Here is a 121,896-nt window from a genome sequence, read left to right on the forward strand (position 1 = left end):
GTGGTACGGGCCCCGCTTTCCGGCCACGGCCTCCCCGTTGTGTCCCCAGCGCCTTCCCCTGCCCGGTTCCCGCTTCCCCGTCCTCGGTGCACGGCCCCAGGGCCGCTCCCGGTACTTCCCCGGTGCGGGCCCCCCCCCCCCGCCCGCCGGGGCATTGTTCTCGGCAGCGCCGGGGCCGGCGGGCCCGATCCTGCGGAGAGACCGAGGCGGCCGGGGCCGGGCCGGGCCGCAGCGAACAAAGGGGCGAGCGCGGCCCGGGGCTACCGGAGGCAGCGGGGCCTCTGGGCCGGGGCTGCGGGCGCGGGGTGAGCGTGTCCCGGGGGGAGAAACACACGCGCGGCCCCGAAAACCAATAATATGTGCGCGGCTTTTTATTGATACGTGCGGATGGTTTTATTCAATCGGGTTGTTGTTTTGTTTTTTTTTTTTTCAAATTAATTAAAATTGAAGGAAAATGATGCAAAAAAAAAAAGATTTTTTTTTTAAGTAAGAAAGAAAATAGAGCAAAAAATAATTAATGCGGAATAAATGGGAGCGAAGGCGCCGAACGCGAGAAAATAACAACCAACAACAACAACAATAATAATAATAATAATAACGCAAAAAGGGTTCGCCGCGAAAAACGCTGGGGTTTTTTTCGCGCATCCAATTTTAAGGCGGAGATTTGTAACACGGCGGTTTAAGGCGATGATTTTTAACGGCGACGTTTTTAAAGGCGATGTTTTTGACGGCTGAAAATATTTGGATAAGAGAAAACGTTAAAAACAAAATGAAATAATGCGAAAATAAAAGGAAAAAAACAAACGAGGGGAAAAAATGTTTTTTAAAAAAGCGAAAAATGTTTTGATTAAAAAAAGAAACGAAGCGAAAAAAAAAAAACCAACCCAAAAATAAAGGTGGAAAACACGAAAAACGCCGAAAAGGAAGCGCCAAAAAATTAAAACAACCCCCGAACGCCGCCGCCCGCGCCCCCGATCGCAGTCACTTACCGGCGGGGCGGCCGTGGCGGGGCGCGCAGCGTGCTCCTGCCGGTGCCCGTGCACTGCCCATGCACCGGCTGCTGCTGCAGCGAAGGGAACCGGGGGGGGGGGGGGGGAGTGTGGGGGGGTGGTTGGTTGGGGGGGGTTAAGGGGGGTGGTGATGAAGGGGGGGGGACCCCGCCGCGCCTCCCCGCTCACGCCGCGCACTCCGCCGGGCGGCGCGCCCCGCATGCTAATAAGCGCGTGCCCCACGCGCGCTCCCGCCACACACACACACACACACGCACCACCCCGCCCGCTCCCTCCCACCGTCCTCCTCCCTGATTGGCCGCCGCGAGGCGCTCGCGCCCCAGCCTCCAACAACACCCTCCCCCCCCCGCTTTGGTTTCATTCTCCAGCTACGCTCCTCTCGCGCGCCGGGGCGTCACGGGCGCGCTCGGCCAATAGGCTGGCGCCCCGCCAGGCTCTCCGCCAATCAGAGCGCGGCCAGCGTTAGGACGCGCAGTGGCGGCGCCTAATTCAAGCCCGGCGGATGAATGGGAGGGGAGGGGAGGAGGAAGCAGCGCGCATGCGCCGTGGGTACCCTTGCGTTGCAGCGGGGGTTGCAGCTCGCCTTCGGTTGCATTCCAGCGCCCCGCCCCCGCATGCTGATTGGCTGGCCGCCCGCCAGCCCGCTGCCAATCACGCAGTGTAAACAAGGCGCTGATTGGTGAGCAGCGATGACGCGCCCCGCGCGCGGTTTCAAGGCTCCCCCGTCGCGGGAGGGAGCGCGGGGAATTGGAGCCGGTTTCGAGGCTCCCCTCGGCACCCGCCAACCCTCCCCGGGCGGACCCGGCAGCGCGGCCGAGCCCGGGATCAAAGCGGCGGGAGCGGAGCGGGACCCGGTGAGGCACCGGCGGGGCGGGGGGTGCCGGGCGTGCAACGGGGCTGCAATGGCAGGGGCTGTGTAATGGAGGGTGCAGTGCTGAGGGGCCGTGCGGTGCAAGCGAGGGTGTGCAATGGGATGGTTGCGGTTAGAGGGCTGTAGAATAGGGATGCAATGTTATGGGGCTGTAGATTGGGGATGAAATGTTGTGGGGCTGTGCAATGAGGGGGTGCAGTGTTGGGGGGCCGTGCAATGGGAGAGCTGCGATTAGAGGGCTGTATGATGGGGGGTGTAGGGTTGTGGGGCTGTGCAATGAGGGGGTGCAATGTTGGGGGGCTGTGCCATGTGTATGTTGGAGGGTGTGCTGTCGGAGGGCCGTGTGGTGTGAGGGGGTGCAAGGTTATGGGGCTGTGTAATAGGGGGTGCAATGTTAACGGGGTGTACAATGTGGAAAGGGAGGGTGAGATGTTGGGGGATCATGCGGTGCTAGGGGTCTGTGCAATGTGTGTTGGTGGGTGATGATGGGGGGACGTGGTGCAAGAGGGGAGTGTGCAATGTTAGGGGGCTCTGCAATGGGGGTGGGAAATGTGATGTTGGGGGTCGTGCAGTGCAAGATGGGGCAGTGCAATGTTAGAGGGTTGTGCAGTGGGGGCTGCATTGTTAAAGGGCTGTATAATAGAGGGATGCAATGCTGGGGGGCTGTGCAATGTGGGAAGGGAGAGTGAGATGTTGGGGGGCCATGTAATGCAAGGTGGGGGGATTCAATGTTAGGGGGCTGTGCAATGAGGGGGTGCAATGTTGGGGGACCGTGCAGTGCAAAGGGGGGGGGGGGGCAGTGCAATATTGTGGTCCATGCAGTGCAGTACCGAGGGCCATGCAGTGGGGAGGGCAGGGAGCAGGCAGCAGAGGAACAGGGGGAGGCCGGGGTCGGTACCGGGTCCCCACTGGGGCCCCGTGTGTTGTGTTGGGGGTTTCTTTTTGATAAAAGGCTGTAATTGATTGAAAATGCTCAAATAAATCCAAATAACGTGTAAAAGTGATTCGATTACATGGGAGCTATTCATTATACCGGAAGGACAATCGAGTTAGGAGGGTGAGCAGCCGGGGGACGCGGCACAGCCCGTGGGGACCCTCCGGCACAGCACAGACAGACCAGCACACACCAGGATGCATGGGGACAGGCACAAGGACAACCGTCCAGGGACATGGCGCTGGTGCACGGGATGTGCAGCTGCAACAGGGAGCCCAGGGCCCCACGCATGGAAGGACTCGGATCGCACCAGCACCCGGCCTCCTCCATGGCTGTGTGGTGAAGGCCGCGGTGCGGTGCCGGCAGCGCTGTGTGGGGCCAGGACCGCTGTGCCGCAGGGACCTTGCCCCCACCCGGATGAGGAACAGGGCAGAAGCTGGGCTGCTGGAGGGGGGGGGGGGGTCGTGCTGGGACCCCCCTCCCTGTTTGCTGCCCCCAAGAAGCTCTTTTTCTTCCTCGATTATTGGGTTTCCCAGCTGGAGGCAGAGTGGAGCAGCCCGGCTGGGGCGGGATGAGCTCTGTGCCTGGATCAGGGGGAAGCCGGCAGCACGCAGCAGGGCTGGCTGCATCCCGACCCCCCTGCAGCATCCTTGCCTGGGTGTGCACACCGTGCATTGAGAACTGTGCTAAGGCGTCCCCCTTGGATCCCTCTCCATCTGGGAAAGGGCTCCGGCCTGATAAATAACATTACAGATTAACCCAGCGCATGGAATTGCTGCTGAATGGGATCACGGTGCAGATCCCAGCGCTGGTGCAGATCCCGGTGTTGGGATAACGTGTGCTGGGTTCCAGCAGCTCTGTGGGTTGGGGCCGGTGCGTTATTTGGTCCCTGGTGCTCAGGGAGCGCTGGGGAAGGGTTTCTGCAAGAAAAGACCTGCAAAAAAAACCCCAAAATCAGCAAAACCCAGCGCTGCGAGGCTCTTCCTGCCCTCGGGAGCACCGGGGGGGTGGGAAAGGGCTGGGGAAGCTCCCGGTGCCGGGTGGGAACACTGGGAGGCCCAAGCCTCATCCCTGGGCAGAGTGAGCAGCCACCCATGGGTAATTCCTCCCCCTCAGCAGCCCTCCGCATGGGCAGATTCCCTATGGGCAGCCCCACACTGGGTCACCAAACACCCCCACTGTGGGTACAGTTCCCTCTGTGGGCACCCCCCCCCCCCCAAGCATGGGCTCCCCAAGGGAAGTTGCTCAATGAACCGAGTCCAACCGAGCGCAATTAAAGCCGGGTAATTGATGCTCCCCCAACCCCACGTGGCCCCGTGGCCACCTTTGTACCAGGGACAATGGGCTTTGTCCCACACCGGTGCTCCCGCCCTTCCGCAGCACCCCGGGGGCCTGGAGCTGCTGCAGGCTCTGAACCCAGCGCAGGTGCAGGCACGGGGGCCATGGGGAGTGCGCCAGGAGCCAGGCTGGGGCCATCCCATTGCAGGGCACCCTCAGCACCCTTGGGGAAGGGGTGCAGGGCAGGGGCTGCACCGGGGGGGCTTCCCCTGGCCTGGGCGTGTTTAGAGGAGCAGGAAGGAGGCTGCAGCTTGCGCGCTGGCACCGGCCGGGTCCCCGGCTCCCTGCCTGCCTTGGCTGGAGCCTCTTCCCATGCTTCATTCTCCTGGGAGCTGCTGGTCCCCCTTGGAAGGAAGCCTGGAGGATTCCCCACAGCCCTGCTGCTGCTCCTGCATGGCCCACCCAGGCTCTGCAGCATGGCACGGCACAGGATGGCATGGCACGGGATCAGGATGGCATGGCATGAAATGGCACAGCACAGCATAGAATGGCACAGGATGGCACAGGATGGCCAGGCACAGCACGGTGTGGTGCAATGCAGGCGGCTCAGCCTCCTGGCACTCAGGACAGGCGGGTTTCCAGCTGGCTGCAGGTTTGCTGCGTGGTGCAAGGCTGCTGGCGACCAAGGGTCGTGTTTGCAGGCACCAAGGGAGGGAAGAGGCAGCTCAGCGCTGCCGTCACCTCCATCATCCCCTGCCCTGGGCCTGGGGAGGTTTCTGCGTGCAAGGGGCACGGGGCTGCTTTTCCTTGGGGGTCCCAAGGAAAACGGCAGGAACTTCCCTCCCATTGAGTGTCCCATTGTATCGGCCGTGGTAATAATCAGGTTTTGCTAATGCAATTGCTGCTGTGCTGTGGAAATCCTACTGGAAAATGTATTAGAGCAATTATCTGTCTCACTCCGCAGCCGGGTGGAGCGTTAATATTCAATTGTGAGGTGCAAGTCCTATTATGTTAATGACATTGGTGACAAAAGTCGTTAACGGGAGATGTTTTCCTTTATGGCACGGCATTAGCCGGGATGGACACCAATGTGATACCGGTGAGCACGGCGGGATGGATCGGGACACACTGTGAGGGCTGCAGTGGGACCGGGCTCCCTCCCTGGGCCCTGCACCGACCCCTGTGGCACTCTGGTGCTGCCGGTGCCTGGGGCCATGCCGGAGGGCCGTGCCGGGCAGCGGGGCGCTCCAGGCCCCGGGGAGGGCGCGGGGCGGATTAGCTGCGCTGCAGCGCATCCGGCACTCCCTCTGCCGCAGATGCCCTCCTTTGTTCTCTCCCCCAGTCAGGGGAGATGCTCCAGCGCTTCCCTGCCTGCCGGAGAGCGCGGCGGTGCTGGGCTGGGGCGCACCGGCATCCCTGCCTTCACCGGTGACATTGAGGCTGACCCCTGCCTGGCTGCTGCCTGGTACTGCTGCCTGTGGTTTGAGCAGCATCACAGGCAGGCCTGGATGGACCGACGGATGGATGGATGGCTCCTCCTGCGGCCATGCTGGTGTAACCATGGACTAGCGGTGGCAGGACACAGGGAAGGGGTTGAGAAGTGCAGCCATTGTCAAGCAAGCCCGGCAATGGAGGTAACACCCCTTGATCTGCCCATCACCAACCACCTCCATGGCTCCTGAATGGGAATGGCAGTGCAGTGGCCTGCACAAGGCTGAGCCTTGCCATGATGGAGAGCATCCTGGAGCACCAGCAGGGATTAGAACCATCAAACACAGGAGCTGGGAGCTGACTGTGATGGCAAAACCAACCGTGACCTTCACCTTTCCAGCAAAGGGCTCATCTCAAGCAGCCGTGCTCACCACCAGCAGCCCGGAGTGATTGAACACACCAGCCTGGCTGCACGGTCTGGCAGTGGGCAACCCTATGGCATGAGCATGAGGCCAGCCTGGCACTGCAGCTGGGTAGGAAGCACATTTCTCATTGCCAATGGTTCCTAGGCATAGCCAGGTCCCAGCATACAGATTGGCACATGGCATAGCCCTGATGTCACCTCTGCTGCTGTGCCTGCTCAGCACCAGCCCTGGCCCACAACCCAACCAGGGTGGAACCCAAGGGATAGGGCTGGTGCTGTGGCCACACCTCACCATGGCCTCACAGCCCTGCCGGGGCAGGAGGATGCCGGTACAGTACCGGCGCACGAGGGCTGACGTTGCTGGTGCATGGCAGGGCACGGCACTGCAGGGGGGGTACGGCCGGGTGCTGGGGGGGCAGGGCCACGCGTGGGAGCTGCTCCGGGGGCTCCGTGCTCGGTGTTCCCGGGGGAAGGGGGCACACGAAGGCAGCGGCGGGGCCGGGCCCGGCAGTGACGGCTCCGCGCGCACGTGGCCGGGCCGGGCCATCCCCATCCGCCCCGCCCCCTTATCTCCGCGCGCTCCCATTGGTCTTCCCTTCCCCCTCCCGAGCTCCTATTGGCCACGGCTCCCTCCACAAACAAAGGCCAGCGCCAGCAGGGGGCCCGGCGCGCCGCTCTGATTGGTGGAGCAGCGGAGAGGGGGCGGGACGAAGGGGCGGGATGAATGCAAGCGTAAGAGCAGCTCCCATTCCTTATAAGGTGGCGGGCGGGGCGCGCCCGGTCATTGGCGCGGGGGGAGAGGCGTTTCCATTGCATAGCTCCGCCCACTCGGGGGCGGGGCTTGGTCCCGGAGCGCGGTGCGGGCGGGTGCGGGCTGACCGGTAGAGCTCGGTACGGCTCCGTACACACGGTACGTGCGGGTGCATGCGGGTGGGCAGCGCGTGCAGGGGCGGGCGGGACCGCATGGTGCGTGACTGCGCGTTGATTCCCCCTTCAGCACCCGCCTGTGCCCCCACCGGTGAATCCCCGTTACCGCGGGGCTGCGCGTACCCCACGGCCCCGCGGGGGTTGTACAGCAGCGCGGTGTGCTGTGCGGGGGGTGGTGGGGTCCCGTGCAGCCCCATATGGGGTCTGCTTTCCCCGCAGCCTGGGGCCACCGACCCCCAAAATCCACCCTATGGCGAGCACCGGCTGCAGGGCCCCCTGGGCACCCATGTGCCAGGACGTTGGGGTGGCACCCAGGGAGCCACCAAAGCCCCTTGTGTCCCCCCAGCAGGGTTTGAGCTGTTGAATCCCCACCTGGGTCAATCCCGCGGGTGCCTCGGGTCCCATGTCCCCGATAACGGCCATACATTGATTTCCATTTCCCATCCACCAGGTTCTCTCCTGACGCATGGGAATCCCAGCCCGCGCCAGAGATAGGGGCTGAACTTTAGTCTCTGAGCAATTAAGGTGCCTGAAACCGCACTTCATTAATGGTTGTTATGCAATAAAACCGATAAAACTGCCCTTATTTGCAGTATAAAACCGCAATTTGTTTTAATTTATGTTTTTAAACGCTTGCCGGGTTCTTCCCGGGCTCTGCCAGGGATCTGTCAATGGGGAGCGGGGCAGTTCAGTGCGAGGTGTGGGCTCCCATGGGGACACTGAGCTGCACCCACCTCCGGGCTGTGGTGTGGGGGTCCTGTTTCTCCAGGCCCCCCGCCTGCTGTCCCCTCGCTCTGATGCTGGTCTATGGAGCGTGGCTGTGCCATGGCACAGTGAGGTGACAGTGGCGGATGGGTACATGCCACTGACCACCACGGGTGCCACTGGAGGAACAGGCTTCTCTTGGAGGGGTTACATGTGCCATTGGTGCTGCTGGGGACAGGATGGAACCCACCCAGCCCAGGGGCTTGCATGCTGCACCAGCCCCTGGTTCGTCCCATCGGTGCCAGTGTTGCAGTGGCCGGTTCGTGGTGTGGGGCCGCCTCTGATCTGTTTATCCGGTAGCTGATGGGTTGCAGGCGAGTGGCCGCAGGTGGTTTGGATCACAGCGGGGCCGGGGACACGGCGATTGGAAACACATTGTCCCGGCATGCAAGGAGAGCCGGCAGAGCCAAGCCATCCTTACCCCATCCCAGTCACACACAGCATCCCCATGTACCGGTGACCCATCAGTGCTTGCCACACCAGTGAGTGCTGAGGACACTGTGCCACCCGCTGTACCATGTCCCTGAGCTCACTTACTGGTGCTGGTGACAGATTTGGGGCTGCAGGGTGATGGAGCAGGGGCTGGTCCTGCTTCCACACATTGGGGTCACAGCTGGTGGCTCTTGGTGCTTGCCGGGCCACTGGCTTTCATGGGCAGAAGCCACCTGAGCCAGTGCTGAGTTTGGGGCTGTGTAATGTCAATTGGATAAACACGATTCCCCTCTAACTCGCTGCAGATGTCCCAGCACCACAGCAAGGTGCTCTCCCATCCTGGTGTGGGTGGGTCCTGCCACGGGTCCTGGCTGCCATCCCCAGTAAGTGCTCAGGTACCCATGGGTGGGAGATGACTGGGCCCAGCCCCACACCAGCCTCACAAGGCTGTGGGGTGCCCCTGGCCCCATAGACACGTGTGTGCCCATGTGCATGGGGGTTTGCATGTGGGCATGTGGGTATTGGCACAGACCTGTGGGTCTGCGTGTGCATTTACACACGTGTGAGGTGAGCACATGTTTACACACGGCTGCACGCCACCCCCCTCACAGGGATGCGCCATGTGGGGCCTGGGGCAGCTTTTGTGGGGCACACATGGACCTCACTGCGTGTCCCTGGATACAGGGGCTCCCCTCCCCATCCCATGCCTGGGATCTGCTCCCACCCCAGCGCAGGGAACGGAAGCGCAGCCGGCACCTGGAGGGAATTATCCAGGCGTGTTCACCTCCTGCAACCCTTTTGTCGGGCAAATTCCTGCGGTTCCCCATTGCAATTGCTGCAAATTATACGAGTGCCGCTTGCTCCATCCCAATGGGAGCGTGCTGCTGGTGTGTGCTGCTCTGACTGCTGCCATGTGCTGCCCTGCGAGCCTCCGGAGCCCCCCATCGCCCTCCTGCTCTGCTCCCCCTGGGGTCTGGGAGTCCCTGGTGCTGGGTGAGTGACCTCTGTGGCTGTGCAGGTGCTCAGTGGGGTTTGGCACACGTGGCACCCAGCCATGGTGCAGGGCTCAGGGTGCAGCACCCACACACTGGTGATCTGCACCCCACGAGGCCCTGGGAGAGGATTCTCTGGATGCTTGGACCTGCTGATCCTGTGGGATGCGTGTACATGTGTGTGTGTGCGCATGTGTTCATTTGCATGTGTGCATGTGTGTGTATGCATGCACATGCAAGTGTGTGCACTTGTGTATGCCTTTACATGCACATGTATGGCTTTATGTGAATGCACTTAAATCCACCTGAATGCCTTTGGATGCATGTGCATGCATCTACATGCCTTTATAGTTATGTGCATACATTTACATGCATCTGCCTGCCTTTACATACACGTGCATGTATGCTTCTGCATGCACATGCATACCTCTGCATGCACGTATTTGCATGCAGTCACATGCATCTGCATGCCTTCACATGCATCTCCAGGCCTTTACAGGCCCGTGCATGCCTTTACAGGCATGTCCTTACAGGCATGTGCATGCACCTATATGCTTGTGCATGCAACTGCATGACTTTACAGGCATGCATGTGTGCTCCTTTACATGCAGTTACATGCATCTCTGCATGCCTGTACGCACTCGGGGGTCCTCCCGGGAGCAGCTCGGTCCTCCCAGCCGGTGGGAGTGTCCCGCCCGGCGCCGCTCTGCCCCGCGCGTCTCTCTGTCCGCCGCCGGAAGCGCCAGCGGAGCAGCGGAACCCGGAAGTGCCGCTGTGGCCGGTGCCGGCGGCGGGGCGGGTTCGGTTCCGCCATGGCGAGTGCGGGCGGGTGAGGCGCGGAGGGGCCCGCGTGGGGAGGGCGCGGGAGCCGGGCCCGGGGCCGGGCCATGGCGGCGGCGGCGGCAGCGGGCTCCAACTGGGGCCTCATCATGAACGTGGTGAACAGCATCGTGGGGGTGAGCGTGCTCACCGTGCCCTTCTGCTTCCGACAGGTGAGCGCCCACCGGGCCGGGCCGCGAACCCTCCCGTCCCGGGGGGGTGGGTGCGCTGTGGAGGGTGGTGGAGGACGGAGCAGAGGCCTCTTTTACCGAGCTGCGTGGTTTTGTTTGCCCCTAGGGCTCCAAGTTATGAGGGTGCTGAGGCGCTGGCCCAGGGTGCCCAGAGAAGCTGTGGCTGCCCCATCCCTGGCAGTGTTCAAGGCCAGGTTGGACACAGGGGCTTGGAGCAAGCTGCTCTAGTGGAAGGGGTCCCTGCCCGTGGCAGGGGTTGGAGCTGGAGGAGCTTTAAGGTCCCTTCCAACCCAAACCAGGTTGGGATTCTCTGATTCCTCCCTAATTTTTTGTGAGTAAAAGGGTAAGAGGAGGAATTTATCCATTTGATAAATGGGTTTTGGCTCAGAGGCATTTTCAAACCAGCTGCACTTACACTGAGCTCTGCTCCTGGAGCTGCTGCCATCCCTATGGAAACACCAGGTTTAAATACAGCAGGAGAAGGGGCAGCAGCTTTAAGATCTGGTTTAAAACCACCTGCTTAAAATGTGGCTGGTGTTTAGGACCCCCTTGCTGTGAACACATGAGCCAGTGAGGTGGGACAGGGCTGAGGGTGAGCTCAGAGACTCTTTAATGTCCCAAACAGTTCATATTTAATCAGCTTACAACAGTGTTTGCACCTCAGGGTCAGGACTGGGCCGTGTGCTCGGAGCCTGCAGAGAGAGCACAGAGCAGGTGGAGGGAGGGAATGTGGAGGTTCCGCTCCAGAAACGCTCCTGGTTCACCCCTCGGTGCTGGAGTCGGTGCAGCTGGAAGCTGTGGGAAGCAGGTGGCTGCTCCGTGTTGTCCTTGGGCTGTGCAGAGAGCAAACAGGAGCTGGCACAAGTCCTGCTCCTCCTGCCTGCTCTGAAGCGCAGGGAGCTCCCTTCCAGGCAGCAGCGTGGCTGGGATCCGTGCGGGAGCCTGCAGGTGAGGAGGGCGGCTCTCAGGCTGATTTTCCATCTGTTGGCATCTTCCCCCCCTTCTCCTCCTGTTGCAGTGCGGCATCGTCCTGGGAGCTCTGCTCCTGGTTTTCTGCTCCTGGATGACTCATCAGTCCTGCATGTTCCTGGTGAAATCGGCCAACCTCAGCAAGCGCAGGACCTACCCCGGCCTCGGTGAGCATTCCAGCCCTGGTGCTTGTCTGTCTTGGGGTTTAACTGCAGTTTGCTTGGACCTCCTAATTCACAACCTTCACACTGATACTGTTGCAGTAGCACATGGTTTCCTGATCGTAGCCTTCAGTTTGCCTTGTTTTCCTCTGTCAGCCTCTCCCCATGTCCCCAGGGGAGCACGAGGGCTCTGTTCTGCTCTTGCAGTGCAGTTAATGGGCACAGAATTGTTTTGACTCTGCAGGGCAGGGGAGGAGATGTGGCGCCGACTGATCCAAACCCAAGCTTTGGGAGCTGGCGGAGTGAGTGTCTGGAGTAAATTACTGGTCTGGGCATGAAAGCCACGAGCTTCCCCACCCAGTGTGCTGCTGAGGACAGCGGGTGCTGCCAGCCCGGAGCCTGGCATGGAGCTGGGGCCACCTCAGCCCAGCACAGCAGAGGAAGCTGTGCTTGAGCTTCCAAGCAGCCAAGGAAAGCAAAACATCTGCAGGATTCCTGTGTGGGGTTTGGGGTAGAGCTCGGCGGCAGCGCTGTTTGTGAGCTCTCTTGTGATCCTGACCAACTCGGGGGGACAGGAGGAGGTGACGGGGTTCCAGTGCTCTCCGTTGGCTTGTGAAATGAGAGGGAAGAGTCTTCTTTGACTCGGTTTCCCTTATTTCTCTGGGCAGGAGGGAGCTGGCTGGCATTGCCCGTGGTGAGAGTGCTGCAGAGGCACATGGCTTGCTGTGTTGCTGACAGATGGGTTTCCTCCATCCTCAGACAGCCCGATGTGATGCTCCCGGGCTGCGTGCTTGGCTTCTGCCCAGTTGTATCTGCTCAAGACTGAAAAGATCAAGAAGCTCTGTGGTCTTGAAGGCTGTGCTGTGATGCTGGAAGGAAGGGGGAGCCCCCCAGGTAGCGTCTGACTTGGCCTCACCACTCTGGCCCAGCTGCCCCCTCACAAGAGGTCTTTGTGTGCTGCTTCTCCCAAGTACAGAGAGTCCCCTCCACCTTGGAGCGTCTCCCAGGAAGAAGGGGTCCTCTGCACTTCGGAAGCCAAGGGGCTCGAATACACAGAGAGCCAGTAATGCCTCTAAACTTCCTGGCACCTCCTGGCACGCAAAGGCTGGCGCTGAAAGAAATGCCTCTGCTCCCTCCCTCTGCCCTGGGAGAGGTGCCACCGGGAGGGCCGGCCCTGGGAGGAAAGGCAGCGCTCCTATAATGCATCCTAATGCATCAAGGTTGAGCAGCTCCACACAGGCAGCCTTTGTCACCGTGGGCTTGTTCCCGGGTACATCTGCGAGAGCTCCTGGCAGCGCCTGCAGCCGAGGCTGTGGGAGGTTTTGGCAGCGTTCAAAGATGGCACCAAGTTTTGCAAATGCACTTCAGGGAGGCAGCCCCTTCCGGAGGGACACGGAGGGAGCCTGGAGCTCCGCAGGAGCCAGGCCTGCCGCAGGCTGGTGCCTGCTCCTGGCAGCACTGGGTGCCCGAGGGCCTTGCGTGGAAGGGAAGGGCTTTGTGCGGATCTGTGGACAGGAAGGGAAGTGGGATGTGCTTCCCGGGCAGCTTTTAGCTAGGAGATGAGGTGGTGCCTCCCCTGAAGCTGCCGAAAGCAGCCTGGGTTTCTGCAGAATACGTGTGCTGGGTACTGACCCCGACAGCACCCTGGAGGCAGCTCTGCTCTGCTCCCTGCAGGGAGAAGGGCTGGACCACAGGGTCCCCATTCTAGTAACTACACTTGGTTTAAAAGGGCTTCTCTCGCTCCTGAGCAGTCAGCTCTGCCCAGCTTGCTGGGCATCTGAAGATCCCATTGCGAAGATGCTCCATTTATTTACGCTCATCGCTTCCTTCTTGAGAAGATAAAAGCTCTGATTTCTCCAGCATCCCCAGATGGGCACATGTGGTACAACATCTGGAGGCTTGTTCTCGTTAGAACATCCCATCAGAGCAGCCAAGGAGCCTGATTCTCCCCAGCCTGGATGATCACCGGCTGTAGCTGTACGTGGAGGCACGTGAGGTGTCTCACTGATGACCCAGTCTCCTGGAGGGATGTCCTCCTCTTGCTGGTTCCTCTCTCTCATCCCTGCCCCTTTGGCTGTGTGACCAAACCCCTTGAGGGCTGTTGCCTTTTCCTTCAGCAGTTGAGGTGAAGCCAGGCAGTGTGCCTGTTCCCCCAGCCTGTCACCCAGCCATCAGCTATTTTCAGTGCTGCCCCACATCACAGCTCTGGGTTATTTCCCTGCTGTGGGTCTCCTGCCATGCTGCTTGCTCATTCTGCGGGAGAACATCTTGTTTCCTTAATGTTTAGCTCGAGCAGAGTCCAAAGAAATCAAGAGTTTGTAAGTTAATATCTAAAATAGCAAAAGATGCTTCCAGAAGGGAATGAAGTTGGTTTTCTGGTGGCTGCAGGAATGTGTGCTGTACCTTGAGGGAGAACAAAAGGGAATCCAGGGTGGTGGTTTTCATGCTGGATGTCTGCAGTGCGAGGCTGACAGGATGGGGCACTGTGGTCTGTGTGTGCTGGAGGTTTCAATTCCCATTCTACCCAGTTTAGATCTAAAAATACCAGCGGAGTTTTCTTGGCATTTTCTTTTTTCAGAAGAAACACAATGATTTAAAGCCAAGTGATCATTTTCTGCTACAACCCAAGTATGGGAGGCGAGGGGGGGAAAAAGAAGGTCTCTTGGCAGCAGCGCTTTGGTGTGGGCTGTGAGCACTGGGTATTCTGGGTATGGGATTGAACGTTCTGGGCACCAGCTCAGAGCTCCCATCCAGCAGCGTCAGGAGGTCCAGTTTTAGTGGGAAGATAAAAATAAAGATGGGAGTTTGATTGAGATTTTGCACTGCAGAAACGTTTCACCACACAGCCTCTTACCCAGGCACATTTCGCCGCCTTTAATGGTTGCCATGTGTGACTGCGACTTCACACCACCTCTTTTTTCACATCCAAAAAGAACCTGCTTTCTATCTTTTCCTCATCTTTGTTCCTGTCTTCTGTGGTTTTCAGTTCTCGGTCTGAAACAGCAAGTGGGAGGGCAGGCAAGAGAAACAGCCCCACAGCCCCACACCGGCGCGTTCCTGCGGTGCTGCCCTGCCACTCTCATTGTTTAATATCAAACTGGATCTTTGACTAACTGCAACTCTTTTTTTGTTCCCTCTTACACCAGCATTTCATGCCTATGGAAAAGCAGGAAAAATGGTGGTGGAAACAAGGTAATCTGCTGCTTATTTAAAGTGTGAATGGTTTGGTTTTCTTTAACGAATGATGCTGCTCTGTAGCTTCCTGTGGCTTTGCTGTGCTCTCCTTTTGTACCCTTCTGCCTCCTTTGGTCCCAGAAGCCTTCCTTCCACCAGCTTTGGCACAAGAGCAAAGTGAGATTCCCTAAGCACAGCTCACAGGTATTGCCTTCAGCATATCCCACCCTGTTCCTGAGTGGAGGCAAGAGTGCTTTCTATTGGGGAAGGGATGCCCTGGGGGGAATCCTGTCTCTGTTTCAGGACAGGCTCCATGGGACATCCTCAGAACTCTTTGCTAGAGGTGTCTTGAGCCCTGGCCAGTGAGTGGTGCCGGCTCCTTCCCTCTTCCCAGCTGCAAACTGCTGCACAACACTAAAAATAAACGGAATACTTCTCAGATGTTACTTGTCCGTGCAGGCAATTGCTGTAATTGCCACGGGGATGTTATAATTGGAGCTGGGAGGGAAAGTGGCCCATGCAATCATGAATGGGAGGAGAGGCAGCTCCTAAGACAATCTTCTCATTAAAGTGTGGTCCATTTTGTGGGAAGAAGTTTGAGAGCTGAGCTGGGATTTGGGCTTCCCTGGTAGCCGCTGCTGCGGGGCATGGGGCTGAGAACCTCTCGCTCATTCTTTTAAATGCTTTATTTTCCAAGAACTAAAGGAATTTTTGCCATCTCCAAGGTTTGTTTTGCTGTGGCTCCAAGCAGCAGATAGCCCCGTGCATGGGCTGTTACCAGAGCTATGTCTCTCACCAGGGTGGCTGGGGAGGATGGAGCTTCTCTGGGTTTTATTCTACTGGGGTTGAAGCAGAGGTGGTGGCTCTTCACAAGGCTGAGGATCAAAGCGTGGTCCCCCCCTTCAGCCCCAGCAGTGATGCACAGGCTGCTCATACAGCTGTGGGAGCAAACTGCATCCCTGTAGACAGAACCCCTGCTTCACTGCTGGTTGCCAAATGTGTTCTCAAGGTGGCTTCGGCAAAACTTGGGGCTTGTGTTGGAGGGTGGGTGTACCCCAGAGCAAGGGAGGCTGAGGCTGCCGCGCCTCTGAACATGAGTGACTGCACAAGATTTAAATTGCTTTAAGTGATCCCTTTTAGCTGTGTCTGGTTAATTCTTACGGATGTTCCATCATCACAGGCTCAGTTACAGCCGTCCCAGACAGTGTCTCCAGCTCTCTGTTGCCTTAGCACTAACAAAGCCTCCTCCTCATGGGGGCTGCACAGAGTACAGGTCCAGTGGGAATGTGGCAGCTGACATGCACACCGGAGCAGGAGCTGCGTGCCAGGGTTCTGCTTCAGCTCCTGACTCGTGTGTGTTGTGTTACTCTTGCAGCATGATTGGGCTGATGCTGGGAACCTGCATCGCTTTCTACGTGGTCATTGGTGATCTGGGCTCCAGCTTCTTCGCCCGCCTGCTTGGATTTCAGGTGAGTAAATCCTCACTGGATCACATCCGCAGTGCAGACAGTGGTCCCTGTTCTTCTTGCATGGAGCTGCGTGTGCCTTTGACACAGCAAAGGGTGTCCTGCCTTGGTAGCGTCCCCAGCAGCCCATGAGGTGTTGTGGGGTCATTACGTGGTGAGCTTTAAAGGCAGAGCCTCTTGCAGAGGGCCTGGAGCTCTGAAAGCCCTGGAAGCCCAGACATATGGTGAGCAATCAGATGTGTAAAACCTCCAATGAGGCCCTTCCAGCAAAGGAATTCTTTTTCACTTGGTCTCTCTCTAATTATGGAGCAGATTTCTGGGGGAGATGGTGCTTCCTGTTCTAATTCCTGCTCCAACATGCAATAACAGACAATTCCTCTGTCCAGGCTCTCAGCCCCTCGCAGCCCTCTGGTTCAGGAGGGATTTCTTGTCCTGTCCCTTGCTGTTCTGTTGTGCCGGCTCCTCTTTAAGATAAAATAAGCCTGGTGTTGGCTCAGCACACACGGCAGCAAGAGGTGCTCCTCCTGGGCAGGAGGCTCTGCTGCTGCTCCTGGAGAGCTGTGAGCCAGGGTGTGAGCGCTCGGAGCCCTGCAGGGAGGCAAATGGACTTGTGGAAGGGGTTTTGGCTGTTATCTGCTCCTCCTGATGCTGCTAAGCTCTGATTAAGGGACTATGAAGTTAAAAAGATGCATTGTGGCTGCAGCCAAATGAGGTATTAAATATTTCCAAGCATTTTGGAGTGTTCTGCTATAATAAATACCAGTGTGAGGTTTTGATTAATTTTCTGGGTTGGAATTTTGAAGTCTTCAATCTCCTATATCCCAATTAAGTTTAGTTTTTAGTAATTGCATGGAATACCTAAATAGCTTGTGTTGGATTAGCACTGAAACACCACCACCACCCCAAATACTTCCACTTAGGATGGATCTGCATCCTGGCTTGTACCAGCAATAGTGCAGTCAGCAGGACCAGGGCAGGGATTGTCCCCTGTACTCATCCCTGGTGAGGCCACATCTCAAATCCTGTGCTCAGTTTTGGGCCTCTCACAACAAGAGAGACATTGAGGTGCTGAGAAGGGCAGCAGAGCTGATGCAGAGCCTGGAGCACAAGTCCTGTGATGAGCAGCTGAAGAAACTGAGGTTGTTCAGCCTGGAGAAAAGGAGGCTTAGGGGAGACCTTAATGTTCTCTGCAGCTATGTGGCAGGAGGTTGCAGTGCAGTTGGGTCAGTCGCTTCTCCCAAGTGATAGGATGAGAGGAAATGGCCTCAAGTTGTGCCAGGGGAGGTTTAGGTTGGAGATTTGGAAGAATGTCTTCACTAAAAAGCTGTCAAGCACTGGAACAGGCTGCCTGGGGCAGTGCTGGAGCCACCATCCCTGGAGGGATTTAACAAATGTGTAGACCTGGTGCTTGGGGACATGGGTTAGTGGTGGGCTGGGCAGTGCTGGGTTAATGGTTGGACTCTTTAAGGTCTTTTCCAACCTAAACAACTGTGTGATTCAATGACCTGTCACGCACTGTGCAGAGCAACAGTGGCACCCAGTGACTGTGTGAGCTAATCACAGACCTAGCAAGGAAACGGCAGCATTGAGTCTTTCAATACCTACAGAAGCAGAGCCTCACGTTTGGAATCCACCCTGGCTTTGCATTGCTTCTCACACTGGAAGAATCAACCGTGTTGGGGTTTGGGGGGTGTTTTGAGTATCCCTGTGCTCCAGTTCTTCACACAGGTCCCTTTTCCAGGTGTCAGGCAGTTTCCGGATAATCTTGCTCTTTGCTGTCTCCCTCTGCATTGTGCTTCCATTGAGCCTCCAAAGGAACATGATGGCTTCCATACAGTCCTTCAGTGCCATGGCTCTCATCTTCTACACGGTGTTCATGTTTGTGGTCAGTATGGACATTGGGAATGCTGGTTTCCTGGTGTTTGAACACAGATATTCCCACTGGAACAGCCTGTAGGTGCCAACCTCAAGTTTAAAATGTCCTTTCTGATAATGAGTGCTGCTGGTGCTGGGTTCATGAGTGATTGGGGTGCCCATGAGCTGGTGGAGGTGGGGAGGTGCAGCCTGCAGAAGCTGGCCAATGGGCCTGTAAGCTGTTACACTGCAGTGGCACAAATAATAAGAAGCCACAAATTGAGTTGTGGTTTGTTCTGCTTGTTGGTGTCTTCTAATTTAAGGCTCTGAACTTGGAATCAAAGGATGGAAGATGTGGGGAAGAGTGCCTGGAACCAGAAGGACTTTCATCATGTGTTAGTGTTTGGCCTTGAAAACCTCAGTGCTTCTGATGTGTAGGGGGAAGGCAGCTCTTGTTAAGGACTCAAATGTGTACTTTGCATGCTTCTTTGCAGCTGATGGTTAACGGCTTTCAGGCTGCAAATTTGATGTTAGACACCAGCACTTCTCTTTCTTGAGCACTGAGTGCTTCATAAAGCCTGCAGTCTGGTACATGGCGTAGGCTTGTGCTTGGATACATCTAGAAAAGGGTTTTATTGCTGAGGTGAAGGATTCTTGACCATTTAGGTTAAGTAAGGTAAGGTGAATGTTACCTAAAGCCAGCCCTGTTTAGCTTGGCCAAGCCCCATTGGACAGCAACATTTACTGAGAGCTGGAGACTCTCATTTGCTTTTTAATGACTTCAAATCTCACCTCGCACTTGCTCGTGTGCTGTGCTCATGGAGCCCCAGCCCTGTCTCTCCCAGCTTTCGGGACTGGGATGGCTGAAACAAAGGGAAGCAAAGGGAAGCATGGAAATTCTTTCCACTTCACTTTGTCCTCAGCAGGTTGTGCTGGGTCACGCTCCTGAGCTGCCCTCTTGGGAGGCTGGAGTGGTAACTGGGTGCTCACACAACGGCTGTGTTCCAGGAGTTGTGCCTTTAAGAAAACCACAACACTGTGAGAGTTGGCTGCACGAAAGCGTAATCTCTGGGGATTAGAAAACCCCCTTTCAGGGATATTATAAACAGGCATTCAGACGTATTTACCTGCTGTTTCCTGTGCAACCCAGTGCTGGCCAGTTTCCCTGTCAGTGGCAGAGGAGCTGCACTGGCCTCGCCTGGGTGCCTCACTCCCCCTGTTTTCCTGCAGTTCATCCTTGGCTTTGGTGAGCTGCTGGTGTTGAACAGCTCTGGAGCAGCAGTGTGCAAGTGGGGCTCTGTTGTAGAGGCCTTTGTCTCCCTCCTCTGCACAGGGTTCTCCAAGGCAGATGTTGCTTCCCGTTAGGATTTAAAATCTTGTTTTATAAAGTGCAAAAGAAAGGGCTGGGAGCAATGAAGTCCTCCCAGTGAAATGTGTCAGTGGGAATGGTCCCACCCTGGTGTGTGCTGGGATGTCCGACGGCAGCAAACAAGGCAGGGAATGTCAGAGATCTTCTAAATCCACCAGCAGGACCCTGGGTGGCAGGGGGCCCTTGGGGCTTGCTGGGAGCTTTAAGCCTGTGGCTGGGGTGGGAGTTTGACTGCAGGGATGGGGCTGTGGTGGGCAGTGTGAGCTGCTCCTCACAGAGCTGCCATGCGCTGCTCCCCATCACTGCTGCTGAGAGGTGGTTTGGGGTTGGCTCTTAACCCCCTTTCCTTCTCTGGCTGCAGATTGTGCTGTCATCCTTCAAGCACGGCCTCTTCAGCGGGCAGTGGCTGCAGCGAGTGAGCTACACGCGCTGGGAGGGCATTTTCCGCTGCATCCCCATCTTTGGCATGTCCTTTGCCTGTCAGTCGTAAGTACCTGCTGCGCCTGCTCCTGCACAGGGAGGTTTTGAGAGGGCAGAGGGTCACCAGGATTGATACCATCTGGTTTCCTCTTGTATCTTAATCAAAATCCCTTACAGCCCACCAAAGTACAGCATCTCGTTCCATTGTTACCCTTGTGTTACCTGCATGGGGGAGGGAGTTATGTTTCCGTTGGGAGTTATTGTATTTGAGATCATTTGGGCCAGGCAGATCCTCGGTGTAACACACGTTGCTTCTGGTACAGCTGCATAAGGAATGAATTTCCCTTGTTCCTCAAAGGGGATGATTCAGTACCAGGCCAGGCAGTGGGGCTGTGTCCCTGCAGGGCAGTGTATGCTCCTGCCTGCTCTCTGCTTCCCCAGTCTCTTTGAGAGACCTCACATCACACAGACGGTGACTTTGGAGACTTGGTCATGTGTTTCCACTTACCTGCTTTTAATGAGGGCTTCCAGTGGTGTGTGGAGGGACGTGGTGGCAGAGCAGGCTGGTTTCACATGTCCAGCAGCATTACCTCCTGCCCCAAGATGGCAAGTAAGCAAAACGTGCCTGGCCAGAACAGTGCCACACTTGAAATAGAAAAGTAACTCCAAATGTGGACAGGGAAAAGAGCATCCTCGTTTGGAAGGCTGCAGAGTCGGGCTTTCCCCCCTGTAGCTCTAGCAAAGAGGTAGCATTGCCAACAGTAAATGAATGTGACAGATAAAATTTGCTCAGACTGCTGTGTTTACACCCACATGCGAGTTCCAAATCATCATTTTCCACTTATTGGCTCTCTTGGCAGCTTGGTTCCTACTCGAACACGCTCCAGTCTTGCTGTTTAATGTCTCCATTACAACTGGCGAAGGGAATTGTGTTCATTTGCGGCTTTACCTTGTTACCATTTTAGAGTTTGTAAATTCCACTGTTTTTTCCTGATGGGAGCCACACAGTGCCCAGCCCAGTTTTGCTGGGAGCTGGAAATGCAGAGGAAGAGTTAGGTCTGGACCAGTGTGCACTTACCTACATACAGGCTCCACTACAGCACTTCTGTGGCAAGCTGAACCTAAAGCTATATGTTTTTCCCAAGCATCATGACAATACAGTGTCCCCAGCCCAGGCAAGTTTTCTAAGCAGGTTATTCTCAGCTAGGTAGGTTTAATTTTGCTAACCTCTGACCCACCTTTTTAAAAGAGGAAATTCCTGACATAAAGCAGGAATCCTTTTCCTTCAGCACATAAACGCAGCATACATTTGATTCTAGCACTGCGCTTCTAGCTTGAAAAACTTGACCCTGCTTTACTTGTGAGTACAATATCGTTTAAAAGCTATCCTGTTGTTGCTGAAGTTGCAAAGTAGGTCACTCCTTTACAGTTATGTAGCATGGAAATCTGCTGTGGAGCTGGGAGCATGAGGGCTCCACAGTTACCTCTGCTGCAGCCCACTTGTGTGACCTTGCTCAAGCCACTGAAGCCTCTAATTAAAGAGGAATCAGTAGAGCTTTCCAGGAGAAAACTTATTTCTGGAGATGGCCATTCTGGTGCAAAACCACTGAATAATACAAGTCAGGTGTTGTTCATGGTTCTGAAGCATCAGTTCCCTGCAGGCTGCATTAGTGCTGGGCTCAGGGAGCCTGTACACTGTGGTCCCAACAGTGAAGGTGCAGGACAGCAGCTCTGAGTTAGCTCTGGTCATCTCTGAAGCCAGGCTGCTTCTAACACTTGTGCTGACTTGCCTGCTCTCTGCTTGAGCCCTCTTTGAGGTGCAGTGTAGCAGATAACATGAGGAGGGGTCCCTGATCCTTCCCTGCAGTCATTCTGCTTAGAAATAAACCCTGGGCATGTCAGGACACGCTGCCTGTTGCACACTTGTCCTCTTGCTCTGCCTGGAGCAGTGGTGGTGGTCAGTCAGGTGATTGCAGGAGGCTTTGCAGGGCACTTTTCCTTTGTGCAGAACCCTCTGACATGAAGGGATTAAGGTTTAAGGACTTTTGTGCTTGGCCTCAGCTTGCCACACTTTCTGTTAATGGCTTTGGTGCCCACTGGAGCTGGGGATACCCCTTCCCATCAAACTGGGTGTTCCCCCTTTCTCAGAGTTACTCTTTAAATTAAAGTCGTAAGAGGTTAATGACTTGCTAAAATGTGCACCTGATGTCAAAAAGCACATTCCATATGTGTGGACACCCCAGGTCCCAGGTGATGGGTGCTCCCAGCTTTCTATGAACCCAGCCGCAGCAGCAGCGCTGAAGCACAACAGGCGCTGCATTTCCTTCTGTTTGTTTAAGTTCTCTTTTAGACACGGTGATGCTCTAACCGTCTTCCTGCTTTTACTCTGTAAACACTGCGTTGCTTTAATTATCAGCCTGGAGAGCTCCAAGAACAATAATCTCCAATGCTCTGCCTGGCCTGGAGCCACTGGTGTTTCACTGGAATAAACGGTCATTCATTGTGCAACACTTTTGAAGCAAAATGTTTACATCACACGTTCAGCTCCACGTGGTGGGGTGGGGAGAGCAGGAGTATTTTTGCAACACTTAAAGTTATGAGTGCTCTGAAATCTCTTGGCATTAGCAGTATAAATTGTGGCATAGCAGCGAGTGTTTATGCTCCGTAGGGGGAAGGTGTCAGGGATTCGTTGCTGCTGGGCTGAGGCAGGATGTGCTGGGGTTGGGTTTTTCTCTCTCTCTTTCTGCAGAAGGCTTCCTTAAATAATTTACCCTTTTCTACAGTCAGGTCTTGCCTACCTATGACAGCTTGGATGAGCCGTCTGTTAAAATCATGAGCTCCATCTTTGCTTCTTCCCTAAACGTGGTCACCACCTTTTACATTGCGGTAAGAACCTTCCCCTTCACTTTCCTTGCCAGAAGTCACACTCTGGAGAGGCAGTGGGGATGATGATTTATCTTCAGTTGGGGCTGGTTTCTGCTTATCTGTATTTATTCTGAAAGACAAGTTGTTTTGCTGAGAGCAAAGTTAGATGGGAGATGAGAAACCAAACAGTGCTGGAGGCATTTGGAGACTCCACATTTTCAGCGTGGCACATTTCCTTGGGTGGAGGTGGAGCGGAAACCCAGCTCCTCCACGGACATCAGTCCATTGTCTGCCTTCCAGGGCCCAGTCTGGAGCTGGAGATGCTGCCCAGAGTTCAGGAGAGCTTCTTTTTCATGCCATTGCAGTTAGAAAGATGTGAAGGAAGTTATGGCTCATAAAGCACCAGTTAATAAAATGGAGTTAATAATTCCTGAGAAGGGCCTTGCCTGGTGAGCTGGGCTGCTGTGGGGAATCATTGCAGCCCCTTGCTTGTTGGAGAGGGCTGATTCATTGTCCTGGCACTGAGCAGAACATTGGTGCTCCCTCACTGCAACATCCTCCACGAAAGCCCCCTGTATTTGGTGAGAAACTTGCCTCTGCTTTTAGGAAGGCCCCACCATTCATCAGCTGTTTGGGGGTGCTGCAGCAGGTTGCCCATGGAGGTGGCCCCATGCTCCCTCCTTTGGCTGGCTGGTCCTAACTTAGGGGGTATCACTGTATTCCAGCCTCGGTAGGGCAGGTATGAACGTGCTTTGGAGTCAAACCCCATCGACTCACATCCCTTCCTGCCACACAGGTGGGCTTCTTTGGCTACGTGAGTTACACCGAAGCCATTGCTGGGAACGTCCTAATGAACTTCCCTTCCAACCTCGTGACGGAGATGATCCGAGTGGGATTCATGATGTCAGTAGCTGTGGGGTTTCCCATGATGATCCTGCCATGCCGACAGGCGCTGAACACCCTTCTCTTTGAGCAGCAGGTAAGAACCTCCTGCGTGGCCAGGAGCAGCTTGGTGTGCACCTCTGAAGCTTGCTTTTTGACTCTTTGCCTTCTGCTGCTGACCTGGGCTACAAACGTGCCTTGGTTATGTGAGACTCTGACAACTGCCTGTGTCTGACTTGTGGCAAGTGTGACTTGTGGCAAACACTTTGTGTTTGGGACAAACCCTCAACTCACACTAAGATCATAGGTGCCTGGTGTGTGGTAACCGTGCAGCAGGAGCCCTGTGGCACTCTCTGACTCCTGCTCTGCAGAATGGTGAATCTGATACTTTGAGGTCCTTGTCCTCTCTGCAGAGGAATTTCATGGGCAGCAGTGCTGGAGTTGTGAGTGGTGCCTGCTCTTGCTCTGCTGCTCCCCAAGTCCCATAGCTGCTGCTTCCCTTCTCCAGTGGGGATTTTGGCTCTTGTGCAGAAGTGTGACACAGTTCAGAGCCGAGGTGCCTCTCCCTCCCAGAAAGAGGGGGAAATGTGCTTTTGGAAACAGAGGAGCCTCCTTATTTCCTGCTGCTCCAGCTGGCATCCTTTAGCTGGCCAGCTCGATCTTGCTTTGCATTTAGCTTAAGCTTCTGTTCCTGGCCTCAGAGCTCAGCCCAGCCTCATTTCTTCTTGCTCCTGTGTGTGCCTGCTCGTTTCTGCTCTGTAATTACTGCTCTCATCTTTGCACCTTTGTCAGGAGCCCCCTGAGCATCCTTCTCCCCTCTGGGTTCAGGTGTCCCCTTCCTCCCGTGCCTGCCCTGGTTGTTTAGTGCCGAAGCCAACGATGGAATACAGCCCTCTCCCACACGTTCACCTTTCCCAGGGTCAGATCTTCAGACAGCCTTTGTGACTATAGTTGGTCTGTCTGATTTAGACTGTAAGTCCCTTGTGGCAGTAGCGTGTTCTCCTCTGTGTATTGTACGGCACTAAGCATGCCGATGGTATTCAGTAAATAACAGTAAGAGATTGTGGGAATGTTCTGAGGCCTTTGTGTATCTGCATAAATAGAAACCTCTTAGGGCAGGAAATAAAACTTGAGCAATTTATAGCTCTAAATCCTGCCACTTCTGCCTGTGAGAAGCCCCCGGCTCTTTTCTCACGTCGGGAGGGTCTGAGGATGGGGGAAGCCGATCGATGAAAGCCAGCGGGTGCAGAGCAGTGAGCATTGGAAATGCTCGGGAAGGCTTTGGTTCTTGCCTGGGCTCAGCCCCTTGCTCCTTGGGCTCTGAACGTGTCACTTCTGCTTTCCTCTCCCATCTGTGCAGCCAGGAGAGTGGGTACCCCCTGTTCCCCAGGGCACGTGTTTGCTGGGTTCTCTGCGCTTCTCACTTGGAGTGTGGGGATGGGATGGGAAGCCAAGGGCGCCTGGAAACCCTCCGGCATCAGCAGCTCCCCAGCAGCACCCGTCCTCCTCTCTGCCATCCATCAAGTACATGTGGTGTAAGGTTGTTGGGGGATACCTTGCCATAGCAAAGCCCTGTGACCACTCTCGCTCCTGCCTCCTCAGCTGCTTTCTCATGCCCTTGGCCTTGGGGTGGCTGGATGAGGCTGGGCACTGGCACAGGGACTGGGATACAGCTGCACAGGTCACATCTGGGGCAGGATGGGAGCAGCAGCTTTGGCTCCATGCCCCCCATGGCTCTCATTTGGAAGGTTCAAATGCAGTTTCATGTTAAAACTGCTCAGCCATGTCTGAGTGCCCCCCCCGTGCTCTCCTCTGTGGAGACCATAGCATGGAGGTGGTGAAGCTGCTGGAGCCTGCTGGGGTAACTGCTTAGGAGCTGTGGGGTTGTGATGCAGGAGCTCAACTCAGTTTCCCTCTCGCACCTTTTCCAGCAGAAGGACGGCACCTTCGCTGCAGGGGGTTACATGCCCCCTCTGCGGTTCAAAGCTCTGACACTGGCTGTTGTGTTTGGAACCATGGTAGGAGGCATCATGATCCCGAATGGTGAGTGAGGAGCTGGGGACAAGTTGTCTTGGCTGTGTTCTCTGCTCTCTTTGCTTTGCTCTTCTGTTGGGGTGGCCTGGCTGTCCGGATGCTGCTCCAGCAGCCCTGGAAGGGACCTTTGCTGACTTCTCCTCTTCTTCACCAGTGGAAACTGTCCTGGGCCTGACGGGTGCTACGATGGGAAGCCTCATTTGTTTTATCTGCCCAGCTCTTATTTACAAGAAGATCCACAAGAATGCACTTTGTTCACAGGTCAGTGCTGATGCTGCTTGACATCCCCCTCAGCCCTCTGCAGAGCCTGGGAATGTAGGTAATTTGGCTGCTCAGCACTTCCTCCAGCCTCCCCCTCCAGTCTGCCCAGTCCAGGTGGGAGCTGTTCTGGTCAGCTGCTCTCAGCAGCGTCAATTATGGAATCCTTTAGGTTGGAAAAGACCTTTAAGATCATCAAATCCAATCATTCTCCCAGGACTAAAGGGTATGCAGACAGCAGAGGAGGTGCTGGCCCCAGTGTATGTGCCCTGTGCTGAAACACCAGCTCTTTTTGTCCCTCCAGCAGCAAGCGAAGCATTCATTTGGTACATAAAATGCTGCTTCTGGTGGGCTTCAGGTTCTGTACGCCCAGAATGGGAAATCCAGGCAGCCTATAAAACCTTGCCGGGCCTTAACTTCCCAGCCTGGCTGGGCTGGGTAAAGCAAACACAGCTTCTCAGTGGTGCGGTGCGTGCTGCTGACCCTCAGCTCTGCTTTGAACCAAAGTACTAATAAAAGGGAACACACACGGAGGTGTTGCTCCAGGATTTGCACAAAATCGGGGTCGTTGGGAGCCTGGTAGAAATTCAGCTTTGCCTTTTGCTCCAGTTCGAGTCGGTCTCCTCGGGGACTGAAACAAAGTGGCTCTTTGCTGGGCTTGATCTCTCTTCTACTGCAAATGCAGCGCTTTGTGGGGCTGAAATGAGCGTGGTTTGGGGTTGTTTTTTCTAACAATAACTTAATCCAGTGCCTTTTAGCAGGGCTCTGCCCCACTGTTACCAGGCGCGACAGCGCTGGGCTGCGAATCAGGTTTGCAGCAAAGTGCAGAGTCAGCAGGGGGAGAGCAGGACATTCTTGTGGGTCCTCCGGAGCTCATGGCTTTTTCTGTGTTTAATGCCCTGTGGCTTTGCAAACGTACGTGCAGGTCTGGAGCAGGGTGTGTAGTTTGTCTTGCCCCGTGCTTTTGGTGACACAAGGAAAGAGGCCAACTTTCCAGCTCTCCTTCGGAATTCTGACACTTTGCTCCCAAGTTCTTTGACTGAAGCCCCGAGCAGGAGCCGGAATGCCAGCCTGGAGCTTGGAGGGAAACAAAGAGCACTTTCAAGAATCTCTTTCTATTCCGGCTCAGCCAGAATGTTTCTCTGCAGTGCCTTGAAAACTGCACTTGGGATGTGCTGAGCTCTTGGGCTGGCCACCCCGAGGCGACTGTCAGCTGCCCGGGCTGGGACACTGGTGCATTCAGTGTGTGACCTGAAGTCTGGTCACGAGGCTGCTGAAGATGTTTGTCCTGCAGAAAGCCCCACAAAGGAGTAAGGGCTTATCTAAAGCATTGCTCCCTGGGTTACCCTGGCATTGCAAGCTCTTCAGCCTTCTCTCAAATGATCCATTGCCTGTCAGGTTTGCATACTTGCTCTGACCGATGCTCTGAAGTGCTGCACCCAGGGCACAACTGCCTTGGGGAGCACTCTGGGCTGCACAGCACCTCCAGAGCTGGATTCAGAGCCCACCCTCTCCTTCTTCCTCCAGGTCTTCAGCAAAGACTCATTTATTCTTCCCCTGAAGCTCTGTCTTTGGTCTCCTCCTTCATTCCTGCTTTTCTTTGATCAGGTGCTCCACTCCATCAGGCTATGCTCCTGCAAAACGTGGCAGTCAAGGGGGAGAAGAAGCCAGCCCTGGGCATAGCTGTCCCTCCCTGCCTTTCCCTGTCTAAACAACATACACGTATGTTCTCCCTCCATCCCTCCATCATCTTCAGCTCTTTCCAAAGCAGCAGACCTTCTCAAGGCCGGTTTTTACGCTTGCCTGAATTCTGTTGTCTGTTACGATGCTGCTTCTGAGAACCAGCTGCTCTTATCAGGCCAAAGCAAAGTCCCGTGTCGGGCAGCTTATGGGGCTGGCAGGATAGGGAGCTCAGATTTACCAAGCTGGGAAGATGGTGCAGGTGGGGCTGTAAACAGGAAAGTGGTGCTAAAAGTAGTGAGAAAGGCTGCAGGGGGAGGGATGTGGGCAGTCCCAATGGGTTAATCATTGCAGTGGCCGGGCTGGGGGCTGACTGGGTTCAAAGCCTTGTTGCGTTGGGAAGATGATCTGGTAACAGAGCAGTTACAAGGGCTGAAGCCAGGCAGGCAGTGCTGTGAATGAGCTGGGGAGAGCGTTCCCTTTCTCGTGGTTAAGCACAGAGTGTGTTCCCGGCAAGGCGCAGGTTTGTGTCCTGCTGCCTGCCGAGAGCCTCGAGCAGGGGGGACAGAGCGAGGTTTGGCAGAGAGCTGCTGAAGGTCGCCTCGAGGTCTGTAAACAGAGTGTTTAACTTCGAACAGGAAGGTGTTGGCTTCCCAGTGTTGACACAAGCTTGTCCGAGAGGCCCCTCCTAGGGAGGCCGCCGTGGCTGTTGTCCCAGTTGGGGAAGAGGAGCTGCGGAGAGGCTGCTCCAGGTCAGGAAATGACCCCTGGGTCTTGCTCCTGTGCGGATGGAAAAGAGATTCCCCTCTGCCCTCCTCTGGTAGAGCCGTGGCCAACGCACCTTCACCACCGGCCCTTCAAACACTGCACCTCTGTCACAGCGCAGCAGAGGAGCCCGGCAGTGACCGGGGCTCTGCATTCCTTTCCCATGACTCCGTGTCCAGCCCAGCTCCAGGGCCAAAGCAGCACGGTTTGGAGGGCGTCAGCACTCGGCGCTAATGCAGGGGTTTTGCCTCCTGCTGATGGCCCAGGCGTGGTCCAAGGGGTGGTGGGAGCTGGGGACGCTGCTGTGCAGAGCTGGAGCTGTCTGCTGGGAGGAAGAGGAGCTCAGGGAGAGGAACCAGCAGAGGAAATAGCTGCATAAACTTCCTCTCCTGAGTTCCTGTCCGTGCTCGAAGCGCTCCTCTTGGGACACAGGCGCTGCCTGGCTGACCTACCTGCTGGGGAGGCTGCAGCACATCCTTATGGAGAGCTGCTTCTGGAGAATCAGAGAATCCCAGACTGCGTTGTGTTGAAGGGACCTTAAAGCTCCTCCAGTTCCAACCCCTGCCACAGGCAGGGACCCCTTCCACTAGAGCAGCTTGCTCCAAGCCCCTGTGTCCAACCTGGCCTTGAACACTGCCAGGGATGGGGCAGCCACAGCTTCTCTGGGCACCCTGGGCCAGCGCCTCAGCACCCTCACAGGGAAGAGCTTCTGCCTGAGAGCTCATCTCAGTCTCCCCTCTGGCAGGTTAAAGCCATTCCCCTTGGCCTGTCCCTGCAGGCCCTTGTTCCAAGCCCTTCTCCAGGTTTCCTGGAGCCCCTTTAGGCACTGGAGCTGCTCTAAGGTCCGCAGGTTCTCAGCTTCTCAGCTGAACGTGTCTCAGTGAAATTAAGCCACATTGTGGACCTCCTTATTGTCAGCCGCTGATAGTAAGTGAGGAAGAGCTGTGCTGATGTAGGGATAAAGGTTCAGGAACACCCCAGCCTGTCTCTGCCTGCCACGTCTGCCCATACCCATTTGGAGATGAACTCCAAACGTTAAACAGTCCAAGAGGGTTGGGTCAAAGGTGTTCGAGCCTGTGGTTCCCCACTAAGATAAGAAACAACACAAATCCTTTCTAACCTTTACTGTTTTCAGGCGTTTCCTACAGTTCCCTCCTCTCCCCCATTCTCTCCCAGTTCCTGTGGCACCAGAATAGATCCTCTTTGTGGAAGCGCTCTTCCTCTCCGCTGTTGTTGCTGGAAGAGGCCAGAACAGTCACAGACCCGTTCCTGCCGGGGCTGTGGATTGTGTGAGGGGAGGAAGTGGCCGAGCTCCCAGCTGAGGGCAGCCGTGGCAGGGACCTGCTGAGTGTGCTCCTGGCCCGAGTGGGGGGCAGGATATCTGCTCTTTGTGCACCCCCCGGTGAGGCAGGGACCACGGTTCACTTGTGTTTCCTTTGCAGTGTCCCTAAGGGCTGGCTTCTGCTCCTTGGCCATGCTGCTCCCCCTTGCCCAGAGCTGCTTCACGTCCTGCCAGCCTTCTCCTTCTGAAGGTGTCTGGCTGGCTGCAGGCCTGTGCTGGGAATGGGGTGTCCTGGTCCCAAAGCACTGAGCTGGCTTCTGGGTGATCCCCCTCAGAATAGGGAAGGAGAGGAAAAGGAGGAAGGAGAGGAGTGTGTTCACCTCTCCTCCCTCCCCTGGATGTTTTAACTTGGACACAGGAGCTTGGAGCAAGCTGCTCTTGTGGAAGGTGTCCCTGCCCGTGGAAGGTGTCCCTGCCCGTGGCAGGGGGTGGAACTGGATGAGCTTTAGGGTCCCTTCCATCCCAAAACTTTCCATGATCCCACAACTCTCCTTTCAATTTCACTTCTTTATTTTCTGTTTTCAACCTCTGTAGCAGTGCTCCCCTGTGGCCATTCCTGCTTCTCCTCCCACTGAGCAGCATCCTTTTGTTGTGCTTTTTGGGAATCCTGGTGTAAGCGCTGCAGGGTAAGGATTTGGGAGGAAGAGATTGAGTCCCACAGGCTGTGGTCCTCTCCTGGTATCAAAGCCTAAGCCAGGAGCAGCAGCACTCTGGGTGTTGCACTGCTCATGGAGCCCTTTCTCCTGCAGGACCCAGGTCCTGGCTTTCTGTTTTCTTCACTCTCTGGAAGTCAGTGAGTTCCTTCCTGCAGCTCTTGAGCTTCAGGACTCGCGTGTGGGCATCTCCGTCTTGTTTTGAAAAGCTGAGAAGTTTTAAACAGCTCCTTGGAAACCTCTGTGGGCTGTAAACAGGTCGGGCACCTCTGTTCTCAGCCAGACCTGATCTCATGGTCTTCTAATGTGGAAATAACAGGGAATGAGGTTTTGCAGCTGGACTCGTGTCTGCCACGTGCATTTCCCCATCCTCACATCCTGCCCGCTTGCTTTGAGCCTCTCTGATACAGGAGTCGCCTTTTCAACAGCTTCCAGCATCTGAAGCTTCCATTTGTAAGTCCTCAGATCCAAATACAAACCTCAGCCGAAAGCTACTGGTTTTCTCTTTTAGGCCTCTTAATTTTCCCTCCTCTCCCTTGTATTGATGTGTGGAATTGCACCAAGCTTGGAACTGTCTGGAGACCCTGTTTGCATGAAGGATGCTGTACAGAGCACTCCTGGTTGTGTCACTGTGCTAAGCAAAGCTCTACTCATTGTGCAGATTATCCTGTGGATTGGCCTGGGAATACTGGTTATTAGTACCTACACCACCTTGTCTGCCACGGAGGACCCCCCTGTGAAGACAGAGGCGATGGGCTTGGAGCACCTGGATGGAGAGGAGAATGGAATAGACCAGGATTTGGTCAAAATCCCAGGTATGTGTCTGCTTGAGTTGTGCTTCCCAGCCCTGCTCCCAGCTCCACCTCTTCAATTTAGATGTATATATTTCATATACATATATATAAAAAGAGCTTGTGATGGAAGCAGGGTCAATTCCAGGCAGCTCTGTGCATCTTCACAGCATCCTGAGGACTTTTCCCAAGAACAGCTGCAGTTCTGCCTTCTGGAAAAGCCTGGTACCTTCTGGGAAAGCTTCCATGGTATCTTGTAGGAGTTGTTCTTTAGGAAAGGGAAAGGTGGGTACAGGGGCTGGGGTCCCCAGTATGGGCAAGCATCGATCTCCCTGCTGGGGGTAATAATTCAGATTTTAGGCAGAAGCTCTTCCCTGTGAGGGTGCTGAGGCGCTGGCACAGGGTGCCCAGAGAAGCTGTGGCTGCCCCATCCCTGGCAGTGTTCAAGGCCAGGTTGGACACAGGGGCTTGGAGCAAGCTGCTCCAGTGGAAGGTGTCCCTGCCCGTGGCAGGGGCTGGAGCTGAATGAGCTTTAAGGTCCCTTTCAACCCAAACCATTCCCTGGTTCTGTTCCGAGCAGCCACCCAGGGCTGCTTTCCCCCTTCCTGCCAGCGCGTTCTGCACCGTTCCAATCACAGACACTCACTGCGCTCAGGGGTATGTAAATTTATGGGAAGTGCCTGGTGTTTTTGGTGCTGAGGATATAAATTTGGAGAGGGTTTGAGCTCTGACAAAGGCTGTGATTGCGCCTCAGCTTTGTTTACTGGTCCAGGTTATTTATTGTTTGTTTGCTGGGAGCATTGATGGAATTACGGCCGATCCCTCCCTTGCCCAGCTGCAGGCTCCCAGCAAGGCCACTGCTGGCAGGTGTCTCCTGACCCCTCTCTCCCCTCGCACAGGGCTCTCTCCTGCTCCTTTAGTTCATTGTTCTTTGGGTCTGCTCCTGCTTTGCTTTTGCTGTTTTTGTTCTTTGAGGGCCTTGAAATATCCTCGCAGCGATTGCGAACGGAAGGGAGAAAGGGGCCGTCTCTCCTGGAGATTATCCTCCCTGCTGCTCGTTGGCTGTGCTCCTGCCGAGCAGCTTTGAGTGTCTCCAAGACACCCGTGCTGCTGCCGATAACATTCACTCCTGGGCTGCTCCATCCCTGGCAGTGCAGGAGCTTTTATGCCTTGGTGCTCATGGTTTACATGAGGCGTGCACGTCTTCTGAGGCACTGGGATGCCCGTGAACTCTGGAGCAAAAGATGCTCTCAATCCCTTAATCGAGCACACTCAGCAGGGCCGGGAGGAGGGATGCAATTGAATTCTTCCATCTTGGTTAATTTTGGAGCAGTAATGGCCAAAGAACAGCTGCTTGTTTCAGGAGGAGTCGCTAATGGCACGCGTTCGTGTGGCTGGGAGGATAAAAGGAGTCCCATAAACGATGGTGTCCGCTGGAGGTTGCTAAATCTCTTCTCCGTGTGAGCCAGGTTGGCAGAGCAGGATGCCAGTGTCTAATGATCGCGTGGTGCAGCAACCCTGCTGTACCCACTGTGTGTGCCTGGAGCTCGTCAGCATTACCCTTATTGCCTGGGTCTTGCTGCTGGATGAAGGGAGGAAGGTGGTTTTAGTGCTCTTGGGCTGTAAACTTCCCAGGAGGAGCTGTGCAGCTCCTTGTGCGCCGAGTGTCTGCTGCCTTTCGTGTCTGATGTGGTGCCTTTTGTAGCTGGGGGCTGCTGGCTCTGGACTGGGTGCCTTGTCCCCTGAGAAGAGGGAGTGGGATGGTGCAGGGGGTGATGGAGTCAGGCAGAGAATGAGGGACAAGGGCCTCCTAAAATGTGTCCATAGTAGGCCATGGAGATGCTGCGAAGGTTGGGTCACCTCTGCTCTGGAGCCAGGCTGAGAGAGCTGGGCTGGTTCAGCCTGGAGAAGAGAAGGCTCCTGAAGGGGAGACCTTTACGCACTGGAGCTGCTCTAAGGGGCTACAGGAAACCTGAAGAGGGGCTTTGGACAAGGGCCTGCAGGGACAGGCCAAGGGGAATGGCTTTAACCTGCCAGAGGGGAGACTGAGATGAGCTCTGAGGCAGAAGCTCTTCCCTGTGAGGGTGCTGAGGCGCTGGCACAGGGTGCCCAGAGAAGCTGTGGCTGCCCCATCCCTGGCAGTGTTCAAGGCCAGGTTGGACACAGGGGCTTGGAGCAAGCTGCTCTAGTGGAAGGGGTCCCTGCCCGTGGCAGGGGTTGGAACTGGATGAGCTTTAATGTCCCTTCAACCCAAATCATCTGGGATTCTATGACTTAGCAGGGCAGTAGATGTGGGCTGCCCTGTGCCTTGGACCAGTGCCTCCCTGTGCCTCTGCAGGATGCCGGCCTGACTAGCAATGAGAGGCGTTAAATGGTGCCCTTCTTCCCGCTCCGCCGCTCCCCCCTCATCCTCACTGGCTTGTTTTGCGGAGGCAGGAGCCTGCAGCCTGCAAAACACGGCAGCAGCTGCATCCTGCCATTGAGGGTGTGCAGGATGCGCCTGCCCCGCATCACCTGGGTGCCCTCATCCCAGCACATCTGGTTCGCATCCCTCACATAAGGCTCCACCAGGAGCACATGGAGTCTCCCTTGGTGCCTCCATGCCCCTTCCCGGGCAGCCGCAGCCTCTGTGCCCATTCCCCCCGGCCAAGGCAGAGCCAGGGGCTGCGCGGGGCCTTTTCCCAGCGCTGCCTTCACCGTCTGACTTTGGCCTGTCAGCATGTGAGAGGAGTTTTATTGGCCTCTTTGATGTTGCGGAGACCAGAACTGTACAGACTTTCATTAAAGCCCTGCCCTGTGGGCCCTGGGATTATGAATATTAGAACATTGCCCTTTTATGTGAACACGTATTGACCAGCAAACTCGGAGCAGTGTTTTTACTAACGACACCCAAGTGCCCATTACAGCCCCTGCTTGTATTGCTTGAGGTTTACTGTCAGCAGCTCTTCGGGAAAGGTATAAAACCCCTTTCAGAGGGGCTCTGCCGCTCGGTGCCGCGTGTGCGCCTGTGTTAAAAGGTTGCTAAGCTGCCTGTGAAAGCTCATGAAGGCAATTATCCATTTAAAAAAAAGAAGGGAAGAAGCTAATGAGGCAATTCCTCTGTTTGAAAGCACCCCCCGGGGCCCGGGGGCTGGGTTCAGATTTGGTAATATTTTTCAGCTCCTTACTCGATCGTTGCCGCTGCATTTTCTTGCTCTGGTGTTGTGCAAGGTTGGGTAACAAAGACCCGATTCACTCTCCTTATGCAAGAGTGCCCTTGCCCTGTGCTCCAAGGAGCCCATGGGCTGGGGACCCTGCTCCAGCCCTTCCGAGGGACACGGTGCTCTGTGTTCCATGGGTGAAACCTGGGGCTGTGCCTGGCTCCTGGTGCTGAGGGCTCCTCCATCCCTGCCCTGTGTCTGCTGTGGGTTTGCTCCCCAAAAAGAGCCCTGCCTGGCGGCAGGCTGCGTCCCGCCGGCGCCGTGGGCCCGAGCAGCCCCCAGTGTGTGTGAGACGTGGGTTCTGCAGCGCTGCTGGAGCTGCAGGAACAGCTTGACTCCGCTGCAGCTCTCCCTGGTGCTTTGTGCGAGCGAGCTTTTAATAGTGCCTGTGACACAGAAAGGAACTCTCAGCCTCTTGTAATTTGGGTTCGTTTTTACTGCGGGTGCGTCAGGAGACAACTGTGAACTAATTTCAGTGATGCCATTCGATAACCTTGTGAAATCTGTAACCGGGGGGGCTCCTGGCAGCGCAGCTGGGCTGGGGGGGCTGCGTGGGGCTCCCTGGGGATGGCTCGTCCCTGCCCCACTCGGCATGGTCAGGGGCAGCCTTTGCCCCCTTCCCTCTGCCCTGCTTCTGCTCCGTTTTCCTTAGCACGAGCTCATGGATCTCGCTCTGTTTCACTGTGCTGAGTGGGACCGGCACCAGCAGATCCTGAGCCCTGTGTGCCTCGTCAGCCTCGGATGATGCTTGGGCATCACTCAGCATCACGGAGCTTCCCATGTGTCCCTGGGGCTCCCCAGGTCCCTTTGCCAGGCCCCCCCCCCAGCTCAGGTCTTGCACAGAGGGTCCATCTCACCACCTCTGGGTGCAGGCACTGCTTTCGGCCATGGCCATTGCCATGGTGGACAAGAGCGATAGGAAAGCTGTGTGTGAGGAGGGGTTGAATGCCTTCCTGGGACCACTGCCCCTCTTGGAACCAGGAGCAGGGCAGGAAGGGAAGGTTTTAGGTTGCAAATCACGACATTTTATTGCAGCCTGGAGAGGCTGCTGCAAACCACAACACATCGGCAAGCACAAAGCCCTGGCTCCCCTTGGCTGCGCCGCGCGTGCGAGCGGAGCTGCTGCACAGCACCACGAGCACCAGGGCAGAGCGAAGCCTCCTGGTGCTGCCCAGCGCCCAGGGCCTGCGGTTGGGAGCCAGAAAGCTTTTACAGCCTCTCAGGCCTCTGCCTGTAAAGTCCAACGCCGCTCATAAAACATTAAGAGGCGCAGCATTACTGGAACGCTCTCCAAAGGGACCTGGAGGGCGACGAGACAGTTTAGAGCGATTATTACACATCCTGAGCAAAATTGTTCTCTGCAAACCACATCGAGCCCCTGATAGATTTCCATGCAGCGTGAGAGGTCGTTAATTCACGCCCTGATGATGAATTTAATTTTGTTTCCTGCTGAGCAAATGATGGCTTCGAGGCAACTTTGTCTTATTATGGCGTGGAGACTTGTGCTCTTGTCTGTGTTTGTTTTGGTCTTCCTCTTCGCATTGTTTGCAGGAATGGGGAACATGCAGCTGCCTCGTGATTTACAACTGATGCTTCTCCCAGCAATGGGGCCTCCCCCAGCCCCTCAGGGTGTCCTGGGCCCATGGAGGGGGTTCACCTGCTGCAGGGTCCTCTGGTCAAACCCTGCCATGCACACGGGGGTAATTCTGGCTTTAACTCCTCCATTTCCCACATGTGTGGGAAGCTTCCCTTTAATTTCCCCTCTTGGACACTATAGAGTCATGGCATGGTTTGGATTGGACCTTAAAGCTCATCCAGTTCCAACCCCCTGGCACGGGCAGGGACACCTTCACTGGCCCAGGTTGCTCAATCTCGCCTTGGGTCCTTGCTCCCTTCTGCATCGGGAGTCTCTCTGCCTGTGCCGCTGTTCTCCGGATCCCTGGCTTCCAGAAGCGCCGGGATGGGCTCCAAGCGCAGCCATCTCCCAGCTCCATGAACCAATTAACACCGAACTTTCCTCTAATCGAGTAAATAATGTTTTCTTGCAGAGAGGCCAGGATTTAGCTGGGAACATCCGCAGCCGGGCCCAGTGCTCCCCTCCCCGGCCTCAGCCTCCTGCTTCCCAGGGCCCCCGTCCAGGGCTGGGCACGGGTTCCTGCAGGCTGCTTTTTCCTGAAAGGAGGAGCGTCCTGCCCTGACTTGCTGAACCCTGGGAAGTCCCTCAATGGAGGGAAGGGACCCTTGGGTACCAGACTCCAAGTTCTCAGAACATCCAAGCCCTTTTCTCCTCCCACCGTCATTTCCCAATCCCAAATCCACGCTGAAATCGCGCCAGCCCCAGCGCACATCCCTTCAGGGGGATGTGGAGCTCCGGGGATGTGGAGCTCCAGGTTTCTGGAGAGGTGCTGGGTCCTTCTGGCACGGATCCCTCCGGGCCAGGATCTTGTACTGGTGTTGGTCTGGGTCCCCCCCGCGCTGGGGTAAGGCCCACGCAGCTGAAGTTGTGGCAATCTCCTCTTTCCCATGAGTTCATCTCGTCATAAATCGCACCAGCCCTGCGGAGGGGGAGGAGGAGATGGAAAGATGTTTATGGAATTAATTCCCCAAAGGAAATCGCCTGGGGGAGGGCGGATGGGGGGGAAAAGTTGGGAATTTGTTGGTTACAGAAGAGAGGTTTTTGTTGTTGTTGTCTTTTGGAGTTTGTTGGATGGAAAAACGTCTGCAGAACAGCTTCAGTGCTGGGAAACAACCACATTTCCTCCTCTAAGGGAGAGTTCACTTCCTGTGTGCGCTGTGTGGGTTGTCCTCCGCCAGCCTGGGGTTGGAAGGGGCCGTTCCCAGCCCATGGGACATGCCATGGGCTCCACGTGGTTCCTCCAGCGCTAAACTCAGTAACTGGTTTGACTGGGATGTGTCTTTCAGAAACATCCCATCTCCGAGAGAGATGGGGAGGGTGCCCTGCATCCCTCAGGAGTTTCCCCTAACGCCTGTTTAAGCCCATTCCTCAACACGCGGTCCTGCAGCTCTCCTCCCACCCGCTGTCCTCAGAGCGGCGTTCAGAGGGCTGGGAAACACTTATGGGCAAAAAAAAAAAAGGAGTTAAAACTAGAAATGAGAGCGGGTTTGAGCCGCTTTGCAGCTCAATGGGGACCGCAGCTCGGTGCCTGCGGTGCTCGGGGGTCGGACCAGCCGGGAGGATGCTACCATCTGGCGGCAGCGGCAGCCGCCTGCATCCCAGCCCCCGGCTTCCACCCCAGCAGCTCTGTAAAGCCCAGCGCAGGGAGGACAAACAAGCCCCGAACAAAAGCCCCGGCCCTTCCCTAGCAACGCTGGAGGGACACGGGCAGCTCGGCTTGTGCCGGTGGAGGGGCTGCAGCAGACAAAGCAACTGCTCGATGCTGACAACGCGGCTGTGCGTAACCACGTGCAATGAACTGCCCTGCAGACCAGAACCCGGTGGTGGAGGAGGCAGAGGATGACCGCGATAAACCCAAGCTGATGGATGAGAAGGAGGAGATGGAGCAGCCACAAATCAAGGTGCCCATGCAGGTACCCAAGAGAGAGGAGGAGGAGAGAGGAAAGCTGGAGGAGAAAGTGCAGCTTGACCGTCCCGATCAAGGTAATGGGGAGCCTGGGGAAGGGGTGCCAGCTTTGGTGTGCGTTGTACAGCTATTTCAGATAAAGATCCTGATCTCTGCTCATCGCCTGGTGGACTAAAGGTGATTTAGTATTTGATGCTCTTGAGTCTCATTAGGCATGCAGCCTCTTGAGGAGGAAGGCTGGATAAAGGGTGCTGGGTGTGCTGTGAACCTGCTGCCTCTCACTGTCTCCCATGGGTCTCAAGCCCCCTAACCTTGCCTGTCTCCCACTCTAGGGATTGCCCTGCCCGTGGGGGAAGCCCACCGCCACGAGCCGCCCATCCCACATGATGAAGTGGTTGTGGACATGGGGCGAGAACGGGAGGAATCCGATGAGAACAAGCCCGTGGCCGGAGGAGGCAGCGACCGTGGGGCTCAACCGGCGCTGGAGGAGGCAGCGGGGCTGAGTCCCCAGAAAGGAGCACTTGGCCTGAGCCAAGGGAAGGAAGCAATTGCTGGTAAACAGCTGCAGGGAGGGACTCAGGATCCCGCTCAGAATCCAAGGAACGTCCTGGAGGTGATGGCGCAGGGCGGCAGGCTGCCATACAAAGAGCTGGAGCCAGACAAACAAGTGCTGGAAGCCAAGGCGCAAGCTGCTGCGCCGGCCGGTGAGAAGAAAGCTGAGGCTGCAGGTGGCAGGGAGAAAGCAAAGCTCCAGCTCCCCAGGAAAGCAGAGGAGGCTGCGAAGCCCATGGAGAAGGAAGCAGACCCTGGTAAGCACCCTCCACTGTACAAACTCCTCTTGCTCTGTAATCCCCCTCTGGAGACCGGGCAGCATGGTTATTGCTACCTCCATCCCAGTGCTCCCTTCTGATTTCAATAGATTAGCACGGGAGCTGCACAGCCCCGCCAGCATCTGCTGGGGGAGAGGAGGAATCTGGCGGCTTTGACAGCTCCTGTGCTGTCACAGTTGTTTGCCAGCCCAGGCAGTGTCAGGTGCCAGGCTGCTCCTGCGCGCTCCCGGCTGGCTGGGGACACCCAGCTGGGAGATCTTGACAGGTAACACATTGCTGAGTGCCCGGGTAAAAGCTGCTTAGAACCGTGCTTGCATTTGAATTGGCTGAGGTGGCTGACGCTGGCTCCCTGCCACCGCTCCGCTGCGTTGTTAAAGAGGTTTTATTGCTTCCCTTGCAGTTGTGGGGTTGAATGTAAACCCTGTGGGCTTGGGCAGGGAGGGACGCCGGGATGTGGAGGGAACACTGCTGCTGGAGTGTCCTGACTGACAGCAAGTCTGTTGATCTGCAGGTGAGAAGCAGGAGCTGCCCCTTCCGGACAAAGTGGATCAGCTGGAGCCAAAGGAGGTCCGAAACACAGAGGAGAAGCAACAGGAGAACGTGGAGAGCAAGCTGGAGGGTGAGTGTGACCCTGGGGTGTGCAGGGGCCCGGGCTGGGAGAGCGGGATTCAGGGTTCCTCTCCGCAGCACGGTGCCAGCCGGCACTGCTCTTGGCTCTGCCAGCGCATAGCTTTGGGCTGCAGTCACCTCCTGCATGGCATCCGGCAGGATGTGTCCCCTGGGGCAGCCCTTGAGTCACGCTGGCTCCAGGGCCCGGCTGTTCCCGGCTTTGTCAGCGTGAGTGAGACTGGAACGAAGCTGTTTGGCTGGTGTGAAGTGGAGGGAGCTGGCAGCACAGTGGGGAGTGGGGTGAGCATCACCCCACAGCCACAGGCTGTAGCACATGGGCCAGGCTCTGCTCCTGGGGGACATATCCCAATCTCCTCCTTTTATGGTGGTTACCTCTTGGGTTTCTACTACTTTTCCTTTCTGTTCTGTATTGCAATGGGACTTTAAAAACTGAGTATAAGAAGCTGGTGGTAATAGGGACTACAAGGACTTGTCATGTTTCAAAGGGGATGAAGGGACCTGAGTTGCTGTGGGGTTTTCCATCTCGGTCTGTGTGGGGTTTGCTGGGGATGCTCTCCCATGAAGGACATGCCCTGAGCTTGTTCTGCTCCTCTGCTCCAAGCTGAGCTTTGTACCCAGAGGCTGGGAAGGGTGGGAGGGTGTCACAGGAGCAAGGCAGAGGGGACATTGCTCTATGGGTGCTCTGCAGACAGCTACTCAGTGGGGCCACTGTTGCTGTGGCTGCCCTGGGCCACAGGAGCTCAGGGTTTGATGAAGAGTGCCCATTCACATCCAGCCAGGGCGCTGGCTGAGGCCTGCTTTCCCAGGATCAAAGGAGGAGGCGGGCGATAGCATCACCTCTTGTCTGTGGGGAAGAGGTGAGCTGCACGAGTGCGGGAGGTGCACGTGTCTGCAGAGCTCTCAGCAGCAACGCTTCGATTTTGGGATTAAACCTTTGCCTGCTGGGTGTTCAACCCAAACATTCCCATGCTAAGCCAGGCCTGGCAGTCTCCGGGAGCGGGATAGTAGGAATGCCTTCTGTTTGCCTTGTTTATCCTGAGCAAAGCGCAGACAATAAACACATCTCGAGAAGTCAATTGCTCTCTTGAAGTGACCAAATTCCTCTTGAAACCCAGCAGAGTGGGGCCCCGATGTGGGCTGGAAATACTTCTTTGTAATCACTTTGGGGGTGATCAGGGGGATAGGGAGAGGCAACGTGTGCTGCAGAAGTATGGGCCTGCACAACATTGCTTTGTGATTTAAATGGCATTTTATAGGCTGTTAATTTGATAGGATTTCCAGTGGGGTATAATAACCTAGAAACGGCTTGGGTTCAGGAGGAAAGCTGGGGTGGGAGGCAAGTGACAGCTCCGGATCCGATCCCATCCCATCCCATCGCCTGGGTGTGTGCCCAGGCGGAGCACAGGCAGCAGCGCTTCCGTGCAGACCGAGGGACTCATAGCCTGTGGGTGACGTGTTCCTTAAATCACCGTGAGTCACTTCTGCTGAGCCCAGAATGCTCTTGCCTGCTCTGTGTGGCTCCGGTGGGATGGTGATCCGGGATTTCCTCCCCTTGCATGGCACAGGGAGCGTGGTTTGATTGTGGCATGGGCTCAGCTCAAGGTGGGGCTGCCTTTGTGTGAATTCAACCTGCCTGAGCCACGAGCACTGCATCCTTCCCTCCCTCCTAGGCCCATCCTGCCCTTGTCCTCTGCTGACACTGAGAGGTGACTGCAGAGGGGTTTGGGTCATGGTGTTTGCTTTATGTCTTTCCCTCCTCCTTTTCCAGACGCTGGGCAGGCGAAGCTGCTTGACCACGCCATGCTGCTGCAGGTGATCAAAGAACAGCAGGTACAGCACAAGCAGCTGCTTGACCACCAGGCAAAGCTGCTGGCTGTGATTGAGGAGCAGCACAAGGAGATCCACCAGCAAAGGCAGGAGGAGGGAGGAGAGGAGAAGCCAAAGCAAGGTAAGGACATCGTCAAAGAACACAGCCCCTCCATGGGCAGATCCCTGCTCAAAGCAGCTGTAACATCACAGAATCTCAGCCTGGTTTGGGTTGGAAGGGACCGTAAAGCTCCTCCAGCCCCAACCCCTGCCACGGGCAGGGACACCTTCCACTAGAGCAGCTTGCTCCAAGCCCCTGTGTCCAACCTGGCCTTGAACACTGCCAGGGATGGGGCAGCCCCAGCTTCTCTGGGCACCCTGTGCCAGCGCCTCAGCACCCTCACAGGGAAGAGCTTCTGCCTCAGAGCTCATCTCAGTCTCCCCTTTGGCAGGTTAAAGCCATTCCCCTTGGCCTGTCCCTACAGGCCCTTGTCCAAAGCCCCTCCCCAGGTTTCTTGTAGGCAACCTGACCAAGAGAGATCCCAATCCCTTTGGCATATGGCAGAGTCATGCAAAAGCCATTCCTGTGCCTGTGGTGGGGTTCCCAACCCCTGTGCACAGGGATAACACTTTCCCCCACTGCTCACCTCCTTCTCCCACATGGCCATTGCTGGTGTGACCTCTTCTTCTGTCCCATTGTGGCAGGAGATGGGAATCTCACACTTGTAAGATAAAGCTCTGACGTGTCCTTTCACTCTGCAGCAGAGACACAGCAGGAGCCCGCTGTGCCCCTCTCCAGGAGCAGGGAGGACGAGGGCCTCGGGGTCAAGCAGGAACCTGCTGCAAAGCTGCTGAGCAAGAAGCTGCCGGAGCAGCCAGCGCTGGGCCCGGGCAGGGAGCCGGACTCCACCGAGCAGCACAGGGGGACTGCGGGGAAGCAGGAGGAGGCTGGGAAGAGCCATGACATTCCAGAGGTCCCTCCCAAGAAGCAGAAGGTGCTGCCGCAGGAGAAGGACAGAGGTGCTAAAAATCCCCCGGAGAACGGGGATCCCCTGCACAGGGACGCCCAACACATTCCAGCAGCCAGAAGCCACCCAGAAAAGAAGCCGTTGGTGGAGGATTTGGGAGGAGAACACGAAGCCAAAGCTGCAAGAGACATCCACAAGAATAATTCCCTGAAAGCCGTGGAAGCAGCGACAGCTCCCATCCAAAGAGAACAGCTCAGGGCTGCCAAAGTTCAGGGAGCAGCAGGAAAGAGTCTGGAAAGAGACTCAGGAAGAGACCTTAAAGCCAAAGCACTGAGTCAGGTGGAGCCCAAGGACCTGGCAGTTGTGCTGGACTCCTCCAGCAGGGAGAACATGGCAGGGAGTGAGCAGCACCTACGGGAGCATCCGAGAGCTGCACACACTGAGGGAGCTGAGGGTGGTGGCAGGCGGCAGCAGGACCCAGCTGGCAAAGGGGACATGAAGGAAGAAGTTCCTCGGGATAACGTGGTGGATGTGGCCCAGGACCCGCAGGATGGGCTGCGGAGCAAGCAGAGGCACGGGGATGGAGGAGGCTCAGATGATGGGGAGAAGAAACCAGCCCTTGAGAACGCTCCCGCCGCAAAGCCAGAGCAAGGAGCTGCCCAGGGGGACCAGAGGCTGGACCACGACATCAAACCCAACCGGGACCTGAAACTGCAGGCGGACCTGGACCTGCGGCGGCGGCGGCGAGACCTGCTGCCTCCCGAGGAGGAGGAGGAGGAGGACGGGGGGGCTGCGCGGGGCGCGGGGGTCTTGATCGGCCTGAACCCGCTGCCTGATGTGAAGGTGAACGACCTGCGGAGCGCGCTGGAGACGCGGCTGCACGTGGAGGGGGCTCCGCAGGTCCTGCACAGCCGCCAGATCAGGCAGGTGCCAGGGCCGGACACTGCGTGAGGGGCGGCCGCACTCCGGGGGTGCCTGCGGCCATGGGGCCCGGAGCTCCGGGGAGGCTCAAGGGAACCAGGTGGGATTTGGCCGCTGTTGGCGGTGCTTGGTCTCTTTGCTGGATGCAGCCCATGGGGTCTCCTCAGAGCTGTGAGCACCGGGGGCTTCTTGGTGGCACCTCCCTGTGTGTTCCTGCGGGCAGCTGAGGAGGTGGCAGCCGTGAAAGCAAAGCTGCTCTCTTCTGCCTTTCAGAGGCTGGCGTCTGCCTCAGTTCCCTGCCAGCCCTCAAGGACCTTCTCAGCATCTCCTCCATATCAAATGGCCTTCTCCATCCAGCTCCCAACTCCCCTTTCGTTACTGAGGTGGCATCCATGAGGTTCCCCTGCCTGCTTAGGCTCCGTCACCAAGGCTGTGGGGCAGAGCACAGAGGAGGGGAACCAGGGGATTGCTCCTTTTGGGAATGGAGAAGCACCAAGCCCCAAGGTGAGGACCAGCCCAGCCGATGCCTCGGTGTTTCTGCTCAAACGGGAGCTGTTAATCCTGCATGTGTAGGAGATAGTTGTGGTTTAGGAACCCGGTTTAGTAGAAACACTGCCTTAAATGGGCACAACCACTGCTGTTGTGCTGCCTCTTCTCCCAGGGACTTGGTTGGGGGCCACACACTAGCAATAACCCGGAGCTTTGCTCTCCCCCCTCCCCAGATGCTCAACTCTCTGCTCTCAAGCTTGACTTCTCCTGTCCAAAGTGCATTAGGAAGCTCAGCCCGGGGGCTGCACGTTCCTGCTCCCCCTTCCTTTTTTTGCAAGAAATTACTCATTTGGGAGCAAATGGCTTGGAAGGGCAGCCACGGGGGCTCAGCTAAAGCGTACCTACCTCTTCTCTCTGCAGCACAGTGTGTTGTATGCATTCTTCCAGCCCCTCCCCTGTGTTTGCCATCCATAGATGTCAGTGCTCTGCCCCTGGAAATGCATTTGAGGAGCCAGGAAGGGAAGAGCTGCTCTGGGAGCCGCAGTTGGGTTCAGGCTCGCAGCGCTTCATCCCTTTGGTGGTGGTGGTGGTTTGTTTTCACATCCTGACTTGTGAATGTAAGAGATCAAATCCCAAAGCTCTCCCTAGAAGGGATGAAACTTCCCAGCCTGGAGCCTACAGACCTCATCACTGTGCTGGTTTTTATAGCTGCATCTCAAAGTGTCCTGGGTCCACCTCAATGCGTTTGTGTCTGATGGGAGCGCACGGAGCCGGGATGGGTGGTTATGGACGCCCGGCTCTGGGCACTCGGGAATGCCGCTGCCGCGTGCCTGTTGCTGGAAGGATCTTGTCTTAATTTCCCATTAAAACAACACGGAGCCACAGGGCAACAGCCACAGTCTGGGGGGGACCCTCCCCGGCTGCTTCCCAGTGACTCTCATGGCCTTAACCCTCAGGGCTGTCTCCGTGGTACAAAGGAGCTTCTCCATGATGCTGGCTCAAAGCACAAGCAACACAGCTGGCATCCAGTGCTGCTCCATGGGGAGCTGGAACTGGATCCGGATCGGCCCCTTCTTACCTGTGGGCAGGGTGAGGGTCACCCCTGCCCGTGTCTGTTGGTGTGAAGCCTCTGTGTGCACACAAAGGACCAAAGATGCTCCCAACATTCCCATGGGCATCCCAAGCTGGGTGGGAAGGCGGCGGGAGCTGCGGGACCCACCAGGAACTGCTCGTATGGGATGGGATGCTTGGGGGGGGGATAGAGGGATTCTGAGCCGGTAATAAAATCAGCTGAAGCATTTTGATCTGAATTCTGTTATTAAATAGAAAACAGCGGCTTGCCCGGGCGCGGGGCTGCAGCCATAGGGAGGGAACGCAGGGTTTATGCTTTGAGGACGTTTCACTGTAGAGTGAAGCAGGAGCTCACCCGCAGCCGGGAACGGGGCTGGATCACGGGATGGAGACCGGGGAGAGCCCGAAGGGGCTCCGGGAAGCGGCAGCGGCTGCTCCTGCCCGGGCCGGGGCTGATTTCGGTCCCCTCCAGCAGCTCCGGTGCCGGACGAACCGGGCCGGGTTTGTCTCCGGGGCCGGCGCCGCCTCACTTCGGCGTCGCCTTCGCCTGCAAAGAGCCGCGGTTCAGAGCGGGCCGAGGCCCCGCAGCGGAAGCGGGACGGGACGGGACCCACCGCCCGCGCGAAGCAATCCCGCAGCGCCCGGAACTCCTCCAGACACGCGTCCCGCCGCAGCTCCGCCGGCCCCGCCGCCGCCGCCGCCACGCACCGCCCGTAGGCAGCTGCCTGCAGGGAACGACACGGAGCCGGTCTCACCGAGCCCCCGTCACTGGCCCCGGTCCCCCCGCCCCGCCGCGGCCCCACCTGCTCCCCGCAGCCCGACAGCAGCGCCGGGAAGCGCCGCAGCCGCGCCCGCGCCCGCAGCCACACGCCCCGGCCCGACATGGCTGCCGCCGCCGCCGCCACCGCCTCACGGCCTGGGCGCCGCCATAGTGGTGCAGCAGCGATTGGCTGCCTGCCCTGCTCGTCACAGCGAGAAGCGCTCTGATTGGGAAACGACGAACGCCCGCCCCTCCGGCTCGCTGATAGGAGAATAGTGAGCCAATCAAAGAGCGCTAGATCTCCGATTGTGTGCTGGGGGAAGGTCGTCCTCCCGCCCTTCTCGGGTTGGACAGATCGGCTTTTCGTAAGCGCGGATTGGTCAAGCGCGGTGCCCGCCTCCCGAGCCCCTCCCGATTGGTGCAGGAGCCGGTTGTTTACGTCCTATCTCCCGCCCTGTCGCCGCCGGCATCAATCTCCTGAACCACTTCCTCCCGGAGCTCTGCCCTTCCTCGCCGATGATTGGTCCGAGCGGCAGCTTCTCGCACTCTCATTGGTGCTCAGCGCCCCCCGGGAGGCGGAGCTGCGAGGCCGGGCGGGGACCGGCGGCGGGGCTGTCATGGCGGCGCCGCTGCGGGACCGGTTGAGCTTCCTGAGCCGGGTATGGGCCGGGGCGGGAGCGGGAGCTGGAGCGGGGAGCAGCGGGGAGGCCCGGTCCCTGTCACGCCGCCCCTCACCCTCCTGCGTCTCCCGCAGCTGCCGGTGCTGCTCAGGGGCACCGCGGACGACGACGCGCCCTGCCCCGGGTACCTGTTCGAGGAGATCGCCAGTATCCTTCCATGGGCCGGGCGGGAGGTCGGGGGGGGGGGCCCGGGGCCGGGGGTGGGGGTGTTAGAGCCGGTGTCAGGCGGGGAAGGGGCCGCGGTGCCAGCCGTGGGGAGCAGGATCCTTCACCGGGCCCCAGAGATCTCGCACGAGTCGGCCGGCAGCAGCCAGTGCCTGCTGGAGTTCCTGCTGGGCCGGCTGCAGGGCGGCTCCTGCCACGTCAAGCTGAAGGTACGGGGGTGCTGAGCCCTGGGGCTGGGTGCTGGGCACTGCTGGGGCAGCCGTGACCCCCCCTCTCCCCGCAGGTGCTGAAGATCCTGCTGCACACCTGCACCCAGGGCTCCCCGCAGTTCCTGCTGCAGCTGAAGGGCAGGGCCTGCTTCATCCGGGAGGCCGCAGGTAGCGGGGTCTGGGGGCTGAGCCCTGGCCAGGGCCGGGGTCCTGCCCCATGCTGGGGGCCGCGTCACCCCCAGCGCTCCCCGCCTCATTCCTTGCAGTGTTCACTGGGCCCCCGGACCCCCTCCACGGCAACAGCTTGAACCAGAAGGTCCGTGTGGCCGCGCAGGTGAGTGTCAGCCCCGCTCCCGCTGTGCTGGCTGCGCTGCTGGGGCTCTGTGTGGGGCTGCAGGGCAGCTCTGCCCCCAGACCCTACGCAGGGGTCCCTGCTGCTCCCCAGCCCTCGCTCCTCTCTCCCCGCAGGACTTGGCCACGCTCCTGTTTTCAGATGCGCCGCTGCCCCCGTCCACTGCCCCCTCTGCCCGTCCCCTGCCTCCCGCGGGTGAGTGCAGCCCCGTGGCCCTGGCACCCCCATGGGCACGGTCCCTTTGGCTGGAGCTGTGGGTGTGCAGAGGATCCCCTGCCCGGGGGGCTGTAGGGGTGAGGGCAGGGTGCCCCTGAGCACTTGGCTGCTTCTCCTGCCCCACTGTGGCCCCCTCCTTTGGGGATGTCCCACAGCTCTGGCCAGAGCCTGTCTGGGGGAGCAAAGGGGCCCTGCCCTGCACCCAGCTCCCCCCCTGCACTTCCAAAGGGGGGAACCGCAGCGGAGGGTGACCCTGAACATGCTTTATGGCTCCCCCAGGCATGGGCTCCAGCTCCAGCCCCTGCGGCTCCTTGCAGGGATTTGGCTACAGCACTGAGAGAAGCTCTGGTAAGTGCTGGTGCTGCCCCGTGTGAATCCCCTGCTCCGTCCCTGCTGCAGCCCTGGGTCCTGCCTGGGGTCAGAGCAGGCTCCCAGCATCCGGTGGCACCTGCGTGGTTATCGGCTCTCAGTGGGTGTTTATGGGTGGCTCTCCTGTCTCATTCCCTGCCATGGGGGGGGTAACAGGGAGCTGGGAGGCTGGCTCGTCCCTGTGCTGTGTCCCGGTAGCTCCCAGGTTTCCTCACCCTTCCATATCCAGCCACAAGTCTGGTCTGTGCCAGGGGCCTCCTCTCTGCCGGGGGGTCCCCACTGTCCCCTGCAGGGTACTGGGTGCCCTGGGGCCGTCCTGGGCTCCTGGGAATCACCTCGTGCCTCGGCCGTCCCCAGGTTCCCCAGGGGAAGCCCTGCTCAGCACCATCCAGCGCGCGGCCGAGGCTGTGGCCCACGCTGTGCTCCCGTCCCCGGGGGGACACCGGCCACGCCACGGGGACCTCCATGAGGACACCTACGAGCCTGTGAGAGCCCCGTCACCTCCCCGGAGCCCTGCCACAGCTGGGAAGCCACCAGCAGCCACCACAGCGCACGGCACCCGGGGTAGGTCCCCCCATGCTGGGCTGGGGCAGCTCTTGGGGGGCTTGGTGGGGGTCCCCGTGCGGGGCTGTTTGGGGTCAGCGCGTCCCCGCTGTGTCCCTGCAGTGAGGCACCAGCCGGGGCTGGCCGGAGGAGGCTGGGAGGAGGCGGACAGCGGGCACAGCTCGCAGGACTCCTCGCAGGGCATCGGGGACCTGAGCCGCACCTCGGACTCCTGCAGCAAATCGGGCAGCGACAGCCACTGCGGAGCCAGCCGGGAGCTGAGCCATGCGGCCGAGAGGTGAGAGCAGGGACTCGGGGGTCCCCTTCCCCTGGGGCCTTCTGAGGTGCTCCCCTCATCCCCAGGAGCGGTGCCCTCATTTTCCACACCATTAATCCAGAGGCTCTGGTCTGTTCCTCCTGGGATGTTTGGCCTCATCCTTGGGTGTGCAGAGCCAGGGGCAGGGGAGGTGTTGGGGGGTTCCCGGCCCGCAGGAGGGTGGTGGGGTCTGCACTGGAACCCCAGGAGGGAGCAAGGCTGGCTCCTGTCCCCATCAAGGCATGTCCTGGTGCAGGGTGGACACTGACAGCCTGGGTGACTGCGTGCGGGAGGTGAGCCTGGTGTCAGCACTGACCCGCGGTGCCAGGGTCTTCCTCACCAGGGAGGAAGCACAGCACTTCGTCAAGGAGTAAGTGCCTGAGAGGCCCATGGGTGCTGTGGGGCTGGGTGGGGAGCACTGCGGGAGCTTCCAGGAGCAGCCTGAGCCCTTCTCACCCCCTTGGCTGCCTTGGCACGGACCTTGGGGCTGAAATGCAGGAGAGGGGCAGGTCCCGGTGCAGCCATAACCCTTGTCCCATGGCCAGGTGTGGGCTGCTGAACTGCGAGGTCGTGCTGGAGCTGCTGAGCCGGGCGCTGCAGGACCCCAGTGACACCGTCCGCATGGTGAGCACGGCGCGGCCCCGCTGTGTGCCCGCACTGCCCGTGGGGTGCCCAGTGCTGCCCACCCCGGCTCAGCCGCGCTCTCCTCCTGCAGAGGTCCATGGGTGCCATCTCCTCCCTCATGTGCTCGGACCTGCTCTCCCTGGACCAGATCTTCGCCGTGACGCGGCAGCAGCTGCAGCAGCTCAGCCAGGGCAGCCCCGGCCCTGTCGCCAACCGAGCAACAAAGGTGACTCCTGGGGTGTCCCCATGGCCCCTCCCCAGGGCAGCTTCCAGGGCCTGGCTTTCCCATCCTTGGAATGGTTCCATGTGTGTCCCAGAGCGGTGGGAATTGTCCCTCTCGCCCAGGAGCAGGGAGCCTGGAGGATGTGATCCTCAAGAGCCAGGTCTGGACCCCAGGGCAGTCTCTCTACTGGGATAAGGGGCTGGGGCTGTATCCTCCTCCTGATGCCATTCTCACTCCAACCCTTCCCACTCTTCTCCTTGCAGATCCTGCGGCAGTTCGAGGCTCTCTGCAGGGGCCACCCCTCCCCAAAGGGCACCCGCCCGGACTCGGACCCTTCTGGCTTCCCCCCGGGCTCAGCCCAGTGCCCTGGGGACCTGCTGCTGGACATCCCCCCGCTGCCTGGCGAGAGCATCCTCACCCCGCTGAGCGCAGCCCCAGTGCCTGGTGCCTGCAGCCAGGAGCCAGGGGTGGAAGCAGAGACCCTTGGGCAGCCTGGTGCTGCGGTGCCAGCCGGTCCCTGGGGGCAGGAGGTGGTGAGCAGGGTGCCGGGGGACGCGACGGGTGCCCCTGCACTGTCCCACAGCCTGTCCCTCTTCGCTGGCATGGAGCTGGTGGCTCCTCCACATGCCGTGCTGCGCCAGGACTCTCCCCCAGCAGAGCCGCGGGCACTGTCCCAGCCCCACATAGACACAGAGGGTGAGCAGCAGCCGTCAGCCTTCGCCTTCCTCAACATGTAGCTGCTGTGGGGCTGTGGGGCCTATTGTGCCATGGCCCTATGGGCATGGTGGGAAGGGGGCTCAATCCCCCCGGATTCTGCAGTGGCACCCTCGGGAGAAGCAAAGAGCAGCCCTATGTGCCCTGTCCACAGGGACGAGGAAGAGGGCTGCTGGGGGGACACCCAGGGAGCTATGGCCATGGAGGCTGGGGCTTTCGTCAGGTTATAACGTTTCTTGAGCTGCTTTTGTTGCCAAAAGCCCCAGTTTTGGGCTGGCAGAGGGGAATGGTGCTGGCCTTGGGCTGGAGATGTGCCAGAGCCCACTGGGGCTCACCAGGGGGAGTTTGGGGACCCCAGCACGACTCTGGGGTGCTCCTGGGTGCCCCCCCTGCCTCCCCCAGCTCCAGCCCGGGCAGCCGTGGGGCTGGGGTGGGAGAAGGACCCGACGCAGTGGGGCCGGGACCCACCAATAAACCCCACGCTTGGGTCTGGGAGTTCGTGACTCTCCTTGCGCCGCTGCTGGAGCCTGACCCGACCTTCCGTCCGCACCATGGGCCCTCTGCCCCGCGGCCCCAGCACCGCGGGGCGAGCCGCTTCCCAAGCTCCGCCCTTCTTACATAAGCCCCGCCCCTCGCAGAACCACATTGGCTCGCGCTTGATAGGCCTGGCCCCATCGCCCCACCCTCCTCCCGCCTCAGCCTATCCCCGGTCTCCTCCTCGGCCCGCCCCTCTCTTCCCATTGGCTGCAACATCCCGCCAACGCCCCCAATGGCCGGGGCGGGGCTCGTGGCGGCGGCAGGAGCGGGGCCGGGGCCTTCTCTGAGCGGGGGCACCGGGTACGGCGGGTACTGGGCAGCGGCCGCGGGGGCAGCCGGGCCGGGGCCACCGCCCCGGGCCCTCCGTCCTCCTCTGGGTCTTTCTCGCTGCCTGGAGCCCCTCGCCCGTGGGGCCTTTGCTGCGCGGGGCCTGAGGAGCTGAGGGCCGGGGGCGTTGGGAGCCTCGGCTTAAGGCCTGGGCATGGCCTTGGGGGGCTGGATCCTTGGGGTCCAGGCGTGGGGCTGGGTGCCCGGGGCTGGGCTCTGGGCTGGAGCCCTGCTTCCCGGTGGTTTCCATTGAGAGCCTTTTGTTTACCGGCGTTGTTGGAGCCCGCGGCATTGCCAAGGCCTCCAAGGCGGGGTGGAACCAGACCTGCCGGGGCAGAGCGGTCTGGGGGTGGCTCCGCTGGCAGCATCCAGAGGGGAAGCGGTGTTTGCCTGGGGACGGTGACAGCCCCTGCTCAGCGCTGCCGCAGAGGGCGTGCAGTGGAGTGAAGCCGTGAGCGTGCTGCCTCCTGAGCTGGGAAGGGCTCAGCTCTCCCTGTGGCTGCTTCTGAACGGCTTCGTGGTAGAGACTCGGGTCGTTTGGTGCGGGAAGGATCCCCCAGGATGATGCTTCCCCGGCATTCCTGCGCAGTGCAGGGCATTGGGGCAGCTGAACACGGCCTTAGCAGGAGAGGATGCTCTGGACTCAGGGTCCTGCTGCAGCCGTGGTCTGTATGGAGTGAAGGAGCCCGGGGTGGGGAGCGAGGCTTTTGTCCTTGTACTCATCCCCTGGCCGGGCCAGCAGGACATGGGACAGGCGGGTATTGGGTCAGAGCACTGCGGAGCTCATCAGGAGCCTCCCCAGGCTGTGCTCAGGGCTCTGGTGAGTGGGAACGCCGCGGGAGGTGTTCTGTCCCGTTTGGAAGCAGTTACGGTGCCGTGTGCTGCAGAGGGGAGCGCGGCGCGGGGCTGGGTGCTCGCCCCACACCTTCACTCCTCCGTATGTGCTTTGCTTCCAGGGCTCCTTCCTGCTGGAGCATGAAGAGCGCCCGCAGCAGCTCCTCCTCCCAGGGTGCTGGTGCGGGAGGTGTGGATCTGAGCCTCACCGGCTTCCCCGCGCCGGTGTCGCGGCGCCCCAGCAGCGCGTCCCCTGCCAAGCACATGGCGCGCTCCATCTCGGTCACTGCCGACAGCAAAGCCAAGAGGAACGCTCTGGTGAGGCCTTCATCCCCCCGCTGCTGCACGGGTCCGGGTGCCTCCATGGGTTCCTGCTCTGCCTGCAGCTGGGCTGAGCTGGGGGTGGGAGAGGGCAATGGGGGGGTCCTGGCTTCCCTTGGAAGCGTGTAGCGCATCTGTGTGTTCATGGAGAGCTTTGGAAGGGGAGAACTGGGCTGCTCCAGGGGGGAGCTGCAGCTCTGGGTGCTGCGGTGCTGTGCTCTCCCCAGGTCTGGTCACCTTCAACAATAAGTTGCTCGTTAGGTCTCTTCTCAATGATTTAATGCATGCAAAAGACCAAGTAGGGAAGCATCAGGCTTCGCTCTTTTCCCTTCCTTGCCCTTCACCTCCCTGCACTGATTTCCTTCTGGGAATTCCCATGTTCTTGGTATCTTCTGGTGGATGCTGCAGGCTCCCCGTGAGGGAGCGAGGTGGCGTTGCCCTCTGCCTCCAGCTGGGGTTGGGGTTACCAGAGCTTCGTGTTGGGGCTGTGCTGAAGGGCAGCGCTACCCCAGTGCTGTTTCAGGATGCTGACTCGCAGGGGAGCTGCGCAGGCCCGGTTTGGCAGCAGCGCTGCTGAGCTCGGCTCTCTCCGCCGCAGGAAGATGCAGGGTCCCGGGCAATGAACAACCTCCGGAGGTCCAACAGCACCACGCAGGTCAACCAGCGGGTGAACAGCGCGCGCAGGTACCGCCGGGTGACCCTGCGCAGGATGAGAGCCCTGTCCTGTCGCTGCGTGTCTGTGTGCGGTGTTAACTCCAGAGCATGTGTTCTCTCCTCTCTCCCTTCCCTGGGTTCCTGCTGAAGCTCCGAGCAGGCAGGAGACTTCCTGACCTTCCTCGAGGGCGGTTCTGGGAGCAGAAGGAAAGGGTCGAGTCTGAGCAAAACCTGCCCAGAGAAGAGAACCACGTGGAACATCTTGGTGAGGACGGGAGCTGCAGCAGCTCTGCTCACCTGGGAGCTGGTTTGGTTTGGTAGAGGAGTGGGAGGGTTTCCCTAGACCCAAGGATAGGGTGGTCCATCCATGGTGGCCAGGCTGGTCCTTCCTCAGCCTGCACTCACAGCTGGCACTGTTTGAATGGCCAAAGCACTCAGTTGGTGCTCCAGCCTGGGCTGGCCTTGCTCTGCCCCAGGGCCTTTGTCCCATCACCTCTGTGCTTCTGGCAGAGGCAGGCAAAGCCTTGAGGCTGCTGTGCTTGGAATGGAGGTTTCTTTTGTGGGGAGAAAGTGGGCTGTGAGGGAGGAGGTGTTTGAGGACGAGGGGCTGGTGCTTTGCCTGCATTTACGTCCTGCTGGCTCCATGCAGGACGATCAACCACGAGCGTTCCCAGGCCCCTCCGGTGCCCGCGGCATTGAGCCACCAGCGGGCATGAGGAGGAAAGAGGCCACCATACTCCTGGCAGCCAACTTCACTGCAAACAACAGGTAAGAGAGGGACCCTTTAGGGCTAGGAGAGACTTGAGCCAAGGCCATGTGTAAAACAGCCCAAAGAGCTGGCTCTTAGGTCTGCTTGGGCTGTGTCTGTCCGTGCATCAGGTAACAGCTACCAAGTAGTGAGCTCTGGGGAGCCTGCTCCTCACCCTGGGAGATGCTCCAGATGGTCACGGGTGGGTTGAGGGTTGCAGTGGAGGGAGCATCCATTGCTAGTGCATGATGTTCCCTTCGGATCCAGCAAGTCCTAACTCCTCCTCTGCTCTCCACAACAGGAGCAACAAGGGCGCAATGGGCAACTGTGTCACCACCATGGTGCACAACAACTACTCCACCACTGACAAGGGCCCTGCGACCAAGAGCTCCAACCAGGCACCCAGCTCCCTCAAGTAAGTGTGGTGGGGTCCTGGCTGGGAGGCTGTGCTGAACCCCTGCTCATGGCAGATGTGCCGTGCGATGGGGCAGGATGGTGCCAAGTCCCTTTGCGTTGTGCCTTAGCAATGTTGTCAAAGCGACCTCCAATGAGGATGGTGAAAGCAGCTTTGTGAAGTCGCAGAAGAATTTCTCCAGCAACAACATCATGACCCGCAACAACAACAACAGCAGCAGCAGCAGCAGCAGCCTGCCCCGCAGGAAGGAGGTGACCGAGGAGGAGGCAGAGAGGTGAGGCAGGGCTGGCGCGTGTCCTGTGCCAGGCAGAGGGAGAGCCCCAGGGGAGCTGGAACTGGTTTGTTCGTGCCCTGAGGGGGTTCAGCTTCAGGAAGAGTCCCTCTGAGAGCAGCGGTAGGGGCTGCTTTACCTTCCCCATCCCCTGCTCTTTGAGCCTTGGCATCCAAGGCATAAATTCCTCCCATCCCCAAGTCACTCCATGTTGAGTCAGGACAGAGGGCCCGGTGCTGTGGGTGAGCAGCCGCGCTGTGCTGCAGCAGGATGGGTGGCTGATGCCAAGCAGGACCTGGGGCTGTGCTGACCCTCGTCCTCCCCACAGGTTCATCGAGCAGGTGAACCTGGCCGCTGTCACCATCCAGCGCTGGTACCGGCGCCACTCGCAGCGGCAAAGGTCGGCAGCCGCAGCACTGGGGCAGTTACTGGCTTCCCAAAGGGAGGTGAGTCCTGTCTGATCCGTACAGCGTGGACCCTGCTGACACCCGTGTCCCCTCGCCTCACTGCTGGGGAGTCTGAGTCCCTCCATCAGGGACCTGAGCCATCCGGATGAGGGGTTTGGCTTTGCGTGTAGCCAGCCCCTCACAGACCAGAGAGCCAGGAGGGTCCTGTCCCTGCAGAGATGTGCTGGTGCCTTAGGGCACAGCCCGGGTTTGGCTCCATGGGGAGCTCAGGCTGGGCTCAGCACCACACAGCTCCATTCTGCAGCTTCCTCAGCCACAAGTAGGCGGGTGCTTGGCACCAGCAGCACAAATGTGCTGAACTCTCACTGCCTTGGTGACGCTGGTGGCCAGAGGAGGGAAGCCCTGTCTGGGCTCATCCCAGTGATCCAGGAACCGGTTGGCTCCTTCGGGAGTGACGACTCATCCGCAGCTATTTGTGTTTCTTTGTGTTTAATTATTTATCCCCATACCGAAAAGTTCTGTAGCTTTTGCATGTGAGAGTCTATTTTTAGGCCTTGTCTCCTCCATAGTTTCAGACCCAGATGACTAATAATTGCTTTTAGGATCTATAGAAAATAAACTGCTCTAAAACAAAGCTTTCCTGAGGGCTCTTCACCTGCATGGAGGGAAGGGTTGTGGGGATGGGAAGCCTGCATGTGGGGTGACCTCGGGTGCATTGGGCCCTTCCCCACTCCTCTGCTGTGGGTGGTGGGTGCTGAGAGCTCTCGGTAACGGTTTGTGAACCTCCTCTCTGGAAGGAAAGGCAGCAGCACATGGAGGAAGGGAATATCCTGGATTTGCAGCAGAGGAAGGATGAGGAGCGCCGGAAGATCCGAGAGGAGAAGGCGCGCCTGGCCCGGCGTGTTGCCATCCAGGTAGGGACGAGGCAAGGACCTCGTGGCTGTAGGGGACTCTTTGTTGGCGAGGGCCTCTGCCCTGCATCCCTGTGGGCTTAGCACAAAGCAGGATTAGAGCCAGCCTTGGAAATGGAGTGCTCCCTATGGAGATGGAGGTGCTGTAGAGCAGCTCCTCGCTGTGCTCTTGCCAAGCCTTGGCAGCTCATTCGCAGCTTGCTGGTTTCCAGCTAGCTTCTAGGGGAAAGGGTGACCCTGTGGAGCAGGAACACTGGGACTGCAGCCCCTAGGGGTGGCTGGGAAAGGGATGCTCCTCGGGAGCAGGGTCCCTCCAGGGTGGGCTGAGCCTGCTCTGTGCTGTTGGCAGGGAGCCTCTTGCCATCTGTGCCGTGTTCTTGCAGCAGGGAAGGGCTGGTGCTGCTGGGGCGCAGATGAGGGGCTGGTGCCGCCCTTGGGCTGTTCTGTGTTGGCTCCTCGCACAGCTGATGATGTTTTAAACCCCAGTTTCTCTTTGCCCTAAATGGAATCGTGTTTCAATGGGGCCGTGGGGAGCCGCGGAGCAGCTGGAGGACAGCAGAGGGCTCCAGCAGCCTTTCACACACGTGCTTGTGCCTGGAGGGACTTCCCAAGGCTGGGCTGAGGCAGCCCCTGGGGCCCTGCGGCAGCGCTGCGCTGCCCTCGGGGTCTGGAGGCTCTCATGGAGCAGGAGAGGTCCCTGTGCAGGGCATGTGAGCAGCCCTGGTTCATATGTGGAGCTGGCAGGACCCTGCGAGCCCTGAAGGGAAGAGCTGTTGTTCCTGCGCTCCCCTTCCACAGAGCTGTCCTTGTTAACCCTTCACAGCAAGCGGGTGGGTTGTTGCTTCTCGCTTGCCAGCACTTAGAGCAGTGCAGGTACGTGTCAAAGCACAGCCTGGGCTGGGCAGGACGCTGATGGCTTGTGTGTCCCTGCAGGAGCTGCACCAGAAAAGGGCCCAAAAGGCTTTGGATGCGAAGTGCTTGGCAGAAGAAGAGCTTGCTCTGGTGAAGGAGAGCAGAAGGGTAGCAAAGAAGAAGGCAGCCAAGCCTGCTTCTGCAAGGAAGGTCAGCCCAGCCAGCAGTGTCACCAAAGCCAACAATGCTGGTGAGTCCCTGCTGCAGGTCTCGGATGCTTTGGACCCGTGTGTGATGTGAGGGGAGAAGAGGATGGAGGAGCAGCTCTGCAGGAGCTGCTTCGAAGGAGCTGCGTGTTGCAAGTGCCTGAGAACACTCTGGTTCCTGCAGAGGCCAATTTGCATCCAGGAGCTGCAGAGCCAGAAGAAAGAGGCCCCGCAGACCTTGTCTCTGTGCCCTCGCAGGACCCAGGGCCAGAGGAGAAGCTGCAGGTGGGTCTGGCTTTGCCTTTGCTCCGGGACCAGCCTTTCTGCTGGGGCAGCTTTGGAGGCTCCATTGACTTCTAGAAAGATCCAGCAAACTCTCTGCAAGGTGTTGTCCTCTCTGCAGGATGTGAGCTCCAGGGAGGTGGATGGCGATGACCTGGAGACGGTGGTGACTGCTGCCAGCAGGTCTCAGTCCAAAGTCACTCTCAATGAGCTGCTGGACACACTCAGGCTGTTGGAGGAAGAGCCCGAGCTGCTGCCCCCACCAAAGCTCTTCAAGAGGGACAGATATGCCTGGATAGACGGGGTGAGCAGGGGGCTCAGCCTGGTTACATCCACCCCTGGGCAGCAGTGGCTGCATGGTGAGGACAGGTTCCCCCATGGGCTGCCTCCTCCAGCACTGCTGCGTGGTGGAGGGGGAGAAACGCAGCGGGGTCACTGCCGGAGAAGGTGCTGGAGGGGTTTGAAGGTGCTGGAGGGGTTCAGTTTTGTGCAGCCAGGGCTTGGGTCTTTACAAGGAGAAGCAAAACCATGCGAGGGCTGTGGCAGGACTGGGGTTAGCACAGAGGGTAGGGCTGGTTACTGGGATGCAGTGGGAGGACTGGGAAGAACCAGCACCTCTGCTCCCAAGCCTTCCCTCAGGTGCTCATTCGGGGCTGTGTCTGCCCAGCAGGAGCCCAGCTCCAATTCGCTGACTGCGGATAACCTGGAGAAGTTTGGGAAGCTGAACCACTCCCCAGGGGTCCCCGAGGATGGGGCCCTGCTCTCAGAGGCCAAGCTCCAAAGCATCATCAGCTTCCTGGATGAGATGGAGAAGTCAGAGCAGGAGAGGCCCAGGTCGGCCGCCTCGGTCACGCAGCGGGAGGTGAGCACTGGAGCAAGAGCCCATCTGTGTTGGATGGGGGTCAAGACCCTGGTGGGGGGGATCTCCTGCCTCCTTGTGCTGGCTCCAGGTGGTGCCCACCATGTTTTAATCCCTTTGTTCCCTGTGGCAGGGTCTCCTCTCAGAGGAGGATCTGGCTCACTTGGAGCAGGCATCGGCTGTTGCCACAGAGGTCACCAGCTCCATCATGAGACTGAAGCTGGAAGTGGAGGAGAAGAAGCGAGCCATCAGCCTGCTGCAGACCGCCCTGGTGTGTGAGCCACATGTGCTTGCTTCCTGGGAGTGAGGGCTCAGAGTCCTCCGCACATGTTTCTTGGGGCAGTGGCTTCAAAGCACAAGATCAGGGCTCTGAAGAGGGCTTCCCATGTGTGTCCCCAGGGAAGTACTGCAGTGCTCCTGGGCTGAGCTGCCTGCTCCTCTGTCCCCTGGGGGTTTGGTGTTCCTGCTGTCAGCAGGCAGGAGGTGTGAGTGCCAGGCTTTGATTTAGCTCTGCTCCTCCTTGTTCTGACCCAGCGGTGCCTTCCAGGTTCAAGAGATACCTTCTGTGCACATGGGGTGGGTGGAATTTCTTCTAATGTCTTGTGGCTCTTCCTTCCTTACATCCAAAAGGCTCAGCAGAGGGAACTGACTGTCCAGCACGTCAAACAGACTGAGAAGGAGCTTGGCCACCAGCTCAGGCTGCAGAGGGAACAGTATGAGGCAGCTATCCAGAGGCATCTGGCCTTCATTGACCAGGTAATCCTTCCTCCCATCTCAGAGCCGTGCTTCTGGAGCCAGAAGCTGAGGTGGCTCTTACCCTGCCCCCCTGCTGATGCCTTTTCTTCACCCTGCACAGCTCATTGAAGATAAGAAGATGCTGAGTGAGAAGTGTGAGGCCGTGGTAGCTGAGCTGAAACAAGTGGACCAGAAGTACAGCAAGAAGATCACCCAGATGCAGGAGCAGCACGAGCTGGTGAGGGGCTGGGGAAGGTGGGGAGCAGGGAGAGGAGGTGTGCCATGGCCAGAGTTGGTAGGTTTTGCTCAAATGGGGTCTGTCCCAGAGCTGTGTGGTCTCTCCCACCTTGTTGGGGTCCCATTGTTCTGGGGAGCCTTTCTCTGTGCACAGAAGGTCTGTATCACACACAAAGCTCTTCCTTGGCTCCCCAGGAGGCTGCTGTCTTTGCCACCCAATGCCAGATGCATGGGACTTGGAGGCAGTGCTGGCTCCCAGGGGATCTGCTTGGGAAGACCATTCCCGCCCATCCTGCTGTGGGCAGAGCTGTCTCCTGGCTGGGGGTTGCTCAGGGCATCTCGCTTTGGCAGAGGTGGAAGCAGGCACTGGCACAAACCCCATTCCACAGAGGAATTTGTACCTCTGTGTGCATCTTCCTTAGCTGGGAACAGGGATGCTCTCGGAACTAAACAGGGATAAGGGAACATGGGATGTACAAGCAGCAGTAACAGTGCTCTGTGGGTTTGCTGGGCTGTTCCTGACCAGCTCCCACACTGGGGAGCATGCAGAGAGCTCCCAGACACAGCTCAGCTCGCCCTGTGCCCTGGCAGCACCTCTGGCTCCCAGCTCAGCCCTGGGCTCATCCTGGCTCTGCTGCCCTGCTCCCTGCTCACTCTTGGCCTTGCAGCAGAGCTTGTGCCGGGGGGCTCTGGAGCGTTTGCATTGGTCTGAGCCTGTTCAGAGACACACTCATGCAAACACAGCCAGGGCTGGCTTGGCCTTGCTGAGCCCAGGCAAGGGTTAGAAGCCAGCACAGTGTGCTGGATGCCTGAAGGGGCCCCTTCCCACGGCTGGTTGGGGCTGGTTTTGCTGCTGCAGCCTGTGTGGGGCAGAGGAGGCGCCTCATTCCTTCTCACTCCCACTCACAGCAGGGCAGCAGCACTGGGAGCAGGCCAGGACCCCTCTCTGCTCTGTGGCCCCTTCGTTGTCCCTATTCCTGGCTCTGCCATATGGCTCCCTGCTTCCTTTTGCATGGTGGGGATGTTTGCTCCTGTAAGGGTCCTCCGGTCACCAGCGCAGGCTCCTGACTATGTATGGGCTCCCTGCACCTCATCCACTCTGCCCGTGGCTCTCATACACCTGGCTGCTTCGCTTTGCCTCTCTGCCATCTCCCCTCTCCCCCATGACTCTGCGATTCCCTTTCTCTCTCCATCCCCTCCTTTCTTTCTCCCCAGGTCTGGCGCACTTTGGGCCCCTTTTCCCAGGTAAATGTGGTCTTTGCTGTGGTTTTGTGCTTCTGCTCTCACCCCCTGACCCACTCCAGCCCCGCAGGCGCCTCGGGGCAGCAGGGCTGAGCTGGGAGCTCCACACTGAGCAGCAGGGTCAGTCCATGCAGGAGCCCCATCTCCCCAGGCCACGTGCTCAGCTGCTGCCCTCAGGCTGTCCCAGTCTTCCTGTGCTGATTTCCTGCCCTTTTTTCCCCTAATGGGCACCCCCCTGCTATTTCCTGCTCCTCTCTGCACAGTGGCCAGGTAATGAGCTCCTGGGTGTCCAGGTACCCACTCCTCTGGAGCTGTGACGTGTCCCGTGTCTTGCATGCAGACATCACCTACCCATGCTGGAACAGAGCCTCTCTGGCCAGGCTGGTGCTTCCGTTGGCCTTTCTCACTAGAAACCCCAGCACAGAAATACGTGGTTGAGTGCTTTGAGTGGCTTTTGCTGGCAGGAGCACTGGGGAAGAGCTCTGTGGGCAGCAGGGCTTGAGTGTTCCTCCAGCTCTCCTGCTGGAGAGGAGAGCTGAGGAGGTAAATGCAGGCAGAGGAGGACGAGACAGCTGGGGCTGTGCAGCCTTTGGGTCATGCAGGAGCTTGGTCTGTGGTGGTACCATGGTGTTGGGGGTCCCTGTCTGTCTGTTCTGCTCTCAGAGGGTCTTCCATGCCAGGGAGGGGGAAGGCTGGAGGAGAAGGCACCTTCACACATGACCCTGTATCTGCTCGCAGCCAGGCTGCCCTGCACACAGGGCCTGCCAGCAGCCCCACAGTCCCCTCTCCCCTCTGTAGGTGCTCTCATGTCTTGGCCAGCCTGTGCTTTCCCTGGAGTTTTGCTCTTTTCCCCCATGCTCAAAGTCTGTGGCAGCAGCAGCCCCATCCCATGACAGGAGAAGGCATGGGGAGAGCTTATGGCTGCTTCTCTGGACTGGCAGAGCGTGCCTGGCTCTTCTGTGCGGCTCAGGCTGCCTGCTCCTGCCTGCAACCTCCTCCTCGCTAACCGGGCTCTCCTCCCCCAGCTTGTCACTGATGTTTTCTCCTTTGCTTCCAAACAGGAGATTAAGAAGCTGAAGGAGCTGATGAGCGCAACCGAGAAGATCAGGCGGGAGAAGTGGATTGATGAGAAAACCAAAAAGATCAGAGAAATCACTGTGAAAGGTACGAGCACGTTCCCTCAGTGGCTGGAGCTGGGCTGCTGCAGGAGTCACATCCGTGCCGGTCCGTGTCTGCAGAGGGCAAGGAAACCCATGCGTGCTCATCCTCATCTTTCACCAGCCCCTCTTTGCGGAGTTGATGTTTGCAGCCTCCTCCCCAGCTGGCCAAGGGCCCTGGTGTTGGGCTCTGGACAGCCCTGAGCAGTAACTGTGCCTCCTGCTGCCACAGGGCTGGAGCCGGAGATCCAGAAGCTCATCGCCAAGCACAAGCAGGACATCAGGAAGCTGAAGATGCTGCACGAGGCCGAGCTGCTGCAGTCGGACCAGCGGGCGGCCCAGCGCTACGGCCGGCAGGCAGAGGAGCTGCGGGGCCTGCTGGAGCGGGAGAAGGAGGAGGAGAGCCAGCGGGAGCGGGAGCGGGCCCGGCAGAGGTGAGTCCCTGCGGTGGGGCTTGGGGCTCGTGGCATCGGGGGCGTCCCTAGCACCCATGTTCCTGCTGTTTGCAGCAGTTCATACCCAAGGGGAGCAGCCCCTTTCTCCCCACCAGCCTGAGGTGGGAACCAGGCGCATCCTCTCGCATCAGAGCAGCTCCTGGTCGTCTGTGGAAGGGATGGGATGGGGCAAGGTGGGGAGTGAATGAATGCCCAAAGCCAGGCCCATCCCTGGGGCTGCCCTGCCCCACAGATGTGAGCAGCAGCTGGAGCAGGAGGAGCAGGCGCTGCAGCAGCAGCGGCGCCGGCTCTATGCAGAGGTGGCCGAGGAGAAGGAGCGGCTCAGCCAGCAAGCGGCCAGGTGAGAGGGATGGAGAGCGCTGGATTTATCCTGGTGGGAAGAGGGCTGGGCTTGAGAAGGGCCATGGGGAGCAGGCTGAGGAGGGGGCTGTGAGGCTGGGCTGGTGCAGGCATTGGAGCTGCAGCCGTTGGGAGCTGTGTCTGTGTGTGGGCAGGCAGAGAGCAGAGGTGGAGGAGCTGCGGCAGCAGCTGGAGGCCAGCAGCTCGGCCCTCACCAGGGCGCTGAAGGAGGAGTATGCCAAGGAGAAGGAGGAGCAGGAGAGGCGGCACCAGGTCTGGTTTTCCCCTCACCTCTGGGTCCCGGATTGCTGTTCCTGGGTGTGAGCGGTCCAACCCCCAGCACATGGCTGTGGTGACCCATGCCGGCACCACTGAGCCCCCTGTCCACACTGGGATGGTGCTGGGGCTGCTCCAGGCTGAGCTGTTGTTGTTTCTCCATAGGCAGAAGTGAAGGAGCTGAAGGACCGGCTGGAGATCGAGAAGCAGGCCTGGGAGGCGAGCTACATGAAGAAGGAGGTAACGGCAAGGGCTGCCCTTCTCCAGCAGTGCCACCCTTGGGCTCTGAGAGGGATAGAGGCAGCGTTTGCCATCTCTGTTCCCAGGAAGCCTGGCTGCTCTCCCGAGAACGGGAGCTGCGGGAGGAGGTGAAAAAGGAGAGGGACAAAGAGATCGAGCTGGTGATCCGGCGCCTGGAGGCCGACACGTCCTTGGCCAAGGAGGAGTGCGAGAGGGCAGCAGAGAACCGGTGAGAGGGAGAAAGGAGCCTGCGTGCCCCAGCTCTGCAGGGGGGTGATCCCCTCCCCTGTCCCCACAGCATCTCTCCAGTGAGCTCTGGGTGTGAGCCATGAAGGTGGCTGGGGTGGTCCTGGCAGCCCCCGCCTGAGCCTGTATTTTCCTCCCGTTAGCATTAAGAGGATCCGAGACAAGTACGAGGTGGAGCTCCAGGAGCTGGAGAGATCCGAACGGAAGCTGCAGGAGCGCTGCAATGAGCTGAAGGGGCGGCTGGCAGAGCTGGAGGGGGACAGCATCCGGCTGCAGGGGCTGCTGAAGCACAAGGAGCAGGAGGTGGAAGAGATCCGCAAGGTGAGCATGGAGCAGAGCCTAGCCTGGCTCTGTCCACCTGCATTGCCCTCTCGGTGCCTCCATGTCCCCCCTGTCCCTGCTGCAGATGAGGGACGAGCTGGCCCAGGAGCGGGGCAGCCTGGCCGAAGTGATCCGGCAGGAATTCACCGACAGGCTCGTGGTGATGGAGGAGGAGAACAAGCGGCTCAAGGCAGAGATGGCGGAGATGAGAACCCGGCAGCGCCTGGAGCTGGACAGGCTGGTGCAGGAGAAGGACAAAGAGCTGGAGGAGGTTCACAGGAGGTGAGGCTGCCTGGGCTCTGCTCCTGGCTGGGGCTGCGGGTGCAGAGCTGGCCCGAGGTGTGCTCCTGCAGTGCTGCATCCTCAGGCCTGGCTTCCAGGGCAGGATGGGCAGCAGGGTCTCACCCGAGCTGCCTGCTCAGCCACCACGAATCCTCTGCCCCTTGTGACTTGCTCTGGGTCAGCCTTGTCCCCTGGGCTGCGCCCTCGCGTGCCTGAGGACCCAGCAGCTGGAGCAGTGCGAGGGCTCCTGCAGGAGATGCCAGTCGTGCGCAGCTCCAGGGTGGTTCTTTAGCAGGGCCACTGCAAGCGGCCAGGCTCATGGTCAGCTCCTGGAGGGTTCTGCTGTGGGTACCACATGGCCACAGAGGTTCGGGGGTGCTGAGGCACCCCCAAAGTGCACTGGGGCTCCGGGCTGTTGGCTGTGGGGAGCAGGGCTGTACCGTGGGGCTCAGCTCCATGCTGTGCTCAGCATGGAGATAGTGCTGGGAGCCAGGCTCCGTGTCAGGCACTGACATAAGGCTTCCTCTTCCTTCGTGTCTGCCTGCGGAGGAGGAATTTTGCAAGTGAAAGGAGAATGGGAAGGGGAAGTGCAATGTCTCCTGCGGGAGCTGTGGCTGCGTGGTGCAGAGCCCTCCCTCCTGCGCTGTCTGTGCAGAGCTGCTCTAGCAGGGAGGCTGTTGTAGAGCACATGGAGCTCGCTGGCTTTCCTGGATCCTGCTGAGGGATTCCCACTCACTGAGAGCCATACCTGGAGAGTGAGATAACAAGGATCCCCTTTCTGCTTCCGTCCCTTGTGCACAGCCTGGCAAAGGCTGAAACCCAAAGTCTGGTGCTCTGGGAGCTGTGGGGAAGAGTCCATGAGGCAGCAACCGTGGCCTTGAGAAATGGGAAGAAACTTCAAATCCCCTCCCTGTGGTGCTGTTAATTCACTCTTGTGAGGCTGATGTCCCCTTATTTCTATAGCTGACTCCATCCAAACTACATAGTGCTCACCAAGGGGATTAGGATGCTTCTAGTGCACAATAGCCCCGGAGCTGCTGTTCTTTGGCTTGCTGCAGCGCCTGGAGCAGAGGGGCTGTGCTCCCCAGTGCTGGAATCACTCTCCTGGGCCACGGGCCCAGCCCGTGGTTGGTGCTGGGCTCCTCAGCCCCTCTGTGTGCCTCTGCTCAGGGTGAAGACAGCGGTGCTGAGGAAGGAGGAGAGCGTGAGCAGCCTTCGGAGGCAGTACGAGGTGAGTGCGGGGCCAGTGCTGCCCTGGTGCTGCGGCTCTGCCCCGGTGCTCTGAGCTCTCCCTGCTCTGTTGCAGGCGGCCGTGCAGCGAGCCACACGCCTGGAAGCCCTCCTGGAGCAGCAGCGCAAGCAGCTCCTGACCCCCAACTGACTGCCTGGGTGCGTGGGGCCCGGCCCTCCCTCTGCCCAAGCCCCATGCCAGTGCTGGAGCCGTGGGCCCTGCCGGGGCGCTCAGCAGCCTCCATGCATTCAGTGGCTGTGTTTTCAAGATAAATCTGTGCTGGTTTCTACAGCCGTTGGTTTGATTTGTGTCCCCTGGCAACAGGGGAAGCCTCTGCCCCGCTGGCATCCACCACTGCTGTTTCTTTGTCCCCCCCTGTCTGTACCGGTGCCATGGCATGAGCTGTTCTTCCTCATGGTGCAACCCTCCCCTACCTCTGTTCCTGCATCCTGAGCCCTTCCCCATGACAGGAGCCTCCTCTCGTCAGGTTTTTAAGGCTGGGGATCCTCAGTTCCTGCTGACACCCAGCACCCTTCTAACATGAAGCCTCCATGTTGGTGCTGGGAGGCCGGGCTGGGGCAGGATGTGGTCCTGCAGCCCCTGGTACCTGCACATCTCTCATCGCCCGTGACAGCGAGGGGAAGCCCCAGGGCCGGGCCGGCGGCATCTGTTTCCTCTCGGCAGGGAGCGTGCGACTGCTCCTCCGCAGCCCTTTCCCTGCGAGGAGGCTGGGGCTCGGCGCGGGGGGGAGCAGATGTTTGCTCATCCCAGTCCCAGGGTCTTTCCCATGCGCTCAGCTGGGCCATGTGGGGGGGGCTGTGGAGCCACAGGATGGCTCCGCATGCAGCTCCACACGCAGCGCTCCATGGCAGTGCTGCCAGAGCACCCTTCCTCTGGGGGAGAAGTGGCTGGGGCTGTGGAGCTACAGGATGAGGAGTGGAGGGACCCGTTGTCAGCCCAGGAAGCTTCAGAGGAGCTTCGCTGCTTCCTGGTGCTCGCATTTATCCTGGCACTGGGTGATGTGGCCCCAGGTCAGCCCAGGGTGCTGGTAACCCTTGAATGCCCATGTAAGGGTGTTTGGGGGCCCGCTCAGCTCCTTTCCCTCCTGGCCATAGCAGTCTCTGCAGTGCCAGCCTTGGTTCCTCCTCAAGCTGCCCCTCTGCCATCCCAACAAGGGAGGAGCCCTCATCCCGTTTTCCCGGGAAAGGCTGGGCATGGAGCTCGTTCCGCTGTTGTTGCTCTTTCTAATGAGCGTTTCCTGAGCACCGCTTCCGTCCTCCGCCCCTTCCCAGCTCTGCTTGGGCCACCCTGAGCCTTCTGCTGCCATCTCCTGCTCCCGGCCCCGGCTCTGCGGTTAAATCAAAGCTGCCCTGGTTACATTCATTAACCATGAGAAATCTGGTGTGGGAGAAGGGGGGATGAGCCCCATCCCTGCCTCTCCCACGGGGCTTGTGCCCTGTTGACACTATAGAGGATGGCAGCACCGTGTGCCCCGTCTGGCATCACTGGTGAGGGGTGAGCACCCATGCACGCTCCCCGGTGTGCCATACGTGCCTGGCCCTGCTCCCCCAGGGCTCAGCCCTCCCCTGGGAGTCGCTCTTCCAGCCTCCTCTCAGCCCTGCCTCTCCCCAGCGTCACCCGGGCTAATTTCTAGGCCAGTGCCCGATTCAGGCATGAATAAATCAGTGCCGTTGTGTAACCGGGATGCGGATTTTCACCGGATGGATGCCTGCGCCCTGCTGCCGCGCCGGGGCCCCCTGACACCGGGGCTGCCACCAGCCCTGGCCCTGCTCGCTGCCGGCACCGCGGGCACTTAGCAGGGCTGTTTGCTGTTGTGGTTTTAGCAGGCTCTGCTGAGGATCCCCAATTAAGAACCCTGGTTCCCAGCCCCGGGATTAGGTGGGATGAGCAGAGGAGCCCCTTGGCTGCCGGGAAGGAGGTCAGGAGCTCAGGGGGCTTTTGGCAGCCGCCACACAGAGATCGCGGCTCAAGCTGGTGTCTGCCCAGGGAAGGATTAACCACGGCCCCAGACGGAGCAGCAGGAAGCCGGAGCGGGGTAATCGCTCCTGCTAATCGGGGCGAGGTGCTGCCTGTCGGCCCGGCGTGTGCTGGGATGCAGCCACGTTGTGCCTCTGGCTGGCCATGGGGCTCTGCTGGGGTGGGACCGTCCCTGCTGCACCCCTGGTGATGCCTGGGGGGATCCGTGCTGGGGCTTTGGGCCTCAGCTCTTCTTTGGGATCTTCTCTTTCACAGCAATGTCAGGAATTGTGTGTGAGGAGAGCGGCTGGGGTGGTGATGGGGTTGGGTTCAGTCCTGCTTTGGGCCATGTCAAACAGCTGCTGGGGCTGAGCACCGGGGCTGTCACCTGGGCAAGGAGGGTGTGTGGGACCATGCCTGGGGTACCGGTGGAGATGGGGAGCTGAGTTGTGCCCACCTAGGCCCATGAATCATCTCATCCCTTACTTCATCCCTAACCTCATTGTCCAGCTCCATCCATACTTCAACCTTGACTTTGTGCTCTACCCCTCTCCTACTCTCATCCCATCCTGCCCCAGACACGGGCTGTGCTGGGCTCCTGCATGCAGGGTGGGATGGGATGCTGGGCACCGGCGCTGCCTCAGAGGGGAGCTTCCCTGCCACCCCCAACCACAACAGCTGGGTCCTTTCATCCCTTCCCACTCACCAAAGCCACCACTGCCCCTGGCCAGCATCGGGAAGGCCTCGAGCTCATCCTCCTCCCGCAGTCAAGGCAGGCTGCATGTGCTCGGGTGCTGAAGGTGGTTGGTTGGATGGGTGCTGGTGTGGGCTCTGCGCAGCCACCCAGGCTCACCGTGACTCAGCCGGTGGCAGCTCAGCCACCTGAGGGGCTGAGCTTGGCTGTGCCGATGCCACTGCAGCTCCAAGAGAGCCCAGATCCACCCGCAGTGTGCAGGCACCGTGCCGGGGCAGTGCCATGTTCCCTTGCTGCTTTGGCTGCTGGGAAGGGTCAGAGCTGCTCCAGAGCAGGGAAATATGGAGGTTTGGGAGAAGGAAGCTGGCTCCGGCTGCCGGGAACGTGTTTATTCTCCCAGCAGCCTGTAATTCTTCCAGGCCTGTGTCTATTTGCGGCAACGTGACATGTGCCGCGTGGTGTTCCCTGCGAGCTTCAGCTCTGCTAAAAAATTAATCGTGTACACAGAAATTTGGCTTTAAATATGAAATCCCACTGTGGGGAAGGCGAGCCCAGAGCTAAGAGCTGAACCCTTGGCCTGGGTGCCTTGCAGCAGCAGCTCCCAGATGGGGTCCCAGGGATGGGGATGGGAAGGGACTGTCCCAAGGATGGGGATGAGAGGGGACCATCCCAGTGTGACCCCGCAGCTTTGCTGGGGTATCTGCTGGGGGTTTGGTCTTTAGAGCACCCCACATCTGAAGGGTGCAGTCCCATGTGCTGGGGCTGGGGCGTCAAGCACACGAGGCCAGGCTGTGTGGTCCTGCATAGTCCATGGGCTCCTGGGGCCTGACTTGAGGGCTGAAGTGCAGTGGTGGGGATGAGGGGTGCCCACCTGGGGTGTGGGGTCTGAGTGTGGGGTGTGCAGGACTGTGCTGGGGCTGTCTGGGGGCAGAGCTGCCCCTCCTGCCCCTGGTACTGTCGCTGGGTCCCATCCAGCTCCAATTCCCCCCTGCCTCCGGTGCCATTACTGGGTCCCCATCCAGCCCCACCGCTGGACGCTTCTGTCTCCGGTACCATCCTTGGGTCCCATCCCGAGTCCCAGCCTCGGTCCCGGGATGCCCGGGACGGGTCAGCACCGGAACAGCTCCGCGGGGCCGGGCGGGGAACACCCCTCGGGGGTCCCGGCTCCATTCCAGGGTCCCGGTCCCGTTGCGGGGGTCCCGGCGGGCTCCGTGTGCCCGTCGGGGGGGGGCGGGTCCCAGTGCGGGTCCCGGTGCTGCGGCTCCGCCACCTGCCGCCCCCGCCCGCCCCATCCCGCTGCTCGGCGGCGGCGCGGCCCCTCCCCGGGGCACGGGGCGCGGGGCCGCCGCGGCCGCCATGGAGGAGGAGCCGCCGCCGCCGCCGCCGCCGTGCCCAGCGCGGGGCCAGCGGCAGCCGGCGGCCGTGAGGCTCCCGCCGCCGCCGCGCCATGGGCCGCCTCGCCGCCGCCGCTGCCATGTCGGCCGCGTTCCTCAGCCCCAGCCTCGCCTTCAGCTCCCACTTCGACCCCGGTAAGCGCCGCAGCACCGGGGCCGCCCGGTATTGCCCTCCTTACACCGGCCCCAGGGACCCTCCCGCTGCCCTCGGGGGTCCTTCCCGGGCACTCCCCCGCACCCCGCTCCGCTGCCCCTCGCCGTGCAATGCGGCTTTCGGGGCTCCCGGCTCCCGCCCGCCGCGGTGACAGCTCGGTGCGGCAGCGGGACCCCTGTTTCCGCGGGGCTGGGGTGCGCGGAGGCATCCCGGGGGGGCTGCGTTGCCTCTGAAGGCATCTCCGGCGTGGAAACGGAATAACAACAAAGGGAATAATGGGGACGGCGAGAGGGAGGAGGAGGGGGCTGCGCGGCGGGCTGGGGGTCACCCCTTGGGCTGGGCGAGCCGCTGGGGCTCGGCGGGGGGCCGGGGCCGGGTGCTTTGGGGTGCACATTACATAAGGTGCCGTGCTACGGCCGCGGCGCGGCTGCGGGAAGATGCTGCAGGCGCGGAGCGGAGCAGGGGCTGGCTTTTGTGTGCGCGTGTTTTGGGGCTGCTGCAGCCGCAGCCTCGCCTCTGCCTCTCGCCTCGCGTCCCTCCCGGTCACCGACGCAGGGCACCGTGTGAGCCCCTCGCCCCTGTGGCAGCGTCCGGTGGGGCTGGCAGGGAGCTCGACACCGGCCCCTTTGTTTACCAAATCGCACGTCGGGGTCCCGGCGCCGGGACCGCGGCTCCCACCGCCGCCTCCAGCTCCGCAGAGGAGGCCGAGCGATGCCGGTGCTGGAGGCTCCGGGTGCCGGTGCTGGGCTCCCGCATCGCTCCCAGCCGCGTTCCTGGTTGTGCTTCCCTCGCAGCGCGCTGCTGCCCCGGCTCTGACGCTGCGGACGGGATGAATCCGTGGAGGGATTTAATAATGAACCACGCCAGGACTCACCAAACCGCGTCCCCGTTGCCAGAGACTTTGTCCCCAGCCCGCTCGGCATCGATTGCTGTTCGGGAGGAAACCTCTTTATTTGCATCTCAAATGCGGTAGCGCTGGAACGGAGCCGCGTTCACCCTACTAAGCCTCTGGTGTGGTTTTTCCCTGGGTTTTGGTGAGGTGCCCCATTTGCCATCCTGATCCCATCAACCGGGCATTTGCAGAGCACGTTTGATTTAAGCATCCTCCTCAAGAAGGTTTCCGTCACCACACACCCGGGTCAGGGCTCAGCTGCCGCCGTGCGCTGCCAGCCTCTGTTGCTGGCAGGGACAGGAATGAAAGGGGGGAACAAACCGTGCTCCCTGCTTCATGGCTTTGTTGATTCTGTCTGTTTGGCAGCACCTCCTGCCTGCGCCAGCCCGGCTTTCCTGGGGTTTGCTTGTGCCAGTGGAAGAGGGTGAAGCGTTCGCAGGACATGGTGGCACCATGGCACTGCAGCTGGGCAACGGGATGGGCCCAGGGGCTCCAGTGGTGCCAAATGGAGCAGAGATGCTCCCAGCCCATGTTCCCACATTCCCATACTGGGTCAGGCCACGGGCTGAGGCAGCAGCAGGGAATCGTGACAGTGGCGTCACTTGGATGGAGATGCCGAGGCGGTCTGTGCTCTGGCCTCACCTTGTGCTTGTTTGTCAGACATGCCCATGCTGGGATGTGCCAGCTGCCTGGGCTGGGATGTGCCATGCAGGGGGATGGATGCATTCAGTTCCTGATGTTGGGGACTATGGGAGGGATCCCAGCCCGACAGCCTCATGGTTCCCATCTTGCTTTGTGGATCCACAGATGCTCCCACATGGTGCATGAAATGCCAGAGCCACTGGTGCAGCACCGACTGCCCCACCAGCGAGCGGCACCGCCACACTGCCCACCCCTACCTATAGCCTGGATCTCATAGGCTTTCAGTGGGAGCTGGGTGCTCATTCCCTGCCCTGCATGCGCCGTGACCCATTGCAGCCCAGCTGAGCAGCCACTGCTTGGAGACACCAGGAAGAAGCACCATGTTCCCTGTGTCACCCAGGTGGGCAAGGCTTTGCTCTGGGGTCAGCAGCACCCTACCCCTTGCAGTGAAGCGAATGGCAGCTGCTTGGGGATGCGAGCAAGGGGAAAGGGCTGCTCCCTTGCTTGCCTGCTGCCTGCCCTGGCTGCCCTCCCTGCTCCCAGCCTGCACTTCCCCATCAGACCCAGGATTGCTTTTGATATCAAGAGAAACATCCTCTTTCCCTCACCTGTTTCTTCTTCCCCTGTTTTTCCTCCCCGGCTGCCCTGGCCTTTCTCCCCATCCTGTGGTGGCCGTCAAGGTGTCACTGGCTGCTGGTGGCTGCGGTGTCACCACTCCCTGCCGTTGGCTGTGGGTCCCTGCTCCAGTGCCCTGTGGTTTGAGGGTGTCGTGTGCCACGGCAGCGCAGGGCTCGAGGTGCTGGTGGGGATGGATCCCTTCAACCCTGTATTTGCAGTCCTGGCTGGCACATGCTGCCATCCACTGCCCCAAAGCCACATGGTGACAACAGCTCGGTGAGTGCTGGTGCATCCAGCATCACGGTCTGCTCCTGGTGTGAGGATGGGAAAGGATTTAGGGAACTGCAGTGGGAAAGGGGCTGTAGCACCCAGAAGGACCCCAGCAGCCCAAATAGGGGCCAGGTACCCTCTGAGCTCCCACTCTAGCACCAACTGTGAGAGGGTGGAAGGTGCTGCCAGGATTGGATGCAAAGGGGAGATCTGGGATAGAGAAATGGGAGGTGAAGGTGGTGGCTATGAGGAGCAGTAATGCCCAGCACAGCTGAGACAGCACCTTGCTGGTGTCCCAGAGCCTGCAGCGATGCTGCTGATGGAGCAGCCCATGGTGATGCCCCTGCCTGGGCAATGGTGTTGGCACAGCACCACAATGCAGCAGGGCCCTGCGCCCCGGGGGTGCCGCTTTGCTCCCGCCTTGTCCCCTGCTTCCTTCCTTCCATGTGCCTCTGCCTCCCGGTGCACACGGGCAGCTGTGTTCTGCACGGCGATACGGATCCCTGTCAGAGCCAATTAGGAGAAATTAATACACCGGGACTGAAAGAGCTCCGCGCTCGGGGGGGGGGGGGGGGCAGTGGGTGGTACCCACGGGCTCCCTGCCCAGCGCTCCCAGCTCTCCATGGGACGCCGTGTGCCAGAGCAGCCTGTGGGCTCTGCCACCCTGGCACTGCGTGGTGCCAGGCAGAGCAGGGCTCCGGTGCCTGGCTCGCTGTGCTGCACCACCAGGGATGTGGGGCTGAAACAGCACCACCAACACGCGGAGCACCAACACATCGTTCCCGCTGACACGAGGGTCTGCATTTAGCCAGGACCTGCCTGTGCTGGTGCATGCAGCCGGGCAGAGCGGGTGACTTGTGCTTCCCAGGTTTTGCTTTGTCCATGTTACCGTGCCTCACCATCCTGCTAATTCCCTGGGCTCGAAAACCCCATAGCTCCTGCGCCTGAGTCAAAGGGGATGCTGGGTCACTTGTCCCGTGACTGAGCCTCTTTCTACCCTGTGCTGCACCGATCAGTGAGCATGGAGGCACCTCCATCCTGGATGTGATCCTGCCGTGTCCGGTGGCCGTTCAGGACTTGAATCCCTGCAAACACCTCGGTACCTCAGAGGGACCCTGTGGGGACAGGACTCGGCGTGGGGCTGGCGTGGAGAGGAGCTGAGCTGTGCTGACTCAGCGTGCCCGGTGGCAGGGAAATGAATCTCCTCTGGGCATTAATCCCGCTGACAGCCCGGGGAGCGAGCGTCGCTGGAGTGTGCTGTGTCCTAGGGCAAGCGCTGCCATAGCGGCTTCAGCCTGGGGGCATGGAGGGGACAGGGAGCACCCCGGCTGGCCCCAGGGCTCACAGTGGTGCTCGGGGCTGGCCGAGGGATGGAGAGGACATGGGGTGGGTGTGGAAGGGTTCAGCACCGGAGGAAGGGGGAGCGGGTCCAGGATTTCCTGCAGAGCCACCGTTCTGCAGCCCGGAATGAAGGCAGCGAGTGCTGGGGGGGTCCTGCTTCCCGTCCCTTCTCCTCTGCCAGCCACGGCCGGCGCCCCCCTCTGCAGCAGCCGTGTTAAAATGGTTTGTTTTAATTACTGGAGCAAAGGAAAATTCCAGTGTAGGCAAACGCTGTAAGTGGAGCAGCGCTGCCCGCCTGGCTGGGCATGCCAGGAGTGCTCCCAGGCTCCCATCCCGGCACTGCCGGGGTCTCCCACTGCCTCTGCAGTCCTTTGTCATTCCAAAATACCTGTGAGGTTGTGATGTGCTGCTTCCGGCGGTGGCTGCACGGCAGGGGGTGTTTGGAGCAGGGCTGAGACCTTCTCCCACCCTTGGGTCATCCCTGCCGTCATCGCTATGGCAAAGCAGGGTTTGACTGGCCTCCCCGATCTGTGTGATTCCATGCTGTGTGATGGGTGCTGTGGGGCTGGCTGAGAGCAGGCGTGGTGTAGAGGAGTGCTGGGCTGGCTGGTGCTGAGCACCCTCTTTGGTTTGTGCCTGAGCATCCTGGATGCTGACCCCATCTCCTTGCTGCGCCATGGGAGTTAGGTCTGGGCTGATTCGGCCTCCCTGGTCTGTTGTGGGGGACACCGTGGTAGCTGCCTGGGTCTCCTGAGTGCCCACCCAACGAGTGGCACTGGTAGGGCCATGCAGGGCCCCCAGCACACACTGCTGCTCAGGGATGTGACCAGCCACAGCGGCTCTTGGTGCTCAAGCCGGCACCGTGGCTGCAGCAGCCATAGAGTGGCCCCATTGGGGCCGTCTCTAGGGTCCCCTCCACACACCCGGGCAGTGTTTGGTTACATAGGGCTGTGCCATGCCATTGGCTGCTGCGATGTGCTCGGTGATCATTGCGGTGATGATGGTGCCATCACCATGATGATGGTGCTCTGAGGTGTGGGGCAGGCGAGAGGGGAGCCCCCGGTTTCCCACTGGAGCAGCTCGAGGCTCGGTGCAGGGATGGGTTCCCGATGGCAGAGCCCCTCTGCGGCTGCTGCTGCTCCCAGACCCCATATCCAGCACCCCGCTGCCCGCTCGCCCCTCGCCCGCCTCCCGCGCGGGGCCGGCCCCTCGCTCCGCTCCGCTCGCAGCCATTGCTGCGGTTTCATAACGCCGCCGAGCGCCTCTGATAAAAATAGGCTGCCCCGTTCGGCGCTGCCGCTGCCGCCGTTACATAAACGCCGCTGCGCCGGCAGAGAGAGACCCGGCCCGGCCGGGGCCGGCGGCAGGACCTAGAGACCGCGCTCCCGGGCAGCCCCGGCCGCTGGCACTGCCCCGGCACGGGCCTGGCATGGGCACGGGATGGGTGATGCTCCTCCCGGCACGAAGGGCTGAGGTTGTTCCTGTCCCTCAGGACAGTGAGTTTGCTGTGTTGCAGATGTAGCATCCCATTGGCAAGGGCAGCTTTACAGACCCCGGCTCAGACCTGATCTAAAACAAGAAAATTTGGTTTTAATAATGAATTGAACCTTGTTGTGGATGCTTTTTTTGATATCATTATTTCTCTGGATATGGAGAAGGTTGATGCGTTGGGCTGTGTTGGTTGGAATCCCGGCTCAGCAGCAGGGCAGGCGTTGATGGAGGAACTTGACTTCTTGTTTCTCTTCAGGCTGACGTGCTTGCTGTATGCACAACAATGATGTGGCTTGGCCTGTGCTTATTCCAGTCCTAATTTTTATTTCATCACGTTAGAAAATGATAGATGATTTTTTTTTTTTTATTTTCCATCTAATTATTTCTTTTTTTTTACTGCTAATTCATCCCAAGGTGATAAAAGCAGAATTAAGAGGCAAGAATCAATCCTTTTAAACCACTTCTGCATTGGTTAAATAAGCCTGCATTGAAAGATACATAAGGAGAACAGATTAACAAGGTGTGCCTTGCATTTAGAATTAACACATCTATTAATCACCAGAGAGGCTGCCCAAATGGCTCTGGCTGTTTGTGGTGAGAGAAGGGCTCCAGGGCTGGGGGTTCAGGGTGCTGCTTCCTCGTGCCCTGGTTTTGGTTGAATGCTCTGAGAGGATGCGTGGCTCTTGTGGTGTTTTGGTGGAGGATGCTGGGGGTACCAGCTCTGTCCCGGGTGGCAGCGGTGGGTAGTGCCAGCCCTGACCCTTCCTGTGGATGCACTCCGGGTGCAGCAGCCGGGGCCATCTCGCTGCTTCCCAGTGCCTCAGTTTCCCTCTGGAGCTGCAGCCAGGCTGTGAGGCGCAGCCTTGTGTTTCCGTGCTAAATGGCAGCGGATGGTTTCTTGCTGCCTGGATGCGTGTGGGTGAGCAGAGCACTCATCCTTTGGGGTGTAAAATTGCTTTCCTGGAAGCCACCCATGGATTTGGGATTAACACATTACCAGAGCTGTGTCTGTACTGGGAGAGCTGAGCTTGCAGCTGGAGCTGCCGATGGGTCCTGTGCGTTTGGATCCGGCCCTGCTCCCTGCCTGAACCCTGTCCCGCTCCCTGCCCGAATCCTGCCCCACTCTTTGCCCAAATCCTGCCCTGCTCTCTGCCTGAATCCTGCCCTACTCCCTGCCCAAGTCCTGCTCTGCTCCCTGCCTAAATCCTGCCCTGTTCTCTGCCCAAATCCAGCTTGTCCCAGCTGGGTGCTGAAGCCTGGCCCAGGGGGCTGCACCCTGGGTGCAGGGCTAGCAGGTTGATAGGGTGGGCCGGGAGCTATGGTGGGGTAATGGAAGGGCAGGGGGAGATTTGCAAACAGTGGTTCCAAGGCCGTGAAGCATCCATCATTCCTGGACAGTGCTGCGAGCCCTCACCCCGAAGTGCAGCCCCTCAGTGTTCCCGGGGGCACCCACGCTGTGTGGATTACAGGTGGGGAAACCGAGGCACAGGACAGTGGCTTGCAGCAGGTTCTGCAGCAAGAGGCTGTGCGGGAGCAGGGAGTCAGGATGCTCTGAGCCCTGTGCCCTGCAGCTCTCCGCCCTGGGGCTCTCGTGTGTGCTGAGGCCGGCTGGGAGGTGCTGGGCAGCCGGTGCCCGGTGGGTGCAGAGGAGTCGGGAGCTCCCTGTCCGCGCCTGGCCCCGGGTCCGGGAGCGCGGAGCTGCCGCCGGGCTCTGCGGGAGCCCCGGCTCGTCCCTTCCGCACACGTCAGACGCGCCGGGCTCCGTTGTCCGCCGGGAACAACGAGCGGCGGCCGCAGCATCGCCCCAGCGCGCAGAGCGGCCCAGCGCAGCGTGCCATGGCCGGCGAGGCGGCCGCGACCGCCCGGCGAACGTGAGTCAGCAAAGGCACCGCTCCGGGACCCGCTCCGCTACCGGCACACGGGGGTCGGCAGCGGGGGCAGAGGCCGGCGCCGTGCGGCGGGGCTGGGACCCCACCACGCCCGGGTTCCCAGAACCTTCTTCCATCTCTGCTTGGAACCGGTGTTCGGGGCTGCGACCTGGGCTGAGTGCAGGCAGCGCTCTGCAAGCTCCAGGGGGTGGGAGGGCAACGCGTGCCCTGCTGCATCCCACTGCATCCTGCTGTGTCCCACTGTATCCTGCTGCATCCAGCATTCCTGGTCTCTCTCTGTTACCGTTCTGCTCCTGTTTTCCAGGGCTGGATGAGGGGCTGGGGCAGATGCCCGTGGGGGCTGGAGCTGTGGCCCCACGGATGCCACCAAGCCCCACAGGGCTGGCCTGGGTGATGGGTTGGTGTCGCTGACAGTGCATCCTGGCCCTACTGCTGGGCTGGCCCTGGATGCTGGGGGCTGCCTGGGTGATGCAGCAGTTCCTGCTGGCCAGGCTGGAGCATGCACTGAGCTGGCAGTTCTCAGCCTAACCCCATCGCGAAGGTGAGGCTGAAGGGGTGTCTGGAAGAGTCCTACAGGACCCCCGTGGCTGGGGCAGGGGGTTCATGATGGTGCCAAGAGCCAGGGCCAAAGGAAGGCATGGTGTCAGTGCCAGGAGATCCTGCTCCTGGTGGGAGAGCAGGGGCAGAGACTCAGGGTGGGATGCAGGATGTGGTGAGGCCCCCAGCTTCTATTGAGAGCCCTGAGGTCCTTAACATGGCATGCAGCCACCCTGCTCCCTGTGCCCCAGTGCTCCCTGCGCCCCAGTGCATTTGCAGCCGCTGCTGCAGGTGCATTCGACCTGGTTTTGGGAGCATTTGGCCTCTGAAATGATGTCACACTTTCCATCCCACACTGAATGCCTGTGCTATGGTTACGGGAAGGGCAGCACTTGCTTTGCCCAGGCAGCAGGATGATGATGTTGGGTCGTGGTGATGGTGGCTCTCCTGTGCCGGTGTGACACCCAGCCCAGCCTGGGCTGCTCATGGTGCCCAGGTTGTGGCTGTGCAGGTGGGGAAACTGAGGCAGGACCAGCCTGACCTCACTGGCCCGTTGGTTTGGAGAGTGGTTCATTTGCTCCGGTTCCTGAGCCACAGCTGAGGGACAGCTCAGCCAATGGTCCCTGTTGGAAAAGCTGCTGTCGCCGTGCTCTGCTCCCTGTCGGTGTTCAAAAGGCTCTTTTCAGTGAGTCATTTTCTCTTTTGCTGTCCCACTATCCAGGGAAAATGGTGACGTTCTTGGTACAAAGTGTGTTCACCATGGAAACCGGCTGAAAGGAGGGGGAACGCCACCGCCTGCTCCTCCCAGGTTCGGTTTTGCATTCTTGAGCCTTAGAAGATGGCTCTTGAGCTCCTTTGCAAGCACCAGCAAAGAGTTTGGTGTGGTTTGGGCTTTGCCAAAGCACACGGGGCCAGTACATCCGCTCATCGCCATGCCAGGAGCCAGGGTGCTCCGTGCCCACACTGTGCAGCGCCGAGCAGTGCCTGGGAGCAGCTGTGAGCTGCCAGCTCCCACCGGGACCTTCCCGGGACCTCTGTGCCCTTCGGGTGCTGTTCCAAGGACACACAGGAGCCGGCAGCACGGTGACGGTGGTGGCAGAGGGGCAGCGTGGTTGGTGGTGGGGCGATGCCCCGTGGTCCATGCATGGGAGATGCGTGTGTGCCATGAGCATCCCTGAGGGCTGGGGAGGGCCTGCGGCGCCGGATGAGGATCTGGCCAGGAGGTTTGGCTGAACCATGGAGTGGCTTGGGGCAGGGCACCCGTCCCATCCATGATGTCCTGTGGGGATGGCACCGTGGGGCTGCGTGCGGGTCCTCGGCGATGCCGGCTCCATTGGCAGCACTGTGGCCACCGGCTTCCTCCCACCACAATCGTGCCGGTTGTTCGGGCAGGCTCTGGGCAGAATAGTAATGTGGCAGCTGCAGCCGCGGCGGGGCCTGGTGGGGAAGGGCAGCAGGGCTGCGGCTGCCACCACCATCACTGCCACCCAAAGGGACACGGCGAGGGCTGCAGTGGGGTGGTGGGTGCCGCGTTTGGAGTGTGCTGGTGCCTGGAGGATGTGGTGAGTGGCCGGAGCAGCCGTGTCCCCATCCTTGTACCCCATGGTATGGAGCTGGTGTGGGGCTCAGGGCAGGAGCTGTGGTTTGCTCAGTGGTGTTTGCATGTGGGATGGTGAAGGGCAGAGGCAGAGCTGTTGGTGTCAGTGGGAGCAGGATCTGTCCCATGCCAGGGAGTCTCCAGCAGAGCCTTCCCCTGGGGGATCTTGTCTGCAAGCTCCATGGATGGGATGGGGCAGGAGCTGGCTCTGCCTGGGCGCTGGGAGCCAGCTTCCCATCCTCCTGCTCCTGCAGGTGCAGCATCCATCCCACATCGGGATGCCCAGTCCCACTCCATGCAGGGTCTTGACTCAGCTCTAGGGTCTCTCCTGGGCTCCCCAGCCATCCTGGCCTCGAGCTGGGACAGCAATGGGGGAACAGTGGTGCTGGGAGCCCCAGTTCCCCCATGACCCCCAATGTGCCCCAAAACATGCCGTGACCCTCCCCAGGACCTCCTGGCACATCCTCATTGCTCCCTGGTCCCCTCTTCTCCCCTGTCCCAGCAGACGGCACCCCCCTTAGCGAGCTCTCCTGGTCCTCCTCACTGGCCGTCGTGGCTGTTTCCTTCTCGGGGCTCTTCACCTTCATCTTCCTCATGTTGGCCTGCCTGTGCTGCAAGAAGGGGGACATCGGCTTCAAGGTGAGCTGGGACATGGAGACGTGGGAATCGGGGGTGTCCACAGGCCAGGCTTGTCCTGGGACCAGGGGGCTTCTCCTGGGAGCCCAGCAAAGGATAGAGGTGCCCAAAGGCTTTCAATGCTGCTGCTGGGGCCAGTCCCAATGCCAGTGCAGGATGTGTCCCGGCTCAGGATAGCATTGCTCAGGGGGAGCTCAGCACCCCTCTGCCTGCTGAGTGCTGCCAGGGCTCAGCATCACTGTGGACCATACCCTGACCCAGCCAGAATGCCCACTCTGCAGAGCATGGATGCTGCGGGGCTCAGCATCACTTGGGGGTCATTTTGTGACCCAGTGGGGTTCCCCCCTCGGCAGTGCCTGCGCCTATGGGGCTCAGCATCTTTGCACACCGAATCCTGACCCGTGCGTGCTCCGTGCTCCATGCGGGGCCAGGCCACGGCATGGTTAAGGGCCGTGTGGTCTCACCCGCACGCCCCGGGGGTGGAGGCTCCCTGACCTCACAGGCACAGAATGTGCCGAAGAAACGGTTTTTCCCTAATTGCTGGGATTTTTGTGGAGGCTTCGCGGCGCCCGGGCAGGAGGGGGTCAGCGGGGCCGGGGGAGCACGCTAGGGCCCTTGTGTAACTGTCCCACACCAGCCACAGCACCTCGCCGTGCTGGAGGGGAACAATGAGCCGCCCGTGCCCCCGCACTGGTTATATAGGGGCCGGTGTCCGGTGCATTGTGGTGCATGGCACACTGCGGTGCCGGAGAGCTTGGCAGCACCATGAGGCAGGGCTGGGCAGGGCGAGATGCTCACCATCGCCTACCTGCTCGCCCAGGCGGCTCTCGGGTGCCGGCGGCTGGCTGGGTGGCACAGCCAGGTAACGCGATGGGGCGGGTGTGCCATGGGGGTGCAGGCAGGGCTGTGTGCTGGAGGGGCGGTGCGGGTCGCGGTGGCGGGTGAGGGTGCAGGGGCAGGCTGGGCAGAGGGGAACCCACAGGATCAGTTGTCTCTGCTCGGGATGTGCCCCCCTGTGCACCCCCCGGAGCAGGAGTTTGAGAACGCCGAGGGGGACGACTACGTGACGGAGCTCTCGGCCCAGGGCTCGCCCGCGCCCCAGCATGGCCCCGAGGTCTACGTCCTGCCCCTCACCAAGGTCTCCCTGCCCATGGCCAAGCAGCCGGGGCGCTCAGGTAAGCCGGGCTGGGGGCAGGACACCTGTGTGCTGCGGTTGGGGTCCCCCATCACAGGGCTGTGGGGTGAGGTGGGGTCTCCCCGCTAAGGACGGATGGCTCCAGTGGAACAGGAGCATCTCTTGGGTAGCGGACAGGCAGTTGAGGGGAGCGTTGCCGCTGTCCCTCTGTGCAAGCGTCTGCAGTAGCTTGTCCCCAGCGCTATGCATGGCACTAGGATGTATCCCACTGGGGTGGGATGGGGGACATGGGGGCCCCAAACTGGGACACTGGTGAGTCCCAGTCCCATGTAAACAAGCCCACGAGTGGGAGAGGAATGTGGGGGGGGGCCTGGTCATGGTCCCCTCCCTCCCAGCGTCACGCCGCAGCCTGGAGAATAGCAGCAGTGTGGTAGAGCCCAACAATGGCCCCATTGCTGCCCGCCCTTGGCATGGGTGCTCGAGGGGCAGGACCTGCACCGAGGGGGGGAGTTTGGAAGGGACTAAATGCCAGAGCTCCGGTTGGGCTTGGCTTTGCTTTCCCTGGTCCCCAGGGAGGACAGGGGGCCAGCTGATGTGGGGACACTGGTACCCTGCGTTCCCCAGCAGCTGTGGGGCGATGCCTGGAGAGGAGGATGCTCTGGCTGTGGGGTACCTGGGGATGGCTGCTCCGGAGCACCCCAGGGCAGTGCAGGGCCTGGCACCGGGTTGCAAGGTGGGGACGGCAGCACTCAGCAGGCACCGGCGGGTAATGCATGATGCCGGGCGGGTGGGCGCAGGGCACGGGGCGTGCGGGCAGCTGGATGTGCTCCGTTACAGTGCAGCTCCTCAAGTCGGCGGACCTGGGGCGGCAGAGCCTGCTCTACCTGAAGGAGATCGGGCACGGCTGGTTCGGCAAGGTGAGCAGCAGGGCAGGGTGCCCTGGGACACCCCGGCTCGGCAGGAGGGGGTTTGGGGTGAGGATGGACAGGACGAGCCTGTCCCTCACCTCAGGTGTTCCTGGGCGAGGTGAACTCAGGCATCAGCAGCACTCAGGTGGTGGTGAAGGAGCTGAAGGCGAGCGCCAGTGTTCAGGACCAGATGCAGTTCCTGGAGGAAGCGCAACCCTACAGGTACATGTGGGGTCACTCTGTGGTGCTGCTGCTGTTGGATGGTGCCTGGTCCCCCCTGTGCCGTGTTTGGCTGCCGAGCAGAGCCATGGCTGCCCCTTGGAGGTGCCTGTCCAAGTTCTTTGGGCAGCACAGCTCTGTCCCAGCCCCACCGTCTCTGCCTGGGCTCATTGCGGCAGGACAAGGGCTGTTGGCTGCAGTGTGGGGGCTGTGGTGAGGTCATGGCAGAGCAGGACTGGGAGCGGGGGGGGTTGCAGAGCTGCTCCCTGCCCTGCGGAGCTGAACAAATGTCCCTTTGTGGTGTGTTCTGGGGCGCTGGGACACGCTGGTACCCGCTCCTGGCGCTCCCGGCACCCCCCGCGCTGGTCCCAAGCATGAGGAGGCAGGGAGATGGTTCCCTGGGGGCTGCTGCTGTCCCCCCTTCATAGTCAGCACAATGCTGATGTGTCACCATTGCTCTACCCCACACAGGGCCCTCCAGCACACCAACCTGCTGCAGTGCCTGGCCCAGTGCGCCGAGGTCACCCCATACCTGCTGGTGATGGAGTTCTGCCCGCTGGTGAGTCCCGTGTGTCCCCCTGTGTCCTGTCCCACTCCCTCAGGTGCTGCTGTGGGGCAGGGTCATGAGGTACCGGGGGTATAGCAGGGCTGCAGGCAGGGTGCACAGCATCGCTGCGCCCTGCCGAGCCTGCAGTGTGATGGTGACAGTGATGGTGGTGGTGGCTCTGCTTTGCAGGGTGACCTAAAGGGATACCTGCGAAGCTGCCGGGGGGCTGAAGCCATGACCCCAGACCTGCTGACCCTGCAGAGGATGGCGTGTGAGGTGGCCTGTGGTGTCCTGCACCTGCACAGGAACAACTACATCCACAGGTAGGCTGGCCTGGTGCCCCCCTTCCTGGGAGGAATCAGAGAGTCTGGATCTGTGGGGTACCCAGGACACCATCGCTCCCGCCCCGCTGCTGCTCCTCCTGCCCAACAATATCCTGGTGCTGAGTGAGTTGCAGATGGAGACTCCAGCATCAGTGATTTTGTTGAGGAGGGGGTGCACTGACATCGGGGGCCACCGGAACCTCCGCACCCACCAGGCTCTGTGCGTGGCTCCCTGCAAGGGTGCACACTGCTGTTGTTGGGGGGACGGAGAGTCCCCGGCTGTGCCAGAGAGGGATGTCCCTGTGGGCATCTCGGCTTCCACGGGTCTTGCCGCACTGGTGCCGCACTGGGGATCTCATGTGTGCCACCAGGAGCCCGGCTCCGTGCCAGGGCTCACATTGCCTGGGGACAGCCGCTTTCTGCTTGGCTCAGCGTGTGATGGATGGATGGATGGACGGACGGATGGAGATGCAGCTGGAGCTGCGCAGGCATTCCTGCTGTGCATTTGGTGGCTGGTTATCGGCACACCCAGGGTTGGGCAGTGAATCCCGCCACTGCACACCCATCCTGCTGCCACCACCAGCACACTGGTGGGGTCCCCGGGCTGTGGGTATGCCCTGTCCCCTATGGCAGCAGCGACAGCACTGGGGTTTGCTTGGCAGTGACCTGGCTCTGCGGAACTGCCTGCTCACCGCAGACCTGACCGTCAAGATTGGAGACTACGGGCTCTCACACTGCAAGTACAAAGTAAGGCTGGTTTGGGGAAGGAAGGGGCTGGGGGCTGCCTGCTGGGACCCAACACACATCCACGCACATGAAGATGATGGGGAGCAAGCAGAGGGGAGGAAGGATGTGATGGGAGGCAGGAAGGAGTGGGTGGGTGCCAGGAGGAGCAGAGGAAGGGGCTCAGGACTGGGTTGGGGGTACCATGGGAGGATCAGGCACTTGGGGTGGCTGGGGATGGGTGGCTGGGGAGGGCAGGGGATGGCGGGGCTGGGGCAGCTCTTGCCGCGGTGTGGCTGGTCCCTTAACTCGTAGGTTTGACGTTCTCTTCTCGTACTGACCCTGCATACTTGGCAGGACGACTACTTCGTGACGGCCGACCAGCTGTGGGTGCCGCTGCGCTGGATCGCACCCGAGCTCATCGACGAGGTGCACGGCAACCTGCTCATCGTGGACCAGACCAAGGCCAGCAACGTCTGGTGAGCGGGGCCTGGGGGGGGGCAGAGGGAGGCGGCTGGCACAAGTGATGTGGGGTGCGTAGGGGTGGATGGGTTTGGGGCCACCATGTGGGAGCGCTTTGGGGGGGTCCCAGTGTCCCCAGCATCCCGCCCTGCCCACAGGTCACTGGGTGTCACCATCTGGGAGCTGTTTGAGCTGGGCAGCCAGCCCTATGACCACTACTCTGACCGGCAAGTGCTCGCCTACGCCATCAAGGAGCAGCAGCTCAAGCTGCCCAAGCCCCAGCTGAAGCTCTCGCTGTCAGAGCGCTGGTGAGGCCGCATCCTGCCCCTTCCCTCTCCTCGTCCCCGGGGGGGTGCTGGGCCGGGGCTGACCCTGGCCCCTTGCTGCGGCAGGTACGAGGTGATGCAGTTCTGCTGGCTGCAGCCGGAGCAGCGCCCGACGGCAGAGGAGGTCCATCTGCTGCTCTCCTACCTCTGCGCCAAAGGGGCGACGGAAGCAGAGGAGGAGTTCGAGAAGCGCTGGAACTCCATGAAGCCCAACGGCAGCTCCAGCGCCAGCCACCACGGCCCCGAGCTCTCCTCCTTCCCACTGCTGGAGCAGTTCTCGGCCGACGGCTTCCCCTCGGACGGGGACGACATCCTCACCGTCATGGAGACCAGCCACGGTCTCAACTTCGAGTACAAGTGGGAGCACACCAAGACCGAGCACTTCCAGGCGCCCCTGGGGTCGCTGAGCCCCAGCAGTGCTGCGCGCTACCACGACCTCTACTACCCGGCCACGACAACGGCGCGTCTGAGCCTGGGGGTCTCCCCCTCGTGCTACGAGTGCAAGCCCCCGGGCTGCCCCGGGCTGCCGACGCCTGGCGTGGTGCCCATCCTGGGCGCGCACAGCCCCTCGCTGGGCAGCGAGTACTACATCCGCATCGAGGGCCCCGGGGACGGCGGCGCCGAGCTGGACTACGCCATGTGCACCTACAGCCCCGCAGGCGAGCGCGGGCCCCTGCGGCCCCCGTCCTGCTGGCGAGCACAGGGCGCCCGCAGCGGCAGCACCTACGACTCCGACGGCAGCCCCACGGTCTCCCTCAGCATGGAGCCGCTGCTGGGCCACGCGCCCGCGGGCGATGGCTCCTGGGAGTGCGCTGAGTTCTACCCCTACCCCTGCCCTGGGCAGGAGCCGTCCCCCAGCCATGGGGCCGAGGGGTACCTGCTGGAGGAGGAGCCCCCGCAGCCGGGCAGGCAGGACTGGCCCGGGCCCAGCTTCCAGCCCCGTGTCTTCACCGACCCCTTGGGGGTCTCGCCGTCGGTGACCTGTGCCTACAGCCCCCGTGGGCAGGGGGAGCTGCGGGTGGATGCGCCGGGCGGGTGCGTGCCGGGGCAGAGCGGGGCGCATGCGGACTGCGTGACGGTGGAGCTGGGCGCGGACAGCCCCCGGAGCCCCCCGCAGGCGCAGGGCGCCAGCCCCGCATCCCAGCGGCACCCCTGGGCCTCCAACAGCTCCTCCAACAACAACATCGGCAGCGGGAGCCCCTCCGAGGCAGTGGCCGGGGACAGCTGGTGCTACCGCCGCATGATCACCTTCCGCGGGCTCATGGCCAAGCCGCTGGGCACGGTGCCACGCGGCCAGCTCGGGGGGTCTCCGCCGGGACACGACTTCCGCCGCCCGTGGCAGGATCAGCCCCCCGGTACGGCCGGCGGCTCCTCCTCCCTGTGCCGCTCGCCCTCCCCGCGGCGTCAGGCCTGGCACAGCAGTGACTCATCAACCTCGGGCCGCCCGCAAGCAGCAGCGCTGGCTGGCAGCCCTGCCACGCCGTGGGGCCCCGCCACGGCCCCTCCTGCCGCAGCAGGGGCCCAGCACGATGCCCGCCCGGAGGAGAGTGCGGAGGGGAGCAGCCCTGCCCGCAGCCCGCTGCCCCACGCCGCGCCTGCACCAGGGCTGGAGGAGGCCGCCGCCATGGCTGGCACCGGCACCCCGAACCCCAGCCCCCCCGTAGAGCCTGGCATAGACATCTCCCAGCCCGTGCCCGAGGCTTCCGAGGCGCCTGCGCTGGTGCCCATGGAGGCTGCTGCCGAGAGCGCCGGGTGTGCCGCGGGTGACGCGGACCGGACACCGGACAAGACCTGCTCGAGCGCCAGCTTCCCCAGCGCGGACGAGGGCAGCGATGAGGACACGGCCGAGCTCACCTCAGGCGTCTTCACCGACTTCTCTGGGGACTACCCCGAGCGGGCAGAGGCAGCGCCACCATTCAAGTCCCTGCAGAAGCAGGTGGGGACACCGGATTCCCTGGAGTCTCTGGACATCCCTTCCACCGGCAGCTCCTGCGAGGTGTGCAGCCCCACCGCCGCCTTCGCGCCCGCTGGCCAGGCCAAGGCCCTCGACAGCGGCTACGACACCGAGAACAACGAGTCCCCCGAGTTCGTCCTCAAGGAGCCCCACGAGCCGCGAGAGCCGGAGCCCTTCAGCCAGCTGGGGAAGGCAGCGCTGGGGCTGCCGGGGGGTGAGGACGAGGGTCCGGCCCCTGAAACGCGGCTCCCCATGGCCCTCGGGGCCGAGCTGCAGAGCCTGGCCGAGAAGAACCCCTACCGCGACTCTGCGTACTTCTCTGACTACGACGCTGAGGCCGAGCGTGGCCCCAAGGATGAGGAGGACAGCGATGGGTCCCGGACCCCAGAGGCAGAGGAAGGTCCCCACTCCCCTGTTAAGGACATAGGGAGAGCCCCCGTGCCGGGAGAGGACCAGCTGCACCCCCCAGGGGCTCCCGGCAGCCCCCCAGCAGCACCCGGTGCTGCGGTGGCAGTGGACACGCCGGTGCCTGGGGGTTTGGTGGGGGACTGGCGTGGGGCAGAGGTCGGGAGCACCCCGGTCAGCCTCACGGGGCAGGCGCCTGGCACTGAGCAGCGTCCCGCTGGCACGGGGCTGGTGCCGGGCAGCTCCCTGCGCCCTGGTGGGTCTGTGCCACACAAGACTTTCCTCTTGACCCCGGTGCTGACAAGCCCCGGGGAGCCGGCTTCCATCGGAGGGACCCGTGTGCCCGAGAGCATCCCTGGACCTGGGGGAGCCGCGGTTGGGGATGAACAGACTGTGCCCCCCACGCCAGGGCTTGGGCATCTGGGGCTGCCCCCCGAGGGGACTGGGGTGAGCGATGCGCCGGGGGGCCCCAGCACACTGCGACTGGCGGACGAGTCACCCCCGGGCCTGTCCCCACTGAAATCCCCCCGGGAGCCGCGTCCGGCAGCCCCCGAGCGCCGCGAGGAGCCGGAGGAGGATGAGGAGGACACGGAGGACAGCGATGAGTCCGATGAGGAGCTGCGCTGCTACAACATCCAGGAGCAGAGCGAGGAGAGCGAGGAGGAGCCGGCGGCAGTGCCCATCGTGGTGGCCGAGAGCCAGAGCGGCAGGAACCTGCGCAGTCTCCTCAAGATGCCCAGCCTGCTCTCCGAGTCCTTCTGCGAGGACCTGGAGCGCAAGAAGAAGGCCGTCTCCTTCTATGATGATGTTACCATCTACCTCTTTGACCAGGTAGGTGGCCATGGGCTGGGCAGAGCAGGGTGCTGGTTGTGACCCTGTGGTGCTTTAGGATGCCAGCCTTGTCCAATGGGACCGATGGTGGGAGCCATCGCCAGGCTCTCCTCCCGCTTGTCTCTCCTTGCACAGGAAAGCCCCACGAGGGAGCTGGCTGAGCAGAGCTTCCCAGAGCCCCCCCAGCCTTCGGGGCAGCCCCCCGACAGCAGCAGCCCCCCCAGCCCCGCAGACCGGCTCGGAGCCTCGGATGACTCCTCGGATGGCAACGCCTCGGAAGAGAGTAAGTGTCTGGTGGGCAACGGGGGTGGCAGTGGGCCAGGCTGGGGTGAGCCCACAGGGGCCTCAGCCCCCTCGATCCTCGATCCATGTCCCAGGTGGTGGCTTCGAGTGGGATGATGACTTCCCGCTCATGCCGGTGAAGCCGTCGCTGATGGCCTCGCTGACGGGGCCACCGGCAGAGCCCGACCCGGCTGTGCCTGCGCTGGTGCCGGTGCAGAAGCAGGTCCTGCCCATTCAGTTCTCCCGGTTCACGGTCTCACCTGCTCCGGTGTCCCGGTTCTCCATCACCCACGTCTCCGACTTGGACATGGACTCCATAGGAGGTGAGTCCTGAATCCGTTGACACCCTGGGTGGTACAGAGACCACGGTGGGAACTGAGGGTGGGACACCCTGTGCCCTGTGGTCATTCTCTGAAGGGCCGGGTGTCCCATGGGATCATTGGGTCCCACTCACACCACCTCTCCATTCATTGCAGGCAGCAGTGAAGATGGTGACCGGGAGTGAGCCAGCCAGGATGCAGGCACCGGCACCGGCACCGGCACTGGCACTGGCAGGGGGTAGCAGAGCACGGCGGGGCCGGGAGCGGGGGCCACGCTCTGGACTTTTTTAGGCAGATTTTCATGGAAGGAGCTCATTTGCTGCTGCGAGCGGGAGCGGGGCCAGCCCAGGGCCAGGCGGTGGGTGACGGCTGCGCCTGCGGGTGCGGGTGGCTGCGGGTGTGTGTACAGATAGACACGTATATATATATATATAGACATATATATATATATAAATCATAGCATTTAAAGGGTAGTGCCCTGACCTTGCTAACATTTGCGGAGTGTCCCCCCCCCCAGTGCAGTCCCCCCTTGGCTTCTCACCCATGTGTGCTCCTGAGGTGGTGTTTGTCCCTGCACCCCCTGTGCCATCCCCTTGGTCTTGCACCTCACGGCGGTTTGGCTGCCCCACGGCTGCCCCACAGTGCTCCTGAGCGAGGGGCCACCAGCTGCTGCTGCTGCTCAATGTCACCTGAGTGCACCCATTCCCATTCCGGTGCTGCTGCACCACAGGTGGGCAATGGCTTGGGGGCCTCAGGGGGCTGGGAAGCTCCCCCCTTGCTTTTTGGGGAGCAGTCCATAGACCCCAAGGGCTGGCAGGACCCCTGCCCCACTGCGGTGGGGAGCAGCATGGGGAGGGCGGGTAGGGGGGTCCTGGGACCCCCAGGACCCACTGGCCCCATTATTTTTGTATTTAAAGAAAAGGATAACCCCCCTCCAAACGCACCCTCAAAACAAAACTTGCTGTTGATGAACCCACATTGATGCGATTTTAAGTTATTGCTGCCAAAGAGACGTAACGAGTCAGGGGGGCGGGGGGGGGCACTCGTGGTTCTTCGTTCTGGTTTCTTTCTTTGTTAGTTTTTTAATTCATTTGAGGCTTAGGATCATTGTGCAATTCCAGCTTCCAACAGGAAATAATGGAAGTAAGCGGAGCTGAGCAAAACCTTGAGATCAGGGCGGGCTCCTTTGGGGTCTATAGACCAAACCCTGAGGTGAGAAACACCCCCCCCTCCCCAGCCCCATGTCCCGCAGGCCCTGCTGGCTCCTGGCACCCAATGTACATGAGACGAGGGCACACGTGCTTGTGCACGGACACGCACACATGCACGGACACGCACACGTGCACCCACATGTGCCGGGGCTGGCGCTGGGGTTCTCTCCATGCCAGGGCTGGTTCCGCCTTGGCACAGCTCTGGCACCACGCTGCCGCTGGGTGCCCAGCCTGGTGCTGGGCACCGGTGTTACCCCACTGCCCCCCCCCCCCCCAGCCCAGCCTGGAGCTGTGTCCCCATCACAAAGCTGTTGTCCCCAGGGGACAGAGTCTGGGGGGACCCCAGATTCACCTCCAACACCCAGGGCGGCCGTGCCTGCCCTGGACCCCCCTGCTGCCGGTTGCTTCTCCCACAGCAGCCGGTCACTGATGGCAATTCCTGCTTTATTTGTTGTATTTAAGCTCCAATCTGGCCTGTAACACACCCCCCCCTAAAAACCCCTTCCCAATTCCTGCAAGCCCTTCCCTTACGCTTTACAGCGGGGGCTGATATCCCCACACTGGCTGGTGTCACCCATCAGCAGTGGTACATCTAAGGGTATCCCTTTCCTGCAGCACCCATCCTGCTGCTCCCCAGCCCTGTGCCCCTCCTCTACCCCCCGTCTGCATCCTGCATTGCACAGGCTGACTCAGCATCGCAGGGGGGTTTGTTCATCCCCTTCCGCCGTCCCCCTTGCACCCAGGGCGATGGGATGCTGGGCCTGGCCCCCCCCCCCCAGTCCCCGGGTTTGGTCTATGGCGCCGCAGGTCCCTGCCTCTGGAGGGCAGCATGAGAACAGAGCTGTGTCTTGGAGAGTTGTTTTTAATAGAAAGGCTATTATTACATTGTCTATTTTATCAATACGGGTCATAATCGCTGTATTTTTTATCAGTGCTGATTTCCATACAGCTCCCAGCATGTGTGTCAAATAGCATCGGGCCAACAATAAAGTTTTTAAAATATCTGAAGCCGTTTCCTGCCCAGATCATTGCCCAAGGCTGGGATCAGGGTGGCTCGGGATGGAGACCGAGGATGCTCCAGGGCCAGGTGGATGCCTCCAGCCAAGGGGAACACCGGGGGGGTGGGGTTGGATTTTATTGTTCATAAATTATATATTTTTCTCATAAAAAATTATTTCAGGTTACATCTTGCAGGTGCCACAACTGAAGGAGGTGCAGCGGAGCGCCGGGGGCTGGCTGGAGCCTGAGGGGGCTGCACAGGGGTCCTGGGGGGGGCTAGAAGAGGACAACGCTGGGCCAGTGGCTGAGGGGATCCCAGGCATCCCCCTCCTGGGCTGTGACCCCCCCCAGTCTGCTGCTCTGCTCCCCAGCCCCTCGCTCCTGCCCCGTGTGGTCCCACCCATCTGCTCCAGCCCCAGGAGATGAAGCAGCAGCACATGGACCATTGAACCAGCCCCTTTCCTGCAGCAAGAGCCATAAGAGGGGACACAGGAGCCACGAGCCATCACGTCTGAGTGGGCAAGAGCCCTGCCTGCATGGAGACCCACCAGCAGCCACCCATGTGCCCAGGGCTCCTGGTGCGCAGCAGAGCACCCGGTGCACTTGCGAGTAGAAAGTGCAAATATGACAAATACAATGGAAAAGGCAAAATCTCCGAGGGCTCTGCCCAGCGTTCAACTGCTCGCCCACAGGAGACACGGTTCCTGCCTGGAAAACCCTCTTCTCCCCGTTTCCATAGTGAGGATGTGGACCCCGTGCTGGCTCGGGGCGAGCGGCAGCGGGAGCTGTGGGATCGGCCCAGGAGGCAGCTTGCTCATGGGCACACATCCCTGCAATAAGCTTAACAAGTGTGTGTATATATATTTCTCTTTTTTTTTTAACCTATATCTATCTCTTTCTCTCATGCAGCTCTAGTAATAGAGGAAGAGCAAACAGCCAAGCAAGAGGTCGGGATGGGAGAGCCTGTCTGCGGGGAGCAGGGTGCCCCTTCGCCCCCTGGGCAGCCAGGCACCCCAAGGCACGCTTCAACAGAGCCCTCACCCCAAAAAGGATCATTTTTCCTAGCTTATATTTTACAGCAGTACCGTAATTCCCAACTGCAAACACAGACCGGAGCTGTCCCCGTCCCGGCGGGGGCTGTGGTACCAGTGTCCCACCACCTCCCAGCCTGGAAACTGGGGTCTAGCAGGAGCTGGGAGCTGCCTACAGCACTCACCACCCCTTTGGCTTGCACAGGGTATCCCGGCTATCCTGCCTGTACCAGGGGTCCCTCCGGCCGGGCAGGGGGAGCAGAGAGACCATCTCCCCAGTGCCATTGCTGCTCCGAAGCACAGCTCGCCTCTGGAGAGCTATTTTCCAGCTGAGGCCATTCTCCCAACCATGGTGGGCTGCTGCTAAGCCTAGAAGCAAACTCGCCTACGGGACACACTGCTGTTGTGCAGCAAAGGACGGGCTATGGGCAGTGGTTTAACCCTCTGCCACCGAGGGCAATAAGCTGTGTCTAGAGAAGCAAGAACTAGGGCACTAGCGGGAGCCTGTGGCTTTCAAAGCAGCAGGGTTAAATAAACTCCGCCTGAAGACGAAGCCCTGGCAGGCGGACATGCAGTGGTGAGGAGCAGGCGGTGAGTGCCGCGTGGCACAGCGGGCACCGGCGCTGCATCAGCTGATGAGCGGCGCCGAGCGGTCGTTCGTCACCGTTGGCTTCAGCTGGACGTTGGCAAAGGGGTTTCTGCAGAGAGAGAGGAAGCGGTTTAGCAGGAGGGAGGGTGGCAGCGGGGCCTGTGAGGACGGGCACGGGCACAGCAAGTGGTGATGTGGAGACACCCCCAAAAGCTTTTGCTGTGCTCAGTGCAGACGCTCCACTGGGCACCCATTGAGACTCAGCCCAAGGCCATCAGAGATCCTGGAGCCACCGGTCCCATTCCCTCCATCTGCCTGGGACCAGCAGCATTTGGGAAGGGGTGAAGCTGGAAATGCTCTGCCCTGTGAGCGCCTGGGCTGAGCTGCTCCCAGCTCCTCTGCTTCTCTCCCTGTTAAAGCCATGGTGGATGTAAGACATAAGCTGGCAAGTGCTGCTGCATGTGGGGTGTTCTCCTACCTTGCTCTCCAGCAGGACTAAAGCTGGGGCTGCTAAGCAGGGAGCCAGGGCTGGAGAAGCTGTTCTAAATCCCCAGGCTGTGCTTGAATCACTTCCACACATGAGCAGCCCTGTGCTGCTGTGGGGGAGCAGAGAGGGGATTATGGCTCCGTGTTTGCCATGGGACTCGTGGGAACCCCCTGGCTAAGAGCAGAGCATCCAGCTGCATGCAGAGGATTTGTGCTGTGCCAGCTGGGAACCCTTTGTAGAAGTTCAATATCCAAGAAACAAGTTGGACGTGCCGGAGGAGCTCAGCAGGGCCACAGGACCGAGCACAGCCCAGCTCCATGCACACCAGCCCGGTGACCAGCCAGGCTTTTACCTACCTGAGGTAGCAGCAGTGCTTTCCAGGGCCAGCTCATTGCTGCCACAGCCCTGGCATGCACAGGTCCTGTGGCCGGAACCAGGGACAAATGCTGCTGTGATACGGGGAGCACCCTTACCTGCCCCAGGAGGTCCCCTCTGAGAGTTAACTCAGGGGTGCAGGCAGCTATCAGGACACATCAGGTCCAAACATGCACCAGCCCAGCAGCCAAGGGAGCCACAGAGCATCCCTGCATGCCCCTGCCCCTCCTGCCTGCCGAGAGCCAGCCCTTCCTCTTCCCCCATGGAGCTGCACAAAGCCTCTTCCTTTCTGCAACTGAGGCGATGGCCATGCACCACAGCAAAGCCACCTCTGGGCCACCGGCCAGTCACAGCCCTGCCATCCCCAGACACGGGTGCAGGTGAGTGTTAGCAAGACAAACTTGGCCTAAGGTTAAGCCACGTTAGGAGCAGCTGTGATTACTGGCTACCTCTACCTGGAGCCAAGCAGCTACAGGACATGGGGGACAATCCTCCGCAGCCACCCCCTAACAGGCTGCCTCCCCCAGCCCTGCTCCCCTTCCATCCCTCACCTCTCCAAATGTGCTTTTGCTTTCCTTAGAAGATAAATGGCTTCTGCTTAAAAATAGGGTAATTAATTTCCCACCTAATTAATGCAGCTGCTTAGATCACTTTCCCCCCAGGATGCCAAAATAGATTCTCAGGACTGGAGGGAGAGGAAAGGTTGCTTTGATGAGTCACCAGGGATTGTTATTTAACTGTTTTTGTTCTGGCAGAGAAGAGCCCTTGGGATGGGAGCCCACAGCTCCCGCAGGAAAACCAGCTCATGGATCAAAGAGAAACAGGGAAGGGGCTCTCCTGGGCTCCGCAATGCCAGCGAGGTGGGTCCCGGCTCCTGGGGAAACTCCTCCCTCCCTGCCCTGAGGCCATGGCTGGGATGAGGAGGATCCTGAGACACGTCCCAAAGGTGGTCTATAAGCAAAAGAAGCTGCTCAAAGAACTTGACATTAGTGTGGATGTGCTCCAGGGCTGGGGACAGCGATGCAGCGACTGGTGGGACAGTGGTCGCTGGACACCTACAACCAAAGAGGCTTGGTTATGGGGAGCAGGGAAGCAGCAGCTCAGCATTCCCAAGGGAAGCGTGGCCCCAGCGGTCTGCGGTGCAAGGAGCCGTGCGATGTAGCGCGGTTACACCGGGAGCTCCCGCCACCAGGACAAGCGGTGACCGAGGGAGGGATGCGCTCAGCCGGGTGCAGGGGGGAAGCAGAGCGGTGGCACCGTGCCCGCGCAGCCCCGCGGCCGTCACCCGCTGCCCAGCGCCAGCACACCCAGGGCTCGGCCCCCCGAGACCATCAACTTACTAACTACGGGCAGGGGCAGCTCAAAACCTGGCCACTTCAACATCGGGGCTGCAAGGGAAAGAGAAGGCAGGTTGGAGGACACCGGGATGCGCTCCGACCCCTTGGTGGGAACAGAAGGTGTTGGTTAAGGAGAGGCACCGGGCTGTGATCCCGCACACAGCGCCTCCGGACAGAGGAAGCAGGAGGAAGAAGAAGAAGAAAAAGGAGGAAAAGTGGTGTTTATGGAGCTGCTGGTGCTGCGAGGAGGGGAAGGAAGGGCACGGCCAGCCGGGAGCCACCTGCGGGGAGGAGAGGCCAGGCATGGTGGGGGGGGGCTACGGAAGGGAGGGGGGCAGCTTCCTTCCCCCTGCATCGGCATCGCCGCTTTCCCACAGCCGGGAAAGCGCAGCCGCAGCCTCGGCATGCGACAAGCGCAGCATCAGCAGCATCATCCTCCCCTCGAGATGCACACGGAGGAGGGACCCAGCCCTTAAACAGTTTTAGCTGCTCCCGCTCAGCAAAAAGCTGTTTAAAGCCTCGGGGCTGAGCGCGGGCAGGCAGCACCCGGGTATCCCCCGGCCTCTGAATGCCACGGGGATGGAGAGGGGAACACAAAAAAAGGCATGGCAACGTGCAGCGGGCGATGCGATGGGCAGCACACAGGCACGGCAGCCGAAAAAGACACCGAGGCCCAGCTCAATGCAATAAATAAAACTTTTATTCAAACAAGAACTCAGTACAGGGCACATTTCTCTCTCTGGCTTTTAAAAAAGGGTTTTCAGCACTTTACAATCTCCATACAGGCTTCACTAGGCTGGGGTGGGGTTTCAACCCCCCCTTCTACATTTAGTCATTCAGCATGAAATATCTTGTGTTAAAAATCTTTAGCAAAAGGACATTGATGCAAGAGGGTCTTGTTACAGTCTGCCCATAGGCGAGTATAGAAAACAAAGCCGTGTCCGTGTGTGTGTGTCTATTGCCAGCAATGTCCCAGTAAACAGGCAATGTGACAGGTTGTAAAAATCACACCAGAAAAAGAAAGCGTGGACAGCTTTGCAGTGGAGACGGGCACGGCAAGGGCTCTGCTGCACCCCAAGTGCCGAGGGGTGACCCCCGGGGGCTGCCGAACCCCCCTCCCCAGCCAAGACGGGTGTAGGGATGCGGCCCCGCACCCGCCCCAGCGCTGACGTGAGGTAACAATACCTTGCTACAAAAAATATATATATATATTTATAAAACAACCAGGAATAACCCTTCCAGGGGGGCTGCCGGCTGCGCCCCACGGCCGGCGGGACCCCAGCCCTAAAGCAGCCCTTTCCCCAGGGCAGGGGGCTCTGCGCTATCCCCTTCTCCCAAAGCCACCACAGTGGGTGGTTGGGTGGAAGCGGATGAGGCTGGGAACAGCATCCCGGGTGCGGGCATCCCGGATGCTCAGTAACAGTACGGACACCAGAGGCCATGCATATTTGTTCCAGTGTGGGAGGTCGTGTCCAGGCTCGTGCGAGGCGCTGGCAGCCCCGGAGGAGGGGTGATAGTGCATCGCTAACGGTCACAGGGGGTACAAAAAACCAGGTCCCACTAACGTGTCAACTGCATCTGGGCTGCTGCAAAGCGAGCGCAGCCCCAGCGGCAGTTTCTGCTCGGAAAAAGGCTTCAGAAACAAGGGCACTGTGAACACCGGGGGGGGTGGAGAAGCACCATGGTTTCCTTGAAGATCACAAGAGTTTAAAATCCAAAGGAAGGAGAGAAAGAGAAATGAGGGGGAAAGACAAACAAAAAGAAGTGGGGAAAGAAGCAGAAAGCTCTTCCAAGCAGCCGCTAGCCAAGGTGTCCTCACACCGTTGATACCAAACTGCCACTGCCGCTGCGGAACAAAGCACAGGAGACTGCCAGAGGGGCCGGGACCACGGCACACACCGCGAGGCAGCACCGTGCCCGGGAGCCCAGCTCCACAGTTCAGTGCCATGAGGACCGGCACCGGAGCGGGGCAGAGAGCTTGGCCCCTGCCCATCACCGCTCGGCTCACAGCCCCTGTGTTTGGGGTTATCCCCAAGAGAGACGGGGCTGCGAGGCAGAGGGAACGGGGATGGAGGAGCTGCTGGGTGGGAGAAGATGCTGGGGAATGACCCCAACAGTGTGCGCTCTCCATGGCCCTGCTATCCAAAGGAGGCTGAGGAGGTTGACTCTCTCCGGAGGAGCATGAGGCCACGCGGGGTGCGAGGCCAGGGACACAGGCGCTGCCCCAGGACCTGCCCTCCCCTGGAGACTTTGGGTCCCTGCATGCTCGGACGAGACCTGCACCGTGTTCTCCACCACACAACCGCATCCCCAACACTGTGCATCCCCTGGGGAACCCACAGAGGGACCCCCATGGGGACGCGACTCAACAGCTTCACCCAGAACCAACACAAACAATTCACTTTGAGGTAATGCGACAGGAAGGTGAGGTCTTACCTGCTGACGGACCTCGTCCCGTAGTCATCGAGACCCTGCGGAGAGGAGGGGAGGAAGCACAGTGAGGGGTGGGGGACGTGGGGCTGAGCCCGTTCAGGTGCCACCGGAGGGTCACACCAACAGACCAAAGTGCATCGGGATCCAGGGCCAATGCATTTGGAGTGGAAAGGGGGAGATGGAGATGATTCGAATGGGATTTAGGGAGCAGGGAGGGAAGTGGCTCCACTCTCTTCAGAGCAGGACTTGATCTGGCAAGCCAAGGGAAAGCAACAGGCGGGAGAGCCCCAGTCTGCTCTGCCCGGCCTGACTGAGGTGCACAGCTCCAGTTGCTTTTGAGATATGAGACACTTGAAAAGGGATTGAACAAGTCACCAGTGAAATGCTCTGTGGAAGGTGTTTCTCCGTATTAACTCCCACCAGAAACCCACAGGGTTTTGGACCATTTTCTCCTTCAGCTGGTACTGAACAGCCTGTACAGCAGGGAAGGACTGCTCTGGTCTGAGGAGCAGATGGGGACCAGTGCTGGAGCATGTACCTTGAGGACATTGCTCCTTGGGTGAGGACTTGCCATGGAGCAGCACCATGGGACCACTTCAGGAAAGAGCAGGAGTCACTGGCCATGCACCATGGATCAGAGACCCATATTCCCATGGTCCCAGGACTGCTCACAATCACAAAACCCCAAATCCAGCAGCAAACCCCACTGGGAAACCCCAGCAGACATCAAGAAGTGGGGCTGCAGAGAGGACCAGATCCCACTGGATCTGCTGCCTCTCCAGGGCATCCTGCTGAAGGGTTGGGTGCTGCATGGCTGCCTCTCCCCCTCCTCATCCTCTCCCCATCCGCCAGCATGGGCCAAGTGCTCTGGGGAAGCCAATGTGGCTCATCCTCATTGTTCTGGTGGGGAAGCCCCACTACACCAGTGGCTCCTGGGTAAAGCTGATCTCATCCACACATGTATCCTCCCATCTCATTATCTCAGAAGCCCTGAGTTCATCTTGGACACCACCAGAGCCCTGGCCAGGCTTTGCCCCAGCCCCATGTGCTCACCCCAGCATCTCCACGAAACCATCACTGGCTTTACCTGGCCTGTGCCAGAGAAAACGCTTCCAGCTGCCTGTGAACAGCCTGTTTCTGGTGGGAGGCTCTCATGGAGTCAGCAAGTGTTGTCCTTTGGGGTTCACGGTGGCATTTTGTGCCATTTGCTCCCTGTGCCTTGCCTGTTCCGCCCAGGTGACCCAAACTGGCCAAACCTCCCCATCCACCGCTCTCCTCTCCCATTGCCTCCCTGCATCCCCCGTCCCACCTCCCCAGGAGAGATGCTCGGAAGGAGATGTGGCCCCAGGCAAGGCACATGGATCACCAGGCAAAAACAGCCAACTGCCCGTAAATCCCAAGGGAAACATTGCGTGTGTTCGGACTTACTGCTGTCGACCTAGTGTAAGGCTTGTAGTGAGCGGAGGGTGGTTGGCAGAGGCCACTGGAATAGTCTTTAATTGCACACCCATAGGGCATTAGGTAGTCCTACAAACAATGAACAGAGGTTGGAGAGCAGCCCTCCGTGGGCTGAGAACACGCTTAACACATTTCATCCTGCTTTAAAACCATCGGTGGGATGGAGAAGCTGCGGACACCCGGGCCCGGCTCCAGCAGGGACCAATGCCTAGGGATTCACCCAAGCATCTCCTGTTTACAAAGCATCCCTCCCGAAGTGGGAGCAGCCCCCATTACCCCACGGGCTCACCTGGGAGAAGGCTGGCACGGCCACGCTGTACGGCCTCTGCTTGAAGGTGTTGGCACCTTGTGCCGGGAAGGCCTGGGAGGTCATGCCGTAGTCCGGTGGTGGGATGGCGATGTCGTCCTTGTCCAGCAGGTTGCCGGTGCTGCTGCTCTTCCCTTGCTGCAGGCTGGGTGAGGGGGACCAAAGCAGAGGCATCAGCACCAGGCCAGCCCAGTTTGAGACCCCCAGGCTGCCCGACCACCAACAGTGGGGGACCCCACGGCCAAAGACCCCCTGAGACAGCTACTACCTGCCTGTGCTGGGAGCTATTCCTGACAACATGCATTGAGCCCTGGGAAAGTGGACTATTCATAGAATCATGGAATGGGTTGGAAGGGACCTTAAAGCTCATCCAGCTCCAACCCCTGCCACGGGCAGGGACACTTTCCACTGGAGCAGCTTGCTCCAAGCCCCTGTGTCCAACCTGGCCTTGAGCACTGCCAGGGATGGGGCAGCCACAGCTTCTCTGGGCACCCTGTGCCAGCGCCTCAGCACCCTCACAGGGAAGAATTTCTTCCTAATGTTTCCTCTCAGTCTCCACTCTGTCAGTTTAAAACCAGTCCCCTTTGTTCTATCACTACCCGCCCTTGTAAGAAATCCCTTCATCTCCATCTCAAGCCCACAGTTCTGCCCTGGGAGTGGTGCAGCCACCCACCCAGCACAATGCTCCTACCTCGTGTGGACCCGCTCACTGCCATCATTGTCAAGGACCCGTGTGTAGGAGAAAGGAAACCAGCCCCTCCTGGAAAGCAAAGGCAGGGATGAAACCGAACCCACGTTTACAGACGGAGGAGTCAGCAGAGGCTGCACCCGGGGCGCGGTGGTTCCCAAGGACAGCCCTGGCACTCACAGCTTTGTTTTCTCGCTCTCCCCATAGTGCCAGCCGTCCCGGGCCTCGGGCACCAGCAGCGTGATGAGATCACCCTCCTTGAAGCTCAGGAGGGTGCTGTTATCTCCGGCAGCGTGAGAGAAAATGGCCTGCACCCTCGTCCTGCCGTTCCTCTCGAGCCCTGCGGCCATGGAGCTGGACCGTGGCAGTGTCTTGTTTTCAGCTGGTGGGAGACAGAGACCAATGAGCACCTCAAAGTCCTTTACCCCATGGCCAGTAGGACCAGGGGCAGGACAACCCTGCCAAGACAGGTCTCTAATGCTGCTTATCTTACCCATGTGCCAACGTAACCTTCACTCTCCCACCCTCATCCCAGGCAGGATCAAGGCACTGCTCCTGGCATCACCCACCAGCCATGGCTGCTCCCTGCACAATATTCCTCAAGGTTTTCCTCCTGGAAAACCCTCAGCAGAGTCCAGCTCCGCTCATTCCCTAACCCCCAGCTCCAGAGGCACAAGCAGCACTATGCCGGAGGGATGCTGCCGGTCTCTGTCCCAGCACCAGCGGCATCACCATGGAGCACGGATGGGGCCTCACCTGAGGCGTAGCTGTTTTTCGGTGTCACGTTTTTGCGAACGGGGAGTGTGTTGGAGTAAGAGTCACTCAGCTGCTTCTGAGGCTGGGGAGGAGATAAAGATTTGGGCTGTGCTGGCTTCATCTCAGACCAGTGGTTGTACCCGTCACTGTCTGGGCCTGAGACTCCGTTCATCACTGGCATGGCCTCCTGCGCCGACATGCGCTACGGAGAGAGGAGAGGAAGGGGGGGAGATGGGGAATGTCTTCATTAGGGCATCCCACCGCAGCTCCCGCAGCGGGACACAGCTCCAGGGGAGGTGGTGCACAGCAACCAGAGCTTCCGGCTGGTGCATGGAGCTCCCACCTGGGACAAACTGCTCTGGGGGAGCAGTGGGGTCACCTCTGCGGTGTTTTACTGCCCCAAGCTGACCTGCACCTGAGAAACCCCTCCTGGGCTCAGCTCACGCCTCCACACTGGGGGACCCTTTTGCTGCCATGGGTCACTCCCAGCGGTTACTGGGGTATCTCGGTTCAGCCCCACAGCTCTGGGACCACCCTGACCAGGTGAATCCAGCTCATGGGTTCCCCAATTCCCCCCCAAGAGCCTCTGCAGCCCCTGCCCCTCTGGAAGCGGGATGGGATGGGACAGGCTGCCCATTCCCATGCCAGGCTCCTTCCCACATCCCAGGGCAGCACATGCATGGAGCTGCCCATCCCTGCCCATCAACGGCAGTCCATCAAGAGGCAACTTGCTGAGGACAACGGTGACACTGGCCCGGGCTCGTCCCTCCAGCTTTGCTCAGAAGGGCAGCACAGCTTCCACCACGGAGATACTTACTCCTACAAAAGGTGCCAGCTCCGGGGGGACAGGGAGAGGTTTGGCACCAGGGATTGGGTCAGAGATGATGAGGTTGGATTTGGATGTAGACAGAGGGCTGGGCATAATGGTGCCATTGCTGCTGGCAGCCATCTGCTGCATCAGTTGGATGGCGCGGTCCGGGATCTTGTTGGGATCCGAGCAGGACTGCTGCCACAGCGGCAGCTTCTGTGTCAGCATCTCCTTCCCCTGCAAGAGAGAAATGAGGTGTGAGGGCACAGGAGCTGGCTTGATCCTGGCCATGAGACTGATTGGCTCCTCTGTGCATGGCATGGGTGCGATAACAACGGGGACTTACCACTTCCAGGCTCTGCCACCAGCTGAGCCAGGAAGGTGGCATGAAAAATGGAAAGGAGGGAAGGAAAAGGTAATTTATCTTCCCAGCTTATTCTGATGTATCCTGCATGGGGCAGCTCTCAGCCACCGGGCTCCTTGTGGAAGAGCATCAATGGACCAAGCAGGGATATAAACCTGCCCAAAGGCTTGACAGGGCTCAGCCTGTGCTCTGTGCTACCACCCATATCCCCGGAATGAGCTTCCCGTTTAAGGCTGTTCAGCTCTGACAGTCCCTGGCCCTGGCACCCTGCAGCTGAACCCCTGTTCCCTGTCCCTGGGGCAGAGGGTGACCTGATGCCTCTGACTGACCTCTCAGCTGGTCTCATCAGGGGACAACTTGGTCCCCATGGATCAAAACATCAATCTGAAGGTCCCGGAATGTTTCCACACTGGCCTCAGAGAGGCACAGCCCCATCACCCAGCCTCTGAGCACCCCCCAGCGCTGCAGCAGTGGAGCTGGTGCCAGGTTGGAGCGGGGCCAGGCGCCCACCTCACACATACACCCACCGTGCTCTGGGTGAGCCACCCGCAGCATCCCCCTGCACTATCACCCTCCCCGTGCTGCTGCTGCAGGGAGTTCTGGGGTTCACCGTGCTGCAGCCACGCTGCGGGTGCCGGCACCCTCATGCCTGCTGATCCCCCCACTCCCAAGGGGGATGTTCCCCCCTCTGCTCCACAGGAGGAGTTCACATATGCCAAGCATGCATCCAGCCCGCAGCGCAGCGCGAGGAGCTCGCTGACTAATCCAAACTCCTGCTCCGCGGTGCCAAGCGCGGTGGTGACAGATGGATGCTGTGAGCAACGGGGGGTGGCGGTGGGGAACAACCAGAACAACGGGAGCATGAGGCTGCAGGAGCAGCGCTGGTGTTCCCAGCCCTCATCCGCACGGATTCTGCTCTGGATCAGTGCAGGGAGCCGCTGCTCCCCAGGCTGGCTGGCAGCAGCTCCAGCCCCTGGCCCAGGAGATGTGGGATGCCAGGAATAGGCAGGAGGGGGTTTGGAGCAGTTTAATCTCTGGTTTAATCCCCACCTTGCTAAGGCCAGGGGGTAAGGCGTAGGTTGAGCAGGCAGGCAGCACTGCCTGACTCCAAGCAGGAATGGTGCTGCTTTTCGTTTCTTCTGCTTTTACAGGTCATAGAATCACAGAATGGTTTGGGTTAGAAGGGATCTTAAAGATCATTTAGTTCCAACCTGTTCGGGACAATGAACTGATGCAGGAGAAACCTGGCTATCCTTTGCCAGGACAGAGCCCTCACACCTCAGTGACCACAACATGCAGGAGGGTGAACTCAGCCCCATTCTCCTACCACAGCTTCTCCTGCATAGGTGAAGCTGTACCATGGAGGGGCTGGACTGCTGGGGTGAGGCAAATGGCACAATACACTGCCAGGACCCGCCATCAGCACTCGAGCAAACCAGTGTCAGTCTCATCTACCTCCTGCAGCCAGAAGCTGCTTTCAAGGTGCAGAGCAGCACCCATGGGAGACATGCCCCCTTGTTCTGAGAAGGGTGAAGTCCTGCATCTCCCAGTCCAGAACACATGCATCTCCCAGGGCATCCTGTCTGCGGGTCACCCACCAGTGTATTCCTTTCCCTCTGCACCAGCTGCAGCTTTCGGGATATCAGCCTGTTCTATAGGCAACAGGAGCATCCACCCAGGATCTGCAGCTCTGCAACAGCAGGAGCATGGCATCAGACTGACATCTCCAGTGGGACTGACTCACCTTGGCATGGTAGGTGATTGCACTCTTGGCTACTGCACACTGTTTCTCCACCAGGAAGCAGAACCGTCTCCTCTCTTCCGTGAGAGCTGTCTTATAGCCATCAGAGACGTAGTTTTCCAGCTCACCTTGCTTGTTGCTGATGGCTTCGATGTACTAGAACAGAAAGAGGAGCAGAGAGGCGGCTGCCTTCATTATTTTGGTAGTTTTCCTCTTCGTGGGCAGGGCAGGGGATCACAGAATGGTTGGGGTTGGGAAGGACTTTAAAGCTCATCCAGTTCCAAACCCCTTCCACGGGCTGGAACCGGTGCCAGTGCAGCAGCATCCCCTGGAGAGGGGTCAGCAGCGCAGCAGGCAGGGTGCTCGCAGGGTGCTCGCAGGACCCCCCCGCACAGGACACGCACACGTGTGCCTCCAACCCGCCTTTACTCACCATAACCCCCCACGCAGAGGCGCTGACTCAGCACGTGGGCTGGGAGCCGCGCGGGAGCCGGGACGAGCTGTACCGGGAGCAGCCGCCTGCTCACCAAACGGGCCCCGGAGCCGTGCCCAGGCGCTGGCACCGGCTCTGGGGGGTGCCCGGATCACCCGGGCTGGCAACGGACCCCACAGCCCCGCGCTCATCCTCGCAGGGCACAAAGCACCGCGGCACCCAGCGCAGGCTGAACACCCCCAGCGCCTCCTCTGCTGCTGGCGGCTGCGCCGAGTCGCTGCTGTTTGTCCATCAGTGCCTATGAGGATGGGCAGGACCGCGCTGCTGAGAGCTGGGGACCACAGGGGGACAGCACTAAACCTCCAACGCACAACCATCACCAGCACTGAACTGACTGTGGCCACTCAGCCACACGGTGAGCGGTGCTGGGGACACCAGGACAGTGCCAGGGCAGGGCTGCATGCTGGCACAACACCTCCGTGCCCGGTCACAAGCAGCACAGGGCCACCGGAGCAGCCGTTCATTGACGCTGCACCCCGGGGCTGTGCAGACACCTGGCCCCCGCCAGTGCCTGCAGCAGCGGGAGGCTCCTTTGCTGGCACAGGCTTGGGCTCCGCTGACGTGACTTGTGCCAGCACGGCTGTGCCACAGAGGCTTTGCCAGTGCCGTATGGAGCATGGAGGCAGCACATGGGGCTGGGATAACTCAGCCACACAGGCTGACCCTTGCGATGCAAATGTGGCACATGGGAAGGCTTCAGAGCAATGCCTGGGACCGCAGGGCTACTGCTTGGCCGCACCATCAGCATCCCTGAGCACGGAGGGCATGAAATGTCCCCAGCTCCCTGACCCAGCCACTTTCTCCTCCCTCAATTCTCTTGGGATGTACCCAGCTCCTCTGCAAGGAGCTTCCACCCTTGTGGCACTGTGAGAGCAGCCACTGAGCCTCTAAGAGGAGCATCTCCCTCACTCACCGCTGTCCTGCCCTCCAACACTCCTTGCCACCAGCTCTTCCCCAGGACAGTAGCACCACAACCAATCACAAGCCCAGGCAGTGCTAAACCTGCTTCAGGAAGGTTGAGTTTCTCCGAGAAAGGAATTAACTGGAAATTCAGGGTCCAAAGCAGCTTTAGCTCTTCCTTCATGTTTAACAGTTATTTTTAGCATGTTACAATATTTATTAGCAGGCACATAAACTGGAACAAACCTCAACAAAAGCAGGGAGATTAAGTGACATCCCAGGCTTCAAAGGGGGTTTTATTTCAGAGCTGGACCTTCTGCTGCTCCAACCCTGCTCAGAGCATCCTCCCAAGAGCAAACCCCCTGTAGAACTTGTGCAGCACCCAGCAGGTTTTGGGTCTCCCTACATTCATCAACATGGCTGGGGAAAAGCGGGTAACTGAGAAATGGGTAAAAACCTCCTGTTTCAAGGAGTAACTTTTTTGTCCCCAAATGAGAAAATCCAGTGCAAACACCTGCCTTTAGGAACAGAAATAAATGAAGGTGACTGAGCTGACGGCACTGGGTGCAGAAGCAGAAATAATGGAGATACTTGCATCACCCCCAAGTGAAGCTGCAGGGAGGGCTGAGCTGGATGGGGACTGGCAGAGACACAGGGAGGGCACTGGGAAAGGCAGCAGGCACAGAGGCACCGGGGCCAGCATGGTGCAGGGAAGAGGCAGCAGCAGCCCCGGGCACATGCTGGCGGGTGGGAGCAGGCGGCTGTGGGAGGATGCGAGCAGGGAAAGCATCATTCCCTGGAGTGGGCTCAGGACCCAGCACACCGCCTCCTCCCGGGTATTATTAGCCCCGGGAATAGTACAAGGACAGAGCCCAGAGGCGTCAGCAGTGGTGATGGGAGCCAGGAGAGAAGGATGCTCCAGCGCCAGCCCAGAGAGCTGCAGCTCCTCCATGGTCCAGTGCCCGAACCCCTCCACTGCAGTTCGGTTTGCTTGGGATGGACCAAACCCCACTGTCCCCACATGCCTGCAGCACAGCTAGTTCCTGAAGAAGTCCGCTTCCCTTCTCTCCAGAGGGAAGCGGTGGGATGATGCTCCCCATCCTGCAGAGCCCAGTTTCTGGAAGGAAAGCACAACCCTGACAGCACCTGCAATAGCAGCGCTGGAGCAATGCAGACCTGGACACCCTAAACTCATCTTGCTTAATTTCCTAAGTGGGCCATCAAGAACGAGAAGGTGAGGAGTGAAATGAGTCCACCTCCAGCTAATTGAGCTCAGGAGCACAAGGAACATCGCACCATGATTCAGGATAACAACCCCCTGAGCAGCAATGGCCCAGGTACAGCGGGTGGGCAAGGCTCAGCTCTTGTCCTGAGCACATCATACACTGCAACACAGGGGAAATTCTTCCTCATCTTAGCAATGTTAGGTTTTTAATAGTGATTTACATATGCAAATTAAAGCCTTATTTACACCTCTACTTTTAGTCTTGTTTTGCAAGTATACTTTTAATTATTTCACTACAGAAAAGCTTGTCTTAATGGCTGCAGCCAGTTAGAACATGTCGATTGCAAGCAGAGAGCCTATGCTCTAAACTTAGTATTCTCAGCACTTTATATACTTTATGGAAATATGCTTGATGTGCCATTGATTTATTCAAGCCTGGTTTACACGTTATTACATTACAAAATGGCGAGCCGCACTCCTCGTTCACGAGACAGCTTTCATTTTGGATCTGCTCAAACTGACAATGGGCTTTCAAATAATGCACAGAAAGGCAATTTAAATAAAAACCTGGCTAAATATGCCAGATGCACAGGGAAAAAACGCAACACGCAGAGCACGGTGTAAGATCTCACTACTCTGTGCTAACGAGAAGCACTGCCTTTAACCAGCAAGCAGACCTGCGGTCTGGTGCCCATTGGACTCACTGCTGCTGTTCAGGCCTCCTTCCCCTCTGCTATGGGGGGGGATCTGGATCCATCCTGCATTTTGAACCCCCAAAACCCCACATTTCTCAGCTTGGCATGACCTGACAAGCAGTGTAAGGAAGGTGCCTCCCTGCTGGTGTCTTCAGGCTCCGTGGCTCAGCAGCATCGTCTCCAAGACCTCACCAACAAGTAGGTACCGCTCAAGCACTGCCTTTACATTCAGATCATGGTTTAGGCTGTCTAACAACTAACTTCAAATGCAGATTTTCAGCTTCATCTAAATAAACCCCCCAGTTTAAAGGAGGAAATGAAACTCCATTTGTGACCTGAGCACCCGAGGGGCAGGAGCCAGCCAGGGCTGTGCTCGCAGTGGTCACAGCCGTGTCAGAAGCCGGAGCACGTGCCGGAGCCACCCAACAGCTCCAGAAACCTTTTTCTGGGTTTCTAGGCTGGAGAAACCTCAAATAACTCCCCCATGCCCCCCCGAACACAGCACTTCCAGTGCACCGGGAGCCGCTGACCTAATTAGCAATGCCAGTGTGCGGCAGCGCCGGGCAAGGGGCTTGGTTTAAGATGCTGCCGCAGCTCAGGATCTGCTGCAGGCAGAGCGATGGCTCCTGCCTGGCCCGGGGAAGCTGCAATCCCAAGGCAGGAGCCTGGTCCCAGCACTCAGGGAGCCCCAGTGGTGGTGGCTCAGCCAGGGACCCTCTGGTTCAACCTTCCTGGCTGCTCAATGGCTGGGGTGATGAGCGATGCTGGAGCAAAGCTCGGCCATGCTGAGTCCCCCCATAGCCAGGCAATGTCCATGCTGAAACCAGACCAAGTTACCTAACGGGTCAGGCAGTACATTAGGGACAAGGAAACATGAAAGAGGAAAGAAGATGCTGCAAAGTCCCCAGCTCAAGCAGCAGCTGTCACCCCCAGCACAGAAAAGCCAGGGCACACAACGGCCTTGCTGCTTACACGGACATCCTCTCACCGCCACTTCAAAGCTGACAGCTAAAGGTGCGTGAGGATGGAAAAGCAGCGGAGAAATGTCAAGACCCAGGTTCTTTTCAAGCGCGCATGGCAATCGGTGTAGTTAGTGCAGGTGAAATGGCAACATCATCCCTGAGCTGCAGTCAAGCTTTCAATAACCATCCATCCTACTGGAAAAAATTGAATTCAAACTGTTCTATCCAAGCCAGGAATGTGCAAACGAGTCAGGAACAGGAGCCAAGGGCATTGCCAATCACCATGAACACAACTGTGGAAATCATCCTTACACATATTTACCAACCATGAGATGCCTCTGCCACAGCCATTAATGCAGGCTGAGGGAAGGACCAGCCACAGGGACAAGAGGGAAGCAGCAGCAGGCAGCAAAGCCACCTTCCAGGGGGCACCAGCCAGCAAAGCAATGAGTTTTGAGACCAGAAAGGAGGTAACACAGGATCACATGGCTGGAGATGCAGACCAGGAACGGGACCGTGCCCCTGTAGCAGCCCCAAGCACAGCTCTGGTCCCATAGAGGGACAAAGAAAAAAGGGGAAGGCAGAGGACTGTGGGCTGTGCTGGACCATTGTGGCAGGCTGGAATAGCTGGAAGGAGTAAACACCAAGAGAAGGGAGGATTTATTTAAGGAACTACAAGGGAGAATAACTGGAAAGTCCTGGGATAAAATAAGAAAGAAGTTAGGCTGATTAACAGAGGGAGAGCATCTAAGCTGTTGAGTAGTCTCAAGGAAAAACAGCTGAAACTCTGTCACAGCATATAGCCAAAGTGAGGAAGACAAGAAGCGTGGGGATCCTCAGCTCCAGTGGCTCCTGGGGAAGGATGCAGCTTCTCCTTATTCCCAGAATTCACTCCTTGCATGGAAGCTGGTGGACCCTGGAGCAGCCTCAGAGCAGATGCCATTCCCTCCTGGCTCCCTCCAGCCTCCATCATCACCCAAGTGGTTACAGATGGAGAGGGAAGTTGGTCAGTTTGTTATGCTGGACACAGCGATGTCCAGTGACAGATTCAAGCCCTGGGATATCAGTGGCTTTTCCCATCAGAGCACAGCCAGGAAGGAGACCAAACCTCTCTTGTCATAAGGCAAATAAAGCAACAGACCCAACCGACATCTCCAGATAGGGAAGGTCTTTCAGTGCCAGCACCATGGTACCCATCAGCTTTGACTGCCCCAGCTCCACCACCCCGCAGCCAAGCCCCTCCCTGGGATGCTGCCGATGCTGCTGCACTGATGGGTATCAAAGGTGAAACCAGACTCAGAGCAGCTCCCAGGGAGCACTGCCCTGCTCCAAGGATGCCAGCCTGCCTTTGCTCCCCTGGGAAGGGCTGTCTGCCCTTGTTACGCTGCCTGTCTCACACATCTGCTCATCAGGGCATCAGCCTGAGCCTTCCTGCACTGTTCCTGCAAAGTGCCATCCACGCACACATGTGATATTACATAAAACAGAGCAAAACAGCAGGCAAGCGCTCTCCCAGCCGGCTGTGTGGGGGTTTCAGGATCAGCTGCTTAAGTTGTTCCTCAATACAGGGACACCCTGATCAGCGATGCACAAGGCTGGGTACTAAAATGCTCCTCAGACATGGCCCTGACCTGCACAGGCACAGGTACCCGCAGACCAGCATCCAGAAGAGGCATTTGAGGCATTTCAGTCCAGATAAGTTTAAGACTTCCCCTCCCTGCGCCCCTGACTGCATTTGCTGAGTTTGGACACACATCCTAACTCAGAGTTACCTGGAGCCACCAAGCTTTTACATAGTTCTTCCCTATTTGACTTTCACATAAGCCCTCATAACCTGGTTTGTGCAAACTCCTTATCAGTTAGAGCTGCTTGACCTCTACCTAAAATTATTTCTCCTGATGGGAATCTCAAATGAGGTTTCAATTACAAAAGCCTATAAACCCCCCCAAGTTTTTTGGCACAGGGGTATTTAATGCTTAAAATATTCTCATAGGAATCGGTGTGGACAAAGACAAATCTGGGCAGGAGCTGAGCTCAGTGTCCACAACCCATGAGCCAGGTTGCACAGGGTTGGGAACAAGAGGGATCTCCCTCTGCCCCCCTGGAGTTACCAACGCAGCTGCTCAACAAACATGGACATGCCAAACCCCTTTTTGCCCGGGTCAGGCACAGCTTTTCACCACAAGCAGCCACCTTCAGCTTTGCTCTTTAGGATGAATTACAGCCAGCTTTGTCTCAGGCTGATGGAGAAATCCAATTGTTCATAGAGCTAATATGATTTGATAAATAGTTTGAACCAACATAACTTCATTGTTGAGCTGCTGATTCAATCAAGGTCCTAAACCCATCATGACCTTGATTTCACAGCTTGATCACAAGCAGTGTTTAATGAAATTACAGCAGTTTAGCTTCCTTGGTGATTGTTTCACCTTAATATTGTTTTCATTCTTCTCCATAAAAGATGTGAAGTGAATGGCTTTAGTTTATTCTCCCAGTTCTCAACACTGGTCAAAAAACCCCTCAGTAACTACATAACTACAATGAGACACTGGAGGCAGTTTGGTGCCTCAGCTTTCATTCCTCGTGTTTAACAAAAGCTCAGGACTGATTCATAAGGAACAAAAAGCCCAGCTTTATTGTGACATTCAGCACTAACAACCCACAACCACAGCATCTCTTTTGACCATGACAGACAAAGCTTTGGAGACGGAAAATCACTCCTGCAGCCTAATTGCACTCTGAGCTGCTTTTAAGCTTGTCTTTACAGAAACCACAAGGTGTTCTACATCCCCAACCATTTTAATCCCATCCTCACCTATTAAACTCCACAAAACGAGCACAAGAGACAGTGGCGAGATGATGTGAGACCTGCAGACAAACCTGGATCAGCTCTCGCCATGCAGCAAGTGACTGATGCAGCTCAAGAGACGCCTCCTGCATCACACTGCTGTCTGATCCCAAGCACACCTCAATCATTGTGTTCCCAAAGCTATTGCCCACCAGCCACAAGATAATCAGTTACGTGCAGTGCTGGCTGAATATAGCATTTATTTCTGCTTTATAAAGAGGGATAATCTAAACCGAAGAGTCACACGTGAGAGGTTTGGGCTGATTTGTTGGGTTTGCTGATCACTCTAGCAGAGCATGGAGACAAATCATGCCGGTATCTGGCTCAGGTGAGGGCTGTTCTCTGCCACCCAGCAAACCAGAGCCTGAACAAATCTCTCACCTCTGCAGAGCGAGGTGATGTTACAGAAACCACATCATCTTGGAGCTCTGCCTCTCCCACCATGCTCATCTCACCCACCCATCTCACAGGCAATGACAAGATGCGGTCACTTAACAGTGGTGAAAAGGCAGAAAGGAGCAATTCTGCTTCCTGCAGCATTAAATACAGAGAGGGATGATGACAGAGCATCAGACTCCCGGCTGCCGCCTGCTACAGTAGCTTAAGTGGATGAGTCTTCAAAAGCAGAGTAAGATGTTATTGCCTCCTGCAAGATGATGACTGATGCGGCTACCAGGACGCTTCCATCCACAGCAGCTTCCCCCATTACAAGACAAGTCATCTGCAACAGCCCATTAAGAGAGCTGCATCCAGTTGCTGCTCATCAGTTTGTGGTCCCCAGGCACCAGCCTGATGAAGTCTTCAGCTTCCCGCAAGCATCACCAGGTGCCTCCAGGAGCCTCCTTGGAGGTTGCTGGGGTTTTACAAGCCGGCTGCAGGGCCAGCTCAACAAACTGAGCCCCATGAGAAAGGATTCTGTGGGGCAAAGCCCCTCAGTGCAACACCAGCAGCTCTGCAGGTGCTCCTGGTTCACTAAGCCTGGTTTCACCAAGCACCACATGAGGCTCCCAATGTAGCTCCAGGCTGGACCCATCCTTGCAACAATACCCCACTCTGATGCCCTGGTAAAGGTAAGAACAGCATCAAGGGTGGCCCCAAATCACCTCTTTTCCTGTTGAAAGGGGATACCAGCACTGCAGCAGCAGCAAAGAGAGGGAAAACTGCTCTCTTGGTTGAATTCAGCAATTTAACTTCATGTTTTGATCTAGGTTTGAAAAAAAAGCAGCGAGCAGTTGAGCAGTCTCATAGCTCTTTAAGCTCAAAAGCCATCATAAGGCTTTTTGAGAGATTTAAGAGCTTCCTAAATACTTACTGCTGAAAGATTAAGAGAATGAAAGCCTGATCCTGCTTCCTTGCCCAAAGCTCCCGTGCTAACAGGACTACCCCATCCCCACCGCATCCCAGTGGGAGGATCAAGCCACCGCTCCTCTCCCACTGTACAAAGCCCATCACTGGGATGGATTTTCTCCTCCTCCGACTCCGGGTGTGGGTTGGGGATCCCGGCACGGCAGCAGCCTGGGGGGGTTTGGCAGGAGAGGGGTGGCTCTGGCAGCAGCTCTGTGCTGTTGTCCCTATCAGCAGCTTTCAGAGTTTGGGGATAACAAAGGTTTGACCCCACGCTGCGCCTCGCAGGGCTTTTCCTGCTCAGCAGGAATCCAGAGCAAGGGCTGGTGGAGATGCTGCTGCTCAGGAGCGGTTTGAGCTGCTCAGCTCCCACCAGCGGGGCAGGGCACCAACCTGTGCCACACCAACACCTCCTGCCCAGCTCAGCGCAGCGCCGGGGCTCTGAACAACCACGAGCTCCACGCCACACACGGTGCCTCACCGCGGGAGCTGCACGCCGAGCCGGGGCGGGTGACGGCGGGAGCGTTGTTCTCCTCCAGTGCTCGCTCTGATTCACACTACCAAGACAATGACTGATTCCCCAAGTTTTAGTGCAATTAATGTCACTTCCCCAGCACAACCTTTGTGGTAGCTCTCTGCTGATGGCTTTAAATGCCACCCTGTACACAGCCCCCACGAGGGAAGTGCCACCGACATTTAGAGCCCCTTCAGCAGGCACGGATCACTGACACGTTACCAGCCTGTGGCATCCAAAGTAACAGGTCCTGGTCCCAGCACAGTGCATGCTCTCATGCCTCACAGACAGGGGTAGGGATTTCTGCCTTCAGGGTTCATTGTCCTCTTTTCAAGGTCCTAGTCATGCTGCAATCATTCAGTGGCTTTAACTCCACCAGCAGCAGCCATGCTTTCAGGCAGAGAGGGTTTGCACGTAGGTGCATCAATTATTTAAGGTTCCCACATTCCAGACAAAGCTCGAACTAAAGGTTGGAGACCTCAGAAGACAAACTCCTGCCGCGAACACATCAGCAACCTGAGTGCTGCAGCGCCTTGGCGCATGCTGCTCATGGCTCCGGCACCAGCCAGGGATGTGCCCTTGGATGCTCTCCATCGATATCCCGACCCTAACTCCATCCCTACGGGAAATCCCAACACCCAACCTCCGAAATGCACCCACCCTGCAGCACAGCCACCTGGGCACGTGCCATGAGGGATCCCTGTCCCGCACAGCCACAACCTGATCAGCCACCGGCACGTGGTCGGTGCAGGAGCCCACACCGTGATCACATCGCGGTGATTCACTGCGGCCGCCCCGGCACACGCTGCTGCCCCGGCCCACACTGAAGCAAACACCACCCAGAGGAAGGTGGATCTGGCACAGCAGGAATTAGTGGTCTTGTGGGGTTCATTCACTAAAGAGCACTGGGAGCGGTGGATTCAGCAGGTTCATCACCACCGCACCGCCCGGCACAACATCTGCCGTCAGCCTCCCCCTGCTCCGTCCTCCCCCAGGGCAGCCATGAGACCAACGTGCTCCATCACGGGCTGCCACCTCCTCCCTATCCACACCTCCCACATCCCACCATGCTCCTAATGCTGCTGCCCCCGCTCCCCTGGAGAGAACAGTGAGCCTGTATCTGAACGCTTGTAAGAACCTGGCCACCTCTAGCACGTGGTACCCAGCAACCGCTGCCCAGCTCAAGGATGCTCGTGTCTCTCCCATGTCCCGGTTCCTACCTGCAGCTCCTTGTCAGAGTACTTCTGGGGGTTTTTGCTGCCTTGGCTCTTCTTCCGAAGCTTCTTCAGCTCTGCCTGGCACTTGTCGAGTGAGTCCCCTTTGCTCCTTTGTTCTGTCTGGTATTTTTTCAACGCAGCCTGGATGTGACAGGAGAAAGCTCTGAGCAGCTGAAGCCAAACCTCAGCCACAGCTCCTGCTGCCAAGGGTTGGCAGAAGCAAGCAGGACCCCCCCCAGCCTTTGGGAGAAGCAGGTTCCCCATGGCCCAGACAGCAAATAGGGACCTGAACAGTCTGATGTGGGGGCAAATGCTGTTCTGTGTGTGGTGATGTGTGTGATGGTCAGGGACCATCAGCAACCAGGGGCATGAGCAATGTCTGGGCACAACCATCCTTGAGTGGGGAGCTGGGCAGCAGGAAGAGGAGACACAGAGATGCTCAAGCCAATGCCAGGCTACACAAGTCCATGACTCACACTCAGGTACCGGGAGTCCAGCTCCACCTTCTGCTCCAGCTGCGTCAGGAGCTCGTTGTGGAAGGACTTGAGCTGCAAGCAGAAAGAAAAGATATGGTTCCTTGGGGAGGGCTGACAAACCCTGCCCGGGGAGCACCGGGCAGGCAGGGGAGAAGGTGTCACCCAGGCAAGACATGAAACCCATTTTGCTTGGATGCAGCACCAGCAGAGCCCATGGCCATGAGGAAACCCTGGCCACCCTGACTCACCATCTCCTCCAGCTGGTTTTGGATCTGCCGGTGGACCTCTGCCATCTGGAAGAGCACATCTCCTGCAAAGACAAGATGCAGGGAGCGGGGTTGAGGCACCAAGCTCTAGGGGACACCCCCGGGCTGGGGCAGATGGCACCCTGTTAGCATGAAGGGGACCGCAGATGGACCGATGGGTGCTTCTGGAGTACCCCCAGTGCCCATCTTTGGAGAGCCGTAGGTGGGATATTCATCTGAGACAATTGGACACACACATACACCTCGTGTAGCATGAAGGGAAACGTGGACAAGCAGCAGTGGGACCCCAGCACCCGGGGGTGCCCATGACCCACTGTACCATTGGCCACCCCAGCTTTGGTCACCTTTACCCAAGTCAGCTCTTAGATGTGACCAAGGAGCCAGAGAGAATGGTTCCAAGAAAGGACCTTCATCTCGACCTGACTGTCCGGCTATTGAAAGGATCAACAGGGACAAGAGACGCTGCACTAACAACAGATGGGAATTTAAACAGCACCCTTAGAGCCGGGAGCTTTGCGGGCCGCTCCCTGGCTGCGCTCACAGCCCCAAGCCAAGCACGGAGCACCCACATCCCTCACCCTGCGCAGCTGATGGGCAGCCCTGGGACTCTGTCCAGGTCACAAGACACGGAGCTGCAAACAGAACTCTGTTGATATTTGCCTCAAAGCCACTGGACCTGCTCGACCTCAGGGCGGAGCCGTGCGGAGAGGGCAGAGCCGCGGGTCAGCCCCACACAGAGCGGAGGGATCCCAGCTCTGCCTCGCCTCTTCCTTCGATTCTCCTTGTGCAGCGCGGCAGTGATGCAGTCACACCCCCGCTGCGCTCCTCCGGGGAGGAAGGGCCGTGTCCTGCCTCAGCAAAAACCCCGTGGCTGCAGCCAGGCGCACACAGGAGCCGGTGGGACTGGAGCCAGCGCTGCTGCACGACCAAAGGCACCATTCCCCAGATCACAGCAAGCTCTCGGGAAGAGCCGAGCTCCGGCAGCTCTTTGTAAGTGCCGTGTTGGGAAGCTCTGACTTCCAGCATGGCAGCTTGAGGCTTCCAGCCTATGTGGAGCTGGTTGTGAACTGAAAGCCATGAGCTGTGTCCGAGCCGCTCCTGTCTCAGCAGCCAGTGCAAAGGAACCACTGGGACCCTCAGTCAGCCCAGAACCCCATGGTGGACACTGGACATGGTCAGTCCATCCCTGGCACACACTGGCCATGCATCATCCAAGTGCCAACACCTCCGGCTGATCAGGAACAACCTGGCCCAGTGTTTCTTTGCTCTTGTGACTGGAGCAGCTTGTACTTTGCACCATGCATCATGTGTCAAAACCTTCTACAAACACTAAAATCTGATCCCTTTTTGTCCTTGGCAGGCACCAGTCCCCTCTGATGCAGTCACAGAACCGGTTGTGGCACTGGTAGGTGCTCAGCCAGCGCTGACTCTCACCATGGCCACCCTGTGCCAAGCAATGCACAAAGACACAAGGAAGAAGCTGTTCCCTGTGAGGGTGCTGAGGCGCTGGCACAGGGTGCCCAGAGAAGCTGTGGCTGCCCCATCCCTGGCAGTGTTCAAGGCCAGGTTGGACACAGGGGCTTGGAGCAACCTGCTCCAGTGGAAGGTGTCCCTGCCCGTGGCAGGGGTTGGAACTGGATGAGCTTTAAGGTCCCTCCAACCCAAATCATTCTATGGTTCCACAAAGCAAGAGGTGACCAGGCATGGCTGCAGCTCTGCTCCCTCACCAGGAGCACACCATGTGCCCGAGCTTCCACAGCCACAGACCTGCTGTGACTCCTGCAGGCGCCTCTCAAGGTGCTGATGAAGTGGAGCCTGTGGTGAAGAGCTGCGCACTCCAAGGAGGGGGTCTAGGCAAGGGGTCACCACCGCAGCACCGCCAGGAAGCTGCTCTCCGGTCGGGCTGCGACACCTCAATGATGGGAAGTGCATGAATTCCCACTGCAAGGAGGCGATGACGCAATGCCGGCGCTTGGCTGAGATTCCGGTTTCAAGTCTATCAAGGCAAGGGTGGCTGGCTTGTTATTCCCAAGGCTCACACCACCCCCTCTCCCTTTCGCTTCCCGTTTGGCCAGAGTGGAAACCCCAGCTGGGGAAGCCGGTGCAGAGCTGGCTGAGAGGTTTCTGAGCTCTCAACCCACCGGGGAGCAGGGACCAGGATGCTCAGCAGTGATCTACCTATCCCCAAACCCAACCTCCTGCACCACAACAGGGCTCTGCCCTCCCCACATTCCTCACGCTGGGAATTAAGCTGTTCCCAGCAGCCAGGGAGGTGCGTGGTGCATCTCTCAACAGATACTCATCTTTGTTTAGACTTTCTCCTCCATCACCACCCCCATGGCTCTTATCACGGTGAGCACGGGGCGGTTCAGCCCCACATCAAAGCCAGCAGCGGTGCGGAGCCTTCCCCACCCAACCCAGCACCACGAGCTGCTCCGTGCCCCAGCCTGGGCACGGGGATGCTGCCGTGCCCACCACAGCCGGTTTGCTGTGCCATCACCAGCGGTGCGGCGCAGCCCAGCCCAGCACCGAGAGCAGCTCGAGGTGAGCACGGCACAGGAAGGCAGCTGGATGCCTGCCTGGGAGCATAGGAGCTTCCGCGACAGCCCGGCCGGCTCCATAGGGATCGCCCCAGGCTCCCCGTGCTCTGCCATCACTGGGAGCCCATGTGGAGCAGCAGGACTGGAGCCAAGTTCCCCAGATCGCAGCTGTGGCACGGTGTGAGTTCACATTTAACTCCTCCGACACCCCCATACCCCACAGCACTGCAGAAAAGCTACAGATGTTGTTAGACATTGACGTTTCACCCCAAAACCTCTGTGACTAACCCAGCGTGCAGCAGGGCACAAGTTAAACTGTGACTAACAGACACCACAGTAGCTGGAAGCTTAAATCCAGCCCCAGCTCAGAGGAGGGCCTGTGGCATCACAGTGACAACAGGTACCTTGTGGTGTTGGCAGAGCTTGATGGCAGGGCCAGGACCATGGCACACACCCCAGCAGCAGCACAGTCACCCACACCATGGGCACTCTGCATCACCCACCAGTGGTATTTGTAAGTTAAATATAGTGATTACACACTGCAGCAGGGCAGAGAACAGAGCAAAGGCTCGGGTCACAGTGCACGTTGTACACGGGGTGTGAGCCCCATACCAGCCTCACAGCCAAAATGTGCATTCTATAGGCCAAGAAACCCAAGGTTAACATCTCACGTAAGCCAAGAGGCAAAAGTAAGGATGAGGAAGGGCTGGACACCGGAGCCAAGGTTTCACCTGCCCTTACCTGGCTCACACACCTTCCCGCAGGCTGCCAAGCACACACAGGGAAGGAGGAGCTGCTATTTACGTCTGACTCACAGTATCGCCCTGGGAGAACTGTAGGGGCTATTGTGGGCCCTTCCCTACCACACCCAGGCACGGGCAAACAGGTTGTTCCACATCCCTCCCATCGCTATTGGCACCACGCAGGAGCCAGCTGCCCCTCCAGAAGGCAGAGCAGTAGGAACCCATCTCATGGGGTTTTGCTTTGACTTCTCAGAGCCTCAAGATTGCCCTCCTCTCTCGATCTAGATAGCAGCTATTTTGAATAGAAACACCAAACAGTGCATCAGCAGAGGAGCCAAACTGCTCTGAGCCGGAACAGGCTGAGGCTTGCGCAGGGCTGAAGCAGCCCAGCCTGTCCTGCAAGGGCAGCGGAATCGGTGGCCAGGGGACCAACTCCCTGGCAAAGTCACTAGCTCCTGCTGCCACCGGCGCCAGCGATGCTTACACAAGCAAAACAGCACCACAGCCTCCCCGGCACTGCTCCTTGCTCCTGCGAGATGAGGGATGCAGCACCATCAGCATCGCTCACCATCAGATCGCTTGCTTTGGACATTCAGATCCCAAGTACAGAGCATGAAACAAGAAGCCCAGGGGCTCAGCTCCTCCACTATTTCCCATTGTGCTGGGCTTTATTTTTAAGGGGGGCCAGGAAAGGCGATGGTGCTGTCAAGGAAGTAACCAAGCTCCAGAAAAGGAGTATTAGCTCCTTAATGAGAAAACCCAACAGACGGTAACAGGGCAAATTGTTTGAGCTCCTGCAGCTCAACAGGGAAAAAAATTAATCTGCTTTTCAATGGCTGGTTAAATGCTGTTAGCTGAATCCTTTGATGCCGAGCAACCACTTGAACCTGGGGAGGGATGTGCCAGCACATTCCCAGGGCAGGCAGAGAAGTGAGAGCACTGGGTGCTTGGAGGAGAAGGGGATGGGAGGACTCTGCACCAGTCACGGCTCTGACACAGGTACCCAGTGCCCTCCTCCCAGACTTTGCTGGACAGGAAAGCTCCATTGCTTTGGGTTTTTTACGGGGGGAGTAGGGGGAAGAGCACCAACCTTGTGCATGTTTTAGTAAATAAAGCACTGCTTCAGGGTGAAACCTGTTCCCCTGAACACGGCAGAGCTCTGCTCTCAGCCCAGCAGTTACCAGTTCCCCTTTCAGCACCCTGGGCACCCAGTTTCACACCTCTCATTTTCCACCAGCAGCAAGTGGGGCCGTTCACCCTGGTCATGGCTCGGGCACATCCCCACCGCTGCCTCCCCATCCTGCACACAGACAGGCAGCAGCTGCTCACACGTCACATCACGTGCTGCAGACCTGATCAAGCCAGATTCAAGGCACAAGCACGCTCCCGAACGCTTCTGCAATCTTTCTTCTTCCCACACATGAAAGCATCTCAATCCCAGCTCATAGACACAGCACGTGCCATGGACAAGCCCTCCGGCCATGGGGAGCAGCACTCCCCATCCCAACACCTCATCCCGACAAGGCGGCTCTGACTGCACCAGCGCTGGCACTGGGGGACGATCTGTGTGTGTGCAGTGGGAAGGAGCCGAGTGTGGGGAAACAATCAGCTTCTCCCCTCTGATTCACCCGCTTCCTCTTCAGAAGGGTTTCACTCACCACAGCCCCAGAGGATGGTACCGGTTTGCTGATATTGGTTCAGCGACTCATCAGCACTATCATGGTGTGCTCTGCTCACAGCCTCTGCTCCAGCCTGGCCTGGCAAAGTCTGAGACATTCATTATGCCCTTACTGAGAGACAAGGTAAAGAAAAAAGCAGGCGGCTCCCCAGGGCACCCTGACTGGGGCAAGTTCAGAGACACATTCCCAGTAATTGGCTCCCTCGGGCTGAGCAGTTGCCACTGACACCTTTAGCAGGGACAGATTAGAGACCTGGGTGACCTGTGGTTCCCTGCGGTTCCCGACAGCCACCCCTGGATGTGAACTAGACCATGTACCTGGATCACGATGTACAGACCAACAGGTCCCTGCTGTTATATTGGTGGCACAGGATTAATTGGCACAGGAGGACACAACTGCACAGAGCTCACCTTCACCAGCCTGGACCCACCCAGCTCAGACCCATGGGAACCGATCCATCTGCACGCCAGCAGTCCCAGGAGGGGAAGCAAACACCTCCAGGGCCCAGGGCTGGCCACACAGCAAGCTGTGCCCCTCCCTAAACCCTGCCAAGCTCACAGCATTGCCAGTGGATGACAGAAACCAGCCCTGGGACACACACGTGGCCCCTCCTCCCTCCTGAGAGGATGGAGCATCCTGCAGGAGCTTGTCCCAGGCACGCAGCAGGTAGGCATCCCTGGGAGATGCCACCACTGGAGGTGAAACCCAACCGTTACACACAGCTGCTACCCGTCAGGAACTCCAGCCAGGCAACATGCTCCTCACAGATGCTCGTTTCACAACCCTCCACCATTGCTTTCCCAAGCACAGGTTGGTGAGAACAAGCCCACTGCTATGGCAGTCTGCTTGTAATCAGATGTGGAGGCAGTGAGAAGGCAACACAGCAGCAGCAGAGCAAGTCCCTTGCTGAGACAGGCAGCAGCTTTTAAGAGGCTTTTCCCTTGTGTTTGTGCACCTTTAGCAAGCCCATTCCATGCTCTACAGCAGCATCATGGACAGGACCAGGCTCTGCGTTCAGCTCCAGCCACAGATCCCCTTTCTGTGCCCAGCATAACCAATGGAGACAGCTCTACCCCGCATCCCTCTGTGATGCTCATCAGTGGTTTCAAAGCTGTACAGAGATGGTTTAAAAGCCCTTGAAGCCCAGCATCCTTCACTGATAAACAGCTCCAGGACCACAAAGGTTCCACCGGTCCCAGTTTTATTGTGCAAATCATACGTCAGAAGAAAGCCAGGATCTACCAGAGCCTCATTACAGTTCAACAATGGTTGACTAATTACTGCACGTCCTGCCCTTTCACAGCACCGAGCTTTAGTCAGAGCAGCCTTCACTGATTCCCAGGGACCTCAGAGAAAACCAGCAGCTGAGCAAAATCCACCTCCAGCCCTGAAGGAACTTCCTACAGGTGCTGCTCAGCCCCAGCACCCCAGTGCCTCCAGCTCCGCTTACAGGCACGTGCTTCCCTGGAGGAGAAACCCCCTTCCCATGACTTTGCCATGGCCCAGTTTTCAAGTGGGACAAAAGGAACAACATTTGTGAGTAGCAGCCAAGGGACCCAAGCAGGAGCCAGACAACGGCCAAAGTCACCCGAGCAGTTGCACACATGAGACCGGAGCTCCTTGGAAGCATCTACAAACCATTATTCCCAGCTCAGTGGAGCTAACCCTCACTGATCAGATACAGTGTTCATGCTCCTCACATCAGCTTCCCCAAAGTCACTGCAGCAAGTACCCAAGAACACCATAAGGAGCCTCCCTCAAAGAGGAACTGTGAGCATGGGTCTGTCCTCCACGTGCCAGAAACTGGTCAGCAGCCTCAGAGCAGAACAGGAATTACACAGAGAAACTGTCTCAGGGCAAGCTTCTGGTGTGTGGACAAGAGGCAGCGACACCCTGCACCCATCAGAGCATCCCTTTAGCTCGAAACCAAGAGCTTGAGCACCCCAAACCTCAGCAGTGGGGTTCAGACAGAGGCACGACCCCACCAGACGCTCACACCCAAAACTCAAACCGCAGAGCCGATTACAGCTCAAAGGCTTTATTATCGCTGGGCTTTCCATGACCACCCGGGATTATCCCGTCTACACACAGAAAATCTGATGGAGAATTCACAAAATGTGAAGCTCTGAGCAGGGAGCTGAGCCTGGAGCCAGGGTCAGTGCTTTCAGCAAGATAAATGTGCAGCATACGCACCAGAGCAATATGGCTTTAAAGAAGCCAGCATGAAGCAGAACTAGCCACCCTGGGTCACCGTGCTGGAGAGCTGGCACGGCAGCACCCAGCCAGGGACGGGCAGTTCTCCAGCACCCAGCTTGAAGAGCAACCCTTTGGAGTCACAAGTACTATTGGAGAGATGATGGCAGGAAAACACGGCTGGGTTGGAGCGCCCGCAGAGCCACAGCAGCTCTCCCGGCACACGGCAGCCTCCTCGGGGTGCTGCAAACCCACCCGGAGCTCCTGGTCCTTGGCTGTGCTGGATCACCCAGGGAGTGCAGAGCCCCCATGGCCACCCCAGCACAGGCAGCATCACTGTAGCACAGCGAGGGAAAAGATGTGGCTGCTTAACCGCATTTTAGACATGCGATCTGCAGTGGTTTTAACGCTCTTTTGACACCTCCTGCCCCAGAAATGACATCAGAAAAGCACCCACATTCACAAAAGAAAGGGTTATGGAGGGAAACTAACATCTCAGATTCTTTTCCATGGAGGCTGGAAACAGACCTTATCTGTGGTCCCAACCAAAGCATCCCAGAGCCCTGGTGCCTTGGAGCAGCTTTCCCTGTCACAGAGGAAACCACCATCACAGGGAGAGAACAGCGAGGGCCCAGCATTAATGCAAATGGCAACTATGAACATCCCCATTTGCTGCTGCCTGTCGTAGGGGATGAAATAACCCAGACCCCAGCGCTCCTTTCCGGCACTATCAGCAATCCCAGCGCAGGCACCGATAAGGCAAAGGTGTTCCCAGGAAGAGCCGTACCTTTGGCGAGCACAGCTCTGACCTCAGCCATTTCTCAGCCTCTGTTTACACAGCACAGGAGGGGGCTGGTCCCTGGTTATCAGCTCCACGAAACCACAGCCAGGAATTTTATCTCCACTTTCTTCTGCACGGAGCAGCTGCCACAATAAATACCAGCAGGATCAACACAGTGAGAGGTCCGAGGGGCAGCCGCTCATCACGGCTCCGAGCTGAGCAGGAGCCACCAGGATCCCCCTTTGGATGTGCTCACACAGGAATGGAAACACTGAAACCAACCCCAGAATACTCAAGCCACACAACAAATGCACATCAGGAGACTGAGGGGGGGCACTAAGGATGGCTGTTGTCAAACCACCATCCTCAGGTGAGGAACCAGGACCACCAGAATACACCAAAGCCAGGTTTTAAGTGAGAGCAAAACCTGGAGCTGCTCTGAAGGGGAGGCAGGTTTGGAGTCTCCATGCTCCTCCCTGGCTGAGCCACCTCTGATAAGGTTTTCCAAGCTTTCACTTCCAGGACAGAGCTGCTGCATCTTTCCACCCCAAAGAGGTAGAAGAGAAGCCCTTAGTAAGGTCTATGCAGCCCTTACAATCTCGGTCTCTGCCTGCATTGCACACAAGGCTCTTGTTTTATTTATTAAACAGAAGCAGATTGCTATAGGCAGCTCTAATCCAAGTGATAGAATCGGTTTCCATAGACACTTACTGCTTCCCCATCACAATCCAGGCGCAGGCAGCGAGCTGTGGCTGGGGTAAGCAGTGCCTGACACTGAGCACAGCACAGGAAAACTGAACCCTGGCTCCTGCAAGGGGCTGTTCACTGACTGCTCCATCAGAGTCATTTCAGCTCCACCTCTGCTGTTAACTGACTGCCTCAGAGAGCTCACCATGAGCAGTTTGCCACCTCCTAGGACAGCAACCAAGGGAGCCAGACCTGCAGGAGGGACTGGGAGGAGGAATTGACCTGGGACTGCAAAGGCAACGAGACCAAAACCCATCTCAGCCCCACAGAGCCTTAGAAAACGCTGCAGCATCCCTGGGAGGAGCTGGGAGAGGAGCCACCTCGATCCACGTCTATACAGCAGAACAGCAGCGACGGGAAGAACACAGGAGCTGTGTTCTGAGCAATGGGAAGACTGGAAAAGCATCTCTCAAAGGACTTACCAGAAGAGGAAAGGGAGGAAAGGGAAAGGAGGCACTGAGCATTGCAGCTCGTGATGTCTGCCGCAACTGGGATCGACTGGGCAAAGACCAGGAGGAACACAACCCAGGACACCGACCTTCCCAGTCCCCTGTGTCACCCCCAGAGGGGAAGGGGCTGCCTCAGCCCCACAGCAGGAGCTGGTGCTTTCCTCTCCCTTGCAAAGCAAGACAAACGCAGCAAAGCCGCTCCCTGCAAACGCTTCCTCTTTGCAAACACCACAAGCTGACAGTGCCCCAAAATCCTGCACTAAGAATAGCAGGCTTTTTTTGTTTTAAGCTACATTAAATACAGAGACGCTTTTACCATTCACATGAGGCACGATCAGCTCCGCACTGAGCTCGCTATCCCCTTCAACAGCAAAAATCTGGTTGCATCCCTGTGCTCGGAGCCTGCTCCGGATTGTGGCTCCATTTAGCAGTAAATTGGTGACTTACCCAGTTCTTTAGATCCTTGGCTTTCACTGGCCAACTCTCCCATCTTAACCAGAGCATCAAAGTATCCTTTTGCTGCGTATGTCATACCTAAAAGCATCAAAAAATGCAGGTTATATTCTCCTTAATGGCTATTACAGCTTCTGTGATACCAAATAGATGCTAGACACTAAAACAGACATTACTTCAAAGGGCTTAACCCCACAGGGAGGGACTACATCACAAGAGAAATGAGTGGAGAAAGAAGAAAGCTGGAGCAGCAAGTTTACAGGGCTATTCTGGGGGGGAGGAAGGTAGGTGCAGGCTCTAGGTGCTTTTCATTCCAGTGTAACCATCAGCCTGCTTAATGCTGCTCAGAAAAAAATCACTGTGGAATAATTGAATATCACAGACTTTTCATTATAGTTCAGTCTTGTTTGTTGACATTCCAGCTCCACTCTCCACTTTAATCAGATAAGC

The 121,896-nt window shown here is 58.9% G+C and overlaps 8 protein-coding genes across 16 annotated transcripts in view; 5 read left to right on the forward strand and 3 right to left on the reverse strand.

Annotated features, from left to right (window-relative positions):
• BAHCC1 (BAH domain and coiled-coil containing 1) overlaps window positions 1-1,064 on the reverse strand; it is a 23,043-nt gene extending 21,979 nt beyond the window's left edge. Inside the window, exon 1 of the mRNA XM_080629329.1 lies at window positions 990-1,064. The gene's annotated coding sequence lies outside the window, so the exon portion shown is untranslated. The remainder of the gene's footprint in view (window positions 1-989) is intronic.
• An 8,875-nt stretch (window positions 1,065-9,939) lies between these two features.
• SLC38A10 (solute carrier family 38 member 10) lies at window positions 9,940-43,658 on the forward strand. Its single transcript, XM_080629436.1, has 16 exons — window positions 9,940-10,056; window positions 11,093-11,210; window positions 14,351-14,396; window positions 15,754-15,847; window positions 17,586-17,729; window positions 19,429-19,553; window positions 22,271-22,373; window positions 23,149-23,331; window positions 25,166-25,277; window positions 25,423-25,529; window positions 30,628-30,781; window positions 37,403-37,576; window positions 37,832-38,308; window positions 38,841-38,948; window positions 40,728-40,907; window positions 41,528-43,658. The coding sequence occupies exons 1-16, from the start codon at window positions 9,952-9,954 to the stop codon at window positions 42,682-42,684; spliced, it is 3,387 nt and encodes a 1,128-aa protein (XP_080485562.1). The 5' UTR covers window positions 9,940-9,951; the 3' UTR covers window positions 42,685-43,658.
• Window positions 43,659-44,447: 789 nt separating this feature from the next.
• Window positions 44,448-45,141, reverse strand: NDUFAF8 (NADH:ubiquinone oxidoreductase complex assembly factor 8). Its single transcript, XM_080629442.1, has 3 exons — window positions 45,018-45,141; window positions 44,829-44,939; window positions 44,448-44,761 (listed from the first exon to the last, which is right to left on the reverse strand). Exons 1-3 carry the CDS (start codon window positions 45,096-45,098, stop codon window positions 44,741-44,743), a joined length of 213 nt encoding a protein of 70 aa, XP_080485568.1. The 5' UTR covers window positions 45,099-45,141; the 3' UTR covers window positions 44,448-44,740.
• Window positions 45,142-45,498: 357 nt separating this feature from the next.
• On the forward strand, window positions 45,499-46,930 carry LOC308226972 (AP-4 complex accessory subunit Tepsin-like). Its single transcript, XM_080629204.1, has 6 exons — window positions 45,499-45,633; window positions 45,729-45,801; window positions 45,937-46,028; window positions 46,103-46,362; window positions 46,497-46,575; window positions 46,876-46,930. Exons 1-4 carry the CDS (start codon window positions 45,592-45,594, stop codon window positions 46,334-46,336), a joined length of 441 nt encoding a protein of 146 aa, XP_080485330.1. The 5' UTR covers window positions 45,499-45,591; the 3' UTR covers window positions 46,337-46,362; window positions 46,497-46,575; window positions 46,876-46,930.
• Window positions 46,878-49,408, forward strand: LOC308227226 (AP-4 complex accessory subunit Tepsin-like; the record flags this gene model as incomplete). Its single annotated transcript, XM_080629637.1, has 7 exons — window positions 46,878-46,944; window positions 47,323-47,529; window positions 47,632-47,806; window positions 48,081-48,194; window positions 48,370-48,448; window positions 48,540-48,674; window positions 48,935-49,408. The coding sequence occupies 7 exons, from the start codon at window positions 46,878-46,880 to the stop codon at window positions 49,406-49,408; spliced, it is 1,251 nt and encodes a 416-aa protein (XP_080485763.1).
• CEP131 (centrosomal protein 131) lies at window positions 48,545-63,965 on the forward strand. 5 transcript variants are annotated; one of them, XM_080629194.1, is made up of 28 exons: window positions 48,556-48,674; window positions 48,766-48,831; window positions 48,935-49,367; window positions 51,206-51,401; window positions 52,003-52,088; window positions 52,209-52,323; window positions 52,708-52,826; window positions 53,108-53,221; window positions 53,331-53,495; window positions 53,821-53,938; window positions 54,697-54,813; window positions 55,744-55,912; window positions 56,053-56,153; window positions 56,272-56,454; window positions 56,818-57,012; window positions 57,143-57,280; window positions 57,640-57,765; window positions 57,866-57,982; window positions 60,285-60,387; window positions 60,613-60,814; window positions 61,068-61,175; window positions 61,330-61,447; window positions 61,616-61,690; window positions 61,777-61,919; window positions 62,080-62,257; window positions 62,343-62,539; window positions 63,710-63,770; window positions 63,846-63,965. In XM_080629194.1, exons 4-28 carry the CDS (start codon window positions 51,225-51,227, stop codon window positions 63,918-63,920), a joined length of 3,300 nt encoding a protein of 1,099 aa, XP_080485320.1. In that variant the 5' UTR covers window positions 48,556-48,674; window positions 48,766-48,831; window positions 48,935-49,367; window positions 51,206-51,224; the 3' UTR covers window positions 63,921-63,965. The 5 variants fall into 5 exon arrangements, with proteins under 5 accessions (XP_080485322.1, XP_080485320.1, XP_080485321.1 ...); XM_080629195.1 differs by having other exon boundaries at window positions 56,821-57,012; XM_080629196.1 differs by lacking the exon at window positions 48,766-48,831 and having other exon boundaries at window positions 48,545-48,674.
• A 3,923-nt stretch (window positions 63,966-67,888) lies between these two features.
• On the forward strand, window positions 67,889-86,690 carry AATK (apoptosis associated tyrosine kinase; the record flags this gene model as incomplete). The annotated part of the gene is made up of 14 exons (XM_080629503.1): window positions 67,889-67,970; window positions 77,772-77,905; window positions 78,936-79,077; window positions 79,875-79,954; window positions 80,049-80,167; window positions 80,636-80,723; window positions 80,901-81,034; window positions 81,697-81,781; window positions 82,115-82,236; window positions 82,378-82,527; window positions 82,612-85,735; window positions 85,871-86,018; window positions 86,113-86,340; window positions 86,494-86,690. 14 exons carry the CDS (start codon window positions 67,889-67,891, stop codon window positions 86,520-86,522), a joined length of 4,665 nt encoding a protein of 1,554 aa, XP_080485629.1. The 3' UTR covers window positions 86,523-86,690.
• Window positions 86,691-90,206: 3,516 nt separating this feature from the next.
• On the reverse strand, window positions 90,207-121,498 carry BAIAP2 (BAR/IMD domain containing adaptor protein 2; the record flags this gene model as incomplete). 5 transcript variants are annotated; one of them, XM_080629199.1, is made up of 12 exons in its annotated part: window positions 121,441-121,498; window positions 111,844-111,905; window positions 111,596-111,667; window positions 111,123-111,260; window positions 100,925-101,077; window positions 98,826-99,053; window positions 98,009-98,210; window positions 97,433-97,634; window positions 97,256-97,324; window positions 96,547-96,709; window positions 94,803-94,837; window positions 90,207-90,276 (listed from the first exon to the last, which is right to left on the reverse strand). In XM_080629199.1, exons 1-12 carry the CDS (start codon window positions 121,481-121,483, stop codon window positions 90,207-90,209), a joined length of 1,437 nt encoding a protein of 478 aa, XP_080485325.1. In that variant the 5' UTR covers window positions 121,484-121,498. The 5 variants fall into 5 exon arrangements, with proteins under 5 accessions (XP_080485325.1, XP_080485327.1, XP_080485328.1 ...); XM_080629201.1 differs by lacking the exon at window positions 90,207-90,276 and adding an exon at window positions 92,390-92,417; XM_080629202.1 differs by lacking the exon at window positions 90,207-90,276 and adding an exon at window positions 94,182-94,212 and having other exon boundaries at window positions 111,596-111,661.
• Window positions 121,499-121,896: the final 398 nt, after the last annotated feature.

This window comes from Psittacula echo (genome assembly GCF_963264785.1).
Source record: "Psittacula echo genome assembly, chromosome: 14".
NCBI lineage: Eukaryota > Metazoa > Chordata > Aves > Psittaciformes > Psittacidae > Psittacula > Psittacula echo.

Excerpts from the sequence above, each read along its gene's own strand:
- SLC38A10 (XM_080629436.1), top strand. The coding sequence starts at position 9,952 with ATGGCGGCGGCGGCGGCAGCGGGCTCCAACTGGGGCCTCATCATGAAC. Across the intron at positions 37,577-37,831 it reads GCTTGACCGTCCCGATCAAG|GGATTGCCCTGCCCGTGGGG; the intron begins GTAATGGGGAGC and ends CTCCCACTCTAG. Across the intron at positions 38,949-40,727 it reads CGTGGAGAGCAAGCTGGAGG|ACGCTGGGCAGGCGAAGCTG; the intron begins GTGAGTGTGACC and ends CTCCTTTTCCAG.
- NDUFAF8 (XM_080629442.1), bottom strand. The coding sequence starts at position 45,098 with ATGTCGGGCCGGGGCGTGTGGCTGCGGGCGCGGGCGCGGCTGCGGCGC. Across the intron at positions 44,940-45,017 it reads TGTCGGGCTGCGGGGAGCAG|GCAGCTGCCTACGGGCGGTG; the intron begins GTGGGGCCGCGG and ends CGTTCCCTGCAG. Across the intron at positions 44,762-44,828 it reads GGGATTGCTTCGCGCGGGCG|GCGAAGGCGACGCCGAAGTG; the intron begins GTGGGTCCCGTC and ends GGCTCTTTGCAG.
- LOC308226972 (XM_080629204.1), top strand. The coding sequence starts at position 45,592 with ATGGCGGCGCCGCTGCGGGACCGGTTGAGCTTCCTGAGCCGG. Across the intron at positions 45,802-45,936 it reads CCTGTTCGAGGAGATCGCCA|AGATCTCGCACGAGTCGGCC; the intron begins GTATCCTTCCAT and ends ACCGGGCCCCAG. Across the intron at positions 46,029-46,102 it reads CCTGCCACGTCAAGCTGAAG|GTGCTGAAGATCCTGCTGCA; the intron begins GTACGGGGGTGC and ends CTCTCCCCGCAG.
- CEP131 (XM_080629196.1), top strand. The coding sequence starts at position 51,225 with ATGAAGAGCGCCCGCAGCAGCTCCTCCTCCCAGGGTGCTGGTGCGGGA. Across the intron at positions 53,222-53,330 it reads CAGGCACCCAGCTCCCTCAA|CAATGTTGTCAAAGCGACCT; the intron begins GTAAGTGTGGTG and ends GTTGTGCCTTAG. Across the intron at positions 53,496-53,820 it reads ACCGAGGAGGAGGCAGAGAG|GTTCATCGAGCAGGTGAACC; the intron begins GTGAGGCAGGGC and ends TCCTCCCCACAG.